Source organism: Bos indicus, chromosome 16, assembly GCF_029378745.1.
Source record: "Bos indicus isolate NIAB-ARS_2022 breed Sahiwal x Tharparkar chromosome 16, NIAB-ARS_B.indTharparkar_mat_pri_1.0, whole genome shotgun sequence".
Taxonomy (NCBI): domain Eukaryota; kingdom Metazoa; phylum Chordata; class Mammalia; order Artiodactyla; family Bovidae; genus Bos; species Bos indicus.
The window spans coordinates 51,184,092-51,298,949 of NC_091775.1; the positions used below are offsets into that span (position 1 = coordinate 51,184,092).

The following is a 114,858-nucleotide window of genomic DNA, read 5'->3' on the forward strand; positions in this document are numbered from 1 at the left end:
GACTGGCAGTGTCGTCAGAGGCCCCAAGTCACCAGCCCCTACAACCGGCTGAGTAGGGACAGGCAGGACAGATGGGTGGTCTCCCTGGGGACCTGTAGAACACAGCTGCGAGGCCTGGGGCAATGATCCTCACAGGGACCATCCACTGGAGCACACTCTCAGGCCCCCCAGAGGCTGTGTCCCCCACCCTTCCCATGCGGAAGGCCTTGCCCCGGCGGCTGGGGTGGCCAGGGTCAGCTGCCTGGCTCACGACCGACCTGTCCTGAGGGAGGGGCTGGGCCCAGGAAGGACCAGCCTCTGCCTGCTGACCGGACACAAGGCCTAGTCAAGGCCACGCAGCTCAGGCCCAGACAAGGGCAGCTGGGGGCAACCAAACCCAGAAGGAGCCGACTGCTCTGTGGGCAGCTCTGGGGCAGCAGGAGGCACACCCTCCTCTTGTGGGCCAGGGACCACTGGGTGTCTGGAGCTCCTGGGGCAGGCCATTTTGGCAGACAATGGGGCACAGGCCGGAGGGCTGAACCCCACTGAGTCACTGCAGCTGACCTCACGTTCCTCCTGCCTCTGGCCCATTAGCCCCAGCTACCCTGTGCCCCCACCTAGGCCCGCAGGGAGAGTGACAGTGCTGGGCCGGCACCCTTGAGTCCTCACTGCCATAAAACCCATGGCTCCTGGGCAGTGAGTCAGCCTTCCCTCCCCAGCACAGACGGTCAGGGCCAGGCCTGGGCCCCAGAGACTGGGACAGAGGGCACCAGAAACCAGGCAGCCTGGGACACTTGCTGGGGTCCTCACTGGCTCAATGGGGAGCCTCACTGGCTGCAGTCTGGGGGTGCCCTCCCCTTCCACCCCTTCCAAGGCTCCCCGCTTGGGCTCTCAGCTGATCAGGGGTCTCCTACCATCACCTGGGGGCCTTGGGTCCCCATCTTCATGGTCAAGGCCCCTGGGAGAGGGCACAACACCCACATCTCAGACTCCCTGCATCTTCATGGCTGCCCCAGGCCGTAATCCTGCACTGACCAGGCAGATGAGGTCAGGCTAATCCAGCCTCACTCTGGGCTCTGCAGCCAGGGCTCCTCTACTGCCCAGGGGACCCACACCACCCCTGATGCTCCATGAGACAGGTGGGCACAGGATTGCAGCCACTGTGCGAAGCCAGGAATGCCCCAGACTGCAGGGCACTGAGGGGAGCCTCCCCCAGGAGTGCTGCCTCACCCCATGGTGCACCTGAGCACTAGGTGCAAAAGCTACGCCCCAGTTAATCGCCAAGCTAGGCTCGAACCCACGACAGGCCCCAAGCCCAAGTGGCTCAGTCCCCCAAACCAGGAGGCCTGGGTCCCCTGCTTCTCACCCCCCACAAGGGCACCAGGCTGGCAACACCATCTGGGACCCCATGCCCACACAGTCGCTTGAGCCAGTCCCACCCTTCACTCCCTGAGTCACACTTGGGGCCCAGGACCTGAGAAACCCCCTCCACTGTGTGGAGTCCTCTGTCCTGTGACCCCGGGGACTCTTTCAAGGCTCCTCGTCCACCTTGCAGCTACTGATGGGACCGCGTGTATTCACCTCTGCAATCCCCACCTCCTGGGAGAGGAAGTCCGGGCCTGTCCTGCTCTGCCCCTGCACTGGCTGGGACTTGGCACTCGAGTGTGGGTGGGCACAGGGCCCAGGCCACCAAGCCAGCTCCAGGAGGTGACAAGGAGCCAGCATCTGACCCGGCCGTCCAACCTTCTAAGGCTCAGCCTCCTGAGGCAGCACCAACACCTCCAGCTGCAGCCCTGGGGGACCTTGGCCAGAGGACACAGCAGACACCTCTTGAGGCCAGGAGAGAGCACAGTGCCCTCGATCCTACAACAACCCCTGGAGGAGAGGCCCCGGGGGCCCGCCCCGCCTCAGCCGCTGCCCCACAGCAGGACTGCTGGCCGGGACACCTGGCCACAGCACCGCCAGGAAGTGGAGGCCTCAGGCGCCTCACCTTGTCCCCCGCCTCTGTTCCCCTGGCTGTGAGAAGGTGGCCCCCAGCCCTTCGCTCCTTCCTTCCCCAAGCCCTGAGGAGGACGGCGGCCATGGGACATGGGCGGCCACTGCGCCAAGGAGGGAGTGCCCTCGCAGTCCGGTCAGAAGCTGGGCAGCTCTGGCTTAATTTTGTTTTTATGGCCAAGATCGATCTTGTCCTAACACAGCAGCCAGCACCTCCACCTCCCCCTTGGGAAGACTGGAAAATCAATTTAATCTTCCAACAAAACCCACAAATTACACCCACAGTCTTCCTGGCGCGAGCACACACACACACACGCACGCATGCACACGGACCCTTGCGGCACCCAGGCTCTCCATGCGGGGCACCTGCCTTATCCACTCACCTTTCAGAGGGCAAACCTGTATCTCCCCTCCTGCTTGCCTGCCTCCAGCCCCTCCCTCCTCTAAGGCTTCTGCGCTTTCTTAAAGAACCTTTGAACAGGCCACTCCTGCATCCACTCTGCTCAGAGTGGTCAGCAACAGTGGGACACACGGGCCCAAGGCTGCTCCGGCCCTGCCCCCACTGCAGGCCCCCACTGGGTCCTCAGCCCTCCGCCCTCTCCCCACACTGCATGGCGGGCCCAGCTCAGCACGCAGTGGGTGCTCAGACAGTGCTTGGCTGGAGAAGGGGAAGGCGGACAGGGCCAGTGTGCCGGGCTCCAGCGCCCACGGGGCCTCAGCCCCTGGCCGGCGCCTCCAGGAGGGAGGGACGGGCCCACTCACATATGGCGGAGATTATTTAAACGTCTAGAAGCAGCGCGTCCCCCCGCACGTCTGGGAGCCTCCTCCCCAACTATTTTTATTTTACCAGGCAGTGTGAGCTGGCGCCTTCAAGTCCACCCTCCCAGACGAGACCTCGCGGAAGCTGTGCCCAGGGCCTGGGGGCATAGAGCCCAGGCTGGCCTGAGGGGTCCACACCAGGCAGTGGAGTTGAAAGGTCACTTTGCCAAGTCAGCAAGGCCTGGGCCTGGCCCCCAACAGTCCTGGGGTAGGGCTGAGGGCTGATGGCAGGGGCAGCTGCCAGGGAGGGAGACACTGTCACCAGGCTGTGCCCTTTTCCTCCCGCAGGGCCCCTCCCACAGGCAAGCAGCTCAGTCCTGCAGCGGAAAGAGGGGCCTTTGGTGGGCGGGGGCCTGGCCCTGGTGTCTCACCCAGCTGGGCAGTGAGGAGAGTCATGGGGGCAGGGGGTGAGTGGCCAGGCTCTACTCTGCCATCTTGGGCTGTTTCTGACTACCCGCCCTCTGCTGGCCTGTGCACTGGATCTCAGGAAGCTGGGGATCGAGAGTGTCCTAGAGGATGGAGACAGACTGACGGCCAGTCTTGCTCCATCCAGCAGGCCAGTCGGGCTGAGCTTGTCCCTTCCACTTGCCCAGAGGCCCTTGGTGCTCCTGCTTTGGGCGGGGACAGCAGCAGCCTCCCCACCACCCTGCTCCCTCTGCAGCTGGTGGCCCAAGTTCCTGCCAGGATCAGTCCCAGGAGGGCCTGTGGGAACCTTCTGTCCAACGACTAATAGAGAGATGTAGCCGAAGCACTCACGGGGGTTGAAGCTGTCCACAGCTGTCCCACAGCCTCCTGTGGCAGTGGACACAGTAGACAGGACACTTTCTGGGGCAGGGGGTGTCCAGTGCCCTGCACCTGCCCCCTGGAGAAGCCCCTTCCCACACAGTGTGCCCCCACATTGTCCTGGAGCCATCTGAGCACCACAGGGGCCAGGGGTTTCCAACATTCAGCCTTCCTCTGCCCATGCAGCAGAGCCGGGGTCGCTTCGCACCAGCCAGGGACAGTGAAAGCCCCGGGTCCCCTGCCTGGCTATATGGCGCTCATCCCATTCCACAGATTTTGGGAGAGGACTCCGCTAGCAGTGTTCATGACCTCCAGCCCTCAAAGGCACCCCAGTGCCCGTGTTCTGGGTGCTCCTGAGTCCCCTCATGGCATCACTGGGCAAGGCTGGACGCCATGTGGGCCAGCACATGTCAGGATGGGCCCCGGGGAGCCACCGGGAGCAGCTGGAGGGGGAGAGAGCAACTCACAGCGGCACTGGAAGGGGGGCACTTTCCTGAAAAGTCACCAGATGGAACCTGGTCTGCCTGGGGGGAGGAGAGGAAACTCCTGCCGGGCTGGGGGGGGGGGGCAGCTCCAAGGGAGGGGTCCTTGTGTACTGATGAGCCAGTCCTGCCCCAACCCCATACCCACCCAGGCCCCGTGGGGAGGCCGCGCAGCAGCTGGTGGGGCTGGATGGCCACCAGGCAGAGTGGGCACAGAGCCACGAAGGAGCAGAGAACAGAGGATGCCCGGGCCCATCCCCCAGCCCAGCCAAGCTTCCCAGCCAGGGCACCGGCCACCTCCAGGCGGCTTCCTCGAGAGCCCTGGGGCCTGGGCACTGAGAAGATGTCCCAGGATCGGGTGGGCCCCCAGCGTCTGACTTCCTGAAGCTGCCCACCCTCCCCACCGGGGGCTGGCCCAACAGCCCACTCCTGCCTCCTACCCTGGGGGCCCAGTGGACCCCACACTCATGCCACTCGCTGACCGAGGAGGACACTGAACCTGGCCCACTGGCAGGTCCACCACATGGCTCTGACCTCCAGGAGGAGTTTCTGAAGGAAACAGAGCTTGGCTGAGGCAGACCAGGCCTGGGCCAGGCTGGGTCCTGTTCAATGTGAAATAGAGACCACCCTGAGTCACCTCGAAGCTGTCTGTGGGTCCCTGGATCTGAGCAGGCTGAGGAAACCCCCCGGGACTTGGTGGGGGGTGACTTCCTCATGGCTCGGAGACTTCCTGGGCCACCACGCCTGTGTTCCCTGCCTTTGGGACACAGAGCTAGAGGGGGGTCCAGGGGCCCTGGTGCAATGGGAGCAGGTGGACTCAGAGCAGCTCACCTCTCCCCTTGGCTGACCGGCCGGTGCACAAGGCCCTACCTTGGGCCCCTCCACGCAGGCTGCCCGGCGGGGGTGGAAACCCTGGCCCACTTCCTCTCCCCACACTTCCCAGGAGTGGGGAAGCAGCCTGTCCTGGGGAAGGAGCCGGCTGTCCCACCTGGAGGCCCACGCCCACTGGCCTGCACCACACAGGAAGGCTGTCCAGCCGGTGGGAGCCCACATAGCGGAGCAGAAAGTGAAGTCCCGGGTAGAAACAGACGTTTCCGATTACTCATCCCCCTCCTCAACGCCCCTCCCACCACAGCCCTCAGTGTGTGGAGCCGGCCTGGGCTCGGCACAGGAGGGGCCTCGAGTCCCTCAACCACCTGCCCCCACCCCAGGAGAGGAACACTTCCTGGAGGGGGGCCGAGCCACTGACTTTCCAGGAGCCCCAAACCACCGCCATCCGCTCATTAGCTGTGCAGATGGAAGCTGGACCCAAGACTCTAGCCATCTGCTCCATCCTCGGCTGCACGTTTGAGGCTGTTCTCTCCCTGGGAGGGAGAGAAGGGCAGAGAAGGGCCATGCTGCATGCCCTCTACTTGAGCTGGCCGAGCCCTCTGCCCAGAGGATGGGGCATGGAGGGTGGGCGGCTCTCAGTGGGTCCTGCTGCTGACAGCCCACACCCCTCCAAGGACCAGGATCTTCCCTCGCTGGTGGCATACTCTGGCCGTGTCGGGGCTCCCTCAACCTTGAGACCTTGGGGCCATGTGGCAGCGCCATGTCCATACAGTCTGCAGGTAGGCATCCTGCACCCAGAGGCTCTGATGGAGGCTGGGCCAGACCAGAGGTCCCCGCAGGGCAGACTGGCAGGAACATGCTGGGTCAGGACCTCTGCAGGGACCACACACCCATGGGAGCCCTGCTGTGCACTGGGCGCTGCGGTCAGGGAGTGGGTGCTCCCAGGGTGGCATGAGCATGCAGCCAGGCCGGGAACTATATCACCATTCCATCTGTACCACCAGTCACACTGTCCTCCATTCATAAAAGGTAACTCAGCTGTGGGGGGAGGGGCAGGAGAGGGGACAGGCAATCCTGGAGTAGCCACACAGGCCAGGCACACTCTTCTCAAGGTCACCTTATGAGGGCAATCCTATGCTGTCCTTCTCTTCCACGAGAAGCTCAGAGAGGGCCAGTGCCTTGCTTGAGGTCACACAGCTCATCAGAGGCACCACCAGGGACCCATGCTCAGTCTGCTGGCAATAAAGCCCCTGCCTTCTACACAGGCTCTCCAAGGCTCCCCCCCACCCAGCCCTCCCTCATGCCCATGCCAATCAGAGGGCAGAACAAACTGGGTCTAGAACAACCGGATCCAGACAAGTCACCAGAAGGCTGCTCCTGCTGTCCTTAGAATCCCTTAACTTAGAATCCCAGTTCTTGTGTTGTCTGGCCAGAGACACTCCTGCTGCAGCCGTGGGGCTGGCCCCCTTCCCTCCCTGCCTCTCCCAGCCCTGGTCCAGACCAAGTGCTGCACTGGGGATACACAGAGACCCTCTTTGGAGAAGTTCTTTCCATCCCATCCCTGCAGGATAGACCGCGACACCCAGCACTTGACCCTTCTACACTCAAGCTCCTTGTGCCAGGCAGCTCCGGGCAGCCCCAGAGGACTCCTGCCACCCCTGCTGACCTGTGCTGTCTGCCCAGGGCAGTGCCCAGGCCCCCAGGTCAACACAGCGTGACAGATTTGAGCAGGAAATCGCTCACATAGGTGCCAGAGTTCAGCAACCATGGGCAGGTCCCTCAGGCAGAGGCTACCGTTGCCCTGTCCATGGTGCTGACAGAGGTGTGGGGCTGCCCCCACCACCCTGGATGGGGGCAGGGGTGAACAGGCTCAGCCCCAGGGTCCTTCAGGTCAGGACACCCCAGATTTGCCCCCCCACCAAGGCTTCTGCCCACCGGGGGTAGGTTGGTGGCCGAGGAGTGTGCTGGCTCTGCCAGGGACCTCTTCCCACTGCCCATGGGAGTGGGATGCCAGCACAAGTAGGGACAACGTGGGTCAAGGGGCAAGCAGAGGGAGGGATGTGTGGGTGTTGATGTGAATGGGGTCACCCCAGAGATCTTCGATCGGAGTGGGGGTGGGTGGGAGTCAAACATTGCCCACGTGGGGTCAGAGGGTCACCAATGGGCATCTCAGCACCTGGTCCTAGGCTCCCCAAGGAGCTGACCACAGCCTTCCTCCAGCCCCTCCTGACCCCTTACCTTGGTCCAGGCTGAGCCCGCCGGGGTCCCCAGGTGCTTCCATGGCCCGCAGGCGCCACCCCCACCACTACCAGAACAGCTTGAGGGGTCCCCAGGCAGCGTGCTGGCCCCGTGAGTCCGTCAGAACCGAGCACCCCTCGCGCGCCCATACCCGATCAACAAGCTGAGTGCTGAGTGCTGCCAGAGCTGCCGCTGCTGCCGGGACCGCCCCTCCCGCGGGAGCCCCGCCCGCCTTAACCCTTCACTGCCACTGCCTCGGCCAGGCTGGGAACCACAGAGGGTGGGACAGAGCACCCCAGGCAGGGGTTGGAGTGGGGGTTGGCATGAGGGAGGCACTTCTCCAGCAGAGGCTCGGGGCACCACCCCTGGCTGTCCCTGACCTCACTCCCATCCTCCGAGCCAGGCCTTCTACCAGAAGGGGCAGCTGCATGCAACTGCCCCAGGAGCCAAGTGTGGTCCCAGCTGGCATCCCCCACATCACTGAACAGCCCCCTCCCAGGCAGGTGGGCCGGATCCAGGACAAGTCACCCCACTCCACAAGGGGCCCCCATGAAGGTTCAGCACTTCAGGGGTGACATTTCACTGGCTGTCCTGGTGGGGGTTGTGCAGGATGACAATAGTGGGGGTCCAGGAGCCCCTGGTGACAGCCCAGTCTCTTAGCATCCAAATCCCTCCTGTCCCCGCCCCTGCCTACCGAAAGTCTGTGGGGTCTGAGAGGTGGTGGGGCTGTGGGGTACCAGAGAGTAGTCCCCTAGCATGCTGCCTGGGGCAGGCCCTGCCAGGAGCCAAGCAGGGGCACAGTCTCAGGAGGACAAGTGTGGAGCAGCGCCCCCACCTCAGCCCCGACCCCAGCAAAGCCGGCCTCTCCGGCAGCGCTCCAGTTTGACCTGCTGTAGCGCCATCGCAGGAAACAACACTTCCCAGGTCAACACAAGGGGTTTCTCTCCCTCAGGTGCTGCTTTGAAAGCTGCTGCTTCTGCCCGAAGCCCCGTCTGGCAGGGCTGACCCCGTCTGCCTAGGGGCATCCTGGGGAGGTTTACAGGGATGAGGGAGCCCGGCCTGGGCCCAGGCAGGCAAAGAGCCTGAGGAGGAGGACTGGGGGCTCCTCGGGGCTCTCTGAGCCACTGCCTCCCCAGGGGCTGATGTCTTCCTGCCAGGCGAGGCCCCCAAGTACGGATGGGGATTGGAGCCACGTGGGCTATCACCACCACCACCTGGACCCTACCCAGGGAGGGCCCAGCGTCACCTGCAGCCCCATGAGAAGGCAGGGAGCAAAGCGAGGAGGGACAGTCCAGCAGCCACGCCTGGGCTTGGTAAGTCCAGTCCCCACTGGGAATGGGCCAACAGCCCCAAACTCTCAGAAGGGGAGAAACCGGGGCAGGAAGTGGGGAACAAGGGAGAGGAGATGACAGGCTAAACCAAAGGCAGACCTGAGATGGAGAACGCGCCGGGTGGGGGACAGGGTGGGGGTAGGGGTGTCGGGGAACCACAGGGTCCTGGGGGAGGGGCTCTGGAAAGCCCAGCACGTCTCCCTGGAGTGGACCAAAGGCCCCTTAGCCCTCCCCTGCGGAGCAGCTGGATGAAACTCAAGTTCAGGTTCTAATGAATAATCCATCGGTGTCGCCAGCCCCGCCCACTGAGCTCAGCCCAGCGAGATGATTTCCGTTACTGGGGCCTGCGATTAAAGGCGGTGATTAAAAGCTGCCTGCTGCACATGTTAATTTGCTTAAGATTCTGATCTCCTAAATCTCCTTTCTGGGCATTTAAGCAAAATTCTGCCTTTGGGAGCATGTGATGTGGCCTGGCTAGTGTGAGTGGGACTGCACATGGAGGAAGGGCCACCAGCCCCCAGTTCAGGAGTTTGATTTCCTTCTTGTTTGAAGAAGCAAACAGGACAGTCAGGTGATGGGGAGTGGGCACAGGGCCACTGCCTGAGCCCCCTCTCTGGGGCGGGTGTCTTGTGCCCTTGAGCCTCAATTCTGTCCTCCAGGCTGGGCACACTGCCCTCTCCCCTGCCCCCCTCCAATGTGTGATACTCCTGCTTTGGGATCAGGCTTGGCTTCCTCAACCTGCTTTGGGTTGACTGGGGGACCAAGGGCCTTGCTCAGGCCTGGGGTTACAAGGAAAAAGGGGCTTCCCAAGCCCTGGGGACGGAGCCCAGACCTGGACACCCAGAGCTGGGCGGTGCATTTGGCCCCACAGGTCAGAACAGTTAAGGAGGACCAAGCCCAGCACTGTGACCTCTCTACCCCACTCTCTGGGGCAGGGCCACTTCCCAGCTCAAAACGCTGTGTCCGGCAGGGGCCAGTCTGAGGCTGGATCTGGCCATGAGCTCCAGCTGGGTCCAAACTTCGGTTCCCAAGCACTGCTGGGAGGAGCCAGGAGACTGTGCCCTAAGACATGGGCGCCAGCCTGCGCCTTGGACCCAGAGCCCTTGGTTTCCAGGCAGGCCTGCAAGTTGGGCAGACCTCACGTGTCACCTTGGTTTCCCTACCCGAACTGGAAACACTGCACATGTGCCCCTAGGACCAGGCTCTGGAAGGGGGCAGCCACTCACTACCAGCTCCTGATAGCCAGGGCCACCTCAGGACCCTGTTGAGCCCATCCTCCCCTCCTAAGGCTCCCTGACCAGACCTAAGCTGGCCCTGATCCCCCCAAGACACGCACCAGGGGTCGCCTCCTGCTAACGCCATGCTCGGTGTCACATGTGTATACTGCCATCACCCCTGACCCTACAGTGTCTCCACCTAGCTCTGTCTCTGCGGGGGATGGGGGCCTCTAAAGACTGGACAGAGACTCGGAGAGGGGCGGGGCCGCCCAGGGTCTCAGAGGGCAGAACCTGGTCCCCAGCTCCCACCACCTACCAGAGCCCTTCCACAGCCTGAAACCCAACTCCCACTTAAGAGTTTCATGGTTTACTTAAAGGGGATGGCACAGCCCTTGTCCTGTGGTCCTGCCAGAAGAGGTCCTACAACTCTGATCCCCAAAAATGCATCAGGCAGCCCTGCCCTGAGCTAGGTTGGAGACCTGGGCCATGACCAGGACAAGGTCTCTTCAGGTTCAGGGGACCCCCAAGGGCCTATGTGAATGCATGTGTGTGTGCCCTGAGGATGGTGGGCACTCCCGTGCACAGCCTGTGGCAGCCTGTACCTGATCCTCTGGCCTCAGCTTCCCCATCTGTAACTGAGGAAGTTCCAGTAGTTCTGAGGGGGTGGCCAGCCTGGAGCCCCAGCTGAGGCCACAGATGGTCTGGAGGGCAGGGAGGAGCAGTGGGCACCAGGCGGGGTCGCAGCTGCAACCAGGCCATCTTGTGCCACAGGTCCAAGTGCAACACCCCTCGTGGGGGCCGCTGTGAGAAGAGCCCAGCCCTGAGCAGTGCCTGGGCTGCAGGACAGCTGGGCAGCCTGGGCCGCAGCGGCCACGGAGCTGGACGGCCCTTAGCAGCAGACAGCCTTGAGGAATCGCCTTGCCACTGGTGGAGTAAGAAACCCTCAGAAACCTTCACGGGGCACCTCAAGGTTCCGGATTCCGACTCCTACATGAACCTCCAGGGAGATGTGCCCCAGGACCCTCTGCAGGACGCCAGCGTGTGGCCACGGCCTGGTTGCCTGTGAGGCTCTGCCGAGGCTCCACGGGCACCAGGGACCCGGCGCACAGCAGAGAGGCCCTGGTTGGGTCCCTGATTCTGCTTCTCCAAGGCTGCTTCAGAATGTCCCAGTTAGCAGGGCCCTCAAGGCACCAGGTCCAACCTCTCTTCTTTTCCATAAGGAAAACCAAGCAGAGGGGTCTCGCCCAGGGTTCACGGCCAAGCAGAGTCAGAGCAGAGACCAGGACCCAGGCCCTGACTTCAGGCAGCACCCGTTCCAGATAGGTCACCCCAACAGCCACACTGGTCCCTGCTGCCGCCTCCAGTGTGGGCCCTGTGGCCCAGCGCACACACGCATGTCTTAATCACCTCTGCAAGGAGTTGAGCGCTTGTTTAAAGATGGAAAGGCGGCCCCTTGGGCAACAAGGCGGTACTGACAGCCCCACCACTGGGAGTAACACAGCCCAGTGGCACCGAGGAAGTTTTATTAATTATTCAACAATGAAGCCAATTTAGCGTCACTTTCTTGGTTGGTTTGAGAGTTCTGTAAACGTTATGGCTTCTGTTAAAGGGACTGAGAAGCCCGGGAGGCCTTCATGGGTGACCTGATGCACCCCACCATCTTATATACGCACTCAACACACCAGTAAGGGCTGAGCAACATCCTGTCTTGGGAAGTAGCTGGGGAGGCAGAGGCAAGTGGCACACGGAGGCCAGGCAGGGGTCAGCCCCTCTGTCTGGGCCCCAAGATGTCCCCCTATGAAGATTTCCTGCTCCCTCAGGCCCTGATCCCCTCGTGGGATCACCCCTGTGATGAGCTGAGCCCAGGGCTTGGGCCTGAGGTTGCGGTCACAGAGGAGCACTTGGCCTGGCTGGAGAGGACTGACTAAGGGCAACCAGCCTCACCAAGCTGCCTGGAGTGACCACAGCTGCCCAGAGTGACCACAGGCCACGGGAGGAGATGGGGGCAGGGTGTGAGGTGGCAGTGAGGTGTGCGGCCAGCTCAGGCCAAGCTCCAGAGAGCATCTGGGAAGACGACTGAGAAAATGGGACCCAAGGAACCAAGAACTGGACAGAATCACGGGGTACAGGGTGAACAGCCCAGGAGACCCTGACACAGACATCCTGGGTGGGAAGGGTGCTGCTCTGGGCCTGGCATCCCCACCACCCCCCACACCCCCATGCCAGCCCCCTACAAGGGCATGAACCTGTCTTTTGGGGCCCCAAGCCTGGCAGAGCCAGGTGACCCTTTGAAAGAAACATCGTCGCTCAATCCCCAGGCAGGAGAGGGACAACAGAGTCACACACAGCAAGGAGGGGCTGGGTTTGAGGTCGGTGGATTCAGAGGGCAACAGGGGCAGTGGAGTCTCACTGACCAGGGAGGTTCCCATCGCCACAGCCTCCTTGAGGGTCACCGGGCAGGATGAGGGCCAAGGCCCCAGTGTGGCCAGATCCCTAGAACTTCAGGTCAACCCGTGGGAGGAGGCAGGAAAAATAGGCTGGCAGAGAGAGGAGGGCACAGATGGGGGAGGAAGGATGAGTTCCCAGAAGGTTCTGCCTGAATGGCCAAGGCCACACCCTCACGTGCAGGCCCCCAGCTGCCCAGGGGCCCAGTCCCCACTCAGGCAAGGGCACCGCAGCTACGACACACATCCACTCACCTCCCCCAACCCTTCCCCTGGACAGCCTTGTGCCCAGACCACCAGAGGGGCCTGGCGAGGTCACTGGGTCAGGGCCCAGCCCAAGGCTGCTGCGGTCCCCCAGACACAGCCCACGGGAACAGCATTGCCCTCACTGCCCGGCGCTGCTGCCCTGCACCAATCTGACCTAGATCCTGTGCCCTCATGCAGAGCTGGGCAGAGCCATGGCTGCCAGGCACCAAGACAGTGGGCTGGTTTCCAGGCTAAATGTGGCTGCAGAGCCGCCGGTCCAGCCCACCCAAGGCAACCCCCAACACCCCAGAAGCGGCCTACCATTGACCCTGTAGCAGGCTGGGTCAGCCCCCAGGACCTGGGCATCCCCTTCAGCCTCGCCAGGCTGTGCACCATCTTGGCACCCATGTGCCCCTGAGCACGGGGATGGAAAGCCATTTGGCCACTTGCGTCGACTAAAACTACACACATCTTTGAAATTAGAAGCATGTGCATGCCAAGCCCAGCCTTTGGCCACCAGGCCCGCAAGCCTTGGACATCCTCCTGGACCAGAGGGGCACAGGTGGCACGCATCCCCATGCTCCGGCCACATTCGGCCACCCGTGTCCCTGGGCTGTCCTTCCTCGCCCTTCCCCCCACCTGTTCCACTGCCACACACCGACCCCCACCCCAGCCAACAGCCGATGTTTATTAACCACCTGCTATGTGCCAGGCATTGCGCTTGGGGCTGGGGAGGGAGTGATGAGTGAAGTGGAAGCAGCCCACACCCTCAGGGAGCTTGCAGTTCAGGGAAGGTGGAGGAGTGGCCAGCAGTCCCAGGCCCTTTGCGGGAGCCCTGGGTTGGGTATGCAGAGCAGGGGACCCCTGGAGCCATCAGCTTTTGCAAAACCTGGGAGAGGACAGGTCACTGCACTGTGCGGGGGCGCCTCTGACAGGGGTGGGGAGCCGCTCTTCAGGCGGGGCCCAGACCAGGCAGAGAGGGGGCTGAGGGCACAAGGAGGCCAGAACAGAAGCAGAGATTTCAGCGGGACCACATTCACACAGTAAGATGAGTTCTGGGCCCAGGATCCAGCTCAGGGCACAGAGGAGCCGGAGGTGGGTGAGTGGGAGGAGTTATTGGACCCCTCCTTGGCCATCAGCTCCCACCCCGCTCCCGCCAAGGACGAACAGACAGTCCTGTCACTGGCGCTGGCCTGAAACCGTCCTCTAAAAGCTGCCTGCCCCAGTCTTCCCGGAGGTGCAATTTCATGTACAAATTATTTCTAAATTTACTCCATTGCTATATCCAGACGGCCACTTGCTGGGTGTTCATTGGTAGAATGGAAACCATTTAAAAATCCTGGGCACCAGCACATGCGTCTCCAACCACAAAACTGAATAAGCAAATTAGAAAGGATTTACGATGAGGGTGGAGTCTGTCCTGATGACTTGTAGGGGGAAGGTGAGGCCACTGGGACAGGGCCAGGAGGGAACGGCTCACGGTTTAGCCCCAGGGGCTCCAGGCAAGTGGAGAGCACCCTGCAAGCTCGCGGTACCCGCCAGATTCCCAGTTTTCCCACAACACATGCTGAACTCGGTCTGGACACAGACCACAAGGGGCCTTCAGGACTGACCCTTTACAAAGAGAAGCCAGGTCCTACGAAGCCATGGTAGGCATGTGGGCAAGGACACCCTGGGTGTCACCAAATCCTGACCAGTGGCCAAGGGCCGCCCCAGTCACCGGGAGAAGGGGCCCCAGAGCAAGAAGTTAGCCACTAGCACCATGAGACTGCCGACAATCAGCTTTCCACCAGCGGGACAAAGCTTACATCCACACAAGTATTCAAACCCAGCAAGACTCCAGGGACACAGGAGGCAGACGCAGGGAATGAAATCGGGACTGTCCCATGAAGATGGGTCTATGGGGGGACACCAGTTTTTGAGAGCACAAGTCTGCCCAGGGGCCTCAGCCGGTGCCAAACAGACCCACTGTCCCTCCACACCCCTGCCCCACAATCGAGTTCAGATCAGATCAGATCAGTCACTCAGTCGTGTCCGACTCTTTGCGACCCCATGAATCACAGCACACCAGGCCTCCCTGTCCATCACCAACTCCCGGAGTTCACTGAGACTCACGTCCATCGAGTCAGTGATGCCATCCAGCCATCTCATCCTCTGTCTTCCCCTTCTCCTCCTGCCCCCAATCCCTCCCAGCATCAGGGTCTTTTCCAATGAATCAACTCTTCGCATGAAGGCCCTAATCATTACCCTCCTCCTTCAGAGAGGTGGGCAATGCCCTGAGCAAGAGGGGTGCAGGGTGTCTGGGAGCAAGTGTGAGCACAGCTGGGAGAGTGAACACAGTTCAGAAAGGGGGTGTGAACACAGCTCAAGAGATGAGTGGGGGTGTGAACACACAGGTCAGGGGAGGTGTGAACACACAGCTGGGGAGAGGTGGGGTCACCCAGCTGGGAGAAGTGTGAACACACAGCTGGGGGAGGTGTGAACACACAGGTCAGGGGAGGTATGAACACATAGCTGGGCAGAGGTGGAGCCACACAGCTAGGGGAGGTATGAACACACAGGCCAGGTAAAGTGTGAACACACGGCTGGGGGAAGTGTGAACACACGGCTGGGGGAAGTGTGAACACCCAGCTGGGAGAAGTGTGAACACACAGCTGGGGGGAGGTGGGGACACATAGCTGGGGGGAGGTGTGAACACACAGGTCAGGGGAGGTACGAACACATAGCTGGGCAGAGGTGGGGCCACACAGCTGGGGGAGGTATGAACACACAGGCTAGGTAAAGTGTGAACACACAGCTGGGGGAGGTGTGAACACACAGCTGGGGAAGGTGTGAACACACAAGTCAGGACCAGGGCACCTGGAAATCATACTTTCCCTCACGTTCAGAGACACCAAGATCCAAATGGACCAGGGGTCCCACCAGGCAGCCAAGGGTTCAGGGCCTGGTGGGACGTGGAGGGGCCCCTCTCACTACTCTGTGCAGAGGACACTGCCCACAGAACAGGCAGTCTGGGCTCCTGTGTCCATTAGCTTCCTGCTCAGCTTCCCTGAGCCTCGACCCTGGGCAGTCGCCTCTCCTTTGCTTTCAGGTTCCCGGGGACGACAACCTGGGGTGGTGACAGGTCACTCCCCTGCCACATGGTGATCGCCACCCAGGTTCCCTCCGGGTACATGCATTTCCACTCACAGCCCAGGGCATGAAGCCCTGGACAGACATAGCACTGGGAGCCCAGGCACCATGCCCTTGGCCTCCTGCTGGCCCCCTGCAATTGTGTGGGCCCCAGCAGCCATCAAGTGCTACACATGCAAATGTTTATTTTCTCTTAGGGCACAAAAAAAGAAAAGCAAGAGGGTTGGCCTATCCGGTGGGTGAGTCACTGAGGGTGTTCAAGCAGAGGCGGGGAGCAGCCCCCAGCACCTCGCAGTGGGGATGGGAACAGCCCCACCCACCCACCCCTGCAGGTGCCACCATGACACAGAAGGAATGCTGGTCAGCCTCTGGCTAGTCACTCCAAGGAAAGCTGCCTCCTCCAGGGAGTCCTCACTGACCACCTGCAACCTCTTGGTGCCCCTCAGGGGTGGGAAGTCACCCAGTAGGCTCAAGAAGGGGGCATCCCCCACTTCAGCAGACCATGGTTCCCCAGGGAGCAGCTGAGCCTCATACTTCTGAGTGACCCACTGTTGGCAGCTGGAAACGAGGGCAGAGGGGTCAGGAACCCCATATCATAGCCCTTGGGGCTGCCGAGGCACAAGGTCCCCCAAACCCCAAGTCCCTCACAGCCCCCATCCCATGGCTGCACCTGCCCCTGACCGCTGAGTGGGCAACCAGCCGACTGACTGCAGGCTGGAGTTCCAGCAAGCCAGGGCGGGCTGACCCAGAACAGCCCCTCAGGGCCAGATCACACTCCTGTTCACCGAGGATGGAGTCACCAGCCCATCGGTCCAGGATGGCTTCCGAGAGTGGCCCCGCCTGGGCCGTCCTGAGAGATATGTGAGTGTCCTATCCCCAGACCACCTGGGTAAGGACTGACCACTGTGATGACCATCCGGGCAGGACCGAAAGCCACTGCAACAGCCTGGAGATGGCTCCTTAGGAAAGGAGATGGCAGCCAGGGACCCAGACTGGACAGAGGACCCGAAGCAAAGGCCCATGGATGGTGCCGACCACCCTGTGGTGCCCCAGTCACAGGGGCAAACCCCACAGTCTTTTCCCACCTGGGAGCTGATATGGCCCTGGGACTCATTCTCTGCCCATGGAGCACAGCCCTCCCCGAGCCCAGGAAAGGATGGGAGGGGTTGTCCTCTGAGGACTAGGTGGGCTACAAGCCAGGGCCCTCCTCCCACCCAGACCCTTGGACAAGCCCAGATGAGGGGAAGGTGCCAGAGGTGGTGGCAGCTTCCAGCCCGATCCTCCACATGAACCAGCGCCCTGCCCTTCCATCTTCCCTCCCACCCTGCAGGACCAAGGGGCACTCACAAATGCAGCCTGGGCTCCGTGGGAGGCCAACTGCTGGGGGGTTGCCTAGGCCCCCACCTGACGAGCCTGCAGGTTTCAGATGGGCCAAGCAGCCCCAGTGACCTCGTGTGTCACCAGGAGCGGGGCCCAGTGGTGACGGCTGAGTCACCTCCTAGGGCTTTTTCAGGCTCAGCTGAGTGCAAGGGGGCAATTTAGGTCTTTTTGAGGAGACAGGAGAGCACGTGATAGAGAACACGAGGTCAGGACTGAGCACGCAGCCACATGTCTCCCCACAACGGGACGCCCCCAGCTCCTACAGGTGGGGGCCGCAGATGCAGCGTGGGGCCTTGATGGGGTGGGAGCAGGCACCCCAGAGGTGGGGTGTGTAATGGGCTTGCTGGGCTGGTGGGGCCAGGTGGACCTTGATGCATGACTGGGGGGGTTGCATCCTAGAAACCAGCTGTGGCTCTTTGAGTGTCTTTCTAGGAGGGACAGCCCAGCAGCCCCCACCCCACTCCTGTTCTGTCCTGGACAGCAGGCAGAGGAGGTCAAAGGCTAGTAGGGGTCTGGCGCTGTGGTCTAATGTATCATCTGGTCAGGCAGCTGGCTGACCCCGACTGTGGCTACAGACCCGAGGGGTATGGGCTGGTGGCCTCCCTGTGCCTAATGTCCCCCTCTGGTCATACTGACCCTCCCTGGGCCTCTGTCGTTCCCTATCCATCTGCCTGCTCTGAGAAAAGTCCCCCAGAACCAGGCACCAGCCAGAGTCTGTCCTGTCCGGCTCCTCGGCTGTCCAGCTCAAGCCGGCAGGTCTCTGCAAAGCAGCCCCTGCAAGGGGGACCAGGGAAGGACTCGCCGGGCAGGGCTGTCAGAACCCATGGGCCAGAGGTAGTGGGCAGCCCCAGGGAGACTCCTGCCCTGCCCCTATTATAGCCCCCGAGGGCCCCATCTCACTCTGGGCTCCGCTTCCTAAGACGCATCAAGTACCCCCCAACTCAGCCTGTGTTGATGCTGTTTCCTTACAGACACAGAATATAACTCCCAATAATGCCAAGCCCAAAATAACCCCACAATGCGCCACGTGCCAAGCACCCACCGGAGAATGTAGCCGAGCTGAGCACAGCTGCAGAGTTGCTTTAAAAATACTCTAAACACACACATGCAAACACACACAAACCTGCTTCGAGGATGCCCGCCCCGCCCACGGCAGGTGAGGGGTGAAGATGGGGGCACAGGCAGGAGGGAGACCCTGTCCTCCCCCCAGGCACCGACAGGAGCCCCCAGGCAGCAGCACGGGTAGAGGGGTGGACAGAGCACCCGAACGTGCTCTTGCACTCCTGGACGCGGCTCTGACCCCCAGCCTTTCCCAACCCTGCCCCTGAGACCTCATGAGATGATGCTACCTACCCCAGCGGGGAGGCCAGTGAGCGGGGCAGCACCCCAGGCGAGCTCGCCTCTGCTGGAAGACGTGGCTGCCTGGACCTCCACCTTCCCCGACCCAGCCCGACCCCATCTTGGGCCCTCAGCCCCCGCCTGCTCTCCTCTGCCACCACCCCGCCATCCCAAGGGGCAGCCGATGCCCACCACGGCTGAGGGAGGTACAGATGGGCCTTTCAGGGGGCTGTCCTCGGCTCTGCTGGGGGGCGGTGGGCCTCTCCCAGGCCGGGTGCATGTCTGCCTGAGGCACGTGGAGGAGACACCGACTGGGCCTCTGGTGCCCAGTCCCAGATGCCCACTGGCCTCGACTTCCACACCGGAAGGTCCTGGGCCTGGCCGGCTCCCTGCACCCCCAGCCCCAGGGCTGCACCTGAGAAACCCAGTCTAGCAGCTCTTCAGCTACTGAGAGGCCAGCAGGGCCCAGACACTGCAGAGACCAACCCAGATCCCCCCGCCAAACGTCAGGAGAAGCTCACTGGTGCCCAAGTCCTCCCCTCCCCACACTCGGGGCCTCATCCGTGAGGGGCGCTCCAAGGGCCCTCATGGTCCCCACATCCCAGGATCGCGACCACAAGATTCCCAGGAAGGTTAGGGCAGCCATCAAGCCACCTGCTCCCGGTAAAGGGGCCAGGCCCACCCAGGGCATTGCCAATCCAGTCCCAGCAGAATGAGGGGCCGAGACTTGGACACTTGGAGCCTCCATGGAATGACCCCTCATTGAGCCATCCTGTGGGGGGCAGCCACGCAGGCCACACCCCACGCAGGTTGGAAGGGTGATGGCAATAGGGACAGGCCACGGTGACGTCCATTTGCTCAGTCCCTTGGGATGCAGCTTCGCCCAGAGTGACACAGGCTGGCTTTGCTCTGAGGAAGCAAAGCCCCTGCCCGCCCCCCACCCCCAAGCCCATCTAGGTAAGCAGAGGTTCGCTGGAGCCCAGCCCCTGCTGCTGCCCGAGGGCTGGGGTGGATGGCCACCTGCTGCTCTGGAATTCCACTGCACCAATCAAGCTGCAGCTGAGAAGTGGGCCACGGCCTGGCCTGGAAAGCGGTTGCTCAGAAACGCTCCGTGGTCACGGGGTCTGCTCTGCAGCAGACGGCCTGCGGGAGCAGCGTGCTGCTGAGGTGCCCGGACCTGGGGTGGAGCTCCCAACCATCCCCTCCTGCACCCCTGGGGGAGCGGACCCCAGCAGCCCGGATCCCATGCTCACGTCCTCTCCCACCCCCAGCAAGGCTCAGGTGGTGCTGGGTGCCGAGGACCCCAAGCCTCGGGCTCACTGGGGGCTGGGGGCTCCCTTTGCTACCCCTCCCCACCTGAGGAATGCAGAAAGGGCTTTCCCAGCAACCCCTGGCCTGGTGTGGGCCACAGTCCTGGGGACTCTGGCAGCTGCAGCAGCCCACCACAGGTTGGGGAGAGGGGCACGCACACCCAGGCAGGGCCCACTGCTGGGATGGGCAGGAATGGGATGCCAGCACCCCAGGAGGCAGGGTGCACAAGAATGAGAACCCCAGCAGGGCAGCAGGACTGGATCCCGGCACAGCTCTCCTCCTGGTGGGGGGAAAGCCAGAGGGCAGCACCGAAGGTGAGGGTCCTGTTTGTGCCAGGAGCAGTGGTCCCACCCCCCGTACCACAGCCAGCATGACTGGGCCCCGTGACCCCTTCCATGAAAGGAAGAGGAACCAGCACCCAGTGAGTGCCTACTGTGTGCACAGACTGTCCTAGTTAACCAGCTGCCACGGGTGTCACCTACACCTCCACCTGCTGCCCCGGAACTCTGGCAGTTCACCCCACCCAGCCTCCATGTCCTCAACTTTTAAATGGGGCAATAACAGGACCAAGGTCTCTAAGCCTGGAAAAAAACACTCAGGGGGTTTCCCAAGACCTAGACAGAGGGACAAGACCCCTGGACTTGACTGGACAGCCCTGGCCAAGCCTCCCCACACAGGAATTATTTAGGTGCCTCTCCAGGCAGGAGGGGAGGGCGAGGTGGGGGGAGGCGACAAGAGGCAGGGGCAGCCTCACGTCCCACGCGGGCCGGCCCTCTCCCCAGGGATCACTCCAGGGCAGAGCTGTCTCTAAACTGAGATTAAATCCTCCCACCAGGCTGCTCTCCTGCATGCAGGGTGGGTCCCGGGGCCCCCAGCCCAGCACGGCTCTCGGGAAGCTCCCATTTGCTCCCTGAAGGCTCCATCCAGCACCCAGGCCCAGCTGTCCCCTGGGCTCACCTCTCCTTTTGCAAACCCGGGTGGACACGTTGCCTGGGGGTAAGACAGTGGCTGACACAGCCCCACAGGGCCCCCGGGGGTGCCCCATCCCAGAGGGGCCCTGCTCAGCCTGCCCTCCAGGCTGCAGGAAACACAACCCCCACTGCCCAGGTTTGGCATTTCTGGAGGGTGACAAGATCCCAGGATCGGAACGTGTTTTCTGTGTGAACAGACACTGGCACAGGGAGTGCCAGGTGCCAGCGCCGCCCCCAGCTCAGCCCCCCAGCTCAGCCTGAATCATCCCCTCCTGGCAGTCCCGGCGGGGGGCGGGGGCCAGGCTGGGGGCCCAGAGCCCATGGACACAGTAGGCAGAGGCCATCCACTGAGGGCTCGATCCACAGTTACAGGGGAGCTCTCTGCTCCTAGTGCAGGGGACCCTCTCCAGGCGGCCCTAGCACTGGGTAAGGGTCCCACACCGCCAACCTACAGGGCTGCCCATGGCCCTCCTCCTGAGGAACGGTGAGGGTTAGGGCTCCAGGGGTGAGCTTTGGCCCACGGAGCCAGCTCCTGGCAGGGGTCTTCCGGGGAGCAGGAGTATATGGCCGGGCACGGTCCCCAAAGCCATCTTCATAAGCCATATTCTTGGTGACAGTTTCTGGCCTGTTGCGGGAGGCTGCAACCCACGGACATTCCCTCAAATAACTGTGGAGGGTGGCGGCCCCTCTGAGCGCACACAGCTCTGGGCTCCAGACCCCCAGAGGAGCTGGGGCAGGCCCACCACTCCGCCTCCATCCAGAGATGGTGGGAACAGGGGGGTCGGGAGCCCGTGGCCCCTTGGCGACGTGGAGGCCAACAGAGGCCTCCATCCTGGACCACCAGGCCCTGTCCGCCAACTGCTGCCTGGCACCCTGAGTCCTGCTTCCAGGGGCCGAGCGACAGGAACCCATGTCCCCTGGGGAGAGCAAGGAAGCCCCAGCTCAAGTGGAGCAATCGCCACCTTCTGGCAGGCTCCTCACCTTGGCTACAAGTTAACTCATTCACCCTGCCATCACCCACATCCCTTGTGACAGGAGAGGATGCTGAGCTTGGGGAACCAGCATCCGGCCCAGGAACGCACAGCCCAGGGAGCTGCAGGTCCAGGATTGCTGGGAGACGGTGGGGCTCAGGACCAGGCTATAGATTCGCCCCTCTCCGTTTTCTGAAGGCTGCACCAGGCCTCCCGGGAAGCCCTTGTCCTCGCTGCTCAGGAAAGCGATTGGGAGCTCCCAGAAAAGTGGGCCATTTGGTGACTGGCCCAGAGCAACACCCTATGCTGAAAGGCCACCCAGGAAGGAAGGGAGCCTGGAGGACACGGAAGGTCTCCTGGGAGGCGGGAGGGGCAGGAGGCCCCGGCTTTACTCCAGATGGAGAGCCAGGCTCTCAGCTCCACCACGGGAAGGGGACAAGCCCCTCCGACCAGCCTCAGGATGCCGGCCACTGCTGGGAAGCTGTTGTATACTCCCTTAAGGGCCCTGGTGGAGGCTGGGCTCCGCTGAGCTCTGAGTATAGAGAAGTGGCCATGCTCACCCAAGTTACAAGACCTGCAGGCTACCAGCAGCCATCGCTCAGCCCTAGGCACTCAGAAGCAGCAGAGGCCGAGGGGGGAGGTTCTTCAGGCAAGAGCCGAGAGGGGGGTGGTGGCAAGGGGGTCCCCGCTGGGGTGGGGCAGAGGGCTACACACACAAACAGCCTCCCCCTTACTGCACTGCAGGCTATTACTTCCCCATTCCACAGGTGAAGACACTGAGGCTGAGTCCCTGCCCGAGGCCACAGAGGGGCTGAAGAACTGGAGCTGACCCAGGCCTTCCCACTCTGGGGTGGGGTGGGGTGGGGCCCTCCCACCCCTCATCCCAGCCGTCCTGGGAGGGCAAGCCCAGAGCAGACAGTGCTCCCAGGAAGCAGAGCTACCTGCAGACCTGGTCTCCACCCATCCCTGACCTGGTATCCTGTTTACAACACGTATTTAGTAGCCCATACCTCTCTTGAGTCTGTGTTTTCCATGCTTTCAGCTAACACCTAAATCCTGCTATACACAGTTCTGGGGCTGCAAGGGGCCGCACCGGGGCCAGAAGGGCCTGGTCAGAGCAGCTGACTGAGGCACTAGAGCCCTCAAATTGCTGGCTGCAGGGGTCAGGCTCTGATGTGGGGCCATTTGGGAGACCCCCCACAGGGGGTGCTGTGACCTGTGGCCGGTGGGATCTGGGAGCAGCCATTCACTAAGAGGATGAAGCCCCTGCCCAGGACCCACCCGGCCTCCACATCCCCCAGGAGGCCAGGACCTGCAGGGCCCCCTTCGCTCCTGCCCCCAGGAGCCTCAGGAGTCAGTTCGCATCCCTGTCTCTCAGCCAAGGAGAGACAGGGGTGTCGGAAACCAGGAGGCAGCCAGGAAAGGCTCCACAGCTGGGCAGCCCTGCTCATATGTCAGAGAACCCCACGCCAGCCCCATCCTCAGCCTGGGGCGCCCAGAGAGGTGAGATCCAGGCTCTGGCTCACCAGTGGGTGCAGTAGACCGACAACACGACTAATGTGGGGTGCTGAATGGTGGCCCCCAAAAGATGTGTCTACACCCCAGATCTTATTTGGAAAAAAGTCTTTGCAGATGTAATCAAGTTAAGGATCTTGAGACAAGGCCATCCTGGATTACCCAAGGGAGCCTAAATCCAACAAGTGTCCTTATAAGAAGAGGGGGAACAGGACACACAGAGGACCCGGCCGAGTGAGGACAGAGCCTGAGGCTGGAGGATGCAGCTGCAGGCTTCAGAGGGAGCGAGCTCCTGTCGACACATTGACCTCAGACTTCCCACCTCCAGGACATGTGAGAATAGCACCAGTAATTTGAAGCCCCCCAGTCTGTGGTCATTTGTTCCAGAAGCCCCAGGGCACTCATGCTACCCTCTGGGCTCATGGGTTCAGGAAACGAGACACCTTCTTGAGGCCTCTGCCGGGGTCTGACTGTCTGGGAGCCACCAGGACGAGGACCACAGCGGCCTTAGGCCCAGGAGCCTCCCACCCTGGCAGGGAGCCCCTTTCAAGAATGACTCGGAGGACGGAGGACGGAGACAGCTCGGGGACCAGGGGAGGCCAGGCAGGAGAACCGGTGCCTCGCTCAAGTCAGAGTTTGCCCCAGGCTCTCCCTCCCTGCATGAGAAGGCAGGGACATTTCAGAACCTGCCCCTACCACCGCCCTCCCTGCCCTCCTGCCTCCTGGGGTTGAGGTCTCAGTCATAAATGAAGCCCCGGGGTCATAGCCCACCCTTCGACCCACCCACAGGTGGTCCCCGCCTCCCTCCATCACAGCTTTCTTGTCCGGCTCACATGTCTCTGTGCTCCCCACATCCATCCAGCTGTTTGGTCCTGTTAACTGGTGGGACAAACCCGTGGTGGGTGCCCTCAACGTGCCAGCCATTCACCCTTTTCCCCGAGGTCTGGGAGCGAGACCCTGTATAAGAGCCAGGGTCCATGCACGTTTCCGCAGGCCCCACAGGGATGGAGGCAGTGAAGTGGTTGCTGACCCCACAGGATGAAGGCAAGGGGAGCCTTTCAGGGCCTTCCCCACACATTTTCAGGGCTGCCTGGATGGGCTTGTTTGCCATTCAGCCTGAGCCTCCTGGAGCCCCAGGCCCAACATGTCTGATGCGGAGCAAGAGCTGCGAAAAGAGGCGTGAAGAGTCTGCTCTGATCTGCGGGGGTGGAGACCCTGCGATCAACCCCAGAGGCTGCTGGGAGCACAGAGTGGGTAAGAAGCAGAAGAAGAGCCTTGGGGGGTAGACTGGGAGCAGAGTGGACCCCCAGACCACTCTGCCCCAGAGGGATACACACACACACACACACACACACACACACTCACACACACGGCTGCAGGGGCTGGAAGCTACCATAGACCCAGGCCAGATGAGCCCCAGGGAGCACATGCCCTCGGGCCGGGGCCCTTTCCCCGGGTAGGGCTGGGTTGGTTAGCCAGGCGGCCTCCTTTGTCCCTTTGTGCTGGGCTGCGAAGGGACAAACTGGCTGGCTGGCGGCTGCGCTGGAGACATCTCCCAGGAGCCCTCCCTCCCCGTTCCGTGGATGCGGGCCTGTTACACAACAGACCTAAGAATAATCCGGAGGGCGGGCAGTGCAGGGAGAAGGCCGTCCTGCCTCCCGGGACCCCTAGAGCTGCGGCAGGGGGTGGAGTCAATGGCGTGTAGGTCCTGCTGCCGCCTGGGGCCGGGGTCTGTCTGGAGGCTTGGGGATCCCCCGGGGCATGCCCACCTCCAGCACCTGGGAGACTGGGCAGTAGAGTCCTGACTCCCACCCCAACCCTGGCTCTCCGGACGGGTCTGGCAGTTGGGAGGGGCAGGCAGAGTCCTAGAGGGCCCAGGGCCCTGTCTGTCCAGTGGCCCTTGGGGTCAAAAGTCCTGCTGGGCCGCAAGAAATCTGCAGTTCAGTGGGTATGTGCCCCGAGCCCCTGAGGGCTGTCCTTTCCCAGCAGCTCCCAGAGTGCGGGGCCTGGGGGCTACAGTGGACATGGGTGCACATCAGGGTAGGGGACAGTCGACCCAGCAGTGACAGGAGGGGAGCAGGTGGCAGGCCACCCATGGGTCCCGGGCCCAGACTCCCATCCTTCCAGGGAGCAGCTGGCAGGGCGGGCAGGATAGTTACCAGCTAATGAAGTAGTCCAAATAAGTGCAAGGTAGCAGAATATATACAAATTGGCCCACAGCTTTTCATCTACTGCAGACATTAAAAATTAAAATCCAATTACAACTCGTATTGTCAAACCTGGCTGCTGCGGCTTACGGCAACCTGTGTGCAGAGTGAAGGATTATGTAAGCTGAGCTCTTAGCTGCATGGAGTGAGGGCCTCGAGGAACCTCCTAGAGAGTCTGCAAGCACTTCTCCTACCCACTGGCCCCTCTGGCACCTAAGGGGTGCCAGACCTGCCCCAAGTCCCAGCTGAGGGAGTCCCTGCCTGGCCACCCCGAGGAGGGGTTGCTGCCAGCCTGCTGGTCGTCCTCCCAGTGCTCCCCAGCAGCCCCCTGACAGCAGCCGCATCAGCTCTGCCAGTGGCTGGGTGACAGGCCCAACCCCAGGGACCCCAGACCAATCTTGGGCTCACTGCGCTCCCTGGACGCACCTCATACAAGAGGTCAAGGCCAGCAGGCCCCCCCACCTCCAGCCAGGGCACCCCAGGCACAGCACACACTGCCTGGCCTGAGAAAGGGTGAGCTCTCTCCTACCATGGGCACAGGGTCACTGCCTCTGGTCAGGCACAGGCCAGGGCAGGGCCACCGAGCTGTTGGACCTTGGGAAAGGGGGCCGTGGGGACCCTTCAGACACGGTCCAAGGGCACACACTCCACCTGCCTCCCCGCACTTTCTGGAACCCCTGATCCTCCCCACAGGGTGGCACAGAGGATGTGGCTATGGGTTAAATGCAGAGGGAAGATGATGGGAGTGGGGGGCTGCTTATCCCAGAATCCTAGGGGAGACAGGCTAGCTAGCTCCTGTTCTCACCACCCAGGAGAGGAAATGATGACCTCTGACCTCTGTGAACCCCCTCTGGGGCTGCAGCTCTCTGACTGGGCTGGGGGCTCGGAGGACCCTGGCTGATCACAAATGCTGCCGTGAGTGCAGCCTTCGGGCCCCAGGTGCCACAGTGTCACCTCTCAGGGACCATGCACAAAGGAACAGAGGACACAGAGCCAACACATTTCCAGGGGTGGAGAAGGCCATGGGGAAAGGCCAGTCTGGGCAGGGGGTCTGCGGTCACTCTGTGCAGCTCAAGGGTCCCTGAGCGGGACAGGGTGGAAGAGAGGGGTGGGGAGGCCTTCTGCTTCCTGGGCTTCTTCCCTCTGCTAGCCACAGAGGTGTCTACATCCCCAAAATTACGCTGGCCCCCTTAGCTCCGCTCGCAGGCCCCGGGCCCCAGGAAGGCCTGCTTCTCCCACCCCCATCAGCAGACCACCTGGGCAGAGCTTCCCCTGAGCCTGGCTGTGTCCTGCCAGCCACAGCAGTGCCCACCGCACGCACCCGTGCCTGCCAGCACTTGGAGAGGCTGGCCCGAGGCCAGAAGCAGCACCTGCATCCCCAGGAGACATGCCAGCCCCTTCTCTGCGCAATGTCCACCCAGCACCCAAAAGGCAGGGCCCCTGTTGTGCCGTCCACACCCAACTAGAGAACGTGGCCTCTGGACCCGGGCTCTGGGGGCACAGTCTCAGCTCAGACATCCATCCCCAACCAGGGCAGGAAAGTTTGCAGGGGGCGGCCCCCAGATCCCTCAGCCGGCACCTGCAGCCTCCAAGAGAGCCCAGGACCTTTCCCATACCATCCTACACCCATACCCCGGCCCGACCCCTCCAAGATCAGGGCCGAGGTCTGGACCTCAGAAGCAGCTCGACCCACCAGGCAGCGGCGGAGGCCGGCACGAGGGGAGCCGCTCGCGCCCCCTCCTCGCTGGGGCCCGGACCCGCCGCCCAGGGCAGCGGCGCCCCCGCGCGTTCACGGAGCCCCGGGCGCAGCAACAGGAGCGGCGCGGTACCTACTGTGCTTCCGCGGGGCGGCTCCCGCGTCCATTGTCTCCGAAACGGCGGCGGCGGCGGGGGGCCGCGGCAGTCCGGGCTGGGGCGCTGTCAGCGGCCGGCTTAGGGCTCGGGCTGGGGCTGGGGCTCAGGCTCGGGCGGCATCGCCCCGCCGACTAGGAAGCCCGCGGCGGGCTGTGCGCGCGGCGGGCTCGGCGCGCTGACACTGCGCCCCGTGGAGGCGCCGCGCGCGGAAAGCGCTGTCACTCGTGCCTCCCGCACCACACCCCCTGCCCGCCCCGCGCGGGGAGGGGGCCGGGGGCGCGGGCTCGCGGCCGGCGCAGAGCTACGGGCGCCGCCGGCCGTGGAGCCGGAGCGCAGAGCGCGGGGCGCCGGGCGCATAGTGGGGCCAACCCGCCGGCCCCGCGCTGGCCCGGCCAAAGTATAATACATTCCGGGCAAGGATGCGCCCGCAGCCTCCCCGCCCCGCCCCCACGCCCCCCCTCCGGGCCTCGGGTAGGCCCGGGCCGCGGGACCGGGAGGGGGGCGGGGCCGAGAACCGCTTCCCCATCGAGAGGCAGCGCACTTGCGGAGCCAGCCGGCAGTCGGGCGTGTGCCAGGCGTTGCCTTCCCACCACACTCCCATCCACCGCCACCCTGGTGCTTGAAGCAGGGACCTGGGCCACCCCTCACCCAAGGCATAAGGTGGCACGTGCAGAAACCTGCAAGAGTGCCTGGAGCTGGTGGGGGAGGGGTGGCAGCCCAGCCCCAGAGCGGTTCCTGGGCAGGACACCAGGCACCCCCACCCCTCAGCTCACACCAGGGGGCCGAGGGCCCTGAGTCGGAGGAGGGGCGCTTAGCTGCACTGTCTTGGAAACTGGGACACTCCCCCCTTCCCCCCCGCAGTCAGGAGAGGGCCTGGACACCACAGGCAGCAGTGGGAACTGCCCACTGCCTGCCGGCCACAAAGGGCAGCACTCCCTAGCAGCTGCCCCAGCACACTCCATGTCAAAGATCCAGGTCCTTGGGGGCCCCCTAAGCAGTGACGCACAGGCTCTGGACCCTGGTCTCTCCTTCGTGGCACCTCCCAGCCGGATCAGGCTTCCTGAAAGCCCCCAACTGCCCCTTTCTACTGCAGTGGAGGAGGTAGGGACAGGCCGGTCAGAGAACAGGTCCAACCAGGTACCCGTGTCCAGAGAGGCCAAGATCCCGCCTGCCAGCCCTGGTCTGGTAATGAGACAAGATGCAGGCTCGGGTCCCAGCTCCCCACAGACCCATGCAGATGTAACCTCAGCTCAACCCCTCCCCTCTCTGGGCCTCAGTTTCCCTGAATATAAGACCCGTTGGTCTCTAAGGTTCTTTATAGACTGCTGCAGCCTGGAGGCCCAACTTTCTCCAGGCTGCATGGTAGGTGCCATGATGTGCCACAGACCGTGGGGTGGGCCTCAAGATCCCTCCCAGGCAGGGCCTCGCAGACCCCCGAGAGATAGCATGCTGGCACCGGCCAGGGCCAGCCTATCTCCCCAGGGTTTCTGCTTTCCCAGTGCACTGGACAAGGGCTGAACTCCTGCTCCCAGCTCCCCCTGCACACCCGCACTAGGAGCTGCAACCAGGCAAGTGCTTGGGGTGCTTATCTAGCCAAGGCTGACCTAGCTCTGGCAGCCTCTGCTCAGGCTCTCCCAGGCATCAGGCTCTCCCACTGGGCTGCAAACTGAAGACAAAGACCGCCCCCCCCCAACACTTCCAGTCAGAGAGATACCTCCAGAGCTACAGAGGCAGCAGTCAGGTCATGCCCGCACCCCCCACAGGGATGCACCCTCCATGCCCAGGGGATACAACTGAGAGCCCAGGACCCAGGGACAGAGAAACACGGAGACACCCAGACACGCAGAAACCAAGGGTAACGATGAAACAGGGAAACTGGGCTTGCTCCCACAGGAAGCCAAAACTTAAATGCAAATTGGAAGCCTTGAAAGAAGTCTCCATCCTGAGCCAGAGACTCCAAGAATCCCCAAAGAGGACCACAGAAGCTCTGGGACTCAGGGCCTCCAAGCAAGGAGGCTGCACAAAGCACGGGCTGTCTGTGTGTGGACGCACCTGCCGCATACAGTGTGCGGGGTCTGTGTGGACACTCCTACTGCACTCGGAGTGTGCTGTCTGTGTGGACATGCCCTCCAGATCCTCTGGGGGCAGCCTCAGCAGCCAGGATGGACAGCCTGCTCGCCCCTCACCCAACTGTGCCCCCACTGAGATCCCCCCTGGCCACCCTTCCTTACCCATGTGTCCCTGGCTGGCTGCTATGCAGGCCTCCCCATCACCTCCTCTGGCCTCAGGGCCTCCCTCCAAGGCACCCTACCCCTGCTTCTCCTACACGGGCCTGAGCGGCCTGCTCTGGCTCCAAACCCTCAGGGACTTTGCTCTCCTGTCACTCAACACAGACCGCTCAGCCTGGTGCCCAGGGGGCCCCACCCACTGGCCTCCACCCCTCCCACTTGGCTCCCAAGGCCCGGAGTGAGACCCCTCCTCCAGGAAGCCTTCCCTGGTTCCCTCATCCTCCGGGCTCACTCCCTCTGGGACTACCACACAGAACTTCCCTTGAGATGTCACAGGGGCTTTGCCCTTGTTTCCAGTCTGTCTCCAGCAAGATGATGAGGGCCTTGCAAGCAGGGCACCCTGTGCCCACTGCTCCCCCAAACACACCAGCCTCTCTGGCTGCAGGTGGCCTCAGGCACATCTGCTCTCCAGACTGACCTGCTGCTCCAGGAACCTGGAAATCCCCATAGGCAGCATTGCCTGGCTTTGGGAGAAGCAGGTGGTCCAGGCGAGAGCCCAAGGTCACCCTTGAGGGCAGAGGCCCAGAGACACACACGTAGAGGCAGCGAGAGGCACAGCGCATGCCATGGGCAAAGCAAGGGTGTGCTCACCAGATCAATAAGCATAATTGGGTGAATGTGCAATTCTCACCCGCTAAATTTAGAAAGTGTTTCAGTTTCCACCAGCATCTGGTCTTAAGACATCTCGTTCTCCATCAGAACTCAAGACAACATGCAGGATCAGAGCCAGCTCATCCATCTCCCGCCTCTACACACAGCGCAGGGGGCAGCCCTGGCCGGGCCAGCGCTGGCCTGGGTGGCAACCAGCCATCTCCATGGGCACCAGAAGCGGAGTGGGTGAGCTGCCCCCAGACCCTCCGGAAACTTTGCTGCCCCAAGATGGTGCTGACTGGGGGGATCTCTGATGGGCTGGAGGTCTCTATAGGCTCTACCAGCCCTTAGGAACCATCGATTCCTGACCCTGCTTTTCCTTGGAGAGGGAGCTGAGGTGCAGGAAGAGGAAGGCACCTGCCCCAGGCCTCCCCCACCAGAGACCAGGTATTTGGCCCCCAAAGCACTTTTTTCATTGGCAAGGGTGGGCACTTCCATCTGGGTCTGGCAGGACAGGGAGGGCGCCTGAGCTGGATCAGGACTCAGGGAACCTGGTCCAAGCCATGTATAATGTGGCCATCCACAGGGCCAGGCCAGCCTGAACCCCTGGGTCGGGCAGCACAGTCCACATCTGGATGAAGGAGGTAGAGCACATGAGCAACCCCCCCACCGGGGGCTCTCAAGTCCTGGGGCCTACAAGGGAGCTGCCTGTGGACAGGAAGCATGGGAGGCTGGTGGGCAGGCAGCGTGGGGCAGAGGGCTGCTTCCAGAGCAGGAGCTGGGGTCAGCTGGGGAGAAAACAGTCGGTGGCTGCAGCCCACAGCAGCATGGACGTGAAGATCCACAGGCCAGGGAGGAGGCGCGGATGGGGCTGGGCTGGGGTGCGGAGGGGAGGACAGAGTCCTTGACCTGCCCAAGCCAGGGGTGGCTGGAGGGGCCCTCTCCTGGCCCCGGGTGGGTAACAGGACAGGGTGGAGAAGCACAGCACCCTCCCCATCTTCCCTGAAGGCACCCCAACCCACCCTCGGTGCCCACCACTGCCTTCCCACCTAGCTGGGGGTCACTGGCTCAGGAGGGGCAGGGAGGGACCTGGGTGACAAGGAGGGAGATGGGTGGGAGAGGGGAGTGTGCCTTAGACAGTGGGGAGGGACAGAAAGAGAGGGTGGCCAGAGCACAGGAGGGTGGTCCTAGCAGAGAGACCCTCCCCAGGACCACCCCAGGGGGGTCTCTAGACCAGGAGACACTGGGGCCTGCCCCTCTTCTTACCCCATGCCCAAGCCCCTGGTCTATTCCACCCACCACTCTTGTGAACCAAATATGGCTCCCATGCAGCAGCCAGCCCATTCATTCATTGCCCCACTTGTTTGTTCCTTCAGTCCTGTAACCACTGACAGACACTCTTTGTGAGTCCCCAGGGTACCCAGTGGGATGACGGGATTCAGTGGGCCCCCATCCCAAGATCCCTGCCCTGGAGGCCTCTGCCCACTGACCAGCATGAGCTAACCAACTCGTCTTGCATCCTGGTTGATGAAAACTGTCACAGCTGACACTAGGCAGCTTCCTGGAGGGAGCACAGCAGGAGGGATCCTTAGAGGGGAGGGGCTGAGCAGAGGGAGAAGGGCTGGGGGTGCGAGATAGGAAAGGGATGCAGGGGCCAGATCACAGAGGGTCTTAGAGACAAAAGTGAGGAGGTATTCTCAGGTCAGGTCCAGAAGATAAGTAAGACAGGTGGTTAGTGGGGAGGGGCCAGGAGAGGGGAGATGAGAGCCTGTGCAACAGGAGGTCTGGCTGCAGGCCTTGTTAGGCAGATGCGGACACCCAGGTAGCTCAGACAGGCAGGGCCATGGGCTTGGAGAAAAGTGTGGGGACCCGAAACATTGAGAGCAGAACTTGGGCTCCTGGACTGTGGGGGGCAGTGCTGTCCTCTCAAACTGAGCTGACATCAAATTCTCATGCTGACAAGTCTGAGATTCGGGCGGAGCTGTCTGACTGGCCTTGGGATGCCCACGGTGCACCCAGCCAGGAGGGGGGCCTGGGCATCTTGAGTGGGGTGACTCCTGGTGGGAGTAGAGAGTAGACCTCAAGTCTCTGGGGTGGGCAACAATGCTCAGAGAGCAGGGGGTCTGAACCAGGCAGAGTGGCACCCTGCTGCTACCCAGGTGCCCCCCTCGTGGCCGGCTGGATGGAAAGCAGACCCCGAAGCTGTCATCCAGGGGCCAGGTCTGGACTACACTCTCCCTCTCCCACTGGCTCAGGTCTGGAGTCCTGTGCCTGCACACGCTGAGGGTTAGCTGTCCCCTGCCCATATGGCTGCCCGGCCCAGTGGGAGGACAGAGGCCCTGGGCACTGGGCTCTGGAGTAGGTCCTGGGAGGGGCCAAGCAGGACTTCATGCCCCTCACCCCCCACCCACCTGAAGGGTGTCCTTCCTGGCCCACCCCTCCTTATCTAGCCAGACTCCGGAGAGATTGGACCAGCCCCCTCACCAGTCCCTGCAGAGAGCTCCCAACCTGCCACCCCTAACACCCCTCACCTCACAAACACATTCATACATCCTCTGGCCTCAGCGAAACCCAAACAACTTCTGCTGAGCTTGCTACTGGCCTGGCTGGCTTCCTCTGGCCAGGATGGTTGGGTACAGTGCTTGGAGAGTGAGCCACCAGCACTGGTCAACTCAGAGGTGTCCTGTGTCTGGTGCATGAGGCCCCCTGCTCCCCTGGCCTCACTCTGGAATCCCCTAAGACCAGGTTTCCTCCCACAGGAAGCAGCTCCCAGGGTCCTAGCTGCAGCCCCTGACTGTCCACTGGCCCCACACACTGGACCAGCTGCTCCGTCTCCTGCTTCTACCTGCCACGGCCCCTTCCCTTCTCCTGATCAGAGTTCAGTGGTCCGGCCCCCTTTCCAAGCCGCCCTGGGGTGCCCGCCCCTCTGTAGACCTGGCAGGATAGTCTGAGGCCATCTGCTTCCCCACCCGCCATCACAGCCAGGTCTCTGTCCCAGGGCCTGGCCCAGCTCTGACTGGGTTTGCTGGGTTTCTGGTGCCTGGGTAGTTGGGAGCTGCAGGGCCCACACTTGTTAGAAGAAATCTCCCCTGTGCAGAAGCTCTGAGCATGGGGGACCCCCCATGCTACCCCAGGTGTGGAGGCTGGGGTATCCCTCTACACCCAGGGCCTGGGCGGATGCCCAGGACCAAAACAACTCATGGCTTCATCCACACAACTAGCCCAGGATTCATGAAGACAAGAAGTGTCAGTGCACGTGGCACCAGGAAGAGGGCCTGCAGGATCAGAGGACGTGATCAGAAAGGTTCTGTCCCCCGTCCACCTGGCCAGGAAACCCTGCAGTCAAGGGCTCCTCTAATTGCGTGGGCTGGGCATTTACTAGAGGAAACACCCTCACCACACTCTCCAAGACTGGGGAGTCCAGTTGGCCTGCTCACCCTCTGGGCCACCTGTTAAAAACTGTGTGTAAACGAAGAGTTAATAGGCCATGAGTGAGCACCTGAGGGAAGCGGATGAGCTCATAGTACTTGGACTTTATCGTATCTACTTCATCTACTCACAGGCAGGGTTTGGTTTTGCTTCTCTAAACCAGGCTGCATTCTGGATTCCTGAGGATAAGGACTCTTCATGAGGGGAGCATGCCATGCCCAGAGGCCCTCAGGGTGTCCAGAGAATGAAGGAGCCCAAAGCTGCTATTGTCCAGGGAGCCACAGTCACTTTGCCCAGATGCGGATGGTCCTGAAGGTGAGTCCATGAGTCCTGCCTCCTCCAAAAAAGCCCATGGCACCGCACCAAGCAAGAAAAGGCAGCTGGGGAGGCTGGAGCAAGTGCACCAGACGCCAAGGCTGCCCAGGATGCTGAAGGTGGGAGCTTCAAGAGCTTGGATGCCAAGCACACGGCGCCTCCAAGGAAACAACGAGAGGCACAGACTGAGATGCCTGCATAACTGCCAGCGATCACGGGCTCGCTGGGTGCTCGGTACTGGCCGAGGCACCGCGTCCACCAGAGTGAGGCAGCCAGGAAAATTCATGCTCTGGAAGAAGATGCGAAGGTTAGAAGGGAGCCGCAGGTCTAGGCTCCCAGGGCGGGGCTCGACAGGAGGGAGCAGGAGAGTGAGGGCCAGAGAGGCACAGGCGGTGACCTGCAGCAGCTGGAGCTGCACATAGAGGGCAGGGGAGGGTGCGCTCTGTGCCTCCAGACCATCTCCAGCAGGCCCCGCCCTCAGCAGGAAAGAGACGCAGCAAGGCCAGCACAGGGGGACCAACTCCCAGGTAAGCAGGCAGTCTAAACACACTTCGAAGCCCCAGGAGTTCACACTCCTGCCGTGTAGACTCAATCCAGTCCCCACCCCCAGCCTCATGGCCCAGAGGCTACAGCCGCCACAGACCCTCTGGCCCCAGGTCAGCAAGGACACCCACTCCACTGCCCCAGCACTGCAAGCCCCAGGGCAGTGGGGGGCCAGACCCACACCTCGAGCCCCTCCCACAGCACCCCCAGATCCATAACCTCAGGGCAGCTCATTTGCCCTCTCCGGCCTGGTGCATGGGATTAAGTAACTCTAAATGCTGGAGAAGCTGGGTAGGAGACCACGCTGTGGGGGTGGGGCCTGGCCCCACCCTGTCCACTGGCCCAGGCCGAGTAGGAGCTGGTGCGTGTGGTCTGCTCTGGGCCAAGAGCCCTAGGCCAAGATGAGAGCCACAGAATGTGAGCCACACCAGCCACACGCACTGCCCGGGCTAGAGCAGGGCCTGCCCCTATCGTGGACACCATGGACGCAAGTCCAGCGTGGGTGGCACTGAGTGGGCTCCAAGTGGGTCACTGGCCCCACAGCCCGAGTGACCAGGACTCCAAAGCAACCCCCAGGCCCCCACTTCTGGGGTGCCTCTGCCCCGCCCACCCCACTGGTCCCCACTTGGGGACAGAACTGGCCTGGCCAGGGTAGCCATTGTGGCCCACAGGAGCCCAGACGTGCTTCAGTTCAAGGCAAGAAGGAGCCTCCTGACCGTCCCAGACAGCCTCCAGGACATACTGGCCTGCTTCACCGGCTCTGAGCCTATCTCCCAGCCCATGGGCCTCCTGCCATCCCATGCTCACCAGGGCTGCCTCAGGACCTTCTGGAAGGACTTCCAGGCCAGATCAGGCCCCTGCCCAACCCTGCCAGCCCTGCCCTCAGCCCCACACCCAGCACAGGATCTAGCCTGACGTCAGCATCAGTGAGCCAGGCGTGGGGGAGACAGGAAAGCATGGAGGTGGGGGCTGGGAGCAGGGGGAGGGGCATCAGTCTGAGGGTGGGGCCCCCTTTCCTCAACATCACAGCCCCTCCCAACCGCCAGAACTGCCAGGGGCCCAGAGGCCTACCCTTCCCTCCACTCCCTTGTCCAAGCACCCCTTCCCTGGGTGTCCATCCCAGACTGAGGTGAAAGGCAGGCCCTGAGCCCAGGCAGGGGACCGTGTGCCTCCAAGCAGACACCCCCTCAGGCGGAGAAAGCTTGTCTGGGCGCATCCAGGGAATGTGGAGGAATGAAGTGGGCGGCTCCCTTGGGGCCCAGAAGGGGGGGACAGGGAGCATAACGCCCACAGGTGTGCGCACACTCTCAGCTCCGTGTGCTCTGCTGGGGGCATGGCCCCCCAAGAGGAGCAAGCCCTCGTCTGCACGAGCACACACACACACCCCCACACACATGCAGGCACGCCCCACTGAGACACAAATCCGTCATCATGGCCATGGCCCGGTGCTAGCCGGGCACCATGCAGACCCCCACCCAGGACATCCCAGGAGAGTCAGGGTCCCCTGAGCTGCTGTGTCTGCCAAGGAAGCTCCAGGAAGAGGCCCCTGCCCCCCAACAGCAGGCAGAGACAGACACACTGCACAGCAGAGGGCCCAGCCAACCAGCCAGAAATCTGCACCCCAGGGTCTCTCCCTCTGGGTGGGTGAGAGACCGCCCCTGGGCACCAGGCCAACCACATAGCTGAGAAGGAAACACTGCCGAGATGCAGTGTGCCAGGCCCCCGAGTTCTGCTCCCGTGGCCCATCCATCCCCCTCCCAGGTGGGCTCAGCACCCCCTCATCCTGCAGCTCCTGGCTTGGGGCTGGCAGGCCCAGAGCAACGAGGGGCACACACACTGTGGTAACCTCAACTCAGCACAGCATGTGGACCTTGGGGCAGACAGCATCCAACCACCCTGGGCAGGGAGGGGACAAGCCCCCCACCTCCCTGTAAGTCTGCCACATGGAGCACTGCAGGCATGGTTTGTCTGGCAGGATGTGGAGCCTGGGCGGTCCAGGGAGGAGCAGGACACAGCTGGGCGCCCACCCTCCCCTCAGGCAAGGGCTCACACCTGGCCAGGTCCACCCACACACCTGCACGATTCCGAAAGTTGGAAGTCAAGATGCAGCAGACAGATGTTAGGTGATGGACATGAGAAGACTGGAGAGCTAGGGTGTGGGGGCAGCTGGAGCCCATAGTTCCCACTGCATGACCGCACCCAGCTACGCCCATGAGGTCTGTGTACTTTCCAGTCTGGACACTAAACTCCCGTGGTTTTTAAAATCAAGAAGACAGCAGGCTCTTCAACCCACACAACCCACTTCCGAGGCCACAAGTGTCCCAGCCAACAGGCCACAGGACACCAGGAAACGCACACCAAGGGCCAGAACTAGAGGCGCGGCCCATGGTCATAGGAGGCCCAGCCCAGCTGAGGGCCCCCAAGCCGGCGCAGGGCTCGCAGGGCTCTGACCGAGCCAGACGGAGCCGGAGAGAGAGCTGGCAGCCCCCAAGCTGGCTTCCTAATAAGTCTGCTTGTGCTGCGTCCCCTGTCCCAGAAGAGGTCCCACTCCTGGCAGCCCACGGCACCCCTCACCGTTCCAAAAGAGCAGGCCTGACCCTTTCCTCGGGTGGGACCAGGACATCACACCTGCTGGGTGAGCCCAGAACCACGTCACTGTCGGGCTGGAGACCGCACTCACCCACGGGCACGATGTTGGTGCTCAGGAAAGACCGTCTGCTCTCCAGATCAGGGCCCGGGTCCTCGGGCGAGGGTGCCATCACAGAGGGACCTTGGCTCTCGGAGGTGGGGCAGCAGGTGAGAGGCGGAGCTGGCCTGGATTACTAGCTGAGGCCGGCCATCTGCAGGAGGCAGGGAGGGGCTGCACTGAGATCCCTCTGCCCGGGGTCCCCCGCCCCTTCCCCTGCCCAGATGGAGTCTGGGCTTGCCCCTCACCACACCTCAAGAGGCAGGGGTCGCGGGGCTGGTGGGGTGAGGCCTGTCCAGCCGTCCAGGTCAATGCTGGGGCAGGAGGGCAGGAGGCGGCTGAAAGGCAGTCCAGCCCTACCCCCTCTCCAGGGCAGGGTGCAGGGCAGCCTGGTGGGAGTCAGGCAGGAGGGCGACCCCACCCCCGCCCCACCCCAGGAGTATCAAGGCTTTGGGGGAGGAGCCGGTACAGCCAAGGGCTTCCCAGCGGGGCTCAGTGGTAAGGAATCCACCTGCCAGTGCAGGAGATGCCGGAGACATGGGTTTGATCCCTGGGTGGGGAAGATCCCCTGAAGAAGGAAATAGCAACTCACTCCAGGATGCTTGCCTGCAAAATCCCATGGACAGAGGAGCCTGGCGGGCTACAGTCCACAGGGCCGCACAGAGCCGGACACGACTGAGCACGCACATACACGCACAGGCGCAGCCAGAGGCCGGGACCATATCAGTGGCCTCATCACCCGAGTGTGGCTGCATCGCTCTGCTGGGACTTGTCCCACAGCTCGATAAATTTCAAAGGCAAAACAGGGGGTGTTTTTATAGAAACCAGCCAGCCTCTTCTGCTGTAGATAGTGCTGGATGCCCTGGCCACGCAGGAGCCCCACAGACCACAGGGGGAACCCAAGGCACAGCTGGGCCCCCCTCTGCCCTTTCTCCAGCCCTCAGGTCCCTCTGCACTGTCACCCCCAGGTCTGCGGTCTCAGGCCTTCCCAGCCACCACTCAGTCTGGGCAGTGGCTCAAGGCCATGCTGGCCTCTCAGGCTGCCCCTTGCCCCTGGGCTGGCTGGGCCCAGGCGCCGCCCAGCCTCCTTGCAGCCTCCACAGAGGCTCTGTTGCCCCCGGGCCTCTGTTCAGGCCCCTCTGCTGCTCCCCCCACCTCTCCTGCATCTACCCAGCTCCTCAATTGCCCACCCATATCCTTCCATAGGCTTCCTCAGTGCCCACTCCCTCCTCTGAGCCTCCTCCCCAGGGGCACAGAGGGCCTTGGCCACTGGGCTCTGGAGCCCTCCTCACGTGCACAGGACAGAGCTTCTGAGGCCTGACCCTGGGAGGGACATCGGGACAGCTAGGCTCTCAGACCCTGGGAGCCACGCTCTGCCCAAGGGGAAAAAAAACAGCTGGGGGTGGGGGCAGCACCCCCCAAGGGCCCCTCAGAGCAGCCCTACTTTGTGTCCCTTCTCCGGCCCCCCCGGGAAGAAGGGCCCCTCCTCCACTCCAGCAGGCTTCACCCCTACCCAGGCTCTCCTCTTGCCTCACCCCCATGCCAAATCAGCAGCAGCAACCCCCCCCCAGAATAGGCTGCCACTCCCCAGACTCAACCACCAGGGTCCCCTACCCCAGCCTTGCTCATCCCCTCCCCGCTCCCCCAGGAGTTCGGGGTCCTGCTCGTCCCATGAGCACAGGGGCAATGCCACGCAGCCCTCCGTCCAGCCCAGAGGCCTCGTCCACCCAAGCTGGGCTGGGCCTACCTTCGCCCTTCACAGGCCTACATCCCATCCTGGGCCCCTCTTGACGCAGCCCGGGCCCCCGGCTCACCTGCAGGTAGCTTCTCCGGGGCGACTGGATCCCCACGGCCCCTTGGCCACACAGCCCGAAAGGCAGGCACTGCTCTAGCCGCCGTACCGGCTGCTGCTGGGGATCCAAGCAGGCCTGCGCTTCCTGCCTCGGCAGGAGCCCAGGAGCTGTGCCCGGACACGTCTGCCGGAGCGGGGCCGGGCTAGCACAGCAGAACCTAATTAGGCAGCAGCACCCACTGCGCACCAAGGCGAGGCCGCAGAGGACTGCGAGGTCAGCACCGGCGCCTTGAGCCTTCGCTGCCGGCCCTGCCTGAGACATGCCAGGGCCCTGGTGGTGCCCCTCGTTCCAGCCATCCCAGTCTCCCATGGGGAGGGTCCCCACCTCGGCCCTTCCTCCTTTCACAGGCTGACCCCCAGCTAAGGAGTGGGCACCTCCCAACTCAGGCCTCCAGTCTCTGCCCAGACCCCAGCTCAGTTGCCAGCATCAGGCTGGGAACTGGCCACTGCCCACGGGTGTGCAGTCAGCCTGACGTCATTAAGAATCAGGCTGAGTGGGTGGGGACGGGGCCACGAGGCCCACTGGACCCCTGCCCCTCAGAGGCCAGCCAGGACAGGGCGGGAGGGTGGGTGCCACTGTTGACGCACCAGGAACAGCTACTTGGCAGCCACTTCAGCCCAGCCTCAAGGCTGGGCATTGGCCACTGTAGGTAGGGGAGTCTGCTGGTCTGGGTGTGGGCATTGCCATCTGTGCATGTGGGCTTGGCTGGCCACCCTCCAGCCTATCTGGGCCTGTGCCCTGACCCCCAGGCTAGGCAGGAGTGACCAGGTAACACACCCACACGTCTGGGTCCAGGGGCTTCATGGAGCAGGACCCAAGCCCGGGGACAGGAGGGAAGGGCTTCAGTTGAGGGCAAGTCCTGGGTACAAGCGGGGATCACTCAGCCAGGGCCTGTGTGTGTAGCCTGGGACCCAGCCCCTCTGCCACAGAGAAAACCCCTCCTAGCCTCGAGGGACTGGGGCAGGGGTGCTGGAGGTCACACACTTGGAACAACACATCAGAAGGAAGAAGAGAGACCTCTCAGGGGAGAGACATGCACGGTGAGAGCACAGCGGCAAACGAAGGAGCGGAGATCCGAGGGGCAGCCAGCCAAGGCCATGCCTCTGAGCACTGCTTCCCAAAGTGCAGCCCATGGAACCCCAGGTGCCCAGAACCTTGCAGGGGCCCTCAAGGTCAGAACTGTTCTCATAATTCCCTCTCCTTCCCCACGCAGATATGTGTACCAATGTGGGCAGGGGGTAGCGCTCGCTCTGCACGGATCAAGGCTGCAGGGCCACGTCCTCATGCCCTGCATCACCACGTGCTCAGGATTGAACAAAGCAAATGCTGTTTCCCTGAACACGTCCTCAACAGAGCAGTAAGAAGGACGCATCCATGAAACCTCAGCTCTGGGTTCGCATCTTTCTAGTTTTCTGTTTGAGATGACGACAAAGGGCTCCCAAGTGCACACAAAGCTGCCGCCCCTGAACCGGCCACGGATGCAGCACACAGACACCGTGTTTTACCCGGAAGAACAGCTGGCCCTGCCGTATGGGTGTGCAGACATCTACCAGCTGCTGTCAAAAACAAATGGAGTGAGTCCACCACTTCAGAGGAAAAGAAATGAAATGAAAAGAGCTGCCGCCAACGCTAAAAGTCAGAGCTTAAGTGAATATCAGCTTTTGGGCAGAACTGGTACCTACCGCTCTGGGTCTGATAGCTTCCCATCGGTGACGGCTTTTTCGCATGAGATTGGTGGTGTTAATATGATCTAATGAAACATGTTAACACTTGGAAAATCCAGCAAATGAGTATTTCCCAAATGACCAAAACAGGATAGTCCAAAATCATGGTGAAGATCCTTTGCAAGTGAAAACCAGACCAGTGGGTGTTGGTGGAACAGAATCCCTTATGGCCACTGATACAGCTGCAACTTTTAAAAAATGTATTTATTTATCTGTTTGGCTGCATCAGGTCTTAGTTGTGGCACGAGGGATCCTGTGTTGTGGCTTAGTTGCCCTGCCGCTCGTGGGATCTTAGTTCTCTGACCAGGGATCAAACCCATGTCCCCTGCATTAGCAAGCGGATTCTTAAACACTGGACCGCCAGAGAAGTTCCCCTTGGTTGTAGCTTTCACATCTCAACTTCCTAAAGAAGCTCTCATTGGTTCTGTTTTGGCAACTCATTGAAGAATACCCACTGTTACCTGGGCTTCCCCCGCAGGACAGTTGGTAAACAATCCGCCTGCCAATGCAGGAGACATGGGTTGGATCCCTGGGTCAGGAAGATCCCTTGGAGCAGGAAATGGCTACTCACTCTAGTATTCCTGCCTGGGGAAATCCCATGGGCAGAAGAGCCTGGCGGGCTACAGTCCTTCGGGCCCCAAAGAGTTGGACATGACTGAGCAACTGAACTGAACTGAACTGGCACACACACACCTGAATCAGAAGATTTCTTCGAATTCTTTACCACAACCAGTAGGGCAGATGGAGCTGTCTTCTCTTCTCTACCCAAACATTATGGAGATTTGCAACAATGTAAAAAATGTCACTCTTTTGCTGAATTTTTTGTTTGGAAAAACATAGTTATTTTCATAAAATGTTATTTATATTAACATGCAATGTGTTGATTGTTATTTTTAGTAAAACTCCATCCATAACTTTTCTTTTTTTTTGCTGTGCTGGGTCTTCCATGCGGTGTGCATGGGCTTCTCCAATCACAGTGCACAGGCTTAGCTGCCCCCACAGCATGAGGGATCCTAGTTCCCTGACCAGGGATTGAACCCACATCCCTATGCATTGCAAGGCAGATTCTTAACCACTGGACAACCCAGGAAGTCCCCCATAGCTATTGTTTTAAACGATCACTTTTATGGTCTTTGTGGAAACTGTCAGGAGCTCCTAACCCGGGGTGTGCAGGTCAAGCTCTCTGGGGAGGAAAGCCCTGCAGGTCATGCTCGCTGATGTCTGTGCTCTAAGTGCACCTGCCTCGGCCAATTTCAAGCTGCAACCGTGAGATTCAGGAGCAAGGAATCGGGAAGAAATGGGCACATTCCATCCCCTGGGATTGCCAGTCCTTAGATGGAACAGACACATATCCTATCTATAGTAAGAAGTGAATAATTAGGAAGTGCTAAATTTTGAGTGTTGATTGCTTGTGTTTTTATATAACTTATATGGTTTATATAATTTGATTTTTTTTTCATTTTTAACATTTTATTTTGTATTGGAGTACAGCCAGTTAACAACGTTGTGAAAATTTCAGGTGGACAGTGAAGGGACTGAGGCATACATATTGTTGTGGTTGTTCCGTCGCTAAGTTGTGTCCTACTCTTTGTGACCCCATGAACTGCAGCATGCCAGGCTTCCCTGTCCTTCACCATCTCTTAGGTTGCTCAAACTCCTGTCCATTGAGTTAGTGATGTCATCCGACCATCTCATCCTCTGTCATCCCTGTCTCCTCCTGCCTTCAGTCTTTCCCAGCATCAGGGTCTTTTCCAATGAGTTAGCTCTTCGCATCAGATGGCCAAAGAATTAGAGCTTCAGCTTCAGCATCAGTCCTCCCAGTGAATATTCAGGGTTAATTTCCTTTAGGATTGACTGGGTTGATCTCCTTGCCATCCAAGGGACTCTCAAGAGACTTCTCCAGCACCACAATTCAAAAGCATCAATTCTTCAGCACTCAGCCTTTCTTACGGTCCAACTCTCACATCTGTATATGACTACTGGAAAAACCATAGCTCTGACTATAAAGTTTCAGGTGGACAGCAAAGGGACTCAGCCATACAAACACATGCATCCATTCTCCCCCAGGATCCATTCTCCCCCAGACTCCCCTCCCATCCATGCTGCCACAAAACACTGAGCAGAGTTCCCTGTGATGTACATTAGGACCTTGTTGGTTATTCATTTTCATAATTTGATTTTAATAATGGCTATGTTTACCAACCAGCTCACAGAATTACTGAAGATCTCACAGCCAGCTCTCACCAGCTCTGCCTCTGTGGTGTCCCCAACAATTGTTCAGAGTGGAAAGGGATACAGAGACCAAAAACCTCTGTGCCGCTAATATAGATATGAATCAAAAGTAATTGCAGGGGGTGGGAGGGACACTCAAGAGAGGATAAATGTATACTTAAAGCTGATTCACGTTGTTGTACCACAGAGACCAATACAACATTGTAAAGCAATTATTTATTAAAAATAAATTTTAAAAAGTAATTACAACACAAAATGTGGAAGCAATCTGTGTCCATCATGTCCATCAACAGATGAATGGATAAAGAAGATGTGGTACCTATACAGGCTTCCTTGGTGGCTCAGTGGTAAAGAATCTGTCTGCAATGCAAGAGATGCAGGAGACGTGAGTGAGATTCCTGGGTCAGGAAGATCCCCTGGAGGAGGGCATGGCAACCCACTCCAGTATTCTTGCCTGGAGAATCCCATGGACAGGGGAGCCTGGCAGGCTACAGTCCATAGGATTGCAAAGTGTCAGACACGACTAAAGCGACTGAGCATGCATGCATGCATGTTGCTGCTGCTGCTAAGTCGCTTCAGTTGTGTCCGACTCTGTGCGACCCCATAGATGGCAGCCCACCAGGCTCCGCCATCCCTGGGATTCTCCAGGCAAGAATACTGGAGTGGGTTGCCATTTCCTTCTCCAATGCATGAAGTGAAAAGTGAAAGTGAAGTCACTCAGTCGTGTCCGACTCTTAGCGACCCCATGGACTGCAGCCCACCAGGCTCCTCCGTCTGTGAGATTTTCCAGGCAAGAGTACTGGAGTGGGGTGCCATCGCCTTCTCCGTGCATGCATGTTACATATATACAATGGAATATTAGCCATAAAAAGAATGAAATAATGCCATTTGCAGCAACATGGATGGACTTGGAGATTATACTAAGCGTATAGAGAACAAACTTGTGGTTTCTGGTGGGGAGGAGGGATCATATGGGGACAGAGGACTGGGAGGTATAAGTTATTCAGTGTAAGACAGTCTACAAGGATATATTGTACAACATGGAATACAGCCAATATTTTGTAATAATTGTAAATGGAGTATAATCTTTAAAATTGTATTTAAAAAGCTTTTAAGGTGATTGCAACAAAACACTCTATGCATTCTGAAAAATAACTAAAACCAAAGATGAGCACTGAACACCACCAGAGAGCACCCTGGGGGTACCGGGTAGGATGAAGACGACTGGTCAGCTGTGCGCCAGTGAGTCAAGAGGGCACTGGGTGGCACTGGGCAGTGAGGGCGCGGCCACAGCTCCCAAATGCAAGGGAAGACTCGCACGGGGGGAGAACACTAAAGACACCTCGTGGGGTTCCCCCTCAGCCCGGTCTCGGGGATGGGTCTTGGCAGGTTCCACTGTAAACTGTCATTTTACAGCCCCCAGACAGGCCACATCAGGGAGCCTGTGGATGCACACAGCACCCAGAGCCTCCTGCGAGGGACTCAGCTCCCGACCCCTGGCCTCCAACAGATGGGAGCCACTCTGTCCACACAATGCCTTGCTGGGTGCTCACCAAAGAAGCCACCGGACCGCACTCCTGTGTTTCTGCCTGGGGAGCCCCTGCAGTGCACTTGCAGTCCCCAGGCCCTGGTGGCTTCCTGACCCTCACATCCCAGGTGAGGAGGCTGCGGGCCTTCAGTAGCCTCAGCTCTTCTACTTCGAGAGTAAACATCCCTCCTTGGGGGTGCTCAGTGCAGCCTCAAGGCTGCAGAGGGGCTGTGGGAAGAGCTGGTCATTGGCAGCTACTAGCCACCGTGAGTCAGGACAGCCTGTGCCCCAAACCCAAATTCAGAACCAAGTGGACTTGGAGGTCCAAACCAGCGCAGTTCCCTCCAGAGCCCTGGCCAGCGGTGGGGCTGACGAGACAGACCACGGCCTCACTTTCCGACGAGCACAAGCTGGGGACGGTGCCCGCTGCGCATCCAGTCTCATCCACTCACCCTGGCTTCACAGCTCGGTCCACACAGGCCCCCAAGCGCTGCTGCCCACCGGACGCCCACTGGGAACAGACAAGGGAGCCAGACAGGAGACATCCTCTGGACTTGCCCTCTCAGCACCATCACTGGAGTCACAGACAAAGCATTTCTGCTTCTGAGAAGCCTGCAAACCCCTGAGGCCTTTACCACCTGCTGCCCCACCTCCCTGCAAACCCTGAGCAACTCAGCCCCAGGCCGCTCACGAGGGAACCAACCCTCGGGCTGCCCCGTGCTGCCCGCACTGCACACACGTGGAGCCTGGAGGCTCCCAGGGTCAGCGGGTAAGACTTCCTATCCCCCATTTGGCAGGTGAGGATCCTGTGGCCGAGGCTGGTGAGGACCTGCTGAGGTCGCATCTACAGCGCAAAGGTGGCAGCCCTCGTGCCCGCCCCATTAGGAGGACACTGTGATGGAGACAGTGACACGGGGTAGGGGGGACTTCTGCAGGGAGCCTCCAGCAGATGAGCTCCCAGGACAAGACTGACCTCCCTGAGCCTGTCCACATGTGGCACCCCTAGCGGATGCCACTCCCTGGGCTGGAGTCACAGGAGTGTGTGTGGGTGACCTGTGCCCAGCCAGGGGCCTTTCTCAGGCCACCCTCTTTAGGCCTCCCTGGCCTTGCCTGGTGCCCATGGATCCTCCGTCTTGTGGAGGGTACCCCACCTTGCAGGGTCCTGGCTTGTCTTACCTCTCTTTCCCCCTGGGAGGCTGGAAGAATGGGCTCTGGTGTGGGTGGAGCCCCTCTCTCACATGCCAGTGCAAAACCTCCTCCTCCAGGAAGTCCCCCGAGATCACCTTTTTCTTGGGCCCTTAGTGTCCAGGCCCCAGTTATCAACCAGCTCAGCCCTAGGATGACATCTGCTCTCACACCTCCACCTTCTCCCCAGCATCAGGCAAAACCATCAGGATCCAGATGTGGGACCAGGCAGACTTGGGGTTCACCTTGCACCTGCCCTGGACTAGGCATGGCCTCTCCGAGCTCAGTTGCAGCTCTGCCACAAGGATGGTACCACTTCCCACTTTGGTCCCTTAAGCCCCAGATTCCTGTCCCATTCCCCCTTGAAGCCTGATAGAGGCCCAGGGCCCCCAAGTCCAAGCACCCCATTGAGCCAGGAATCACACTGGCCCTGGCCACTGGCAGAGTCCCTGGCCAGTGCCTGTGCTCCAAAATCTCTCGACATTACTTCCCAGGCCAGCTTAAGCCCCAGGCAGCCCCTGTCCCGTCCCCTCTCCCAACAAGCCCCTGGCCAGGCGCTGCTCTGGGTCTTGTGATGGGGGGTCGGGGGAGTTGGGGAGGCTTTTGCCCCAGGGGCTGGTGGGAGTCCCAACTCAGTTCTGAGGGGCCACCCACAGAAGGCAGCTGCCTGGCGGGTAAGGTGTGCTCCCAGCCCAGCAGCACCACTGGCTAGAGGAACCTGTTCTCCGGTTTGTCCCCAGGGAGAGCTGCACCCTAACGGCCAGTCCCTCCCGCTGTAGGGAAGGGGGGAGTTGGGCCAGTCCAGCCCCACACCTGGGGCCAGAACTGCAGCAGCCCACCCCCGACTCTACCCCCACTTCCCCACCAGAGGCAGCAGTGCGCACCTCTGCTCCACGCCCCACAAAGTGCCTGCTCAGTCAAGGACCCAGCCCCAACAGCAAAGCTGACCAGGGTCCCCAGCCATCTGCGTCTCCCCACGCCACCCCCAGGTTGGTATCTCAGCCTCACTGGCTCCTCAGCCATCCTCAGACAATGAGAAGCACCTGCTCCCCGCTATAGGATGTGCCAGGGGATCCAGGGTTCCAGGAAAGGTTCTGCTGGGAGCAGACCACCCCCAGTCCCAGGGCAGCGGTCTACCCAGCCAGGTATCCTGCCATGCTTGGAGGACCCCATGCCCTGGAGCTTCGGGAGGAGGGGGTCACACAGCGAACCACCTTGGCAACAATCAAGTGCTGCAAGCTGACCCCCCATGCCTCTCCTTCCTTCTCTGGACAGGTATTCCTGAGCCAGGCTTGAGGGCACAGCAGCTGCCCAAGCAAGGTGTATCCAGTGAAGCTGGTCTCTCAGCAGAGGGACACAGATCAGCTGGCCAGCCTGACCACTGGGCTGCTGGGTGGGGCTGGAGGAGGGTGGGAGATGAGCAGGGGAAACAAGAGTGTGCATAGGGCTGCCCCCCATGCTGAGCTCAATGAGGAGCAAGTGTCCCGAAAGAGGGACCAATCTGACAGTGTGAGGAAGTGACTGAATTCAGTGGCGAGGTGAGGACCCCACTCCCATTGACCCAGCCCCAGCCCTGCCCAAGCTTACAGCTGCTGATATACACAAAATAGGCACTTTATAAGCAACAGCTCCTTATATCTGCATCCCCATTCCGCAGACCAGAAAACTGAAGCCCAGGGGTGTCAGAGGGAGCAGGTGAGTTCCTGTAGATGAGGTTACATAGCTGAGGTCACAGCAGGTTCCTGGCTCAGCTGCTTCTGCAGAAAGGGAGCCAAATGAAGTAGAGGACGTCTAGGCCCCATGTGGGGTCTACACCCGGTCAGATATCTGCCTGGTCCCAGTGGCCAAGTCCTTGCAGGTCTTCCCCTTCCTGTCGCAGGAGCCAGAGTTGGTCAGAAGTCACATGGTGAGGCCTCCAGCAAAAGACCATCGCACGCCCGGGGCTCCAATTTGCCTGACCACCAGGGGACAAGGACAGCTGACGCTTGACCAGGCTGGGACTTCCCGTCCACCTCGACTTCCTTCTGAAACTGTCTCATCCCCCTCCTTGGTCATGTGGGCATCTCTGCACCCTGCTAGCCTCACTCCTTCGGTTTTGATCCAGAGTCACTCTTTAGGGTGAGACTCACTACCCAGTCCTCTACAAGTCTACCGCTACCCTGGCGGAGCAGGTGGGCTGATGGCGCCACCTGCTGGCCATTCTGGGCTCTGACCCTCCTCCTAAAAAGCTCAAGTCACAGTTGGGGCCCTCGGATCCCAACTAACCATCTCCATGGCACGTGAAGAGACCCGGGGTGGCCTGAACCCAGCTGGATTCCAGGCCCCACTTCCCTGAGAACAGTCACATAGTAACAGTTTCTGGCCTTGCCCTGCCCAGTGTGGCAGTGCTGGTGGGAAGACCTGGACATGCAGTGCGAGGCAGGAAGGTGGAACCAGCCAGTGGGGGAGGTGACCCAGGTGAGGCCCGCCCCTCACGGTTCTGAAGGAACCAGGTGGTAACCCTGAGGAAGGGGACAAAACCTCTTCAAATCAACCTTGGTGCTGGTGGACACTGTCTGTCTGTGCAAACCCACAGGCCAGGGCATCTCTGGGGTCAGCGTGTCTCACGAGAGTTGGCCAGAAACCAGTGAGGCTTGTGTCTCCACCTGGCCTCTGCCTGAGGGTCCACCCCGGACTACAAACCAAAGCAGTGGGTGGCCTCTGTGACCAGGGTACACAGACAAGGGCACCACTCCAAGGGTCACTGGGGCTTCAGTAGTAGGAGGGACTGTGGGACCACCCAGGTCCTGTCTCCTCCCTCTAGGTGGGGCCTGCCTGCACCTGGTGGAGCCCGACAAGACCTGAGTCTGTCCCCAGGCTGGCTCCGTGCAGCTGAGCTGTGCTGTCTGGGCACATACCCATACCAACATCCATGTGGGAGCAAAAGTAAGGCAGGAGCTGCAACCCGTCTCAGCCCACACCCTCCCAGCCAAAGTCAGGGCCCTGGTGGTTCCCCTATCCCCTCGGTCACCTGCCTCCTTTCTCTCCTACCCCTTAGGTCCGAAAGGACAAGGCCCTCTGGTCCTTGTGGGGCGCCCCTACACCCCCCTCCACTGAGGCACACATACAGACACTTTGATGCTGCAGTCCATGGGGACACAAAGAGTCGGACACGACCGAGTCATTGAACTGATGGCCTGCTCACTTCTCAAGTGACTCAGTGGTAAAGAACCCGCCTGCTAATGCAGGAGACACAGGAGACTCTGGTTTGATCCCTTGGTGGAGAAGATCCCCTGGAGGAGGAAATGGTAACCTACTCCAGCATCTTGTCTGGGGTATTCCATGGACAAAGGAGCCTGGCGGGCGACAGTCCATGGGGTGGCAAAAAGAGCTGGACAGACTGAGCAAGCACACACACACACACACAACCTGCTCCAGACCCAGAGCCCTTAAGGCACCCCAACTGCCTCCTCTCACTGCCCTCTCCCCAGGCCCCTCCCTGGGCCCTGAACTGCAGCTCAAGTCCAGCTGTGGCCTGTGCCTGGGCACCGGGATCTCCTAGCTCTGTCCCCTCTGGTGCGTGGCCTCCCAGTCTCTCCACCCCCCGCCCCTCACCCCCGCGGCCCTCTTTGGTCCCTGCTCTGAGAGCAGCTGAGAGGAGTCGGGGGTCTGCACGTGTGGGGCAGCCGCTAGTATAAACACCGTGGTTCAAGAATCCGCGCTCCCTGCCCTCTCCCGGGCCCCAGAGCACCTTCCCTGGGCCCACAGGCGCGTCGCGGGTATTAGAACCCAGGGGCGCCAGCGCCCCTCAGAGAGAACTGCAGGGAGCGGGGAGACCACAGCCCACCTTACTTCCGGCCCCGGGGGCGACCAAGTGCCCCACCAAGGGGAGTCAGCACCTGCTGTGGCTCTGACGCTTCTCCCAGTTTGTGGGGGCTGTCCCCGCGGTCACTTCCCACACCGTGCCGCTCACCAGTTCCCGGCTCACCCGCCCCCTCCAGCCCTGCGTGTGCACCCTGGGCCAGGTTCGCGCCGCTCTGGCCACGCGGCTGTCAACCCCGCCCCGCCCCGCCCCGCCCCGCCCTCGGTGACGCGCAAGGTCTGCGCCGCACGCCGAGCCCAGTTCTGTCATCCGGCGCCGCCGCGTGGGCGTGGCTATCTGGGTCCCTGCGTCGCCTCCCCGTCCCCCGGTCCCCAAGATCCCCGCGGCCCTGCAACCCTTGACCATGGCTTCCGCGGTCGCCAGCCCGCCGGAGGTGGTCCGCGCGGCGCAGAAGGACGACTACTACCGCGGCGGGCTGCGGAGCGCGGCGGGCGGCGCCCTACACAACCTAGCAGGTGAGGGCCGCTGCGGGGGCCGTGGGGGCGCGAGGCGGGGAGACGAGCCCCAGGCCCGCTGGTCAGCCCTCTGCAGGCTCGGCCTGACCCTGTGCGCCCCCCAAGACCTGAGCTGAAGGAAGGAGCAGGTGCTCTGGTCTTTGACCCCTGCTGCAGAGGGCGGGGTTGGAGGCCAGCCACCAGGCGCGGAAGAGTTCACGGCTCTGCTGACACGAGGCTACCGTGGAGCAGGGGCGTTGGAGTCCAGTGTAGGGGCAAGAGCGTGGGGTAGATTCCAGCCAACAGCGGGCTCCTTCGGAGCAGCTGAAGGGAAGCTGGACTGTACACTGGGGCCGGGTGGCCATGGGCCGGCCTTGAGCAAGAGAGGAACACGACAGGATCAAAACAAATGGCCCGTGTATTAATCTTGCTAACAGGTTCACTTACTCCATGTCAGACACTGCTCTCCGTGCTTCAGAACATTAACTCGTTTTAACACATGCCTGCCTGGAGGACCTGCTGCTATTACCCTCCTCAGAGACAGAAAAACGGGGATCCCAGAGATATAACTCACCTGAGCTCACAGCCAGCAGTGTTGGAGCTCGGGTTTGATTGCTGGTCACTGTGTTACACTGCCTGTCCTTGTGGTTCCCTGGGTTCTAGAGCAGTTGCCTAAGTGGATCCTGGAGGGGGCATGGCTGCAGGTGGGTAGGTTCTCAGGACACTCAGAGCCCAGGTGAGGCAGGTGTCAATGGCAAGAGTGAACAGCGCGTGAGTCCAGGCAGCGAGCAGAGTGTAGGGGGCAAGTCAGGGGCTACAGGGCTGAGCCTGGGCAGCAGGAGCAAGGATTGTTCTGACCCTCATGCCCCACGGCCCCCAGCCCCTCAGGAATAACACGTACAGTTCCTCCTCTTAGGTGCGAAGAAGTGGCTGGAGTGGAGGAGAGAGGTAGAGCTGGTGTCGGATCTCGCCTACTTCGGCCTCACCACACTAGCAGGTAGCGGCCACAGTGCGACCTCCCGAGGGGCCCCGAGGACAGGAGAGGGCTGCCTGCAAAGGGAGCTTTCTGGAGGTGCTTCACAGTGTCCCCCAACTGGCCCGCATGCAGTCTCTGGGAAGGAAGGGGCCCAAACCCCTCCCTAGGTGGGGGCCAGGCCCTGAGTCCAGGCCAGGCCTCTGGAAGCCCTGAGGTTCCCTGTCACGTCTGTCTGGGACTGTTTCTCCGCAGCTGAACCCGTGGTCCAAGAGGGGTCCCAGCACTGCGCCCTACCACAGGGCGTGGGCTGTGAGTATCATCCTTTGGAGGGGAGGTGGGGGCCCGGTAGAGGAGATCGCTGAGGCCCCTCTCCCTGCAGGCTACCAGACCCTTGGGGAGGAATACGTCAGCGTCGTGCAGGTGGGCCCATCACAGCGCCACGTGCCCTCAAGGCTGCGACGCGGGATCCTGGTGGCGCTGCACACCGTCCTGCCCTACCTGCTGGATAAGGCCCTGCTCCACCTGGAGCATGAGCTGCAGGCCACCGGCGATGGCGCCTGGCCCTTGCGGGGCAGCCTGGCCCCCAGCAGCCAGTCAGGGATGAGGCGCTGGGTGCACCGGTGCACGGCCGGCCTGACGGAACAGCAGCAGGGGGTGCTCCTGCGCGCCGTGTCAGCGCTCAAGCAGGGCCTCGGGTGCCTCCAACGTCTCCACGTGGCCTGGTTCTACATCCATGGTGCCTTCTACCACCTGGCCAAGAGGTTCACAGGCATCACCTACGTAAGTAACAGGTCTGGCTTGTCTGCAGAGGCTGTTCTTCGGGGACTATGCCCGCAAGCAGTCACAGGGCTGGAGCTGAAATCCCCACTGGAAGCATGGGTCTTGTCGGGTCCTAAAAGACCAGAGGAAGTCTGGTTTCCAAAAACCCTGATGAGGGTGGGGTGAGTCTTTTTTCCACTGCCAGTACCTGTGGCCACCTTGCTGTATACCCGGGCTCCTGGGCCCTATGCCCACCCCATCCAGGCCGTCCTGACAGAGGGTCAGGTTTGGGGACATCCCCCTGAGGGTGACCAGATAGCAACCACATGGACCCCGTTGCCACCAGCATCCCTGCTGGCCTCCCACCTGGGGAGGTTTGGTGGTCTCCGCCCACCACAGGGACTCCAACCCTGCTGGGTCTCAGCTGATGCCCTGGCTTCAAGGTTCATCCGGAAGGCCTCCCCTTGGGCCCCACCTCCCGAGGGTCTCCAGGCTCTTCCCCACCACTCGCCTCCCCTGGCAGGGGTGTCCAGTGCCTCTGCGCCGCCTCCTCCCAGCTCCAGTGCTCACTGCCCTCACACTGCCCGCTGCGTCAGGTGTCTGTCGAGCTACTGCAGCCCACTCGGGGCCTCGGGGCAGCCACGGGGGCTCTTCCTCCACAAACACCAGGGCCCCACCTCTTGGGCTCTGGCTGGTCTGGCTAACCTGACAGTCCCTGCTCCCAGCTAGGGAAGGAGACGGCAGTGGAGGGCAAGTAGCTTTCCATTGGAGGATGTGGCTAGGAGTCCCAGCCTGCAGAATCACACGGTCAGCCCAGGGCCTTGATACAAGCAGGAGCTTCTGTTTCCAGATGGGGCTGAATAGCAGATCCGCCATGCAGGGGTCCCCTGCCGTCCGCAGGGCTCCCCAGCTCAGGCCTCTTTGCTGGTTCCTTTTCTGTGAGGCTTGGGTGCCTAGCAGTCCCCTTCCCACGATGCCTTGCTTGCAACCAGTGACCTGCAGGCTCCATCACCACCCTCCTTGCTCAGTGCTGGGCCCACCAGGCACTCCTGCCCAACCCCGCAGCCAGAGGGCAGGCTTGGCTTAATCCCACCTGAAGGCTAGGCCCTTGGGCTGCTCAGTGCCTCGCACCCTCTGAGCACGTGACTGTCCTCCGGGTCTCTGACAGCTCCGTGTCCGCCGCCCGCTTGCCGAGGACCCTCGGGTTCGCGCCAGCTACCAGCTGCTGGGGCTGGTGTCCCTGCTGCACCTGGCGCTGGCCGCAGGCCTGCAGCTCTACGGCTTCCAGCAGAGGCAGCGTGCCCGGAGGGAGTGGAGGCTGCAGCGCGGCCTGTCCCACCGCAGGTGCATGGGGCAGGGCGGCAGCGTAGGGTAGGGGCTGGCTCCCCTGGTGCCCGGCAGGACTCCGGCTCAGTTGTGTCCCATCCACCCACTCCCACCAGGAACCATGCAGAGGAAAGAGCAGTTTCCAGAAACCCACTGTGCACGCTGTGCTTGGAGGAACGCAGGCATTCGACGGCCACACCCTGCGGCCACCTGTTCTGCTGGGAGTGTATAACCCACTGGAGCGACACCAAGGTGGGCGCCTGGAGCATTCCTGTCCCCAAAACCGCCTGTCATTTGGGGTAGGGGCGTACTTCTAGAAGCCTCCAGGTAGGCTGGACCCAGGGCAATGTCTGGAGTCAGGGCACTGCACTGGTGAAAGCTGAAGCTCCAACCCAGAAAGGCAGGCCCTAGAGTCCTGGGGCCAGAGCTCAGCCTTGAGACCTTGGAGTGTACAGTCCAGCAAGCCAGGGGACCAGAGCAGGGGACTTGGCTCGTAGGCCTGTAATGGTTCCGGGCAGGGGCAGCCCCTGGGCCCCCATGTACCTCCCCATCTCTTCCGGGGGCCTGAGGCCCAGCCTGCCTGGTTCCTCAGCCCACAGGGCCCCAGGGGCGGGGGTGCTGCAGCCTCCTCCCGGGGTCCAGGCCACCCTGCAGAGGCCCCAGGAACACAGGCACTGCCTCCCACACGGCCCATGTGGGGCACGTGCCCTCACAGGAGGGACCCAGTCCCAAGGGGTGGGGACAGGACACTCAAGTTCACACCCCAAAACTCCTGGGAGGCTCTGGGTAGCCATGGTCCTTCAATGGCCAAGCACCCTCCCCATCCCGCATCACCTGTGGCCTGACCGTCCCCTCACTGGTCACTGTCCCTGCCATGCGCCCCGACCGCCCGCAATGTCTCGAAAAATGCTCTAAGAGACATGGGTACATCCCTGTTTTATTGGAGATGCTGTGCCGGGTGCGGCCTGTGACTGTCCCCCCTCTCCCCAGACGGAGTGTCCCCTCTGCAGGGAGAAGTTCCTCCCCCAGAAGCTGGTCTACCTGCGGCACTACCGCTGACCCCTTGCTGGAAGAGCAGCCTTATTCTTGTCGACTTCTCCTGCACAGACATCAAGAAAGCCTCAAGACTTTTGTCACGTGTGATACCGTGCCAGCTGCCAGGAGGATGGGCGCCGGACCTGGACTTGGACCTGGCTAATGCAGGCCTGCAGGGCAGGCTGGGTGGGGACCTGCTGGGCGGCCAGTCCACCCTCAGAACGCCCCTCCCTTCCCCAAACCAGTCACTCATAGGGCGGGGCCTGACTGACCTGGAGCCGAGCACCAGCAGTTTGCTTTCCCAGCATGATAATCCTGCAGCCCAGAAGACCCACAGACTTCACCCTCGTCCCTGAAGCTGGCTTTGGAGGGCGGGAGCACAACTGTTCCCAGAAAGCCAGAAGCTGTCATCAACCGTAACACCTCTGGCACATGCCTTCTAGTGAATGGTCAAGTCTGCTTCCCATTCTAGAACACGGCAGTGTGTGTTCCAGCCTCACCACAGGAGGGGTCTCCTCCCACGTGGAGCACCTAGCGGGCCAGCCAGCTTGCCATCACCACTCACCACTGTGGCCAGCCTGCTTCCTGCCACCTTTGTTATCTTCAGGTTTTTAGATCTGCTTAAATCCTGCAGACTGGATTTTGGCGTAGGCATCCTTACAGCACCAATTCCACAGAAGTGCTGGTGTGCTGACGCTGTGAGGGGTGCACACACCCATGTGGAAGGGCCTCTTCTCCACATGACTTGGTGGCCAAGGCCCTCCTCAAGAGGCGGAGGTCAGCCCCACAGACGGGCTGTGACCGCGGGCCCTGCTCCAGGCAGGTAGGAGCACAGGGGGAGGCACCGTGGGTCCTAAACCCCATCCTCACACTGTCAACGAGTGGCTGCAAGTTCCCGTCAAGTCTCACATCAGTGCACTTACTGGGACAACAGTATGAGCAAGTCGAGAGCACAAGCGCTGCAGCTGCCACGGCCTGGTAACAGGTACTGATCTGAACATCATTTACGTGTGAAGTTTAAAATTCGGGTCAGGTACACAAAGATCTTCATGTGGCCTCTTAAAAGCAAGAGCTGCTTAGTTCAGATTTGCAAAAACTGGCAAAAAAGAAGCCATGAGGGGAACACTTGAGGTCCAAAACTGAGACAGATGGAAACGGCGCTCGGAGCCGGGAGTCAGCAGCGTGGCAGTGTGACCACCTCCCAGGGCGGCTGGGCGCCCCGCGGGCCCTCGTGGTGCAGGAGCTGTGGTGGGTTAGATAGAGACTACACAAGAGCGGGGACATTGTCTTTAATAAAGTTGGAATTAAAAAGTCACTTAGTAAAATGTTTACGAGTATTGGTTTTTATCACATCAAAAAAGCTGACATGCAGGTTAAAGTTGTTTCCCCGTAGAAAGTGAGAAGCCGTGTGTTAAAGCCCACGGCACTGGCCCTCCTGCCAGATGCCTCTGAAAGGGGCTGCTGCCGAGAACACACTTAAAACAACTCTTGACGTATCAAAGAAAGGTGTCAAAATAATCTCAAACAATTAAAATATATATTTGTAATTCCAGGCCCTCAAAAGCAATCATGGTGGTTAAGAACAAAGTTTTGAGTCATCATGGTAGAGGCCAACTCGACACATCTCCCGTGAGATGAACTGGGAAACTGGCATTGGAACCCGCAGCTAAGGGAGCGGCTGCTCCGGTGGGTGTGCATCCTCCACGCGGGCGGCAGGCATCCTCAGAGGCAGCAGCCAGGCGTCCTAGATCCCTCTGCGGGCTTGACCCCACCGCCAGCCGGCCGGCCGGCCACCCACCCTCCCCAGACCACCCGGCTGTCCCCCAGCCTGCGTTCCACTACAAGTCCGGCGTCTGCACACCTGACCGGCTGGAAAATAAATCAATGCGATTCGGTTTAAATGCCAGTTTCTTCAAAAACCTGATACTTCAGTTACAAGTAATCGAAGCTTCTTTTTAGAAAGAAAATAACTCCCTTGTACTCAACTACTGTATGTGAGAAGAGAAGGCGCCGTGAGGTGGCAGGTGGCCGTCTAGCTGGCGAATGTCTTGCCCGCGTCCTCTTTGCCCTTGTATGTCCTCTTGCCGTGCGTGAATGGGATGTACCGGTACTTGATCATGTGCTGGGACAGACAGACAGAAACATCTCAGCATGGCCTCCCCATGGCCCAACTCCCCTCCAGCTCTGAGCCCATCTTTGCTGCATGCAGGCAGGAAGCCAGGGCTCCTCAGACACCCCGTCCCCCTACCGCCTGGCTGAGCCAGCTGAGCTGCTGGAAACCTCAGGGGTAGGAGACAGGTTTCATGACCCCCACCCTGTGTGCAGAACAAACTAGAGCTACTAAACTGGGGACCTGGGATTGGGGAAGAAAAGGACAAAGCGGAGCCACCCTGTCACCAAGTATGGCTTAGGGTGATGGTGGCATCACATGACGCATCCTGGGCCCTGACTGTCCCCTGGATGATGTGCCAGACCTGAGGGTGTGACCTGAGGCTGTGCTGAGGACCTGGCCCTGTACACGGACCAGACACAGCGGCTGTGGCTCATGCCAGTGGCAAGCGCACACACCCACCAGACTGCACAGCCCCGGTGTCTCGGACCGAAGCCTAGCTCAGAGCTCCTGAAGCCAGGCATGCTGTCTCACGGCACAGCAGCACCTGAGCTTTACCTTTATCTGCCTCTTCATGGTGATACAGAACAGCATGATGAAGTACATCACCAGGATGGGCCAGAACACTGGGACGTTGAAGGCCTCAAAGAAGGTGCACACCATGGCCACCAAGATGCCCTTGGTCGCCGCGTGCCTGTGGAAGGAGAGGTCAGTGGTCAGCACAGGAGGCGGCCCCGGGGGGCGGGGTCTCCTCCAGAAGCGGGTGGGAGCTACGTGTGGCGTGTGTCACGTACCACATGTGACACAGACGCAAAGCGTAAAATGAGCAGTGGGGGTGCTGGTGCTGCTCAGGCTGGTGGCTGGACAGGGATGCCATGTGCTGCAGGGGCACGTCTAGAAACCCAGTCCCAAGCCTCCAGCTCGAGTCCCACATGCCTGGCAGGCTGTCCCCGTGGCCAAGCAGCATCCCATCAAACAGGTGCAACTAGACCTCAGGGCCACCCGCCCTCCAGCTCAGGGTCAAGCACTCCAGGGTCGCAGCCCTACTTCAAGTGCACCTGGCTCTCCCTTTCTAGCGCGCAAAGGCTACCCCAGAGCGCAGACAGGACCCAGCCTCGCCTGCTTCCCACCCCTCCCCTAGGAGCCCTAGGCCCAGCACTTCACACCCAACTGGGGCTGCACCCGCACCAGGAGGGCAGGGTGAAGACGCCAATGACACAGAACAGGACAGACACACTCACAGACCCTCCCACTTCCCCAGCCAGCGGGGTCATCTCCACCCCCCTCACACTCATCATTACATCACACACATGGGACCACCTCCAGGAGGCCTACAGACAAGTCAACCCCTCTTCACACCAACACCTGCCCTGTGCTCAGATCATCCAAGAACCAAGTGGGGAGGGAACTAGTCCCCTCAGTGCACAGCAGCGTACCCCCAGAGGCCGAGTCAGTCACCTACCCAGGACCCTCCACCCCGAAGCAGCCCCCTTTTTGTGGCTTCAAGGCACAATGATGTTACTTTGCAACCCAGAGCAGGGTGGGCCCTGGAGGCCCCTAGGACCCTCCATGCCCAGCAGGCATATCTCACATTCTGGGTGAGACAACGTCCAAGACAGGGAAACACACTAGAGCTGGCGTTTCTCTGAGGAGTCTAGGCTGCCAGCTCACCAGAACCAAAACACCTGCCCAGCTCAGAGCCACATGTGGGAACAAGCACAGCGGGGAGGAGCATGGGGGGAGGAGCACGTGAGAAGGACCGTGTGGAAGAAAAAGGGGGAACACACGGGGAGGAGCACGGGTGGTGGTACAAGGGTGGGGCGAGATGAACACGGGGGCAGGACCACGGGGGATGAGGGACTCACCAGAACTTAAACTCTGGGAGCCTCCTGATGAAGGGTCGGAACTCCTCGTTCTGTTTGGTGGGTAATGAGGGGCCGTCGTCTGAAAGGTCAGAGTCAGCAGGGTGAGGCGGGCAGTCCCGTCCTTCCTACAGCTCTAAGCTCCCTAGGGCTTTGAACCAACAGCCCTGACACGTGAAACCCAGACTTTAACAAAAATTTCGGCTGATTTAGAAACATTCACAGCTTTAGATTTGTATGAGAATTTCTTGTTAAGACTACTTCAAGAGATCGTGTAAAAAATTCACCCCATGCCAATTTTCAGGAACCCATCAACTGGATGACATGAGACCTGAAGGGAAGGGGAGAGATGAGCACACACAGCCACGAGCAGGCAGAGGCGGGAGCCGTGTTGGCTCGAGAGGGCGCTGGACTCGGGACACCTGCCCTCCTCCACGAGCCAGGAATCCCACCCCACCCCACCCAGGAAGGTGCCCTCCCCAGTGACACATGGAGAAACTGAGGCCTACAGACAGGCCTCTTGCTTTCTAATTCCCCAAATGGCAACAGTAAATGAAAGGGTTGTTTCCTTTGATATTTCCATCAGATACTCCACAGAGAAAACACACTGTTCTAGTCACGATCTGCAGTCTGGACAGTGTCTCTGCCACAACAAGCAGGATCCCATGGGCTCCACAGGAGCTGCAGCGGGTGTTACCAACATGGCAGCGTTGGCCCAAATGAAGGCCTCAGCATCTGGTCATGCACCACCTCATCCCCAGCTGGCTGGCAGGCATGCACTGAGGCCTCCATCTGGCCCAGGTATGCCAGGAGCAGCCAGAGCCAAGAACTCTTCAACCCACTGTCCTGGGACATTGGGGCCAGTGGCCTCAGTGAGCCACGCCAACCAGTATGGATGCCTGCTTTTGCGAGAAGGGACCCTGGCTAGGCCACCTGCCCAGGAGGCAGGCCCCGGCTCACCCCCACCCTACCCCTCCATCCCACCCCTGAACAGGCTACAGAGCCCCAAGGCTCAGTTTCCTCATCTGCCAAACACAGAAAGGAAAAAGCGCCCACCTCCTGTGACTGTGACAGGGTTTATCAAGTCCTTCTACAAACAAACTTGCCAGGATCACAGAAGTTCCAAGTACATTTTAAACACCTAAAGAACAGTCTCCAAAGTTGAGATTTCAAATGTTTCTGGAGAAAAAAGTTCTGTGAAACACATAAAATCACAACTCTCCCCAAAGAGCAAAGGAGGCACACTTCACTGTACCTGAATCTTCCATTAACGAAGGGTCCACTTTTGGAGAAAGGAAAGCTATGAACAGATTCAGGTGGTAGATTCCCAAGGCATAGGTCACGATGTACCAACCCTAGAAGAGAAGGAACACGGTCAGTGAGGCCACCCTGAACCCAGTCCTCATCTGGACTGAACCCACGTGGACACAAGCTCAGAACAAGTGACAGAAGAGCAGTGAGCGACCACAGTGACAGTGAGTCTCAGGCTGCATTGTGGGTCTTGAGCATGGACAAGCCAGCGTCCAGTTAAAGGCACCCAAAACCTGAAGCCACCAGAGCCCCAGAAGATAGCAGAAACAGGGTGCTTCACAAAGCCACACACCCAAGCTGCACACCCAGGTCACAGGTCTGTCCTCGCCAGCAGCCCCCAACCTGGACACGGGCCCCGAACCAGCCCAAGACCTGAGAGTTCAGCTCCCTGCAGCAGGTGGCTGGCACCACACACACCGTGCGAGGACTGCTCACAACCTCTGCCCAGAAGAAATCCAGAACCAGAAAATCAGGAAACCAACGACTCAGAGTATTACGGAGAAAAATCTTCCTCAGGAGACACAGAGGAGGGCATACGTCTGCCACTGGACTTCTTGGTCGCATGGCACACGGCATCTTAGTTCCCCGACCAAGGATCGAACCTGGGCCCCGCACTGGAGGTCCTAACCACTGGACTGCCAGGGAAGTCCTCAGCTCATTCTTAAAGGAGTGAGTTTATCCAATGAGAACCAGAACTGCGCTGCATGACCAATTCTAAAAGCCCAAATGTTTTCACACAAACCAGTTGACATCTGTCACGCTGGCATTTGATGTCCTGATACCTTAAAAAATGTTCAAGTGAGACAACAAAATCCTAGATGTGAAAAATTAACAGCTGAGTTGAGGCTGGAGGGATGTCAAATCAGGCATGGACTTGGTGAGTCTAACCTGGGAAACACACCCCCATCCTGCCCAAATTCCCCAATTCAAGGTTTCGAGGTCACTCTTTCCATGAAGACTGGACCAAGGTCCAATTTCTTAAGAACACCTAAACCCAAGCGCAGCAAACAACATTAACTGTAGACTGCCGACACAAACCGTGCCTGCTGCAGAGCTGCTCCAGGCCTGCCACCTCTGCACTGAGCAGGGTTAGGCTTCCTCTCAGAAACAGACACAAGCACCACCGCCACGGATGAGTCCCCACACTCGGCCGAGGGGACAGTTTCCCCAGGGCTGGACGCAGGGCAGTGTCCGATGGGTGGAGTACCTGTCCTCACACCCTTCCTTCTTCACCTGGGAGACACCCAGGAAGATGGGTCTGCTCTCATGGAGGAAACAGCTGTCCTGCCCAGGGCAAAAAGCCCCGGACGAGGCCTAAGCCTCCCTGCTCTCAGGGTTCAGGGAGGACGCCCGGCCCCTGGGAGAGCCCTCAGTCATCTCACCTGGTCTTCCTCGGATGCCAGCCTGTCTCATGCACCCAGGGAATGAGGTGGCCAGTCCAGAAGGTGAGTTTGTCCCCAGCCCCCAGGAGGCCCAGCCAAGGGGTACCAGGAGGTCCCCTGAGCAGACCAGGACACTTCTACCCCAGAGACAGAAGGAGAAACAACCCTCCCACCTGCACACCAGGCCAGGTCCCGCCCCACCGACCTGCAGCAGATAAACGCGGATCATGTAGATGAAGCTCAGGCCCAGCGTCACCACCCATCTCACGGCCGTGTGTGGCGTAGACTTGTCCAGCCAGGACTGGTAGATCTAGGAGGGACACAGACTGTGTTACGGCCGCCCTGGGGTTCCCGCTGCACAGCACGCCTGCTGCTGACCTGCGCGCCGAGTGGTGACTACAATTAATCCAAAAGTTACTTGCGACAGTTCTGGAGACGCACTTGTTCTTTAACCAAAGATATTACAGATCTCTCTCACAGCCGATGGCCCCACAGCATCGGCCCGAGAGGCCATCGTGGGGAGACAGAGAGGACAGCAGAGACAGAGGAATGTTACCACTCTGCACCTGGGGCTCAGCGGCAGGTCCTGTCCCGTAGCCGCTTACCCTGGAGCCGGTCCCGCCCGCCCAGCAGTGGAGGGGCAGGGGGCGAGGAATGGACACAGCTGCAGAGCAAATGGCCAAATTCCTAGATTCACACATGTGCACACATGTCTACGTACGTGTGTACATCTGTGTAAGTATTTAACTAATATACACATCTGCATTCTCATTTTGATTTGAAATTAATTCCGATTTTTAAGTTCTAATTATGAAAAATTTTATTCATTCATAAGAGAGAATGTGTGCCCACAGAGGCCCATAACCTGGCTTCAATAATTATCAAGTTTTCCAGATGCTATTTTTTTTTTCTTTTAAAAGTCAACACAGTTTTAGTTTAGCCCCAGGGGGGCTACCAGGACACTTACACTCCATGGGGAAATGCCCCAGGGTCAAGTCTCATTTAAATGTGGCTGCTGCTGCTAAGTCGCTTCAGTCCTGTCTGACTCTGTGAGACCCCATAGACGGCAGCTCACCAGGCTCCGCCGTCCCTGGGATTCTCCAGGCAAGAACACTGGAGTGGGTTGCCATTTGCTTCTCCAGTGCATGAAAGTGAAAAGTGAAAGTGAGGTCGTTTAGTCGTGTCCGACTCCTAGCGACCCCATGGACTGCAGCCTACCAGGCTCCTCCGTCCATGGGATTTTCCAGGCAAGACTATTGGAGTGGGGTGCCACTGCCTTCTCCTTAAATGTGTATACAGCTCTGCAACCCCAAACCAACCTGTCCAAGTCGTGTGAAAAATCTGTAGACCACAGACGGCTTCCCATGGACAGAATCTCCCACACTGTCACCTTCAGACATTCTGTAAGCCAAGAAAAACACAAAACACTTTTATACTAAATAAACAGCATTCAAGCACCTAATCACTGCCCTATTTCCATCAACACCACCAAGCAGGTTTTTCTAGTATTCACTATTTCACACACATGGAGGCTTCCGGCCTGTGTCTTTACCACGAGTCATCCAGGAAAGAGAAAGAAGCCAGCGACATGCTCTGGTGGAGCCAGGAGGCCACGTGACATGCAAAGCAGCGCCGGTGGACTTTCATTTCCGCTCCTGTCACCTGCTCACACCCCTCCCACCAGTCCCAGGGCCACCCCGCTGGCTGCAAAGTCCTGTGGACACATTCCCTGGGGCCAGTCTGCAGCACAGGTGGCTACACCCACCTCCCCAAGGCTCTCCAGACTCGCCCGCTGCCAGCATCTCCTCCTGCCGCTCCACAGGCTCCCAAGTAGCCCCTCTTCTCTAGGCCCCACCTGGTCTCTGTCCAGGCTGCTCCCCACGGTGCCAGGCCCTGTCCAGACCAGGTCCCCACTCCATGGCCAGGATTCCCAGTAGCCGTTTGTCTGCGCCCCAGTTCCTTATCTGTGCGTGGAGGTAACCCTATCTGCTCCTGACTACTTCATCCGACTGCGCGACTCCGTGAGGACTCAGCACATGAGAGCCCAAATCGCCAAGAGAAGGGTGGGCACCGTCACCCCTATGCCACAGCAGCACGTCAGCCTCAGACAGTCCAGGCCACTTGCTCAAAGTCAAGAGCAGCTCTGGCCTTGGCTCCTGCAGCCCAGCACGGCCCCCACCTGAACCGCAGAACAAAAAGGAAGCAGAGGGCGGAAGGCCATGCCAGTCCAAAGCTGGTGAAAATGCTAGGGACAAGCTCTCACTGCCCCCATACCATGGGCGGCTTCCTCCCCACCTGTGGCACCATGGCAGGGCTGGGGACCAGAAGTGGACTCCAACATGGAGTCCACCGCCCCTGAGTGGTATGGTCATGCAGCCACCGTTCCTCATCTGGAAGGTGGCACAGCAGCCCTTCCCATTTGGGCAGACACCTGAGGCGTCCAACGGTCTGAGCCTTGTTCGGCCTCTTCACTGCCAGGCTAGAGCCTGGATCTGCACATCCTCCCTGAATGCACCCGCTAGTTAGCAGGCTCACAACATGATCCTAGATCCCAGATGGAACACAGTACCAATTGCAGTGGGTCCTTGAACAAACGCAGGGGCGTCAGCCCCAGCAGTCAACGATCCAAGTATAACTTTAGAGTCAGTCTCTGGACCTGCAGTTCAACCAATCGCAGATTGTGCAGTACTGCGGTACTGTTCTCATGAAAAAAATCCACACGAGAGTGGACCCGTGCAGTACAAATCCATGCTGTTCAAGGGTCAACAGTACAACTTTGATATGCAGATAATCTGAGCAATCCCACAAGCACCAGCACATCTGTGCTAGAACGTCTACTCTGATTCCGTAACACCATTTCCTGGAGCCCAGCAGTGGAGGGGCAGAGTGCCAAGGAGACCCAGAAATGCCCTTTGCTTTCCTGGGAGCCACAGTGAACTGTAGCTCCTAGCCCTGTCTTTTGGGGAAGTTTGCCTTTATATTCAACTGGGGAAAATTTCCTATTTTCAAAAGGGCTAAATTAGAGAAGGCCAGCCACGCTATTTAGACCAAAGTCAGGCCAGAAGAAAGCTGTATCAGTAACATCATTTATCCTACGATTCCATACAAATTTTTCCCTATTTTACTTTTTTACGACTAAAGTGTCTACCATTTAAATGCCTTTACTTGAATTGAGGTATTAAAATTAACATTAGACAAACACCTGCTATTCCTCTAAAGTATGCCCTACACAGAGACAACCGCTTCTAAGTCTCGTTCTCTTAACTGAATGTGTGAAAGATCTTCCCATGACATGTTGACCAACTTCAGGTCACCTGACATAAGACATTTACATTAACATAACTCCACGCCTTGGCTGAACTCCCATCAACATTAAGAAGGTGAACTTTGGATCAAATGGCCTGTCTATGGCGTGACTCGCAGGCCACTGTGGCCCTCCCCACTCCAGTCTGTGAAACAGGGCCACAGCATCTCAGCACCACCCCCCCAGGCCTTTGGTGGGGAGTCAGCAGCCAGCCTTGTTAGAACCAGTGTGGGGCCCGGTTCTAACCAGAAGCACCCCCAGGAGGAAGGCAGCAAGCTGGCCTTGTTCGGACTTGTTTCCAATCAGGGTGGCCGTCACACAGCTGGGGTGTCTGCAGTCCTCTGCAGTTCCAAGGCCACTTCTGACTGCTTTCTGCCTCATTTCTCTATTTCCTCCTACTAGAATGCAAGCTCCTGGAAGGGGAGCCTTGTCCCTCCACTGCCGGCTCCGTTATCCATGAGGCCAGACACAGAGCTAGCAGTGGGTTAAGTTCTCTGTCGGATGTCACTGCCTCAGGCTCAGCCACAAAGGAAACAAAGAAAAAAACAAGATCAAACTGTTCCAAACAGAGACCAGGAGTATCACTTATGCAGGTTTGTGGGCATAGTACCAGAGTCATCACTGCACCTGTCTGTGGAGCTGTCCCCACGCAGACGCATCCCACACCGAGGACAGTCCTGCCTGGCACCGTTTGGTTCCCTCTATGTCTCCCCTCATCCCCTGCCCCCTTTCTCCCGGGTCCCGAGCCTGGTAATTTCCCACACTTTCATCCTCCGATGTTGTTCTCTTCGCTGAAAAGCCCTTCCAGACCTCACCCACCCGAGTGCTCGGCCAGGGCTCACGGCCGGCTCCTTTACCTGGGCACGACCACCTTCCCGTCTCCACCACACCTGCACCACCAAGACCTGGGGGCCCTATATTCACCTACGAGGAGAGCTCCACCTTACACATCTCCGAGAATGAGACCAATCGGACCGAGTAGCAGGCGCCCAGGGACGCTCCCAGGCCTATGTGCCTGGGGCAGGTTTCCGGAGGCAGCTGTGGGACAGCACGCGGGGCGCCGTCGGGCGGGTTAGCCCGAGCGCTCGGGATCTTCGGTGTGCAGAAGGGCCAGGACTCGACCCCGAGCGACCCAAGTCCACCGCGGCGCTTCCTACCCAAGTCCCGCAGGCCGCCCTAGATCGGCGAGGACACCGAGGTCCCACGGCCCCGGGCAGGCAGCCGACCCCTCCCAGGACGCGCTGCCAGGGAACTGGAGCCGGTCACCGCGGCGACCCCGGGGGTCCGGCCCTGCCCCAGTCTCACGCGCGCCCCTCAGAACCACGGCACCCGCCCGACCCCAGCCCCGCCCCGCCCGCCAGCACCTCGCGGTCCACTGCGGCCGAACGCGGTCTCCCGAGGGCCGCGGGAAGGAGGACGCGGGTGGCTGCCGCGCCGGCGTTTCGCTCGGTCCGGGAAGGGGCAACCGAGCACTTCCGCTCAGTCCTGCGCGGCACCGCCTCCCGGGCTTCCAAGATGGCCGCCGGGGCGGGGCCGTGAGCCTCCAACCATTTCCGCTTCCTGTGCGAGCGCCCAGGCCGTTGGCTGGGCTGTCACGTAGGCGGAAGAGACGTAAGCGGCGGAAATTCGCCATGCTGCGCAAGCGCATTCGCGTCCTCTGGCTCCGGGCCCAGATAGTTCAGCTCCAGAACTTGGTAACGCCCAGGGACTGACTAGAGGCCACGCCCCCTCACAACCAACAAGCCAGTAGAGAAGAACTATGTGGTTGCTAAGGGAAACCTCTAGCGGCAAGATGGCGTTCGCCAGTGAGGGACGCGCGACCTCCTGCCTGCCGCACCGGGAGCTTCCAGGAAGGCCACCGCGGGACGGTAACGGCCGACTACCCTACCGGGCCTCCGTCGGGAAGGGAGGGAGGCGGACAGGTCCGGGCACTCGCTGAGCATTCCCCCACCTTCACTGCGAACCCAGCTCGCACCCCTGGGAGCTTTGTCGTCCCCAACTCAGGTGTCTGGGTGCCCACGATATGGGCGGGGTACCGGGCCCCGAGTAGCAGAACCGGCTGGGGCCTGGAGACCCAGTTGGGAGGAACTGAGTCGACCCTCGGTGACCCAGGGTGGCGGGGCGGGCGCCTCTGCACGGGTTGGGCGCTCAGCATGTCTGCTGTATAAACGGATTAACAGGGAGAGTTGTGACCCAAACAGCTTTTGGGGAGCAGTGGGGGTGAGGCTCACTAAGAGGTGAAACGACAGACACCTAGAGAAGCCCCGGGATGGCCCCCACCTTGTGCGTGCTTGTCGTCAGCCAAGTCATCTGTACCTGGTGCTCAGCTGGGTGTCCTTTCAACCTTCAGGTTATGGGGTCTACGTTTATCCGAATTCTTTCTTTCGATACGAAGGAGAATGGAGAGGAGGCAAGAAACACGGTAAGGACAGGCTATGGCCTCTTGCTGTAGCCATTCCACTGACAGCACACATCCCAGAGGAGCTGGGGCCACGTGCCTGCCTGCCATACCGGGCCCTCACTCGTGCCCATGAGGGGCCATCTCCTGCAGAATGGGGGACCCAGACAGCCGCCTTGGTGCTGATGAAAACTGTCTTTATTTTTTCCTTGAAGATGAAGAGCCTGACCATTTTTGTAAAAAAAGAATCTAAATAGCAAGGAGAGCAAGTAGCAAGTGAGAGTCCCCTGGCGTCCCCCCCAGAGGCAGACCTGGACTTTCCAAAGTTTACTGTCACAGTTGTATGCCTGTTTGGGGTTCTGTCTGCTCGAAGCCTCTGCAGATTTTTCTGCCAGAGGATTGATCTTTCAGTATTTTCTCATGAACTATTTGTGTATCAGTTGGCTGCCAGTGTATTTTGAACCTTTTGACTTTTATGGGAGTGTTTTTGCCACGTGGGTGTTTCTCCCTTTTGTGCTGAAATCTGTGAGTCTCTTCCTGACCTGGACAAAGTGGTTCCTTCTTTTCAAAATTTATTTTTCAGTGTTGCCTCATGCTTTTCTCTCTCTCGCCCTTTCTCTCTCTCTCTCTCCCCCCCCACCCCCCGCACCTCCCTCTGCACCTGCGCTGACAGAGGCAAGATGGCCGTTACGTGCCCTCTGAGGAGATCTAGGGGCAGGGTCCCTGAGGTTTTGATGGCCCAGACAGAACCAAATACAAAGACCTTGCGACCTGCTCTTCTCCCTGCCGCACACAGGCCCCAGCAGTCACTCCCAGCCACAGCCTGACATCACGATGTCTTTCACCAGGTCGGGGGAAGCTGCTGTTTAAAGATGGGAGTTACTACGAAGGTGACTTTGTGGATGGAGAGATCACGGGAGAGGGCTGTCGGCACTGGGCACTGACAGGTCAGCTTGCCAGCGTTTCTTCCTGAACCCACCCTGCTGTGAGCTGCCCCCTCCTTTCTGGATGCAGAAGGCACTTGTGTCTAAACCTGAGGACCCCTGGCTCCCCAAAGGTGTCTCGTAGCGGCCTCATGCCAGCTTGGGGCGGGATGGCCCCTGTGCTGCCTGCAGGACCTCAGACCCTCACAGGCAAGCGTGAAGTGGATTTTTGGTGGAGAGAAGTCTCACCCCACAGACTCTGGCCTGGAGGGGCCTCTGCTCCAGGCATACAGATGCCCCCGAGAGGGTCCCTAAGAGAGCGGGAGAGGATCGTAGGTGATGGGACCATACCCACTCTGTCTCATCTCCCTCGTCCACCAGCATGAGCTGTGAGATAAACATATACCCTGCTCTGTAACCACTGCTGCCTGGGAGTCAGGTGAGAACTAGGTAATCATTACCCTGAGGATGTCAGGAAGCGGTTCTAACCCTAGACACGGCTTCCTGCCTCCCATCCAGGGAACACCTACACTGGACAGTTTGTTCTGGGAGAGCCCCAGGGACACGGCATCATGAAGTACCAAGCCGGCGGACATTACGAAGGGGAGCTCTTCCGTGGCCTGAGAGAAGGTCGGGTGTCCGCAGCAAGGTGCAGGGTATGGGCTGTGGGGCAGGCACTGCAGAGACTTGTCCATAACCCTCCTGGGATTCTGACTCAGGGCCTGACGGCCCAGGCACCAGCATGCTCCTCTGTCCACTGAGGTTCAGAGTAAGGGGTTTACAGCAAGCCACCCAGACTTGGTGACTCAGGTCCCCGTTCTGTCCTTGCGCTCAATCCTGGGCTGGGCTGGCCTCGTGGGGGTCGCAGCCCTTGAGCAGGGCTGTGGGGCTCCTGGAGTGAGAGGCTGATGGCCCCCCCGATCCTCCACTCAGTTGCCATCTCCATACCCTGCCAGGCCAAGCCAGTCAAGAGGCTACGTGTTGGGGAGGCCGGACAGCCTGAGTCAGTAGGCCACATGGAGGGGAACAGCACCAGTCAGAAGGCCACCATGGGGAGGATCAGTGCTGGTCAGGAGGCCACGTTGGTGGGGGGCCAGTGCGAGTGAGGCCCCCGGGGAGTGAGGGGAGTGGCTATGCCCACAACAGCCCACCCCCTGCAAAAGTCCCCGCCCCTCCAAGGCCTCCCCGTGGAGTCTGGATGCACTCCCCTCCCTGAGTGTCCAGATCTTGGAGACACCACGTCTACACTGGCGATTTCTCTGGTCTCTGGGTCCTTTGAATAGATGGTGGAGGCCCAGGATGGCCACATGTCCTCATCCTCAGCATGAACTCACTCCTGTGAGCTGGCCTTGACTACACCGCAGCACCACCCGAGTGGGACATCAGCATTTCAGTCTCTATTCTGGGGGATCGTGGCCCTTGAATGGCACCCCCACCCTCACTTGGGACCTTGAGAACTGAACCCAAAGCTTCTCCCACTGCGTGTGGCTGCCCAGCTGTCCCAGATCAGATCTTGGGGCCGAGGGACCCCATGCAGCTCGGTCCCCAGGGGTGCCAACGCTAGCTTTCCTCCAGACAATCCCCTCCCCTAAGGGAGGCACAAGGTGACCTCTGCTCTGGGCTCCTTCTTCAGGACACGGGTGTCTGGTGGACGCAGACGGACAAGTGTACTGGGGGTCGTTTCACGACAACAAGCGGCACGGCCAAGGGCAGATGGTCTTCCGGTGAGTCCACTGGCCAGCGGGCCATCCCTCCTCGAGCGCCTAGCCCTGAAAGGAGGGTCTGTGTGCCTTGATGGGATTCTATAATTTCTCTCTTAGTTATTGAACTTGGTTCTATGTGTGTTTAATAGAAAAAATATCAATCTCCACCTCCATTCTCCATCCCATGAATAAAATATCTGGTAGGAAGGTGGAGGTTGGGGGAGCGTAGAGTGGGGCTGAGAGCACGCCCCCCCCAGGTTTCTCCTTCAGGCCTGTGGCTGGGCATCTTCCAAATTCTGGGCAGTTTTCATGCAAAATCCTGCCCTGGGGTTTGCAGGGTCCCTTCCTCCTTGCGCTTCCTTCCCCGTCATCTTCCCCAGTCTTCACACCTGGGACCCAGCAAGCAGGGCCGCCTGTCACTGCACCCTGCCAGGCACCCAGGCTGCCTGCCCCTCCACCAGGTCCTGGCAAGGCCGCGGCTCACGCCATCTGTTCTGGGCCTATTTTTGCCTCAGTCCCGGGGACATGCGCTGGGGCCCAGCCGGGGAGCCGGTATGCGTCAGTGCAGCCACCTGGCCTTCCCGGCCTGAGAGCAGCCTCTGCGCTTGCCCCCAGGAATGGCGACAAGTACAATGGCAACTGGGTCCGGGACCAGCGCCAGGGCCATGGGATGCTGCGGCTCGCGGATGGCTCCACCTATGAGGTACTGGGGGCCAACCAGCCAGTGTCCTCTGCCCTGGGCACCCCCAGGTGCAGCAGGGTGTTGTCCTTCTGACCCCGTGGGGTAGGGACGGCCCCTGTTCCCGTTTCGCTGATGAGAAGGCTGAGGTTCAGGGAACTTAAGGTCCAGCCACTCACACCTCTTCATCCATCTGGTTCCTGATCTACCCTGTGACCAACACTGTCACCTGTGGGCACGGCTGGTGACGCCTTTTTGAGGGAACATGCTTGGGGGTCCCAGTGAGCCAACGACCTGGGGAAGCAAGCAAGGCCCTCCCCCTTCTCACAAACAGGGCTCTGTGCCCCCCGCCCCCGCATCATGGCAGCTGCTGCTCTCAGCTGCCATGATGTGGGGGCGGCTCTCAATGGGGTTTAGGTGCCATGAGGCCAAGAGGGGCGGGCACATGGGAAGACCTTCTTGGTCCCCAGAATCCATCATCCTTGTGCTTCCTGGACACCAGCCCATGTGTCTGGCCGGGAGCCAGGATGTTGGTACCCAGGATGTGTGTCCTGTCTAGTGGTTGGCTGGCAGGGACAGCCCAGCAGCCCACCCGGTGGATGAGGAGCCCCACTGGCTCTGTAGAGATGCCCAGGGTCAGAGAGTGTCATGTGAGCCCAGCCTGAAGGATGGGAGAGGCTGCGTGTGCAGACAGCATGCAAGGGCACTGGGGGCAGAGCAGGGCGAGACTTGGCTACCGGGCAGGAGGAAGTCTTCATGGCCTGAGTGGGGTGGGGGCAACAAGGCAGGAGGTCGGGGCAGTCTCACATGTAGGCCCTGGAGCCACAAGGGGTTGGAGTTTTATTCTAAGCATCATGGAAAGTGCTGGAAGAAGTTGATGGCCTGATTCCTGTGTTTGAAAGGTCCCTCTGTTTCTCACTCATGAAAAGAGGTGATGGTGACCAGTGTGGCGTGTGGGACTAAACTTGGAGTGGTTTGGAGGTAAAGACATCGGCCTGTTTGACAAGAGCAGAAGTGAGGATGTCCCCACATTGATGGCCCGGACATTGGATGGATGGCAGTGATGCCTGAATCTGAACCAGGAGACAGGAGCCACACCAGCAATTGTGAAAATGTTTACGAGTGAAAGGGAAGAAGATACTGCAAGGGGTGGAAGCAAGAATATGGAAAAGGCAAATGGGAAACTGGCCCAGGAGGTGCCCCCAAAGGTGGTGTTTTGGGACTGGCTTGGCTGCGTCCTTGAGCCCAACCACCGGGCTGAGCACCTGGGAGACGTGAGTGACTCGTGGCTGCAGCTTCAGGAGTGACCAAGCTGCCATCGTGCTTGGCTGTGACAGGACGGCTGTGAATGCATGACAGTGGCCATGAGGCCCCCAGTGTCCTGGACACTCGCAGGGAAATGATGTGAGCTCAGGTCTGCATTCAGCTCCACTGCACCCTCAAGAGGCCCTCCTGTCTCATAGTCTTGGGGCTCAAATAGAATTTGATCATGTGGGTTGCAGGATTAGGCTGTCAGTTGAATTCACATCTTTGCCAATTTTCTCATGTGCAAGTTAGAGCAAAGTTTGGAAAGGAAGTCCCAGGAGACAAGGGAAAGCCCAGCCCCTCTGGAGATGCAGGCAGGCTGCAGCCACAGTCCACTGGGCTGGGGAGCTGCCCAGGGCACCAGGCGGGTGTGCAGGAAACCTGGGACGCAGAGGAGCTCACCGAGCACAAACCCCTGAGCCTGAGGGGTCAGGAGAGGGCACGCTGGAGCCCAGGGGAACCCCCTTCCCCCATCGTCCCTGCAGTGCCTGCCTAGGATGGTACCAGCCGGTGATGGGATACGTTTCAGGGTCTGGCTCCCAAAGCACAGAGCTGGGCGAGAAGGGTGGATTTGGGGCTGAGAGGTGGTAAACTGGTAACTGACTGGGGCCCTTCCTGAGATGGAGTGGCCTGGAAGGGATCATGGAGTCCTGCCCTGGCCACAAAGCTCCCCACAGCATGCTCCCTGACGTGCTGGTAAAATAACGCTGTGCTCAGGTACCACCACCTCCCAGGCCCTGGTCCAGTGGCTGGCTGCTCCCGGGATGTTGTGTCCACACAGCTGCCGGCCGGTGCCTGGGCTGCTGCGTTTGACAGTCTGCACTGGAGCCTGTTTGCAGAGGCCACTGTGACCCAGCCACAGCTTTGTCTCGTCTCCCCAGGGGGATGTCTGTCCATTCTCATGGAGCCCTTTGGGGCTCCCCCTGGGCAGCCACAGCCTGAATTCTGTAGAGCTGCTCTTGAAGAAATACAGGGGACCCAGAAGAACCCCCATGGCGTCCATACCTCTTGGGCTGGCAACCAAGGGATCACAGCGCCCTGCACTGTCCTCAGGGCCTCGCTGACTCTCACCACCCGACTCAGAGACGAGGAGGCCTCCCAACCAGGGGGTGGCAGAGACCCCACCTTCTTCCAGAGAGCCCCATAAAACTTCGCCCCCACCTCCACCCCACATGCCCTGCCCCCAGAGGCTGTGCGGGTGCCTCCAGGGCTATCCTGGGTTCCCCCTCTCTGCCTCCCTTGCAGGTCTCAGCTCAGCTGCCCACCCCACTGGCGTCCACCAGGGGGCAGCCCAGCCCTGCCGGCCGCTGTCCCATCGAGGGCTGCTCCAGTGCAGCGCTGCGCTCTGGGCTGAATGTCAGATGGAAAAGGTAGAGCACCAGGGGGTGGCAGCCCCATCCCCACCCCTCCACCCCTGGGCACTTTACAGGTGAACAAGAGTCCTTCTCCAGGATTTGAACTGTCCACCTGTGTTCCCATTGCTTAGCAGTGCCCAGCCTCAGGGCCTCGTGCTCTGATGACCTGCCTTCCACCCGGGCCCTGAGCGCCTGAATGGTCAGAAGTGCCACCTGCCCTCCCACCCCCCACCATGGTCACAGTCCCCACCAGGGGCAGACACCCAAGCCCTCAGGCCACCTTTGCCAAACGGCTTCCTGACACCGTGGACACAGGCCAGGCCTGCTCACTCAGGGTTGTGGGGTCAGGGCTGGTGGGAGGACAGGGCCGCATGGACGTGGGCTCCGGGTCTCAGTGCCCACCTCTGAACTGTAGGGCTGCCTGCTGGTCTGACCTCTGGGCATGGGGGTCACCCGGCAGAGGCAGACCCACCACAGGGAGCTGGCGCATCTCCCGTGAGGATGCAGCTGTCCCCAGGCTCTCACTAGGCAAACAGCTAGCTTTCTATTTTGTAATTTTATTGTAAATACATTTAACATAAAATTTATCATTTTAATTCAGTGCACAGCTCAGTGGCATTGGGCCCATTAACGTTGTTGGGCAGCCACCCCCACCATCATCTCTAGGACTTTCTCCTCTTCCCAAACCGAAGCTCCACCCCCACCCTCCTGCTTTGTGTCTGTGTGACTCTGACTCCTCCAAGGACCTCAGAACAGGGATCACATAGGATTTGTCCCCGGGTTTGTCTCACTCAGCATCGTGTCCTAAGGTCCATCCACGTTGGAGCAGGCGTTAGCACTTCCTCCCTGTTTGAGACTGGGTCCTGCTCCATCGCACAGATGACCCTTCCACACTGTATCTGGCCGCTCGTCCATTGATGGACACGCAGCCTGTCCCCACCTTGGCATCTTCTGTGAGTGACGCTGCTGTGAGCCTGTCCTGCTCCAGACTCCCCTGAGAACAGTGTGCCTGCGGGGTCACATGGTGATTCTGTTTGTAACTTTTTGAGACTCCACACCATTTTCCATCCCCACCAGCAGCACCAGTGTTCCCATTCCCCCACGTGCTCTCAACACCTGTGTTTTCCGTTTTCTAAACAACCTGGGTGCCGGCAGTCAGCCCTACCAATAAGGTGATCGGGAGGTGAGCCTCGTCCACTGTAGCCATGGCCTCTGCTTGGCTGTCTGGCCTCTGCCGAACCCTCCTGGGGGACTCCCTGCGCTCACCTCTCTGGGGTACATCCTGAGGCCGGCCCCAGGTACAGCCGTTCCCCACTTGAAGCACATGCTCATTATCTAGGGATGTATGAGATGCCTCGTGTGGTGGGTGGGGGTTCCTCCACCTTTTGACTTCCACCCTCAGAGTCTTTGCCCCAAATTGAGGCCCGGGCCTCCCCAGACTGCACCCTCCCCAGCACCCCGTTGCTCCAGAAAGCCATTCTGGGCTCCCCTCACCATAGACCCCGCAGTGTACTGCTCTTTATCTCTCCTGCAGTGATTTGATTTCCCAGAAGGCAAACGGTTTGTCTTCTGTGGGTGTTTTTGTGTCAGAGCCACAACCCCCCACCACCCCGAGTTCCCTGCCCCTGCCTCTCTTCCAGCAGCCCAGTCCATTCAGTGGGAAAACGTCCAGTGTGGAGAGCAGGAAGGCCCAGGAGAAGGGCAGCCAGAGCCCTGGTGTCACTGCACAAGGACCACCGCTGCCTTGTCCGCAGGGCCTCCTGAAGCCGAGCTTCTCAGGGAAGCTTTAAAAAAATTAGCTCTAGAAAAATCTTATCCCTGAAGATCGATGCAGTAAATCTGTTATAAAGTAAGAACAATGAATCCCAAACCCAAACTGACTCCACTGCCTTGTGGTGGGGCCAGGCACGCAGTCAGGCTGGGTGGCCATAGTTTGCAGAAGCCAGGTCATCTGGTCCAACCTGGGGCCTGAGGGTGTGTCTGGCATGTGCCAGACTGTCTGTGCTGCTCCCCCGCCGAGGGAGATGGGGACACGCATGCCCAGCAGCGGCAAGCTCGTCACTCCTCCTGAGGATGTGGCGTGGGCTGTTGACCCCCAGGAGCACCAGGCAGCCCCTGGGAGAGTGGCGTCCTTGGGGCTGCCTCCGTGGAGTGCAGGGAACGATCGTTGGCCACGGAGGTGAGCGCATGCCCGGCAGGGGGGATGTAGGCTTGCTGTCCGCTGAGGCTCGGCCTTGGGTGCACGTGGATCGTTCCTACCTGTGCAACAGTAGCACATGGTTCCGCCAGCCTCCGTCCATCCCCGGGGCACCTCCGTGCGCGTTGGCTGCGTTTCTCGTGTTGGCTTTCCTGGGGGAGGCCTGCTGGTCGGTGCACCTGCTCACTGCAACAGAGCAGGTGGTGGCCTTGTGCGCGTCCTCACCTGCTTCTCACCTGTGCATCCGCAGGAATGCCAGGGTCCTGAGTGCGCAGCCAGAGGTCAGTCTAGGAATGGAGGCCCTGACCCCAGGAGCACCATGAGAGGTATCGGCCAGTTGTAGCATCGCCAGCGGAGGGGCCTGGGCTGCCAGAGTGGAACCCGCACCACCCTGCATGCCGGGTGAGGAGGGTAGACACAGACGGACCCGCAGAGGCAGCTTGTTTATGCAGCAGCAGAACTTGTCATACTTTGAAACCCGAGTAAACGAGTAAACCGAGTAAACGTTTGGCCAGGATCATGGTGGCCAAAGGTGATGCCTTAGGAAAGTGAGGGGTCTTGTGTCTGCTGAGACTGACAGTGGTGGCAGGGCCACCAGCACTGGCCTGTGTGGTCACTGTGGCCCCAGCACATCACCTCAAAATCTGGAGACCCTGGCCCCTGCAGTCGCAAGCTCAGGCAGGTGACTTGGGCCATGCCCCTGCCTGATCTGGGAGCCAAGGCCTCAGGAAAGCCCCCACCTGCTCCAGGAGTGAGTTTGGTGACAGTGGGGGCCGCCCCCTCCAGACTGCAGATGCCACTGAGGCAGGTGTTGCAGAGCTGGGCCCTGGCCCTGCTGGTGTGTCATCAAGACCCCAGTGTCCTGGGGAGACCTGAAGGTGAAGAAGAGACCAAGGAGGAGCCAGGAGGGTGGCCTTCTGACCAGGGCAGAGATTCAGAGTGTGCCTGGGAGTGCCGACAACGCAAGAGGGGACAACACAGCCACAAAAGCAATTCTAGGAAAACCACCAGCACTTTCCCCGGGAAGGAAAAATAGCGTCAGTTAACGAGAAAATGGAAGGCTTTCTTATCTCTCCTTGCTTGAACTATGGTGTTGGAGAAGACTCTTGACAGTCTTGGACTGCAAGGAGATCAAACCAGTCCATCCTAAAGGAAATCAGTCCTGAATGTTCATTGTAAGGACTGATGCTTAAGCTGAAACTCCCAATACTTTGGCCACCTGATGTGAAGAACTGACTTATTTGAAAAGACCTTGATGCTGGGAAAGATTGAAGGCAGGAGGAGAAGGGAACTCAACTCCTCAAGTAAAAGGCCAGGGAAGAAGTTATGAACACGTACATCCCCATCCTGCAGCTGCGAGGCCCTGGGCCCCCCAGCAACCGTCTGCCACCGGCATGGCTCACTTACCCCTGGCGACCATCTCCTGTGTCCCCTGCCCCTCCTGTGTCCTAACGGGGGCCCCATGCCCTTCTGGCTCTGTGTGTGTTATGGAAGAACTGTGTGTGGCCGTCATCCTCACTTCCTCCCTGCCCCTCGCTAGCACGCACAGGTCCTCACCTAGACCGGGGGCAGTGGGGGCTGGCCTCCTCTGTAAGACGGGTTAACCCATGTTTGTTCCTGCTTGGGAGCATGTCGGCTGACTGAGAAAGGGCAGAATTTTCAAAGGCGTGATTTATAACTGATTAGATTCCACACTGTTGCATTAGTTACATCGCTGGGGTCTATCTGTCCCGAGTGAGTTCTTTGTCGAAGCCTAAGCTGGTGGGAAAGGAGAGGGGCCCAGATTCCAGGAGCATGATTAAATGGCTGGTCAAGGGTCGGGAAGGACCCTGGTGGCAATTAGACAGCGAGCACTGGACAGAGACCTCCCAGGGAGTTGATCCTGCTGACACCCGGTGGGGGGCTCCTGGTCTGATGGGCAGGTTCACAGCCCATCCGCTTGGCAGTCTGTGTGCCCCCGGCCGCCCTCCAAGGTGCTGCGTGCTGGATTTGATTGCATCTGCTTCTGGCTGAGCCCAAGGTTCTGCCTTCATACTTTTGAAAACCCACATCTCATCTCAGACCCCGCCCCCCTCCCCGACATAGTTGAGTGGCCCTGGGTCCATAGCACTGTCAGAGTGTCGGCATGTGCGCATTCCTGCCCTGGTTGTCTCAGGAGGCCTCTAGGGAAGTGTGATCCCTGCCACCAGGAAGCTTGTGTCCTGACCAAACAGACAGGCCATGGCCACGATGCGGAGGGAAAGGAGGGGCCAACGGGCACAGAACTTGGCCTCCCATGGAAGTAAGGTTTGGGATCACGTGATGGAGACCCTCGGAGGGGAGGCCCAGGCGGTCACGTGGGGGAAGGGCCATGCACACCGAGCTCCCTTCCTCCAGCTTTCCGTGACTGGACTCCCAGCCTCCCACCTGCCCCTGGACATCCTCTGCATGTGGCCCAGCTCCAGAGGCCTGGCGTCCAGCCCAGCGGGGCAGGGGAAGGGGAGGTGACCCCAGCACCACTGCGTGGGATGAGGATGAGGCCCACAGCCACCCGGGCAGACAGCACTCACCCCGGCGCAAAGTGAGCGCAGCCCCTGCCACGGAAACGTGGAGGCGAAGGGCAGTGCGGCCTCACAGGAGGGCTTTGTCTGTGAAGGCGGCCACCCTTCCCGGGGCCATAGGCCAGACTGCATCCCGTTAGACCATCTGCTGATGCCCAAGCCTGGGGCCTGAGCCAGGGTGGCTTCTGTTCCCCAGCGCGGAGCCGCAGAAGAAGGCGTGGACGTCAAAGCAGAAGGGCTGAGGGGGTGGGGCGAGGACAACTAGTTCACTTTGGCTCGTGAGAGGTCTGCGTCTCACCAGCCGGGGTCCTGCTTCCTAAGTGTGAGCTGGTGACTTGTCAGGTCTGGGGACGGTGTCCTGAGCAAGGGAAGCAGAGCGTCCCAGTGACTTCTTCGCCCACAAGCGTCACCGCCAACCCTAGCCAACAGACTGCTGGGGCTCGAGCAGGGGAAAGGTCTGGTGCCCACATTAACCTGCCCCACATACCTGGGGGGCCACCCTGCAATCCCAAGGCTATCCCCACCCCAACTCAGGGGACAGCAGCCCAGCTCAGGCACACACATGCCAGCACATGGCATGACGCAATGATGCACGCAGATGCACGACACAGAAGCCTGCGTGCATGCACATGTGTGCACAGGAGTCCTTCCTAGGAGCAGGCATCAAGCCCAGCAGATGCTGCTCAGAGGCCATGCCATTTCCAGGGATGGTCAGCGGGCAACTCTGGGGCTCCCCACCTCTAGCCTGGATGACAGCAGGGGCCCCCATGCTAGCTGTGGTCCCCACCTGCTATGATACCTAAGGCATCGCCCCCACTTTAGCCTGGTCAGCTGCCTGCAGATATGAGCTGCATCTTAAGGGACGCGATACAATGACTGTCAGGTCATCGAGCCGGCCCTGAGCTTTCTGGGAATGTGGCCCCCCAGTCACTATCTGGCTGGCTTTGCCATCTGGGTGTGGGGGCTGAAGGGATGAGCTGCTCCTCAGCTCCAGGAGAGCCAGGCCTCTGCCCACCTTCCACCCAGCTGGCTGCCCGGCTCCTGAAGCTGACCTGCTGGGCGCCACAGTTGCCCGACATCCCACCTGGAGGGCAAGCCATGGCCATGCCCTTCCCGTCAACTCACAATGAGATTGCAGTGGCCGCGTGCTTGGAACAGCCTTGGAACCTCCTCCCCCAAGTCAGGGGGCATCTGAGCTCTTTAGGGCTGCAGCCTTCAGGGGCCGTTCCCACCTACTGGTCCCTCCCTAGGGCCAAGAGTGCCTGCTGCAGGGCCCAGCTGCTGGGTGGCCTTGGGGCCTCAGAGGGCAGACCACGAAAGCGGGAGCCCAGTCAGCTTCTGCACCAAACATGCCTTGGGCTGATTCTTCTTCTAACAGGAGCAATTCATAGTCAGTAAAACACCATTAAGATCTCAACTTTCCATGAAAATAATCTTCCTGCTATTTTCCATCCTACTTCCACTCTGTCGTGTGTATTGGTTACAAAGCAGGCTTGTTACAGGGGCAGCAGGGCCGCGGTGTGCATGAGCCGGCATTGCCCAGGTGGGCTGTGCGGGTTCACGCTGAGCTTTTAATTGGCCCTTTCATCATCAAGGAATGAGCCAGAGCGCTCGGCTCCACCACCCCACAGGCCTCCCGTGATCCTCTGCACAATTGCAGCGTCTTTGTACTAAAAGCGTTTTGTGCTGTAAAGTATTTGGAGCCGTATTTTGTTTGCATTTTGCATTCAGGCCATTGTCCCTAAACTCCCAATTCACAGGGGAGTAGTGCACTGTGTGGAGCAAATTGGGTCCCCCTCAGCTTGTTTCCCCAGGGGCCCCTGAAACCTGGAGGGCAAAGTGTCCTCAGGGCCCAGCCCGCCTGAGCCCACGGTTCTCTCTGCAGGGACAGTGGCACAGTGGCGTGTTCAGTGGACAGGGCAGCATGGCCCACTGCTCCGGGGTCATCTACCGAGGGATATGGATCAACGGTCACCCCATGGGTAGGTACCCTGGCTTTGCTGCTGGCCTCACGGGGTCCTCCCAAGGGTCACATCTGGGTCAGGCCATGTCCTCTCCTGGTTGGCGCTGGGCAGCTTCATGGGAGGAATGGACCGGCGGGCTGGGATGAAGAGGGATCTACAATCCCCTTTTGAGAAATCCATGCTCTGTGTGGTCTTACCGGGTTTAAGACATGCAGAGGCCCCTGGACTCTGGAGCCACGTGGTCCTGCAAGCAGGCCTCCCAGTCACAGGGTCTGCCAGTCTTGGACTCTCCCAGCCTCAGGGCTCTGGGTGCCTGGCCCCCTGCCTGGTCTCCGTCCTGCCCCTACCCTGAGCTCTCTGCACTGCACGTGACCTCAGGTGGCCTGTGGCCTTCCAGGTCCTCTGCTGGGGCCTTCCCCCACCCTGAATTGCCCCTTGGGCATGTGTGGGGACCTTCTGTTAGCCTCCAGGACAAGGGCACCACAGGACCTTGGTACCAGATCCATGGGTGCAGCTGCTGACTCAGAGCTGCAAGTAGGCCCCTGGCCAGGCCAGCTTCCAGGCAGGTGGTCGCAGCCTCATCCAGCACATGTCAGATCATGGACTCAGACACAATGAAAGCAGGGCCCAGGTCAGAACGGTGGGCAGGAGGCCGTGTGCACTGGACACCGCTGAGTGGTCACTTGCACTCAGCGGTCACCTCTGCCCTGCCCTCCCCCAGCACCATCAGGTGGGTTCAGAGCTGACCCTCAGGATAGGGTTCATGGCATCCATGAAAACCCCAGCCCTGATGGCCATGCCATCCACACCCCCCTCATCCGGGTGCCCCAGGGATGGGGCTGAGCACCTGCTTAGGGCATGTGGGGTGCCGATGCAGACCCGGAGTCCCCAACCCAGCCCCCATACACACATCTGTGTGCTCTGTTCTCTGCAGCACAAGCCACGAGGATCGCAATTTTGGGTCCAGAGGTGATGGACACAGCTCAAGGGTCTTCCCTCGTGTTGACCGTTCAGCTGCAGCAGGACAACGGGGAAGTGGCCACAAGTAAGTATCTCCAGGAAGACAGCGAGCTCTTCAGAAAGACGAGCAACTGTCAGCTCGGGAGACAAGATGCCACAGTTGTCTCCTAGCATCGGGACTCTGCCCAGGTGCCCCCCGTTTTTGAGTTCTTGCTGCTGGGGCTCTGGCAAAAAGGGTGGCAGGGTGCGAGCCTCCAGCTGGTGGGAGGCAGCCAGCCATATGGGGCCTGCGTGTGCATGTGAGCACGAGGGCTCTTTGTGTGCCTCCATGTGAACACGTGGGCTCTGTGCATGCCTGTGTGTGTATGAGTGCATGTGCTCCATGCATGCCTCCGTGTGTGTGTGTGTGAGCATGTGGGCTGTGTGTGCCTCCGTGTATGTGTGTGAGCATGTGGGCTGTGTGCCTCCACGTGTGTGTATGTGAGCATGTGGACTCTGTGTGCTCTGTATGTGAGCACATGTGCATGTGTGTGTGAGCATATGCACGTGTGTATGCCTGTGTGTGTGCACGTGGGCAGCCCTCCCTGGTGCTCACTCAGAGTCAGCGGACAGGGAGGTTGCAAGAGGGCAGGGCCAGCCGTTCAGCCTGCCAAGAGGAGGGCTTCTCTTGCTCCTCCTGGGGTAACCAAGGTGGACAGACGCCCATCCATCCAGGCTGCATTTAGATGCTCGGTCTGCCCTCCAGCCAAGCAAAGGGACCACCAGGCTTCTCACCCCATGAGCAGAGCAGACCCCAGGGGGCAGAGGGACAGGGCAGGACTACCAGGGATAATCACTACTGGTTCACCTCGGGTCTGCGGCTCTGTGAGGAAGCATGGTGTGTAGCATAAATCAAGTATATTTAGTCACAATTGGTTTATTTTAACAACTTCATCACAGTGTCACATACCGTAAAACTCATCTATATTCGGTGAGCCAACGATTTGTAGTAAACTTGCAGAGTTGGGCAAGCATCACCACACCCATTCTGCTTTGGAGCATTTCCTTCTGCCCAGAGAGACCCTTGGCTCCCACCCCATGCCTACCCTCCACCCTGGGCACCACCAATGTCCGTTCCCAGAAGCTGCTCGTGGATGGGATCCAGCCTGTGGCCGTGCTCTGCCCCTCAGCCCACCCACGCAGCCCTGCTCGCCCCTCCGTGGGCCGCACACTTGTGGGCCTGCGTCCCCAGGGGCCGGTCCCGTCCTGGGTGCTTGGCTGCAGGGGACATCTGTGCGCAGGGCCTGGTGTAAACATGGCTCACTTCTCTCAGGCACACATTCATAAGTGGGCTTGCTGGGTCATGTGGCAGGTTGGCATTTGCATTTCTAAGGAAACACCCAAATGGTTTTCTGAAGTGGCAGTACCATTTTACAGTCCCGTCAGCAACATATGAGGTTCTGATTTCTCCCCATCCTCGCCAGGGAGTGGCCATCCTCAGGGTGTCCAGTGGCACCTCCTCACGGTTTTGATCTGTGTTAACCCAAAACTAATGATGTTGAACAGCTCTTCATGTGTGTATTGGCCATTTGTACATCTTCACAGAAAAGTGTTTATTCATGTATCTCACCCAGTTTTTTAAAAAATTAAGTGGTTCGTCTTTTTACTTGTATACAAGTTCTGTATGTGTTCTGGATATGAGTCCTTTCTCATGCGTATCTTTGCAGATATTTTCTTTCAGTGTGACCTGTTTGTTGTTGTTGTTGTTGAGTTGCTCAGCCTTGTCCCACTCTTTGTGATCCCATGGACTGCAGCACACCGGGCTCCCCCATCCTCCACTATCTCCCAGAGTTTGCTCAAATTCATGTCCATTGAGTCGGTGATGCCATCCAACCATCTCATCCTCTGCTGCCCTCTTCTTCTTTGGTTAATGTTGTCTTTTAATGTTCAAAGTTTTAAAAGTTCTTTTTTTTTTTTTTGCCATACAGCCTGTGGGATCTTACTTAGTTCCCTGACCAGGGGTCAAATCTGTACCCCCTACAGTGGAAGCGCAGAGTCCTAACCACTGTACTGCCAGAGAAGTCCTCAAAGTTGGAAATTCTGATGAAGCCCAGTTTGTCAGTTTCTTCTTTTATCGACTACGGTCTTAGTCATGCATCTGAGGATTCTTAACCCAAGTTTACAGAGATTTTCCTCCTCTTTTCTTTTACAACTTTGGCTCAAGTTAATTTTCATGGATCAGATAAAGGTCTGAATTCATCTTTTCTCACGTGGATTCCAGCTGTCCCAGTGCCATGTATTGAAAAGACTGTTCTTTCCCCACAGAATTGCCTGGGCACCTTGGTCAGAGGTGACTTGACTGTAAGTGTAAAGGTTTACACGTGGATGGATGTCAGTTCCACTCCATCGATCAATATGTCTGTCCTTATACCATAGCCTTCCAGTAAGCTTTCAAAGCTTACTGGGCTTCCCCAGAGGCTAAGTGGTTAAAAAAAAATCTGCCTGCCAATGCAGGAGACACAAGATCGATCCCTGGGTCAGGAAGATCCCTTGGAGAAGGGAATGGCTACCCACTCCAGTATTCTTGCCTGGGAAATCCCATGGACAGAAGAGCCCGGTGAGCCACAGTCCATAAGGTCGCAGAGTCAGACACACCTGAGCATCTGAGCGAGCACACAGCACGTGCTTTGAAACTGGAGATTCCTCCAGCCTTTACTTCTGTTTCAGAATTGTTTTGGATATTCTGGGACCTTCGTATTTCTGTATGACTATTCTGGGATCAACTTGTCAATTTTTGCCCCCAAAAAGGGAAAAAAACAAGCCTGCCTTCTTTGGGATTCTGTCAGGGATGGGTTGAAAAAGCTGGGAGAAGCTGACTCTTCTGATTGGCCTTGAAATATCTCTTCATCTATTTATCTTCAGGTTCATCAATGTTAGTATTTTTCAGTGTGCAAGTCTCACTCTTTTGTTAAACTTACTAATAAATGATTAATAATTTGCATAGGAACCTGGATTGTTTGGTCCATGAATCAAGGTAAATTGGAGTGGTAAATCAAGTGGTCAACACCTTAGGAATCCATGAACTAAAATGTATGGGAATTTAATTCAGATGAGCGTTATATCTACTACTGTGAGCAAGAATCCCTTGGAAGAAATGGAGTAGCACTCACAGTCAAAAGTCTGAAATGCAGTACTTGGGTACAGCCCCCAAAACAACAGAATCATCTTGGTTCATTCCCAAGGCAAACCATTCAACATTATAGTAATCCAAGTCTATGCTCCAGCCACTAATGCTGAAGAAGCTGAAGTTGAACGGTTCTGTGATGACCTACAAGACCTTCTAGAACTAACACCAAGAAAAAGATGTCCTTTTCATCATAGGGGACTGGAATGCAAAAGTAGGAAGTCAAGAGATACCTGGAGTAACAGGCAAGTTTGGCCTTGGAGTACAAAATGAATCAGGGCAAAGGCTAACAGAGTTTTGTCAAGAAAACACACTGGTCATAGCAAACACTCTTTTCTACCAACATAAGAGACAGCTCTACACATGGATATCACCAGATGGTAAATACCAAAATCGGATTGATTATGTTCTTTGCAGCTGAAGATGGAGAAGCTCTGTAGTCAGCAAAAAACAAGTTTGAGCAAACCCAGGAGATGGTGAAGGGGAAGCCTAGCGTGCTACAGTCCATGCGGTTTCAGAGTCAGATACTACTTAGCAACTGAACAACAACAAAATTTATCATTATTCAATTATAGTTATTGATACATTTGTTATTTCCTTTTATGTTATTACAAATGGAATTTTTATCTTCGCTTCAGAAATTGCAAGACTACAGCTGATTTATGTATGTTTTATAACCTTGCTGGGCTTGTTTGTTCTAACTAACTTTCTGAGGATTTCTTAGGATTTTCTGTACAAAGGATCATGTCATCTACAAATAAATACAATTTGCTTTTCTTCCTTTTCGTTCCCACCAGCAGTGGCTGAGGGCTTCCGTCGCTCCACCTCCTCACCAGCACCAGTTACTCTGTTTTTCTGGTTGTAGTTGTCCTGGTGTCTCACTGTGGTTTTGACTTGCATTTCCCTAACAAGTAATGATGTGTGCAGCATCTTTTTATGCACTTGCTGGCCATCTGTAGATCTTCTCTGGAGAAAAATCTATACAGATCCTTTGCCCGTTAAAACTCTGGGCAACTTGTCTTTTTATTCTGAGTAATCTAGAATTCTTTATATATTCTGGATATGAGCGCCATATCAGATATCTGATTTGCAGATATTTTTTCCTGTTTTATGGGTTGTCATGCAGTTTCTTGACTGTTTCCTTTGAACACAAAAGTTTAAATTTTGATGAAGTTCAGTTTATTTTTATTTCTCTTGTTGTTTGTACTTTTGGTGTCGTATCTAAGAAGACTGCCTAACTGAGTCATGAAGTTTTATTCCTCTGTTTTCTTCTAAGGATTTTATATTTTAAGCTCTTACATTTAGCCTAATGTCTATTTGGAGTTAACCTTGGTATGTGGTGTGAGGCAGGGGTCCAGCTTCATCCTCTTTTGCAAGTGGATGTCCAGTTGTCCCAGCTTCGTTTGTTAAAAAACTATTCTTTCCTCTCTTCCCCCCTTGAATTACCTGGGCATTCAGTTTGCTACATTTTGTTTCAAATATTTGCATGTCTGTTCATAAGGAAATTGGTCTTGATTTTTTTTTTCGTTGTGTTGTCTTTGTCCGGTTTTGGTATCAGGATATTGCCAACCTCATAAAGTAAGTTGGGGAAATTCCCTCTTCTTTAATTTCCTGGAAGAGTTTGTGTCGAATTAGTATTGTTTCTTAAATGTTTGTAGAATTCAATACGAAGCCCACCTGGGCCTGGAGATTTCTCTGTGGGAAGATTTTTAACTACTAATCCCATTTCCCTTGCATATAAGCCTATTTAGGTTATCTGTTTGTTCTTGAGTGAGCTTTGGTGTTTTGTGTCTTCCAAGTTGTCCGATTTCTTGAATGTTCATGACATTCCCTTGCTCCCTGCTTAATGAACTGATATCACCTCTCTTGTTCCTAATATGGATTACGGATGTCTTCTTTTTTTTTTCCTGAATAGTATAGTGAGACATTATCTGTTTCATTGATAAACAGCCTACTTTTGGTTTCATTCGTTTCTCTATTGTCTGCTTTTTATTTCATTAATTCCTCTTTCTATCTTATTACTTCCTTGCTTCTGCTTAGTTTGGGTTGAATTTTATTTTCTTTTTTCACTTGTTAAGGTGGAATTGTTTCCAAGGTTCTTTCATACTTTTCTTTTCTAATATAGAAGTTTGTTGCTATAAATTTACCCCTTAGTACTACTTTAACTGAATCCTGCAAATTTTGATGTGGTATGCTTTCATTTTCATTCAATTTGAAATACGTTCTGATTTCCCTTTTGATTCCTTTTAGACCCAAGAGTTATTTAGAAGTGTGTTGTTTCACTTCCAAATATTTGAAGATTTTCCAGAGATCTTTCTGTTACTGATTCTAACTTAATTCTATGTGGTTAGAGTCATACCTTGTATCTTAAATTCACTTAAATTTTTGAGACTTGTATTACGGCTCAAAATATGGTCTGTTTTGGGAAATGTTTGGAGTGCACTTTGAGAAGAGTGTGGATTCTCTTCTTGAGTGGAATTGGATAGGATATTCTATAAATGTCAATCAAGTAAATTGTGTTGATATTTTTGTTGAGTTTGCTATATCCTTACTGATTTTATGTTTATTTGTTCCATCAGTTATTGACAGTGGTATGTTGAAATCTCTGATTATGCTTGTGTTTCTATTTATTTCTGCTTTCGTTTCTATCAATTTTAGCTTCATGTATTTTGAAACTCTGTTATTAGGGGCATAAACATTTAGTATTTTTATGTCAATTAATTGACCATATCATTGTGAAATTATCTCCTTTATGCATGCTGATAATCTATGCTCTGACACCTACTTTTGTTGATATTAATGCAGTCACTCAGTGTTCTTTTAACTGGTATCAGCATCGTCATCCATGCTTTTACCTTGAACCTATTCACGTCCTTATAGTTTAAATATATTATTTTGTAGGCAGCATATACCTAGGTCCTGCTTTTTTATCCATCTCTCTTTTAACTAAATGGTTTACACCATTCACATTTAATATAATTTTTAATACAGTAGGTTCAAACTTACCATTTTACAATTTCTTCCTTATTTTCCCTGGCTGGTTTTTTTCCCTTATATTCTATTCCTTTCTTTTTTGGATTAATTGAGTTTTTTTTTTTAATTCTATTTTATCTCCTCTTCTGGATTATTGATTATAACTCTTTTCTGTGTCATTTTAGGGGATACTTTAAGGTTTACTTAAAGATGTAAATATACATCTTTAAATTATCAGTCTAACTCCAAGTGCTATCATACTCCATCATCGACAGTATAAGAGCTTTACAGTTTATACTTCCTGTCTACAATACAATCTTTATGCTCTTGTTTCAGTACGTTTTACATTCATGTGTCTAATCAGCTTTATAACCTGTAGGTCATTTTTGTTTCAACAGTTGTTTATCTTTGGGGAGTAGCTGACAGACAGAAAAGGAAGTGCCATCTGCCTCCAGATGCCATTTCTGGCCCCCACTGCTTCCTGTAGACACAGGTTTCCATTGCTGCCATTTCCCTTCTGCCCAAAGGACTTAACTTTTAACGTTTCTTGTCATGTACATCTGCTAGTGATAAGTTCTCCTGGCTCTCCTGCATCTTGGTTTTGTTCTCACATCAAGGATCCCGGCTCATCTTCCACTGCGCGTGGGGTTGCCTGTCTGCACTGGTTTCCCCGAGAAGCCTGCCTTCACGTCTCTAGCAAACGTCCTTTTCCTCTGGGCCGTGGGCAGCTTGGCTGAGGGTGGAGTGGAGCTGAGGGTCCAGGAATGCAAGGGTAGGGCAAGGTGAGCGTGGTTGCGGCCCCATCCGATGCCCTGCTCCTCACAAAGGCCCAGGGAGACAGGGGTCCGGGTCCTGCCGCTCCGCCCTAATGGCCCTCAGCAACTTCTCTCTCCTTCTGGAAGGTGAGGATGGCCGGGAGTTGGAGATCTCCGCGGGCGTCCGGTACGTGCAGCTCCCAGCCTACTCGGAGGTCAGCTTTTTCAGAGTAGACGACGGCTTGGGGCAGACGCCCATCCAGACCCCCTTGTGAGTAAAGGTGGCCTTGGGCAGCACCTGGGCAGGCATGGCAGGAGCGGTCCCTCCTTTACTCTGCGGGGGGTTGGCTGGGACTGTCCCTGCCCACGCCTCACACCAAGACATGTGGGGTCACCACACGCTGATCTGGCGAAGGCGAAGGCGAAGCCGAGGCCCCTTCTGACGGTGGTAGTGGAGCAAGGAAGGGGTCCTGGGCCAAGGGCAGCGAGGCAGGGAGGCCGAGTGAGACACCGCCCCTTCCCTGCTTCCTCCCTGCCCCCTGGCCTCTGAGGAGCCACGCGGCCCTTTCTTCTCCCTGGACTCCGTGTCTTTGCAGCTGCGTGACACTGTCCTTCCCTCCACAGTGGATTCCAGTGCATCTCCTACCCTCTGTCCAGCCCCGCGTCCGAGGGCCCAGAGCCCAGGGCTGCCCTGGAAAGTGCCAGCACCGACTCACTGCTCCCTGACGGGGACCCTGGTGGCCCGCCTGGTGAGTGGGGCTAACTGGGGGGTCTGCAGTGGGCAACATGAGCTCAGGGAGGCATGGCTGATAGCAGTGTCCCCCAAACCTGAGCAGAAGGAAGTGAAGTTGACCCCTGAGAACAGTGGACATGGGAGACCTGGGATGTCCCAGGAGGACACACTCAGGCCCAGGCCAGATGGTTCCAAGGACAGTCACTGTGGCCGGGGGTTTGAAGGCGGGCTGGGGGTGGCCGACCTGTGTCCAGGCTGCTGGACATGCTCACGGTGCAGATCCAGAGCCCCGGGCGGGCAGGGGTGGAGGTGAGTGGTCCGGGCTGCGGCACCACTGTCCTGCGCACTCCACAAGCGTGTCCCTTGTGGCCGTGAACGCAGAGTGAGGCCGTCTGTTTTTCATCTCTGTAGTTAGAGCTGAGGATTGAATCCTCTCACAAACCTGGGGCTCTTAGTCGGCAGGGGGTGTGTTTTAGTTAAGGGAGGGCAGTGTCCCAGCCGTGGGGGTCCCACCTGGTACCCCATGTTCTCGACCCTTCTGGGAGGACCTCTGGGTAATTGGAGCTGGGGTCCCCACCGGGCAGGTGCATACTCTTCAATTTAGGGCCTCACATTCTCCTTCGCCCTGGTGATGCCCCAGGTGGGTAGGGGCACAGACTTGCCACGTCCAGGGCCCAAGTCAGATGGAGCAGTGTCCAGACCAAGGCCTGGGTCCCTCCCTCCCAGGGTGGGCAGGGCTGGCTGGTTCAGGGGACCCTTGGTGACCTGGCCCAGGACCCTGTCTCTGCATCCCCTTCTGTTTACGGAAGCAAATTTAGCTGCGTTGTTGTTATCATTGTCGTCATCGGAGAATGTGCTGGTGTTTCTACATAAAGGCCCTCTGCCGGCCCAAGTGTGAGCCCCGCATCAGTGACCATGTGCAGGCCCCTGGACTGGACCTAGCATGTGGGTGTCAAGCCATAGAAAACAGCCTGTGGGGAAGCCGAGGGGTCCGCACCCTCTCAGCTCCAGCCCCTTCAGCGCTCGCGGCTGAGTCACAGGCCCTGGGTGCTCAGCAGGAGTGAATCCATCCCTTTCCGCCTGAACCTCCCTAGGGCTCAGCTCCTCTTCTACAAAATGAGGTGCTCTCAGCATCCGCCTGCAGGACGATGGACTGAGCCCCCTGTACCCTCTGCCCCGCCACCAGGTCTGGCTCTGGACAGTGCCCTGAGGAGGGAACAGGGCCCCCATCTAGAGGGCAAGGAGGACACACCTCCTGTTCCTGCCCTTCTTAGGACTCAGTCTGCCCTTCACAGGAGTGGGTTCACGTAGGACCCTTCCAGGTGAAAGTCCCACCCGCCAAGATGACACTCACCCCCTCCCCATACCCCAGCCCCTCGGGCCTGTTGCTAGAGAGCCTGGGTCAGCCCAGGGTGGTGAACACTCTGCATCTGTCTGTCCTGTGGTGCACACTCCAGCTCTTCGGCAAGGAGGTGAGCAGTTATCCTCCAGTGAGAGAAACCCTAAGATAATAACAGAACATCCATCCTGAATGTTCACTGGAAGGACTGATGCTGAAGCTGGAGCTCCAGCTCCAACACGTTGGCCACCTGATGCGAAGAGCTGACTCATTAGAAAAGACCCTGATGCTGGGAAAGATTGAAGACAGAAGGAGAAGGGAACGACAGAGGATGAGGAGGTTGGATGGCATCACTTACTCAATGGATATGAGTTTGAGCAAGCTCTGGGAGTTGGTGAAGGACAGGGAAGCCTGGTGTGCTGTAGTCCATGGAGTCACAAAGAGTCAGACACAACTGAGCGACTGAACAACAACAACAACAATGATGGTTAAAACTTGTGAGTCATGTACACGGTCAGCAGGAAGGAGGGCCCAGGGTTGCAGGGGGTCTGGGGGGCACACAGTCGGACCTAGGACCCTGGTGGGTGGAGCAAAGCCCTGAAATGGCCAGAGGAGTGACCAAGCCTTTCCTAGTTCTGATAAAACCTCCTTTTATGACTATACAGGGATGTGTGTATATATGCTCAGTCTTTCAGTTGTGTCCAAACACATGGACTGTATAGCCTGCCAGGCTCCTCCATCCACAGGATTTCCTAGGCAAGAATACTGGAGTGGGCAGCCATTCCCTCCTCCAGGGGATCTTCCTCACTCAGGGATCAAACCCGCATCTCCTGGGTCTCCCATATTGCAGGTGGATTCTTTACCATTGCACCACCTGGGAAGCCCAACGATATGAAGATAGATATCTTTAACTTTTAAGTTTTCTTTATCCCTCCCTCGTCCTGAAGGAAAGCCGAGAGCGCAGTGTTCTGGGGCAGCTCGGCCATAAGAGCAGCACAAACCCGGAGTCCTTTGCACGTGGGGTGAATGTCTGTATCTCAGAACCAGGATACTAAGCCCTGTCCCCCTCACACTCACCCCAGCACAGCCATGACCCTTTCTTGCTTGGTTCTTAGACCCAGACCTTCACTAGGGACCCAAGCCCTTTCTCCAGCCTGTTGAGGGCCCCAGGGGTCTTGGATGGCTGTCTCTGCCTGTGTGCTCCCCTGGGTGAGGTCTGAGATGGGCAGGACACGGCACAGAGGGTGGCCCTGCTGAGTCTGAGGCCAGGGGCATTGCCGTGGGCCCAGCCCGGAGGATGTCTCTTCAGGTTGCCGGCCGCAGCCAGGATCCCTGCACAAACAGGTCTCAATAACAGCCCAGTGGGTTTCAGATCAAAGATAACCCAGCACAAGTCCTGGAAGAAACTTGAGCCAATAGAACCTCTGAGGTGACTATTCCTACTGAAGCGACTTACAGGGACCCCCCCTCCAACCAGAAAAGTCCAGTGAAACATCCAGCTTCCCCCCGGAGTTGTGAGCACTACCGATTGCCTGTTGTGACCAGCACAGCCAGATACGGGGCGGCGCTCACCCAAGCCTAGTCACCCAGCCCCTTGTGCTCACTGGGCAGCCCCACTGTGGTCACCCGTCTCTCAGTGACCGAGGACTCCTGCCTCTGTTTCCTATTCTGCTACTCTGTGCACCACTTCATGGCCCTTGAGGGTTGCACAAGTGCCAGCCATCACTGCCATATTCCAGCTAGCAGGAAGAGGGAGGCATAAGGAGTCGGAAGCCCTTCCCTTCTAAAAAGCTTCCTGGGGTTATCATTCCCATCACCGCTTATACCTCACTGGCCAGAACTTGGTCACAGGACCCCACTAGGCCATGCAGAGACAAGAAACAGTTTGTCAGCTTGGACCAGGTTCTGCTACCAGAGAAGAAGCAGAGGCTGGATATTTCTCATCATCTGCCAAGTGTTTTGAAGCCCAAATCAGAAGCCCCATCATCTCACTGCACCGCCAGACCCTGGAGGGCACAGAGCTGGACGGGACACAGGCTGTGGGCAAGGACCTGGGCCTCCTGCCACCTCTGTGCAGGTACCCCCACCTCCCCCCACATCTCCTTGTAGAAAGCAGGCCCATTTGTGACCCCTGCCTGCCCCCAACCTCACCCTCCAGCCCCATGACAGGACTGTAGACTGTGGTTAACGGGTTTGATAAAATGGGCCGGTGGTGAAGATGCTGATTCTGTTAGACCAGCAGGTACCGAGGGAGATGGTATGGTTGTGCCATGGGGATGTCACAGCCTTGGGAGCTGATGAGGGCCCCCCAGGCCTACTCATTGGGGCAGGCCAGCCAGGGCTGAATGCTGGGGGTCAGGAGCCACCAACCCTGGGCCCTGCCCTGAGCTGAGACCCCTTGGGCGTGTCCAGCAGACCCTGGCAGGGGTACCTGTGACCCTGCTTCTAGAGGAAGCGCTGTGTTCAGCGAGCGGATGGGGAGAGCTGCTGTGTCCTCCTGCCCACCCCCTTCCCACCCTGGAGCACAAGGTCAGGTTCAAACCCTGGAGTGGTTAAGGGTCTCCCAGAGGTCGACTGCCCTGGGAAGGGAGGGAGGAAAGACAGCCCTGAGCAGAAGCCTTGAAGCTGAGGCTGACCATAAGTTAGAACAGAACCTGGATCGTCTTACATTTAAAAGCAGCTTTCCTGTTTCAACTTGTTCTGACAGCCCAGATGTGCATGAGCACAGACCCCAGCCAGCCGGAGCAGCTACAGGGGCTCAGCACCCCTGCGCCCCAACCCTGCACCCCAGACTTCTCTGGGCAGAAGAAAATATAGCCTCCTGATCAGTGGTTCAGAACTGTGGGTGCCCAGGGCCAATGCCTGTTTACAAAGGAGGGGCCACTGGGAAGCACCCCCACTCAGGATCTCACCCCCTACGCCAGCCTCCCGTGGGCCCCCTGCCCTGGGGGCTCAGCCCTCACCTGCCCCAGCCCCAGCCCCAGCGGGGCCAGGCTCTCGCAGATGGTGGGTCAGCACTCTACTCCCGCATCCCGCAGGCAATTAAGAAAACGAACCTCTGAGAACTTGGTTTCCAATTATACAAATAAGTGAAACGAGGAGAGAAAATGCTTTCCCTTTCCAAAGGCCTAATGTCAGTAGTACGTAATTCAAAACTCTGTGTTTTATTATTTTGTTGACATGAAATATTTCAGTTCTTTGATTGTTTTTAACTTTTGAATAGACAAGTTGCTTTTTGTTGAGAATAAAAAACGATGTCATAGACGTGGACTATTGCCAGATATTCTAAACCCTAATTTGGTTAAATTATAGCACCCAGATTTTTGTAACAAAGCACATTGATTTTATATTCAAAAATTTTTTTTATATTTAGTCTCTTAACCTTTTGTAATTCCCACCCACAGCTTTAAATGGTGCAGCTCTTTTGTGTTAATTGTTGTCAGTGGGGTGTCTGCCTCACCCCCCAGTAATTTAAGTCCATTGAATCCTAATGCAGGTGCTGCTAATTGCTAGAGGGACATTGTGAGGCTAGCAGAGCCCGGGTGGCTCAGACAATCCCCTGTAAATTGGATTTGGGAACCTAAAAAAACGCCAAAGCAGGGAGGGAGAACCTCAGATTGCTGTTTTGTTGTCGTTGTTGTTTTTTAATGCACAAAACCCTACCAGGAAATGTTTCCAGTTGATCTGAGTGGCCCTCATTTTCACTGTTAAACATGGTTTTGAGTGTCCATCAGAGGAGATCTGTGAGATGATTTTAAAAATCAAGGTGCCCTTTGCTGCTAATCCAGTCTTGCCAATAAAAGTGACGGAATGCATAGCAGAGATCTGGAGATTTCATTGCCTCTTGGGGTGATAACGCATTTTAATATTAATTGTCTATGGTTAATTATGGCAGAATAGCATGAAAGATCCATATTTTTAAAGGAAAATTTGTGCTATAAATTTCTTGTCTAGGAATTGTCCAGCTAGAAGGAACGTCCCAGGGAAATATAAAAAGATTCCGCGCTGCTTCCAGGACTGATGCTGTGGAGGACAAGGGAAGTGAACTCAGATGGGAGGGAGCTGCCTGCCTGGAGCTGGCATCAGAGTGGTAGGGGCTGCAGGCCCCCGAGACCACAGCTTCTGGGAGCCGGGGCCCTGGCTGGTCTGGTGGTTCTAAGTGGTCTGGGCCCCCATGACTCCCAAGGTCATGAAGAGAGCCCACTGGACGATCCCAGCAGTGGGGTCCTTGCCTCAGAGGCTGTGACCCGGGGCTGAGATGGGGGCCAGGCTGGTGCCGGGTCGCCAGGAGGCTCGTTCAGGTCACCCACGGTTCAGTCCTTTCTAAGGAGACAGGTACACAGCCCTCGGGCCCTGCAGCAATCCTGCGGTCTGGGAGCCCACGGAGGAAGAGGAGCCCGTCTGCAGGGCAGTGGGGGCCTAACCTCCAGCGTCCAACTGGAGCCCCCTCCAGCTCCTCCTTCCCACACTTGATGCCTGTCTGGGGCTGGCCAGGAGCTGCGGGGCACCAGCCCCTCCGTGTGTCTTGCAGCCCCATGGGCATGGGCAGCAGCAGGACTCTGGCTCTGCCTCGGACACCCTATGCCCTTTGACCCCTGACAGTGGGTCTCTGGCAGGTGGTGGAGAGAAAAAGGGAGGCGAGTGTGGACCCAGGCTCCCTGTGCAGCCAAGGTCTGGCAGGCCACGATCCTGCACCCATGTGGATGCTCACGCTGGGTGCATCTGTCTCCTTAGAAAGGACTGAACCGTGGGTGACCTGAACGAGCCTCCTGGTGACACGGCGCCAGCCTGGCCCCCATCTCAGCCCCGGGTCACAGCCTCTGAGGCAAGGACCCCACTGCTGGGATCGTCCAGTGGGCTCTCTTCATGACCTTGGGAGTCATGGGGGCCCAGACCACTTAGAACCACCAGACCAGTTTGCTTCCTGGTCTCCCTCACATTTAGATTCTGACCAAGAAGCCAACTAACTAGCCAGTGGCTGCTGGCAGCTTCCAGGATCAGATGGGGTGGGCCTCCCGCTCCATCACCCCTTCTGCCTCCCACCTGGGTGCCCCTCATGGGGCTGCCCGTCTTCTATGGTCAGAGCCCCCGCCTGTCTGCAGCCTCACCCCAGGGGTTCCCACAGGAACAGTTTCTGCCCCCTCCCATTACCCCACTATGTCACCGAACCCATGGCTTCCTCCATCGGCCAAAATGCTGCCTGCGGGCCCCTGTCCACAGGGGACACCCATAACGCCGTGCTGGGTCAGGCTTCTGCACTGACTGACTGAGATGCCACGGCTGGTCAATGGGTCCACGGCCTGGAGGGGAGGCACGGGGGCTCGTGGTACAGCTTGTGGTATGTGTGGCCCCTAGGGTCCAGTAGCAGCTTCAACCAGGAGACTGTGGAGGGCGGGAGGCAAGGTGGGTGCCCTAACTTGTCCAGGGCTCCCCGCAAGATGCCAGGACCCAGCCTCTGTCAGGAAGCACATGCCAAAGGCACCGGGGATGGAGGAAGAGGTCTCCTTGGGGGGTTACTGTGGTCCCAGGGGCAGCAGGGCAGGCCTGAGTTGGGCCCCAGGGATGGGGGCAGAGTCAGGACTGGGTGACTAGGAGGAGGGGCCTGGGCCAGGTGAGGGGCTGCACTTGTGGGGGTGTGTGTGCACACGTAAGTCTCTGTACACGCATATGTGTGTGTGTGCATTGGAGGCCTTGCCCTGGGGAGAGTGTTTTCCCTGTGGCTGAGTCCCGTGTGTGTGTGAGTGTGTGAGTGTGTGCTCACTCTCGTGTGTGCGTGTCACCGCGCACTCTCACCCCTCAGTCAGGGCACAGTTCCCGGAGCAGTGTGGGGAAGAGGGTGAGTCTCGTGGCCTCCTTGGGTCCCGCCCCCCAACCCCTTCGCCCCCCAAAACCCCCCACCCTCCCAACCGCCCCCCACCAGCTGCTCCCTGGCGCCTGGTGGCTGGAGCCCCTACAAGCCTTGTCGCGAAGCCTCGGAATCAGCACCTGTTTTTGGCTGTGCTGGGTCTTTCCTGTGGAGCACAGCTGTCTCTCTAGTTGTGGTGTGTAGGTTTTACAGTGTGGGCTCAGTAGTTGTGGCCCACATGCTTACTTGTCCCATGGCATGTAAATCTTAGTTCCCTGACGAAGGATCAAACCTGTGTCCCCTGCATTGGAAGGCAGATTCTTAACTGCTGGGCCACCAGGGAAGCCCCACTTTTTCTCTTTAAAGGCAGTTTGCTGACTCCATTCCTTCCTTCCTCGGAGCCTAGGGTCTTGTGCCAGCCCTGCCCTGTGCAGGAGGGGGCTGGAGGCAGAGACAGCATGACCAGGCCCCACATGCCATCCACAAGCTTTGCCCTGATGGTCTCCTAGAGAGAGCGACAAACAGCCCTCCACTCTTTTCTGGAAGAACAGAAGCATGTGAGTTCCCCACCTAGTCCGAGGCTGACTCAATCACTCAGAAAGACAAGCTTCTGCCCCTGGAGACCCCAGGCCTCCCCGGCAGCCACCCAGCCTCCCTGCCTGCTGACTGCTCCCCGCAGTGACCCTCATGGTGGAAAGCAGCTGGCAGTTGCCCTGCTTCAGGCCCCTTCATGGCCCCTGAGGCCTCTGACCAGAGCCATCTGAGACCCCCAGGACAGTTGTCATCAAAGTGTCATCAAAGCTTCAGAAATGGCAAGTTCCCAGCATGTAAAAGGACACATCTCTATAGGAGAGACCTCGGGCAAGCGTCCTTGGGCCACTCCTGGGGTCTGGGCCCCACCCCACCCCCACTCCTCCTCCACCCAGGGCGAGGCTGCTGCTTAGCGAGCCACCTGCACGAAGTGGACACACGGGGAACACCCGGGGGCCATTGGCTTCCTTTAGTCTCTGGCTGAGGACTGGGGAACGGATGGGAACCTGTGGGCTAGTGGGAACCTCCAGGAGCTGCTGCAGTGCTGCACTCGATATGCCAGCAAATTTGGAAAACTCAGAAGTGGCCACAAGACTGGAAAAGGTCGGTTTTCATTCCAGTCCCAAAGAAGGGCAATGCCAAAGAATGTTCAAACTACCATACAATTGCACTCATTTCACATGCTAGCAAGGTTGTGCTCAAAATCCTTCAAGCTAGGCTTCAACAGTACATGAACCAAGAATTTCCAGATGTGCAAGCTAGATTAAGTAAAGGCAGAGGAACTAGAGATCAAATTGCCAACATTCACTGGATTATGGAAAAAGCAAGGGAGTTCCAGAAAAACATCTGCTTCATTGACTACATTAAAGCCTTTGATTGTGTGGATCACAGCAAACTGGAAAATTCTTAAAGAGATGAGAGTACCAGACCACCTTACCTGTTTTCTGAGAAACCCATATGTGGGTCAAGAAGCAAAGTTATAACCAGACATGGAACAGACTGGTTGAAAATTGGGAAAGGAGTATGTCAAGGCTGTATATGATCTGCAGCCACCCACCAGGGGAACTGGAGGTTCCACATGCCCACCCCTCCCAGGCCAGGCCAGGCCAGGCCAGGTTACCATCCCCTGGCTGGCCTGGAAATTCTTGAGTTTGAAAATCTCTTATTAAAAAAAATAAGCTGAGTCCCCCAGCTGGGAAGAGGGCCCAGTTACAGATAAGGCTCTGTGTTCCCCACGCGGAGAATTTATTTCTGGGGCTGAGCTTGGGCCCATGTCTCCACCCCAGGTGCAGGCAGCCGGGACAAGTACAACCAAGATGAAGGGGGCGCCCTTGCAGGGGCTCCTGAGGGAATGCAGGCCCAGCCAGGGCTCTTCAAAGACAAGCTCTGTGCACCTGCCTCCACCCTGGTGGCACCAGCAGAGCAGTAGACACCTTGACCAGGGCTGGCTGTCCTCAGTTTCCTGCTCTCTAAACAGGGAGACGATGGTGTCTCTTCTGGGCTGAGGTGAGGGTTCCATGTGTGCACACCACCTGGGAAGAGCTTAGCAAAGGACCTGGCCCCTGGAGAGTGCAGAGTGACCCTACCGTGGAGGTGAGGACAGTCATGGTGGTGGTAACGATGATGATAATGATGGTAATGGTGATGATATGATGGTGGTGATGGTGATGAAGATGGTGAAGTGGTGGTGATGAGGATGATGATGGTGTTGATGAAGACGGTGATGGGGATGATGGTGGTAGAGTGGTGAGGACAATGCAGCAGGCAGAGCTGGTCCTAAGGACGCCTGAGAACTGAGGCCGTAAGAGCCAGGAAGGACTGTCCAGGAGAAGCAGGCTTCACTCCTCAGGGTATCAGCATCCAAACAAGGTGTGGAAGGAGGTCTAGGGAGGAGCATGTTTGGGGTTGGAGGAGCCAGCAGAGGTGAGCAACAGCGAAACTGGAGAAAGGCCCAGGTAGACGGGGACCCTGGGAGATGGAGAGGAGCCAGGAGGAAATGGATGAGGCTCTGGCTTTGTTTCCCCACTTGGTGAAGGATGCTCACAGCCTAACCTTAGAGAGGATGTGTGGCCCAGGGGGTGCCAGGTGGGGTCAGAAAGCAGGACTCTGGGTGGATGTCAGCCATGATTGGGGCACAGTAGCCCATCCACTCTGGTCCCTGCCACACGGACCCACCTGCAGGGTTCTGAGGCAGTTGTGGCCTCAAACAACCAAGACCCACGGCCTTTCTTACTTCCTCCTGTCCTGAACCATCTCCTGGTACCAAGTGGTTCACGGGCACCAGAATTGACTCCTGGCTCCAAGGTCAGGAGGACAGGACTGAGAGGGGCTAGGGGTCCCTGCTCCACTTCTGATCACCTGGGGGGCTCAGGGTGCACTCGACTCTCCCAGCCACACTGCTCACCCCCTCAGCCAACAGGACAGACTGACCTGTCAGATGTCAGCGGCTCAGAGCTGCTCATCCCTGACTCCAGTGTTTCTCTCCTGTCGTCTCCCTGGACAGGAGCATGGGTCCACTGCAGGGGGTGCCCCAGCCCTCGGGCCTACTGCGTGGGAAGTGAAGTCCAGACGGCTCTGCAGGATGTGGCCGCTAGGATGGGTGTTGGGGGAGCTCACCCAGACATCCAGGTTGCTCCCTCCAGCTGGTTCACTGAATGTACATGGAGGAGCCTGGACTGTTTCCAGTGACTGTGGGGGGTGGCACTTCCTCTTTCCTCCCCCTCCCCTTTCCCCAGGAGCCACGGCAGGGCTGAGGAGGGGCCTTGTGGGGAAGGGTCGCTCAAGAGGTTTTTGACAAATGTTAGGAAACCCTCCCAGGCAAACACCACCGACAGGACCGAGGCCTGGTCTGTGGGGGCAGCTCCGTTGTTCGGGGGTGAGGTCGGCACCCTCAACCACATCCACAGGTTGGCATCAGGCAGCCCATGGAGAGGGTCACAGGGTAGTGGCCCTGGGGCTGGAGGCCTCTTGGGCAAGGGAGTGTGAGAGTCGGGACTTGTGTGTGCGCATGTACGTGTGTGTGCACACCTGTGCCAGGTGGGGAGGCAGCTGACCGGCTGAAGGCAGATCCTCCAGGCCAGATCCCAGGCCCCAGCAGAGTTGTGTGTGCCCAGGGACAAACGGGGCCCAGAGGGCTGGCACACAACTCAGAGGGAGCTGTCGCCCAGGTCCTGGGCAGCTGGAGAAGGGCAGGGAGACCCCCCAGCCCTCAGGCTGCCTCCCCTGCCCTTGGCCATCAAGACCCAGGGCCCCAGGTGTCCTTCCCGCGTGGACCTCCCTGCTTCCCCTGCTGCCGGCTGCTGGCTGCCTGCGTGTCCATCTCTGTAACCAGCCAGCCCCTTGCTGATGGAGTCTACCCTGAGACTGGCGTGGTGTGTCTGGCCACCAACAGATGGGCCAGCTCGTCCTCTTCAGGCTAATAACCTCCTAGGGGCTCAAGTCTTGCTAGAGAGGAAACGTCCTGCCTGGAGCCAGCTGCCCCAGAGACCCGGGCCCACAGCAGCGGCACTTATTCCCGAGGTCTCTGCGCCTCCTCTGTGTCCTACACAGGTGATTAGGGAGTCTAATTGAGTCGGCTGTAAAAAGATAATTAATTGGCATTTCCCTCCCGGAGAGGTCAAGCTGCCCGCTCTCCCTGGCCAGCTCGGCCTCCTGCTCCCTGGAGGCAGCACAATGACCTTTATTTTGCTGATAAAGCCGTAATTGATGTAATTAAAATCGACAGAAAGGTTCGGAAGTCACCCCAGAGAGCTGGAGTCGCGAACCTGCTCGCGGGGCCACCTGGCTGGGGAGGCTGCAGAAACGCACCAGGAGCCGCCCCAAGGGCCCCGGAGGCCCAGGCAGGACCCTCGCCCAGGAGTGATGACCCTTTCAGGACACGAGGGGTAGGGGCTCCCTCCCTCTCCTGCAGCATCCTCAGGACTTGGGTACACTTGAAGTGGCCACTTGGCCCACACACACTCAGCCAGGAGAATGGCTAGCCTGTGCCCACCAGGGAAGGCAGTGCACAGCCAGGGGCCTGGCAGGGTCTCTGAGGCTGAGTCTGTTGTCAGAAGTGGGGTCTTCCCTCCCGTGGAGCACCCACTTCTCCTATGTGTAGTTCAAACTCTCGGGACCAGGTTGGTCACAGGGCAGACAGGGTCAGGAGGGGTCATCACGCCCATAGCAGGGACCTGATTGGGAGGTATGGGCAGAGGCCAGCAGCACCAAGGACCAGAGGGCTCAGCACGGCTCAGCCATGAGCGAGGATAGGACCAGCTCGTGCTCAGGGTACAGGCAGAGATGGATCCATGCGCTGGAGCATGAGGGGTGAACTGAACATCCAGAGCCTGGAACTGAAAGGCTCGGCGGGGTGGCAATCACCAGGGAGGGCAGTGGGCAGCTGGGGGGGTCCCCCTGAGAAGTATGAGACTGGTGAGCGGAGGTGGCTAGAAGTGGCCAGGTGTCTAGCACAGGCGTGTCTGTGCGGATGGACACCCCTCCCCCGTCTCCTGTGTCCAGGATCACAGCCCCCAGCCCCAGGCTAGGGTCCACATGTCCCCAAATCTAGAAGGTTCCCTCCTAGGACTGCAGGTAGAGCTACCTATGGGGTTTCAGCTGGACAGCGCCAGGTTCTGTCACTCAACAAAGGGGTCTTGGAGCCCTTCCTCTTCTGTCCCTGGATGGTAAGCAGGCGTCCTGGGGGTCAGGGTGCCCACCCTCGTAGCTTAGGTGGAGGCGTCCTGAGCTGCTGTCAGGGTCTCGGCGTCCCCTCCTGGTCACGTCCGCCTGCGTGGTTTCAGGGTCGTGTGCGCACCCAGAGCACTGGGGTCTCACTGCACGGTCCAGCCTCGCTTCCTCAGTCCCTCTTCACTCGCGGGGAGGACACAGGAGCACCCATGCTCCGGGCGGCCTGCAGGGTCTGGAGGACTGACCGGCCTCTTCCAGCAGCCCCGTTGGTGCCCAGAGCCGGGGGGCGGCAGCTCGGGCTTAGTGTGGATGTGCATGGACTTGCACACCAGCTTGTTTCCACACAGGCCCCTAGTCCCCAGCCCCCCAGTACGGTGCTTTGTGGGCCTAGGTCTGGTTGCTGCCCAGGAGAAACCATGGCCTCAGCAAGCCCAGCTCTGTCTGGGGCCCACTAGCCGGTCACCTTGGCAGAGGACACAGAGTGGGTCTTTACTGTCCAGAGGTGGGAGACGTTAGCTCCCACGAAGCCGCACGGAAGCCGCGGTGCGTTAAGAGCTGGAAACGATTCCGTCAGCAGCGCGTTCCTTTCGCTGCCCAGGACATCCACAGTGCCCGGGCAGCTGAGCTGACAGGAGACAGCGTGCATAGAGGACGTCCTTGCGGGAGCAAAGACTCTGCTTTTATAATGCGCTGTAACAATGAGATTAAGACCCCGCCGAGAGAAATAATTCCCCACCTGTAATTTGGAAATACTTCTGGGGTCCATCTACACCTCTCCCTGCAGAAGCTAGGCTCCAGGGAAGGGGTGTTAATGCCTGCACCCCAGGGCCCCATCCAGGGTATGGAGGAGAGACCCCTTCACTTGCTCAGACCCCCCGCCCCCGCCGAGGGGGCCGATGAAGAGACACCCCTCCACTCACTCAGACCCCCACCGAGGGGGCCAATGAAGGGTTCACCCTGCAGAGTCGGCTGGCAGGAGTGTCCAACCACCTCCCCTTGGCCCTTCCCGACTTGTGTACACGTGGGCAGGGCCCTTGGGGCAGAGGGTGGTCAGAAGAGCCCTGAGTCCATCCCCATATGCGAGCAAGCCTGATTGATGTGCGTCTGTTTGGGACAGTCTTGGGGTGGCCCTGCACAGCACCACACCGCAGGGGCCCCTGCAGGCAGAAGAGACACGGGGAAGGGGAGGGGTAGAAGCACTCCCTATGGCCGTCAGACCTTAGGACTCCTGGGGGAGGGGCTGGAGGAAGCCAGGGTGGGCGGGGGCCCCAGTGGGGCAGATTAAACCCAGCCCTCTGACGTTCTCCAGCACTAAAGGGTTTCAGGTCCCCTGGGGGGGCGGCCTCCCTTGTGGAGCTGGTGGCTGTGGGCCCTTCCGTGCTCTGTGCTTGCCTGCCACAGGTGTGGTCTGACGTCACCACATGGGGTAGCCCTCATTAAGGAGGCACGTCCTCCTGTCATACTGTTCAGAAGAGGACTTCAGGCTCTGCCTGGCTGAGCACAAGGCCTCTGACCTGGGGCCTGTCCAGGGCACCCAGGGCCTCAGTGGCACAGGTGTTGTGACAGGAGACCCCCGCATCCCCAAAGCACCACCTGCCAGGCCTCATGGTGGACCGCAGACAAAGGAGCATCGAGAGGCGGGGGACCCAAAACCACACCCAGTGGGGCCCTGTGTCTACACCAGCCCAGCCACTCCCCTGGAGATGGCCGTGTGGCCGGCACTCTGGGCAGTAGCGCCAGGCCCCCCAGAGCCCGTGTGGCCATCCACGGCCCAACAACCTCAGCCACACAAGTCCACTTCAGAGAGGCCATAGGAAATGTCCTTTCTGACTTTTGTTTTGTGATACTTAAAGGGCCTTTTCCTTTGTTTTTCTGGAATCCTCTTTCCCCTCAGCCGGGAAACACGAGCCCCGCTGTCCCGGGAGCCGTCGGCGAGCAGAGCGAGGCTGCGTCCAGTTCTCCGACGTCCACCTTGGGCCCCCACCACCAGGGTACCACGCCATCCTGTTTCTGGAGGGCCTCCATGAGGTAGGGGTGGGACACCCCCGACAGGGCTCAGCCTGACGCTGAGGCAATGCATGAGGGATCTGGGAGCTGAACCCTGCCTCCACCCGCTGCTTCTAAAAGGTGGGCAGCAGGCCCAGAGGCCAGGACCACAGGGGGATGACGCCCATAGCACAAGGCCCACCAGGAGGCAGCAGGTAGGAACACTCATCGGCGCTGGGGTTGCTCTGGCCTCCCCCATCAGCTGGGCCACAGCCAAGCCTCCCAGGTGTGTGCATCCCAGGATGGGGCCCTTCTCCGCCCGCCTGCCCGGTATCCCCGGGGCCTGAGATGACTTGGACGCCATGGAGCCCGGGGCCTGGTCTAGGATGGCGAACTTCCTGCACTGAGGGCCTTGCCTGGGAGCAGGCAGCTGGGTGGAGCCCACCCACGTCCTGCGGCTGTCCACGTGGGGATTCACCCAGGCAGGCCTGAGGCCAGGGGAGCAGAGTAGTCACAGGGGTCCCCTCCCTCAAGGGGCCTGCAGACGCTCTGGCACATGGACAGAGGTCGGGGTCCCCGGGCGGGCAGCAGGCCCTCAGGTGGCAGCACCGTGGCCTGGAGCTTGGTCTGTGTGCCTCCCTTTCTGTCTGTGCAGGCCGTCACATACCTGGGGCCACAGCCGCCCGGCCTGCAGGCAAGGAGACCAGAGCTCACCCAGGCTGAGTTCAGGTTTCTGTCTGAAGAAGTAGGCAGGGCTGTGCAGGGGTATTGGGGGAGGCGAGGGGATATCCCTCAGCTGTTCCTTCTCAGGAAGAAGGCTGGATTCCAGAGAAATTCCTGGGAGCCCCCTGCCCCCCACCTCCCCGCCAAGCCCCACAGCTCCAGAGGTTCGGGTGGGACTGATCCTCACCCACCTGAAAGCCCTGAGCACTGGGCAGCCCCCAAGGAGCCACCAGTGCACCCCCATCTGAGGTCTCCTCCTGGGGTGGAACCTGTGAGGTGTGGTTAGGCAAAGCAGACCTGGGCTGGCAATTTGGCCACGGAACCCCAAAGACAGGAACCTTCCTTCTGGAGAAGAGACCCAGGCTCAGGGGAGGATGTGGCCACTCAGGCCCTCCGAGACTCCCACCTCCCACCAAGGTCTGGCCTCCAACCCCAGCATGAGCCCTCGGGAGTCATGGTCGGGGTGCCATGGACACCTCTTGCCACCAGCCTAGGGCACACGTGGAAACAGCCATACAAAAGAGCAGAGACCGGCCGGCAGAGATGCAGCCACAAAACTCTAGGAAAATGAGAAACGCAGGACAAACGGGCAGGGGGCAAGCGGCCTTGAGCCACTGCATCCGCCAACACTCTGCAATTAGCTTGCTCATTGGTGACGATGACGCCAGCAGGCGTGGGCCGGCTGGGACACTTGGAGGCTGGCACGGGGTCGCAGGCTGTGTGGGGATGCGCCATTTCCAGAGGAAGGGGCCACCCTTCTGCATCGTTCTGAGTCATGGTGTGTGAACTAAATATGAAGCTCATTTCACACAACAACCAGAGAAGCACAGCCTCCAAAAAAGAAAAGGCTCCTGCAAGACACGGAGACCCCACGTTGCCCGGTGTTTCGGTCTCAGGGACGTGCGTGCGCAGCCAAAGGCTGAAACACCCCCAGGACTAACTCACAACACAGCCCAGGCCCAGATGCTCACAGCGAAGCATGTGCTGGATTCAGTAACTGTGGCAACTCGGCAGCTGAGACTGATGTGGAAACGTCTGATTTCAGCAAAAAAGGAGGCTTTCACTGTTGTCCTCTTCCGAGAAGACAGGAGCAGCGAGCTCCTCCTCCTGCCGTCCGCTCTGCCAAGGGCTCTCCAAGCTCTTGAAATGCAGTGTCCTCACCCAGGCTGGGACCATCGCAGAGGGTCCCTGTGCTCTGCTGCATTCCCTCATCTCGGCCCAAGGGGCAGGCTGGCCCGTTCTCCCCAGGGAGCCCCTCTGAGCTTGTTCTCCAAATACAGAAACCCCAGGGAGATATTCTCCCAAAGCTCCCGGGTCACCCCCCAACCCCGGCCATGCTGGCTGTGTACAGAGCTCCCCATGGGCCTGGAGTTACCTTGGTTAAAGACACGAGCCAGCGTGGTCAGGCAACCCTGGCTTGGCCACAGCGCCCCGGCCCGAGCCTACCTACCCAGCCTGACCTGCCCCTGAGGCCCCAGGCCAGGCTTTTGCAGCCATAAGCGCCTTTCCTTCCTGCGGGCACTGGTCTCCAGACCTCCTGAATCCAGGCCCAGCTCTGTGCCCCTGAGCCCCCACCCCGATGGGTGTCTGTATGTCCGAGGCTCCCACCCAGAGAAGAGGTGGAGAGCCTGCCCAAGGCCCCCAGGGCCTCCTGATCCACCATCCCCACCACTACTTCCTCACGTGTGTTCAGGCTCCAGTGCCTCGCGCCAGCATCCAAACCTGGCTGTGGACCCTAAAAGCCCACCTTTAGGTTTTCTAAGAAATCCATCTTTTCCAGCAACTGGCTCAGGCAAATGAGAAGCACCTGGGTTGCACTGAGAATCCTTGTGAGGTTGTGGATACTTCATTTCAGCTGGGCCTCCTGGGACTTCCTCAGGGGCTCAGTGGTAAAGAATCCGTTTGCAATGCCAGATGATGCAGGAGACGTGCGTTCAATCCCTGGATCAGGAATATCCCCTGGAGAAGGAAATGGCAACCCACTCCAGTATCCTCGCCTGGAGGATCCCGTGGACAGAGGAGCCTGGTGGTTTATAGTCCATGGGTGTCGCAAAGAGCTGGACACGACTGAAGCGACTTAGCACACACCAATGCCCGCCCCCCGGGGCAGGATGTTTGCACAGATCTCCCCCATGACCTGATGGGGCAAAGGGACAGTCCTTCTGACCACCTGCAAGGAGTGAGACAGGAGCACGAAGTGCCCAGCAGGGCACAGCCCAGCCCACCCCTGATGTCTGCTCCGCGAGCATGCAGCAGCTGGCACTTAAAACCCTTCTGTTTTCCCCAAAATCCCGCCCATGGGGCCCGAGTTTGTCCACGCCCTGTCCACGGGCCCGAGTTTGGCCATGACCCTGGAGCCTCCAGGCTGGCCTGTGGTTTTGGCCTCTCAGTGTCAGATCCCAAAGTCCAGGAAGGGTGGAAGAAGCCGCTGAATTCAGGTGGTGCCCCCGAACCCCCAGGTGGCCCAGGAGGAGATCAAGGGCAAGCCAGCCATTCCTCAGCTTCTGGTGAGCGAGGAAGGGGTCCAGGCGGCCAACTGCGGGGCTGGGCCCAAGACAGGCCAACCTTGAGGCCCCAGGGCCACCTGACCCTCAGAGCAGGCTCCAGAGGCCCACAGCCTGCATGGCTCCGCATTCAGTCACCGCCTTCCCTGCCCTGCTGCCCCGGGGCCCCCGTGCGTCCTCACCTGGTGACCCCCCAGAGCCACAGGACACCTCACATGGTCACGTGTTAGCTTCACCCATGGTCGTCATCAAGGGGTTCCAAGAACAGGAAGGGTTGAAGCAGTGTCTCTTCATCCCCACAAGGTCTGGCAAGACATGGGCCCCCAACTTCAGGGCCGAGTGGGTCTTTATTTCACACGACAAGGGCGCCTTTAGGACGGACTTCTGGCCTTTTGTCACGATATTCGGATCTAATTAAACTACCTTCATGCACGACTGAAGCGACTTAGCAGCAGCAGCATGCTCCCTAAACACAGTGGAGGAAGGGGTCCACTGGGCAGACTAGCACCCTTGGCCTAGGGGTCTGGGCCTTCCCAGAGCCCAGCCGGTGGCCCACCAGACCCCTGCCCCTCCAAAGACAGAATGGTCTTGGGGTGAGTGCCCCAATTTTGGAGAAGGGGTGCCCAGGTACTGCCAAGTCCTGGGGTTCCCAGGCTGGCCCAGCCCACTGGGACCCCTCACCACACAGACCCCAACCCCAGAGAGTCAAGGCCTGCAAGGGGCCTTTTGCGTGCACGACCTGGGAGGGCCTGAGCCCGGGGTTCACAGACAGGTGTGGCTGCCCTGATCTCCTCCTCCCCTGGTAATGGCCTGTGTCCACAGGGCTCCGGCCCTTGCTGGCCATCGCATTCGCGGCTTCGTCATATCTCAAGTCTGGTTCCTGAGTGGCTGGCTCAGCACGATCAGGGGAGCCTGCCCGGGTCGCCTGGCTCTGAGCTCCGGGTTGGGAGAGACGGTGTGCACACGGGGCGGCCCCAGCACCGGGCAGGCCGGCAGGCGGCCCTGCACGGCGCTGCTCCCGAGGCGAGCCCGGGCCCCGCCGCCGGCCCCGCCGCATTCCTGTGGAGACATTCCTGGCATGTTACGGAATTTCACAGCATGACACAGAGCCCTGGCAGTTCCTGACTGACGTGAGACTGTGTCCGCTTGCTGCACAAGACCGACTCCATTTCAGAACCGTGGCCTGGAGCCTGCCCGGCCACACAGGGGACTCCCGTCAAAACGCACAGAGCGTGGCTCCAGCCGCATCCTCCCCGAAATCCTGAACACAGGCTCCACACAGGAAGACATGCCTGCAGCCCCATCAGCGCAGTGACTGCACTGACCTTGCCCGTAACTGCTCCGCGGAGAACCAGCCAGAGCCTAACACATGCCAGGAACGGGGCCCCTCCCCCACTTGCTCGAAGAAAAATGGGTTTAATTAAGACTTCCGTGATTAGTCATTTAATCAGTCATTAGCCAACACAGATGGAGACAATTTTTTACTTGAACAGATAGTTGATGCCCGAGGCCCAGGAACCCCACCTCCACGCAGGGTCGCTGTGACCGCCAAGCACCTAGGACAGGCTCTCGTCCCCCTGAAAGGCTACCCGCCCTGAGCCTGCGTCCTGCCTGCCGTCGCCCTGCCTGCCAAGTCCCAGACAGCGCTGGGGGCACTGGGGACACCAGGGTCCACGAGTCCTGTCTTGAACGTCAGCACCCCCTCCCCAGTGCACTGGGCCCAGTGGGGCAGGCCTGGTGAGGCCTGGCAGGCAGACATGAGAGAGGTGCACCCCCAGGCGTGGGGTAGGAATGGGGCCCACCTCAGCCCCCATGACTGAGTAAACAGGCAACTCCCCCCACGGCCGCAGGCAGGGGCTGCTGCCTCCCTCAGCCCCCAGGCCTCTCCCTGCACCCTCTGCTTCTGAGAGCCAATTCTGGGCACCCTGACCAGCCTAGACAGCGTATTCAAAAGCAGAGACATCACTTTGCCGACAAAAGTCCCTGTAGTCAAAACTATGGTTTTTCCAGGAGTCATGCACAGATGTGAGAGTTGGACCATAAAGAAGGTTGAGCGCCAAAGAATTGAGGCTTTTGAACTGTGGTGCTGAAAAAGACTCTTGAGAGTCCCTTGAACAGCAAGGAAATCAAACCAGTCAATTCTAAAGGAAATCAACCCTGAATATTCATTGAAAGGACTAATGATGAAGCTGAAGCTCTGATACTTTGGCCACCTGATGCAAAGAGCCAACTTATTGGAAAAGACCCTGATGCTGGGAAAGATTGAGGGCAGGAGTTGAGGGGGCAACAGAGGTTGGATGGCATCGTTGACTCAATAGACACGAGTTTGAGCAAACCCTGGGTGATAGTGAAGGACAGGGAACCTGGCGTGCTACAGTCCATAGGGTCACAAGGAGTCGGACACAACTTAACGACCGAACAACAACAAACTCCCCACTCTGTCCTACCCAGAGCTCAGCCCTGGGGTGTGCAGGCAAATGCCATAGAACTGAATCTCAAATGACCCTAAGAATCCCCACATGAGGACAAGGGCAAAGTCCACAGGCCCTCTTCCCCACCCCCGCCCTACCCCAGTTAGGAGAGCCTCCAGGTGGGTGTTCACGGAACAGGAGAGAAACAGAAAGTTCTTCTTTCTGTTGTTGTTTAGTTGCTCAGTCATCTGACTCTTTGCGAACCCATGGATTGTAGCCTGCCAGGCTCCTCTGTCCATGGGATTTCTCAAGCAGCAATACCGGAGTGGGTTGCCATTTCCTTCTTCAGGGGATCTTCCTAATCTAGGGGTCGAACCCGCGTCTCCTGCATGGGCAGGCAGGTTCTTTACCACTGCACCGCCATTAGAGACTTTCAAAGACTGAGAAGTGAGCCTTGTCTGAGCGGGAATAACAAACCAGAGCAGGTGTGGGGGCCGGGTGAGAACAGCTGGCCAGGCCGTGTTGCTCTGGCGCCCCGACCTCCCCCCGCCCAGCAGGGCAGGATGTTTCCCGCCTGACGCAGGCCTGGAAGAATCACTCCCACGGCAGATGGAGAAGCTGGAGGCCGGGCAGCGCCCTTAACCCTTCACACACCTTTTGCTAGGTACAACCCACAGTTCCCCAGGGTGAGGACCCCTGCAGCAGGCAAGCAGGCACCCCCAAACAGAAAGCACCCTGCAGACTGTCCAGGGCCCAGAGCTGAGCACCAGAAGGCACCCCGTGGGACAGAAGAGCCTCTGCAGATGAGCTCCCAGCTCCGCTCTCCCTGGGAGCGGAGCTGGGCTAGACACTGGGCCTGCGCCTCAGCCTGAGCTCAGGGCTCGTGGCCTGCGGCTCCTGTTTCTCGGGGGCCCTCGGGAGGCAGCAACAGTTTCCAGCTTGGCCCCAAATCAGGGTCAGCTGCAATGCTGCAATTAGCTGACTTCCAATTTTGGAAGTTTCTTACAGGCTCTCAGTGGGGGCCACAGCAGCCCTGGGTCCACAGCCCCCGTGAGCTGCAGACCCTCAGGGCAACCGTGTCCCTGATTCATGTCTTGACTGGGCTCCCATGAGCGCCGGTTTGATCCTCCCCCCGCCCCCCACCACCACCACTGCCAGGGTCTGGACTCAACCCAGACTTCCCAGGGCTGTCCCCTGACCAGGCTGCAGAAAAGGGCCCCTGCCCTCTCCCAGCCGGTCAGCCTCATAGACTGGTTGCCATGGCCAGATCAGGTCTGGGGATCCACACTCCATGTGCTGCCTATGTGTTCATTTCAGAGTTTGGAAAACTGACAGCCACAAGGGTCAGGGCCAGAACCCATGCCCTGAGCCCCCTGGCCTGTGGGTCTATGGCGGACAGGGCTGCTGGGAACCCCTGACCCACTAGGGAACCAGTCTCCCCAGAACGTGAACCACTTCGCCACTGCCCTCGGTGCACCTGGCCAGGGAAGTCCACTGCCTGCTCCCCCACCTCCTGCCTCCACTCAGCTGCTCCAGCCAAAGAATGGGGTGTGTGCAGGTGCCCCACTTGCCAGGGTCTGGCCAGCCAGCCTCAAGCTTCTTATCCCATCAGGGCCCTTTTCTCACCTCTACCCATTGGCTCTCCCGACCTGAGACATGAGGAAAAGCACTGAGAAGCCACAGAACACGGAGCTTGGCTGTGGCACCCACACTGTGCCCAGGATCAGTGAGCATCGCCTTGGCAACGGCTCTGCTGGGGGACAGACGTATTCGTGGTCATTTCCATGGACAAGACCCAGGGCAGACTCCTGGGGCCCCTGTGACCCCGGTGCAGTCCTGTATAGCACCAGCTCCAGAAGGATGCTCTCTGGGCCTCCAGGAGGGAAAGGCATGGCCAGGGGACAGCCGGTGGACTGGCAGAGGGCAAGGCCCCCGGGCCTCGTGGGGGACCACCAGGAGCTTCACTACAAGCATCGTCTCACAGGGACACATCCGTCAGATCGAGATGCCGCTGTGGGGCCTGGAAGGACAAGACCACACAGCAGGTACAGGGTGAGGGGGCAGCAGTTGGAGGCTGCCCTGCACCAAGGAGTCCCACCCTTCAGGGCGGGTCACTGGGAGACGAGCCTGGGCTCTCTGGGTGCCAGACCTCGGTTTGGTCTGTTCAGGCTTCTGCTTCCAGCCAAGGTGGATCACGAGGGGCCGCACTTGCTCTCCCACGAGGACACATGTAATTAACTGGACAAGATACACAACAGAGCTAGAGACATTTCACATTCGATGTTGAAGGGCGGGGATCCATCGCGGTGGGAGCCCCCAGTATGCTGCCCCTAGAGTCTCCAACTGTGGCGCAGGAAGGGGACTCAGGCCGGTTCAGGAGTGCCCCCAAGGGGAGACACGGAGTGGGAGGCCTGGAAAGCGAAGGCAGTGAGAGTTTGCTGGATGGGAGCCCTGGAGAGGAGGGAGCCCTAGAGTCTGCAGAGCACAGATCAACCCATGCATGAGAGGATCAATTGTGCCGGAGGCCAGGAAAGACCCACCAAGAGGGTCAAAGGGAGTCATGCCCAGAACTCAAACAAGATGTGAAAAGTGGGGGCTCATTCTGACAGCCAGGCTGAATTCACGGAGTGTTGGCATAATACTCACAAGGATCCTACCTTAAACCCCACAAACCTTCAAAGAAAGGCCCACAAGAATCAAACTGTTCTTAAGCAGTGTAACAGCATCGAGGATATGTACAAGAATACAAAGTATCCGGCCTGCAAGAGGGTAACTCCAGTGTCTGGCATCTTTTCAAAGATCACCAGGCATGCAGGGAATGCAGGAAGACAGGCCCCATAATAAGAGTAAAACCATCGATCAAAACTGAGCCTGAATGACAGAGCTGTAAGAATCTGTAGACAAGGACGCTGGACGGGTGATAACTGGACAGGACATGGAAGGTACGAAAAGACTGAATCAAACGTCTGGAGGTTGAAACTGCAGTGTCCGAGGGAGGGGTAACAGCTGTAAAGAGGGCAAGTGGATCCAAAGTGAAATACAGAGAGAACGACATGACCAGACCCAGTAAGCCAATCCTGCTTACTGAACCCTGAGACCTCAAGAAGCCAAATAGACATAAAAACCAGAGCTTCCAAAGTGATGCGGTGAGGAGAAGAAAGAAAAAATATTTGAAGAAATAATGGCCAGAAGTTTTTCAAATTTGATGACAACTATGAACCCACAGGTACCAGACAATGAAGAACCCCAAGCACAAGAAACAGGAGCACAAAGACCCTAATCACAGAGCAGAGGACTGTAGGACCTCGGGGTGCACCCAGCCCCTCCCGCATCCCTCCCCACCCCACCCAAACCCAAGTCACAGGTCTCCCCCGTGTGCTTTCCCCCCGACCTGGGGTCCAGGTGGAGTCTGAGAGGCAGCCCGTCAAGGGTCCCAGCTCCAAGCCCTCCTGATTCCAGTGCTGTGTACACCAGGGGGGTCCAGTTGGCATTTCTGGGCCCAGACAGAACCGCCACCTCACAGGCTGCCCAGGCTGCAGCTGCGCCTGCGGGTCCACGGGAACTGTCAGTTAACCTGCACCTCTGGCGGCTCCTTCCTGACTCTGCCTGTTTTCTTGAAACACTGGGGGTTCTGTAAAAACTCTCAGGATTCTTGTAACCCGGTTTATTTCTCTTAAAGCTGGCAGCCTGACAGGCTCTGGTTATTCTTAGAGCTGAATTATTTATCTGCCTCCCCTCCTTACCCGCACTTCAAAATCTTTAACGTGGCTCCTGGGTCCAAGCCAAGGCCCATTTTCCCCTACTCAAAATGAAATAATTTTGAAATCTTTTGTCTTTAATTTTTTATCACCCAAACCATGCATGTGGTATCGAAGCTTGGCAAGGGGTCAGAACCTGGTGGGTCACCAAGCCTGCGCAAGGAGCGCCCCCCTCCCCGGGTTCTGAGAACAGGAAACCGCTGGCCAGGAGGACAGGGGTGGGCGTTGCCTGGTTCCCCCAGGTCCCTTTGGAGGATAATTCAGGGCAAATAATTCAGGATAATTCGCACCTCGGACTCTGCCTCCCAGAGAGGATCCAGGGTGGCCATCCACGCGTTGCCGGCTCCCTTGTCCCCCGAGGAAGCATGGGGGGCCTGAGGGTCTGACCCAGAGGAGAAACGGAGGAGGCGGCCAGGAGTCAACTGGGCACAGGGCCCCATATAGGCAACCTGCATTTCCCTGGAGACGATGCCAGCTGGTCCTTGCCAGGGACACAGCCAGGTCCTCCTGGGCAGGTGACCCTCCCCTGTGGGCAGGCAGAGTGAGCCTCTCACACAGCAGAGCGGAAGCTGGAGTGGTCGAGACAGACACGCTGAGACTGGGCCTCGGGGAACAGCTGCAGCAGCTGTGGCCACAGGTGACGGGCTCCAGCCTTCAGACGTGTGGGCCTGGCCCCTCCTGTCTTCACCTGCTGCCTCTCCTCTCCCGCCTCACGTGGGGGGTGCCAGTGCCCCACGGCCCCAAAACCGCTGAGTCCTGGCTGCCGCTTGTCACTTCCTGCTGGAAAATAAGCACAGCTCTCACGTCCCCTCCACACAGACGCCGCGTGTCCTCGAGGCCCGCTGCTGCTCTGGCACCCACTTCTCAAAGCCGCGCCTGGATTCTGCATGCGCAGCACCCGTGGGGTAGACGGGACCGGGTTTGTCTGTCTCCAGCTCCATCCATCCATGGGCACGTCTGGGATTAGACAATGGGGTTCAGGGGCTGAGGCCCCAGGGGGTCCCAAGCCTCACAGGGACACCTGTCCTGCCCAGGTGCAGGCAGAGCAAAGAGAAGTTGACAGCAGTGGGCCTGGGAGGACAAGACGGTCACATAAGGGCCGGCCTGTGGCCTCTGCCATCCTCAGGCCTGGATGCCAGGGGCCCAGACTCGGGGGCCGGGCTGTGCATTCAGAGCTTCCTCCTCTCTCCCCGCAGGCTTGATGGGGTGGCCACGGTGGAGCCAGCAGCAGAGGCCTTCCCAGGTAGGCAGGCAGCTGGCAAACATGGTCAGGTAGGGCATCCCCGGCTGTCACTCCACCATCCCAGCAGAACTTTTGTGTCCACCCCTGAGCACATCGTCATAAAGGGCAGCTCTGGGGCTCCGGATGGGCCCTGAGCTGCATGAAGCTGCCTCCAACCATGCTCTCCGGGCCCTCCGAAGGAGCACCAAGAGGGCCTGGGAGGGGGGAGGAGGGTGTGCCAATGGGCCGAGGGTCTTCCCAAGCCTTGGTCCCCTCAAAGGACTGCATATGCCAGGCAAGGGTACCTCCCGTCCCCTCGGCCAAGGCAAAAAACCCTGGCTCCTGTCTCTAGGATCCTGATCGGGAGGCCAGTAGGCCTCCAGGTGTGGGCCCCCCCAACCCCTTGTGCAGTGGTGAGTGTTGACAAGCCCTGCTAAAGCCAGAAGGGCCTTTGTGCGGGGCAGGGCTGGGGTTCCAGGCAGTGCCCCCATCTTTCCTTTGGGCTGGTACTCACTGTCCCAACAGCCACACATGCCTACCAACCAGCCAGTAGGGTCAGCATCGAGGTCACCCCCAGCAGAACCCTAGGACCCCCACATGCTGAGGAGGTGGTGGAGAGGCTGCCCCCCACCACCCTGTGCACCACCTGGGGGAGGCCGGCAGGGGATAGGCTGGACGTCCAGGCTGTGAGGGGCGAAGCCAGGTGGACGGCTCTGAAACGTGGGTCAGGCCAGGCCAGGCCAGGCTGGGCGCCGGGCCCATGGCAGGACCACGTGGCGGTTGGGGCCAGGCCTCAGATGGTTTCTGAGGCAGGCAAGGGGGCCCCTGGCCAGGCCTTTCCCATCTGCTGGGAGAAGGGCGGCCTCAGGAACAAGGTCAGCTGAGGGCTCGGGCTCGGCTCTGAGGCCGCTCCCCAACCGGTGGGCGCCCTCGGCCGCGGCTGGAGTGGCTGCGTGTTCCCGGGAACACCTAGAAACCGGCTGCTTGGAAACACTGCGTTGCCATGTGCAGTGTTCCTCCGGGCCCGCCAGGGAGGCCCGGTGCCCCGGCTGCGGAATGTGGGCCCCCTCCCGGCCCCTCGGCCCCCCAGAACCGTGGTTTCTTCTGAAGGAACTGACTCAAGGCTGAGCAAATTCCTGCCAGCCCCAGAGGCCCTTTCTCATCCGCCCCGGGAAACATGGGGCAGCCACGGGCCCCCAGGCTGGCCTGAGTTGGAGGGCAGCCGCGCAGCCAGGGAGGCAGCCTGTTTTCCAGGCCCGGGTGCTGGAATGTTCCCTGACGGTGGGAGCGGACTCCCGCGGCCCCCTCGGCTGCGGCTGCATTCCTGGTGGGAGCCCCGGCCAGCCCGGCGAGCTTTTTCCGCGCTCCGGTGCCAGCCCCCGCGGGCTCAGGCGGGAGAGGACGGTTTCCACGGCAACCTCACTTTCTGTTATTTCTTATTTTCTTTTTTATGGTTTCTCCAACTTTGAAGCTCTCCAGACAGTTTACAGACTATGGAGGAAAAGTACTTCCTTCTCTCCCCATGTCCCCCAGCGGGCGGCCCCCCACCCCACCCCCAGAGCCGCCCCTTCCCACAAAACAAGCCAGACAACCGTGTCTTCAGAGGCTAATTATTTTTAAAAACATTCTAGAGGAAGTTAATGTTCTCCTAAAAAGATAGGAAAGTATTTTCGAAAGAACCCCTGCCCTCAGCCACACGGCCCCACTGGCGGGGAGGGGGGGCCTTGAGCTGGTCTGCGTCCCTGGTGTGGCCCCCCACTCTGCCCTAGGACACGGAGTCATCACTGGCCTTTGTCCTGAGGTGGGAGGTGGCTTCACTCACCCGCAATGCACTTACTTACACTGTACCAGCACCCCAGGAAGAGAAAGCCCTGCCGCCCTAGACCAGGCACTGAGCCGGGGGCCCTGAGGGTGGGAGCAGAGGATCTGAGGGTGGCAGGAGCTGAGTCCAAGTGCCCGTCTCTTGTAGGCGAGTATGTCATCATGATTCGCGACGTGACCACCCCTCCATTCCTGGGCCACACGCTGCCCACAGCCTTCAAACACCTTCGGGTCTTGGCGAGGGGGGCAGGCCAACAGCCCCACGTCCCCAGAGAAGACCCGGAAGCCCTGAGCTAGAGGGGTGCCCAAGACTCCCGCCACTGGTTTTAATAAAATGCTCAACAACCACTTCTGAGTGCTAACCAGAGGGTGCGGTCCCTGCCTGAACACCCAGAACCAGGCTGGCTCATCTGGGCCTCCCGAGGCTGGGCGGATGATGTGACCAGTACCCTTCTCTGCTGTCTCAGCTGCACTATCCATGCTTTCCCTGGGGGGAGCCCGGGCCAGCCAGAGCCTGCTTCCCACCATTCCTGCCCTGGAGGGCGGCTCAGGGGCCTTCCCAAAGCTGGGGGCCACGACGGCTCCCAAACGGGAGGTCAAGAGGCCACAGGCCGGTGACTGAG

The 114,858-nt window shown here is 58.8% G+C and overlaps 3 protein-coding genes across 9 annotated transcripts; 2 read left to right on the plus strand and 1 right to left on the minus strand.

Moving 5' to 3' along the window:
* Positions 1–49,527: 49,527 nt before the first annotated feature.
* Positions 49,528–55,125, plus strand: PEX10 (peroxisomal biogenesis factor 10). Of its 4 annotated transcripts, XM_019976459.2 has the most exons (7): positions 49,529–49,735; positions 50,631–50,711; positions 50,943–50,999; positions 51,070–51,470; positions 52,618–52,793; positions 52,892–53,027; positions 53,766–54,069. In XM_019976459.2, exons 1-7 carry the CDS (start codon positions 49,624–49,626, stop codon positions 53,832–53,834), a joined length of 1,032 nt encoding a protein of 343 aa, XP_019832018.1. In that variant the 5' UTR covers positions 49,529–49,623; the 3' UTR covers positions 53,835–54,069. The 4 variants fall into 4 exon arrangements, with proteins under 4 accessions (XP_019832016.2, XP_019832018.1, XP_019832019.1 ...); XM_019976457.2 differs by lacking the exon at positions 52,618–52,793 and having other exon boundaries at positions 49,528–49,735; positions 53,766–55,125; XM_019976460.2 differs by lacking the exon at positions 50,943–50,999 and having other exon boundaries at positions 49,530–49,735.
* Positions 55,126–55,330: 205 nt separating this feature from the next.
* Positions 55,331–65,303, minus strand: RER1 (retention in endoplasmic reticulum sorting receptor 1). Its single transcript, XM_019976461.2, has 7 exons — positions 65,144–65,303; positions 61,795–61,876; positions 60,681–60,785; positions 59,038–59,137; positions 57,786–57,864; positions 56,479–56,614; positions 55,331–55,932 (listed from the first exon to the last, which is right to left on the minus strand). Exons 2-7 carry the CDS (start codon positions 61,873–61,875, stop codon positions 55,843–55,845), a joined length of 591 nt encoding a protein of 196 aa, XP_019832020.1. The 5' UTR covers position 61,876; positions 65,144–65,303; the 3' UTR covers positions 55,331–55,842.
* Positions 65,304–65,485: 182 nt separating this feature from the next.
* MORN1 (MORN repeat containing 1) lies at positions 65,486–114,593 on the plus strand. Of its 4 annotated transcripts, none has more exons than XM_019976865.2 (14): positions 65,486–65,701; positions 66,130–66,201; positions 67,026–67,124; positions 67,620–67,730; positions 68,734–68,824; positions 69,419–69,506; positions 78,765–78,861; positions 79,778–79,888; positions 86,842–86,965; positions 87,319–87,443; positions 101,705–101,838; positions 101,938–102,011; positions 112,389–112,435; positions 114,384–114,593. In XM_019976865.2, the coding sequence occupies exons 1-14, from the start codon at positions 65,539–65,541 to the stop codon at positions 114,530–114,532; spliced, it is 1,485 nt and encodes a 494-aa protein (XP_019832424.2). In that variant the 5' UTR covers positions 65,486–65,538; the 3' UTR covers positions 114,533–114,593. The 4 variants fall into 4 exon arrangements, with proteins under 4 accessions (XP_019832424.2, XP_019832425.2, XP_070624458.1 ...); XM_019976866.2 differs by having other exon boundaries at positions 65,491–65,647; positions 114,384–114,592; XM_070768357.1 differs by lacking the exons at positions 101,705–101,838; positions 101,938–102,011; positions 112,389–112,435; positions 114,384–114,593 and adding an exon at positions 88,885–92,583 and having other exon boundaries at positions 65,492–65,701.
* The last annotated feature ends 265 nt before the right edge of the window (positions 114,594–114,858 follow it).

Excerpts from the sequence above, each read along its gene's own strand:
- PEX10 (XM_019976457.2), top strand. The coding sequence starts at position 49,624 with ATGGCTTCCGCGGTCGCCAGCCCGCCGGAGGTGGTCCGCGCGGCGCAG. Across the intron at positions 49,736-50,630 it reads CGCCCTACACAACCTAGCAG|GTGCGAAGAAGTGGCTGGAG; the intron begins GTGAGGGCCGCT and ends TCCTCCTCTTAG. Across the intron at positions 50,712-50,942 it reads CGGCCTCACCACACTAGCAG|CTGAACCCGTGGTCCAAGAG; the intron begins GTAGCGGCCACA and ends GTTTCTCCGCAG.
- RER1 (XM_019976461.2), bottom strand. The coding sequence starts at position 61,875 with ATGTCTGAAGGTGACAGTGTGGGAGATTCTGTCCATGGGAAGCCGTCT. Across the intron at positions 57,865-59,037 it reads TTCGTTAATGGAAGATTCAG|ACGACGGCCCCTCATTACCC; the intron begins GTACAGTGAAGT and ends CTGACCTTTCAG. Across the intron at positions 56,615-57,785 it reads CTCCCAGAGTTTAAGTTCTG|GCACGCGGCGACCAAGGGCA; the intron begins GTGAGTCCCTCA and ends CTCCTTCCACAG.
- MORN1 (XM_019976865.2), top strand. The coding sequence starts at position 65,539 with ATGTGGTTGCTAAGGGAAACCTCTAGCGGCAAGATGGCGTTCGCCAGT. Across the intron at positions 68,825-69,418 it reads CAAGGGCAGATGGTCTTCCG|GAATGGCGACAAGTACAATG; the intron begins GTGAGTCCACTG and ends GCTTGCCCCCAG. Across the intron at positions 79,889-86,841 it reads CAACGGGGAAGTGGCCACAA|GTGAGGATGGCCGGGAGTTG; the intron begins GTAAGTATCTCC and ends TCCTTCTGGAAG.